General features: G+C 40.9%; 2 protein-coding genes across 5 annotated transcripts; one reads left to right on the top strand and one right to left on the bottom strand.

The window, feature by feature from the left end:
• Positions 1 to 17750: 17750 nt before the first annotated feature.
• Positions 17751 to 62453, top strand: PAPLN (papilin, proteoglycan like sulfated glycoprotein; the record flags this gene model as incomplete). The annotated part of the gene is given in 29 exon segments (XM_079537785.1): positions 17751 to 17804; positions 27980 to 28042; positions 36319 to 36434; positions 37653 to 37713; positions 37992 to 38094; positions 38958 to 39088; positions 39431 to 39554; positions 40222 to 40302; positions 40982 to 41154; positions 41737 to 41860; positions 42884 to 43010; positions 43719 to 43784; positions 45729 to 45936; positions 47593 to 47769; positions 49086 to 49242; positions 49838 to 49924; positions 50475 to 50763; positions 50894 to 51011; positions 51700 to 51829; positions 54142 to 54524; positions 54528 to 54796; positions 55517 to 55654; positions 56517 to 56644; positions 57556 to 57694; positions 59106 to 59243; positions 59621 to 59748; positions 60265 to 60373; positions 61709 to 61884; positions 62278 to 62453. Coding segments are annotated over 29 exon segments (4173 nt in total).
• A 4604-nt stretch (positions 62454 to 67057) lies between these two features.
• Positions 67058 to 101647, bottom strand: NUMB (NUMB endocytic adaptor protein; the record flags this gene model as incomplete). Of its 4 annotated transcripts, XM_079537163.1 has the most annotated exons (10): positions 101448 to 101647; positions 90729 to 90803; positions 85575 to 85607; positions 77607 to 77681; positions 75609 to 75749; positions 73957 to 74158; positions 71911 to 72210; positions 70098 to 70247; positions 69104 to 69247; positions 67058 to 67764 (listed from the first exon to the last, which is right to left on the bottom strand). In XM_079537163.1, exons 1-10 carry the CDS (start codon positions 101571 to 101573, stop codon positions 67058 to 67060), a joined length of 1953 nt encoding a protein of 650 aa, XP_079393289.1. In that variant the 5' UTR covers positions 101574 to 101647. The 4 variants fall into 4 exon arrangements, with proteins under 4 accessions (XP_079393289.1, XP_079393291.1, XP_079393290.1 ...); XM_079537165.1 differs by lacking the exon at positions 69104 to 69247; XM_079537164.1 differs by lacking the exon at positions 85575 to 85607.
• Positions 101648 to 127234: the final 25587 nt, after the last annotated feature.

Below are 127234 nucleotides of genomic sequence, written 5' to 3'. Positions count from 1 at the left end.
CTCTGTGGAGATGCTCAAAATCTAAACGATTCTGTGATTCTGCATGAAAGTAAAATTTGCATTGCGTGATAACAAGAACAAAACAAATAATTTTGATTAATCTGTCATGAATGCAACTGTTACATCACAAATATAAAAAAGGAAGCTTGAGATTTTTTCAAACTATGAAGAAAAGTATTCAGTAAAAATCTGCACTTTGTGGATTGTTTCCTTAAGAAACAGTGAGCACTCAAAATGGAACAATTTGCTGCTGTAGCTGTCTTTGCTGAGTGCATTGTTTTAGCAAACAGATAAAACCTAAATTGAAGTTTAAAAAAAATTCATTGTTTTTAAGAGACTTCTTCCTTTAAACTTTCTTTAGTTACTGCAAATTCTAAAAGCATAGGGCTTGAAGGGTGCAGCTGCAGTTGATAGCAGTGCCAAAACGTGGATTTATCTTACTGAAGTTCAATGCTGATATTTGAGATACGATTCCAGTTTTCTAATTTAATTATCAATTTGGTTTTTTTACTCCATTACATTTTCAATGTAATCTTTTAGGAATAGGTACATAAGTTTATGTGACTGTCAGCATTAGCTTGCACGGAGAGTTCAGCTTAGTCTGAGTAGTCACTACCAAGTATTTTTTGATTACCTAGAAATTGCATTTGAAATATGCTTAAAGGCAAATTCTGCCATGTAGAAGTCAGGAATTTGTGAACTGCAGAGAGAAAAGAATCACCTTTCAGTGACTGGAGCTAACAACTCTTTTTACAATAAGGAAACAATCTATTGCTTCCTGAGTCTGAATTTGGTTCTTCTGGGGGAAAAAAAAAAAAAAAAAAAAAGCCTCCCCAAAAAAACAAACAAACAAACAAAAAAAAAAACCAAAAAATTTGCTGCAGGAAGATTATTTCAGCTTGGCACCAGTGTAATTGGATTAGACTTACTTTTTCTTTGTTTTAAAGTATGCTTTAATCTACACTGACTAGAGTAATGAATCGGCTTCTATGTTCATATTAATTTTCTGATTTCAGTAATTTCAGATAAGGGTTACATGCTTTGATCTGGGTGATGCTGTAATCAGAATTAAGCATTGTACTACTTACTATTTTTATTGTACAAGTCAGTGTGAATATGCTTGGAGAATGCCTCAGAGCTCAACTAAACATTCGTAATATGCAGTAGCTGCATATCTGATTGAATCAATTGTTTATTTAGCCATATTCAACAATAAAATGCTAATTACTGATTGAATAGCATACTCAAATGGAGGCCATCCTGTTACCCTCAGGTTATCAGCAGAATTATGCCCTAGGCACAAACTGTTTCCAAATGAACAGATTCTGTGTTCATTTGTTATCTCTGAGGAAGGAGCTAATTTCAAGTGAGATGCAGTGGAATACCTGTGGATGTCAAGGGGGTGATTTCTTAGATCAGAAATGGATGGTGTGTGGCAGCACTGAGCATGTGGAATGGCTGGTCCCTGGTGCATTCTGTTTAGTAAGGGACTTGGTTACTGTCAGGACAAGAAAAACACAAAATACATACTATGTTGGAGCAGAGGTGAGAGAGTAATGTCTGTCCTGGTATCTGTAGCAATAATTGCTTCTAAAACTAATCACAGCCACGTGGCAGCACAGTGCCTTTTGTACCGTTATTTTTAGTGCTCATAGCAACAGATTAAAGAGCATGATAAAAGCACACGTTTAAAAATAGTAGGCTGTTATAAAATATGATTTCCTTTTGGAAGACTGCATTTAGAACACGATGAATCGTGCAGGGGAGACGTACATGTTCCCAGACACTGCTAAGGTTTCAAAACTATTTTAAGAACCTGGTTGTTGTCATAGTAGCAGTAAACCTCTTAATCCCACTTCCTCTGGAGATGAAGCTGTTTTGAACTTAATCTACTTAGGGATTGTCAAGGCTGTTTCTGTGACAGGGAACTAGGAATACAGCACTGACAGAGATGCTACTTCTTGTCACCAGAAAGTTTAATGTTTTTGTCTACTTCGATAGCATTCAATTGTGATTTGCTGAGGGACAGATCTTATTACAAGTTAGTAGGAGGGCCATCACCTGGAAAGCTCACCTCCATTTTTAGCAGTGTATTGACACTGTCAATTTGTTGGCATGGTTAAATGAAACTGTTCCTAGGTCATTTGGGGCAAGAGCATGCCAATATCATTGATCTCTCATAGTTTAAAAACATCCTTTTTAAAGAAGTCCTTTCATCCTGAATGCTTCCATTCCTTAGGGTTCCTGAGGCTTCATAAACAGTGCTGAATCTTTTTTGAATGCTGCCATTAAAGTCTGTAGTCCTTGCAAAGCTAGTGCACTTAAAAATTTCTTGAAGTATTTGGGTAATATAAACTAACTTATTCTTAAATGTACAACTAGTAGTGATGTGAAGAGAAACGTGTGGAAAATGGACAAATTCTTCAACTTTATCAGTTTAGCTAGGTAGTGAGAATTTTAAATGTCAGATGAAAATAATCATTGTAACAGAATTTTGCATTTGAAAGAAAGATGATGTAAGAGATTGTTTATATGTATCTAGAACATGAAGAGACATTCCTTCTCATCAGATCAAATTTCTCAATAATTACTGAAAAATGTTCCGTTGCTAATTAAGTGTAGCCTGGCTACAGTACTGGATTACATAACCTCACCTCAAAAAAATTAGAAGCACTACACTTGTTCTGTTTGTGCCAGTGTTTTGTTTCATATGTACCGAATAATGGCAGCAGTTTGAGGACTCTTGTTTGTTTTCCTGAAGTCTACGTGTTCTGACTAGATGGACCCTCAGTCTTTAGGACTAATTACATGTCTGAATAAATAAAAGAATGTTTGCAAGTTTAGTTATTTATTTGCCAATGTAAGATAATAGATATTTTCCCCTCTACAAAGTTTTGGTTATGGGTCATAGATTTTTGCTCCTTCCCCTCCTTTTCAGCAGCCCTTAGTTCATCATAACATGAAGAGATGTTGTAGACAAACCATTGACTGCTAATCAGGTCTTTCTGTCTGTGAATGAATTGCTGGCATTAGAAAGAGGCCAACCAGTTACTACGGACACTCTGCAATACCCTCTAGCCTGAAATGTCACTGTAGTTTCATCACTTTGGCATAAGCATGTACCCATTTTGTGAGTTTTTTTTTATGCCTGGTGCTGCCACTGAACCATTTGTTCAGGGTGCCTCACTCAGTGAGGTACCTGAACCATAATTTGATTCCTTTGCAATCTGATCTCCCCTTTCAGGTTTTGCCTGGCCAGCACCCACAATGAGGGATGAGGGAAGATGGTTCCTTCCTCTTTACTCTTCTTTTCACAGCACTGGCAGCAGACACTATGGGGAGGGAGCAGTGACCACTTCCCAACTATGGCACAAGCTAAGGAGCAAGGCAGGGAGTAAAATCCTCTCAGCTGGTGCTGAGTTGTCTCTTGCCCAAATCACCACTTGCAGACTCTGCCAGGTCCCTCAATCTCTTCTTCCGTGCCTGCTTCCCTGGCCTCCTCAGATCTGGCTGAGCACAGTCACTGGCAGTGTATTCTTTGGTTTGGTCTGTGGACTAGGATAGCCAAAAGAGTAACTGGAGATCAGTTTTTGAGAGGTGCTGTGGTATGCTTTTATCATGAAGGTGTGAGGCATACAGAGATCAGCACTGGCCTCCACAGAGATGATGCATGCTGAAGATTACAACTGGGTTTCATTTTCTTCTTCATGAATAGGGCTTCTCCAAGCTGTTTGTAAGGCACCATATCCATATACCCCTCTCCAGGGACTTTGCAGAGTCTGAGCAAGGAGGCTGGCTAGTGATCTCATTAGAAGATTCATGAGGTGGAATGGAGGATGTCTTCCCAGCAGAACTCTGTAGAGTGGCTTTGGAACCTTTCCAATTTGATGCTCTGAATAAGGTATTTATTTTAAACCAGCTTTTATTTTAAATCATTCTTAACGTTTTTAAAACTAATAATTCCATTTTGTTTTTTTTTTTTTTACCTGAAGATTTCAACCTTCTCACCCAATTTGGAACTTTTTTACCCCCGAAAACTTAAGTAGTTTTTAGGCGTGAGACAACATTTTCTTCCTCCTCTTAGGGTGATAAAAAGGCTAGTAGAGTAAGGTTCCCTTCAGTTTATAAAAACAATCTGTCAATGTTACACTACCCAGCTGATTTCTCAGATGTGACAATTTGGGGATAACTCTGCTAACGGTATCAGTTTTTCTTTACTAAGCTATATGAAGCTAAATTAAACCTTAAATACTTTGATCTGAGTGGTGATTGAATTGAAGTACCACCTCTATATTCAGAAAATCTTTTCCATATACACAGGTAATATTGAGACATCCTATTTTAATTTTTGTCAAGCATTTTGGTCAGAAGTTTGTATGAGTATCATTTTAGTGCAGTATTTTAAATTTAAACTTGTAAATCATGTGATTTTACACCAAGCTAGACTCAACCTCTGCCAAGCAGTGGGAGATATGATAGTTGCTAAAGTTAATTTCGTGCATTAATATGAGCAGATTTTATCAATAGCCTGTAAGCTCCATTGTGTAAGATCATTGTTTTATCAGTCTCACGCAGTGGAGTATTTTGACATGCATACTGTTTTTCTTTTCTTGGAAACAAATTGAACAGCTTGATACGAATGTCTCTCATTGTCTCAGGAATGGTCAGTGCCTCCGGGTGCTACTTGGTCTTTATTATGTTGGTTTTTTTTCTTCAAATGGTTTTACTATAATTATAGAGATGAGAGCTCTTTATGCTTAATCTTGTAATGAGTTTGTTTGCGTAATGCATTTACCCAAATGGACTTCCTAGCTGGACAAGCACGGAGCTTATGCATACTGCACTGGCTGTGAGAGACATTGCTGGGGATAAGCCAGGGATAAATGAAAAGCTGCATGAGAAAACAGTACTGAGAGCTCTAACACTATCGCTAGAGCTAGATATGCTGAACGTATTAATACAAATGGTTAAAATACTGATCATTACTAGCTGGGGATGATAAGCTTAAAACAGCTGCTATGAGACAGAACATTGTTGTCTCCTGCTGCAGTTCTCTGATGAAACTAGAAGCAGATAGCATATGCCTGAGAAGATGAAGCATTGGTTTGTAGCTGTACTTCTTATTCCTTGGGGTTTATATTGGGTAGTTGTCTGTGTCAGCCCAAGCAGTAATTTAGAAGCCTTTATTGTTGGAGTTAGCAGTTTTTTAATTCCCATGTAAAAATCTAGGTTAGTGAATTGTCCTCCTTGTGTTGCTGAGAAAACCCTAGAGAGAGAGCGAGATAGGTAACTGGTTTATTCCACAAATGTTCCCAGAACCTCTCTGAAATAATCTGGAAACTGGAATGTCTGCAGTCTGCTTTCAAACTGATATTTAAAGGATATGTTTTTTGTGTCTCCTCCTGAGAGTCTCTCAGAGGTAGGCTCATGATAGAAAGCTGCATTTCTGGCTTGTGTGTGCCGCTGGGTGATAGGAATGATTGATTCTCATTGGCCCAGAGACTTGTGAGGAAGGCTCGTGTCTCACATGAACCATGTTCAGTTTGGCGACCTTCTACTCTCTCTCATGCTTCTAGTGCTAAAATCAGCATAGTTGGGTATGGTATTGCAGTCAGATGTGATAGCTCCCAGTCCTTGTGGGAAAGCACCAGAAGTTTCACTTCCACCAGTGCTTTCTACAATTTTCCTGCCATTCACAGTAGTAGGAACACTCCTACTGTGTTCCCAATAGTTGATCCCTTGTTTTGTTCTTGATTATCTCTGCCTTTCCAGCTTTTTTATACCTCAAATCCATGTGCATGTGGGAATGATGGGAATAGGGAAAAACATGCAAGGGAAGACAAATAGTTTTTAGGAATGTTGTTTCTAAGTTTAATAGACTATGCTACAGTGAGAATTTGAACAGCAAGTTTTCCTGATTTCACATAACTCTGAAATAATTAGACTGATACAGTTTGCCTGAGTGCATAGAAATCATTAATGTTTTGAGAGTGCTGAATACAGAGTCAGGCCCTTAATAGTTATAGAAGCATCCTTCCAGCTGAGATGTCTTCCTTAGAATATGAAGGGACCAGGGCATAACTGTCCTTGAAATATCTTGCCATTAGGTTTTAGATCCTTTTCGCTAAACCTGCTTCCTAGATTCTACTAATTTTTTGAAATCAACATCTTCTCTGGTCACTTGTCTCAGTTTCAAACTTGTTTTTAAACCCTAATACAAAGATGTCCAGATTGAAAAATTATTTTCCTTCTCCTGCTGGGTGGAGAGAGGGAGATGCTGAAGATACCTCATCCCTCTATGGTGCAATTTTTCTATGTAGTAGAGCCTAACAGTGATTAATATTCCCCTGCTATGTTATATCATAAATTCCCATCTGCCAGTCTGGTTATTTTCCCTCTGCCCCTAGCTCTGCTGTTTGCTATGTGTCATTTGTGTGCTGAATTCTTGTGGTTTGAATTGTTTTTCCCAGGTATGCTTCTCTGCATTCTTCCCAGATGAGTCCACTCTTGGTGATTACCTCTGCCTCCAGTTCATCTACAAGAATAGAGTCCAGCATTGACAAAAGGTAAAAATAATAATAATAATAATAATAAAAAATAAATAAAAAGAAGCCCTACAGCTTGCGTTAGATTTTCATAATTGTTTTTCTCTAGATTGATTTTTTGCATCATTCTGTAATTACAATTTAAACAAGGAGGTTTTCAGTTCCTACATTTTACTTCATCAAAGAAGATTTTGAATCAAAGTAACCCTAATAATTCCCATCTTTCTTTGTCAGAAACTTATGTCATGTTACTCTTTGTTTTCAAGTTATATTGCTATTTTAGTAGCATCTCTTACCCAGTTCTCCTGACAAGATTCTGTCTGTATCCAAGGCAACTTAAATAATTTTGAGAGCAATATAGTGAAAAGTGGCATATCAATTACTAATATCCAAGTGAGTTACCTCTGGCACTCCCTTTATGCATCATTGAAATTCTGCTTGATTTAAAATGCTTAGGTGCTTTGTGCACAGTTGTTTAGACAGGGAAGATTCCTCACTAATGAAGACCTGCTGTTTTGTAATGCTGCAACATGTTCCAGCCTATTCCAGTGCCATGTGCATCACGTGGGATCTGGGCTGACAGCCAGTGCAAATGTTTCTTCAAGGACGTTAGGACATATTCTAATTATGTTTAGATTCTCCCACTCTTTTCATCTGAAGGATGTCACTCTTTCTACTCATTTCAAAGTGCAGTGCAAAATGCTCCATCTGCCAGCAGGAGAGGGGCCCACTGGTGCACTTGTGTGAGAGGCAGTATGATGGCTGGCTTTGTGAGTGACTCTTTAACCTCCAGCTGTGAGAAGTCCTAGGCCTTTGAACACTGTCGGAGCTGGCCAGTGTCCAGCAGTGCTTTCATCCAGTGCTGAAGGAGATGTAAAATTCCCGGAAGAAAAAGCTTCATTTATTTGAGCCCAGAAAGGGGAGAAGGGGGGAATGAATTGTGAGATGAAGCATCTAGCGCTCATCATAGTTGAAAAAATGAAATCTTTTGGTTAAAGGTCAAAGACTGGAGGAAAAAGGTATTTCTAGGAGCTGTGCATATAAAATGTATTATCTCTCTATCCAGTATTGGATGTATGTGATGGGGATACAGAATTTTACCTAGTGATCTTTTTTAAGGGAACAGGCTGTAGAACAGTAGGCAGAAATGAAGGTCCTCACGCAATACTGTGCACTTAACTGTAACTCCTTTGAGGTGAGGGCAGATCCATGTCTATGCAAACAAGACTGCATTTCTGTGGGTACGTAGGCTCAGCTTGGAGTTCCTGATGTGGGGAGGAAGGAGAGAGATACTACCCTTGTTTGGCCTTATTTTGTGAGTTATCCAAAGGCAAGCCTCTTTTCTTGTGTTTGCTGTGGTCTATGCCCTCTGACCAGGCAATCAGTGTTTAATTGCATGAGCTTTTCTCTTGGAGAGCCACATACAATAACACCTTTTCAACTGTATTAACTTCTACAAGAAAATATTGTCACATCAGATCTCTGAATGCATAAAACAGCCTGCGTCAAACTTCAGAAAATCAGCCAGACTCTCTCAATCCTTTGTGACTGCTGTGATCATCCTGCTGCCTGGCGTGACCTGAGTAATCATGTATTGTCAGACTCATGCCTCAGTCCTGAGTCTCACAGGTTCACAGTAGTGTTCAACTACAGTTTGAGACCTCTGAGGGTAGTATTACGTTCAGGAAGAAATTTTTATGTGTTCAGGCAGCACCTGGCTATAATTTGGAAGCATCTTGGGAAGCCTTTTGGTGTAGGTCATGTGATATGTTACCTCTGAGCCAGTGTCACAGGTAAAGTTGAAGTGACTTTGAGAGGAGTGGAACCAAAGATTATAATCTCGAGCCTTTATGTCATTATCAGAACACAAACCACTTTCAAGTGATACATGGTCCAGCTTTTGATGATGATGATGGCAACTGTGGTAGCCACTGATTGTGCTACCACAGGTGAATAAAGTTTGTGAACTCCTTCAATAACAGATGGTGCACAGGCTGTTGTTGGGTTAGTTGCTGGATAGAGCTGCTTCTGGAGGAGAAAAAAAAAAAAAAAAAAGATAAAGGATGATTGTTTTGTACCTTTCATCTGACCCAAACATTAGTATTCGGAGAGAGGCAAAGAAACTGACACTAATTCTCTTCTTTGCCTACACTTGGCTTCTATTGCTGTAAGATTGCTTACCTCAATATATCTAAGATGAAAGACTGGCTCTACTCTTGGGACTAGATTTACTGGACAGGAGTAGGTGTCTGACTTGAAGACTTTTCTTTGTACTTTAATGGGCTTCCCAAGAGAATTCTTCAGATGAAAGTTGTTTTTCTATGGCAGACTGCATAGAGTCTCATTATTGCTCTGGCTTTTGCTGCACAGCGCATATGTTACTGTGGGGTTGTCAACCCTTCTTCAGTGCAATGAAAATAAGTAGATTAACCAAGCAAAGAAGATTAAAGACGCTTTCGGGAAGGAAAGAGAAGGGAGGAGGATGAGCAGAAGGGAGTATAAAAAGACCACAAGATTGTGAGAGGTAGGCTTCCTGGTGCATGTTACACAGGGTTGCTCTCTTTATCCCTTTTGGGTTTGGGTTAGGACGACTGAATAGAACCGATCCTGACACCATGTCAAAAGAGAAACTAGAGTCACTGGTCAAGAATATGGAGATCATGCTCTCTGAAGTAGAGCAGCTGAAGATCCACTGCACCAAGCAGACAGAGGAGGTAAACCAGGTGGTACAGGAGCTGCGCCGGGAGAACAAGGAGCTGACAGAGAAGTATGAGCACATCTGTCAGGACCTGAAGGAAGCCAAGGAGGCTATTGCCCAGTTGCAGGACACCAAGTTTGCGTTTGAGGCAAAGGAGCGACAAGCACAGAAGCTCAACCGGCAACTGTGAAGCAGTAGGAAAGAGAAGGAACCTGCTCTATGAATAGAGAAATCTTCAACTACTGCAACCAAAAATCCTTGGATCAGTATTTTAAAGCAACTCTTTCCCTTCCTCCTCAGACTAAACCTGTGTGCTGGAAAAAAAAAAAAATTCTTTGTGGAGGCAAGATCTCAGATGCAGCTGGAGTTCTGCCCCAGAAGGCTCTTTGGTTAACAACTAAATGCCTCGTTATACTGGGAGGGAAATCTTATTCCAGAATCCCTTGTCAGAAATCTGAGCCACAGGCATACAGCAACGGCTGCCAGGATCTGGGCACCTTCTCATGCCCTGTGGGGGTTGCACAAGGACAGAATCCAGGAAAAGAACTGTCTCTGCCTTGAGCCACTGGAGAGAGCTGTGCTGTGAGACTTCGTGGAGACAGAGGGGAAGGATCATCGTCTTGACAGCCCCTGTTGCTCTGTTTCATTGCTAGCTTTTTTCAGTGCGCAACCAGGCTGTGATGCTGTCTTTAGATGAGTGTCAGCTTCCTTGCTGCCTGTCACTGAAGGACGCCAATGAGAGCCAACGTTGTGCCTCAAGCTTCCAAGTACTTGCTATCAAGGGCATGTTGGTCCGGAGGATCTTTTAATGCTGTTGCAGTCGATCTTGTCTTCTTATAATTCCAAAGTGAAGTAAAGAACTAGAAAGGTTTCTGTCTCAATTTCCATTTCAATAGAGCTAAATCTTAATGACTCCATGTTCACCATGCTAGAGTTAAATCTCTGCTGAATATAACACATTTTAACCTAAGAGCATGTTTTGGCACTGAAATTACTTTTCTTAAGCAGAAATAATGTGTATAAGTGGACTGGAGGTTAGAAGAATAAATGTATGTGGGGCATGGGGGTGGGAATTGCTTGTCAGAAGTTTTGCTTTCAACTTTTCTTTCTTCTGTCTGTCCTCAATGGCATTTGCTGTAGTCGGTGCCAAGTCCAGCTAAGAGCAGGTGACTTCTGACCGCACAGTGAATAGCAGGAGATCTCCGAGGGGAGTCTGGAGAGATTACTGAGAGAAAAAGCTTGGATGTGTAAACAGAGAAGAGCTGGAATAGTTCCAGGAGAATCTTTCTTCGTATTGGCCGTGTTGTTGTCTTCCTTCTTCCCTTCAGAGCTTTGCTGTATTGTTATCATTGCCAGGCAAGCTCGCTCTTCTAACAAAGGCTGAAATTTGTGAGAAGCAGGGATGCTGTTATCTGTTTCTTAGGGACTCAGGGTCTGTGTTTTGTCAGGAACATAGGCATAGTGTGCTGGGGTGAGGGAGACTAACCATACTGGGAGCAAGTAGTCATCACCAAGGGAAAAGTGAAGCCTGTCTGCTTTGGTTTTTCCAGAGAACTTCAGGCAGGGGCAGAACAGTTTAGCAAGACTTTTTAGGACTCAGTCCAGCACTAGTGAAAATAATTGTCATTTCGTCACTGATTATAAAACACCAAGATCAGGCCTATAATTAGCTACTTATTGTTCTTTCTCTGCTCTGTCCTCTGCCACTTCAGTCTGGGCCTGATCCAAAGTCTTTGAAAATTAAAATCTTCAGATTAATTTGATGGAGCTGTGGTCCAGGCCTTCCAGCTAGAGGGCTGTTGTTTGTTTGGCAGTCAAAGTACTGGGGCATCAATGGGAACAGCTTTATGAATCACTGTGAATCACTGTAAATAGGAGCTGTGACAACATGTTTTATTACATTTGTGTGCTCTAAACTTTTATTTTTGCTTTTTTGGGTGGAGCAGATTGGAATATCTAGAAAACATTGGGGAGATTGGAGTCTGTCCTTTTTGTTTTCAAATCTAATCTGAATATAAATTACCAGCCTTGACTTTTTGCTACTTGCTTACCAGTAACAGCTTGGGAAGCAAAAAAATAATTAATCACTGTATTTGTTTGTATAAGAACTAAAACTGTTTTCTCTGGGAATTAATTTTCTAGCCCAAATCTGCTTACCACCTGTGCTTTCTTCTACTTTTTATATATAATTAAAATGTAAAATCAACAATAAAAAGAAAACAAACAGCCAAGGGATCGTCTGTTCTGGATAAGGAATTGCCTCATTAATGCATGTATATGTTATTTCTGAGTGTGTGCGCATGCTTGCTAAAAATAATTATTCTACTGTAAATCCTCTGCAGCAAGGAGTGGACTAATGGAGATCCTCCAGATCTCTCTGTGTTCTGAGGTTAATCTTTCTAAATGAGATTCTCTGTGTGGCTGCCAAATTCACCCTACGTAATATTTAAATCCATGATGCAGAAAAAGAAAATGGGTTTGAAGGAGCCTTATCTTAAGTTTCTTAATAATTAGTATTCTAAGTGTCTAATTTTAAGGAGGGCTGTGATTCTATGCAAATATTCTAGGATTTGAGATAAGACTTTGGAAAAACTGGATGCATTATCCAGTGCTAGAAAAAATTAATATAGCTTCCTCTACCTTTCCAATAGATGCAGTTATGTTTAGTTTACACTGGTTTAGTTTACACTGGTTAAACTGGGAATAGTTGGGCTGTTTTGAAATCAACTTAAGTCCTACTATAGGCCAGCTCTCTGTTTTCATATGCAAATATCTGTGTATCCAAGTAAGGTCTTAGCAATGGATCAGTGCCTTTGCTTGGATCCTGGGATGCAGTATTTTGGAGTGTCTTTCAGAACAATGTTTTTCTGGAATTAGTCACAGCACTTGGAAGTTGTTAGTGCTTTTTGAACATCAGCACTATCACTGCATGCTATTATTCTTTAAATGGCCTAAGGATGAGGAGCTGAAGTATATGGGGGGGGGGGGGGGGGGGGGGGGGAGGGAAGGGGGGAAGGGGGAGGGCATCATCAGTTTTTTCAGAACATTGGCATGGTTAGAAGACATGAATAGAAGTTTTGCCTGATTTGGATGACAATCAAGGTAAATACAAAGTGACAGTCTTACCATTTCCTTTATCTTGGAAAGGGATGAAGAGAGGTATCTAATTCTTTGAATACAAAAAGCCAAGTTATTTGAAGTCTGTCTTGGAGAGCACAGCACAGTAATTGGCTTAGTTGCCAAGAAGAGTCTAAGAGAAAGAGACCCAATTAGACCATGTGTCTGTGAGTTGGTCTGTTCTTGGAACAGATTATAGCAAAATATTGATGACTTTTCACTGTTCTGGGCTGTGTTAAATGGAAGTGCCCAAGAAGGGAGGCTCAATAGGAATGAAGCTTATACTTTAATTACAGAAAGCCTCTTCTTCTGACACTGAGCATGAGTGTACTTGGGTGAGTGGGAAGGAATTAAATGGTGCCCATGAGCACACAGGCTGATGGATAGGAATCCCTGGCTGTTAGCTCACTGAACAAGAAACCATGTTGCTGAATTGAAAGCAATAGCTAGATGTATGCTGGGATTTTTAAGTATAAAGTATAAACAAAGAGGAGCACAAACTCACTGGGGAGTACTTGCTTACTGAACCTTAGAATAAGCAAAAGTGGACTGTTTCTGTCCACTGCAGCCAGGAAAACAGAAGGAAAACCTAGGAGTCACCTACAAGACCCCAAAACTTCACAAATCACAGCTGTAGCACTCCATGAAAGAAGTGAAAGAATCCTATGCGATACTTATTTCCTTACATATCAGTGCTTCATGAAATTCTACCTTTGGAAAGATCTCCAGATTTCAGAAATACAGTATCTCTTGAAGACCTTGTTAAGGTCAGCAGCTGCAGTTTAATTCTCTAGATTAAAAATCACAGGGAAATTTGAAGACAGTATAGAAGGTGACTCTCAGAAGTTTAGGTCTGTTTGTCTCCAGTTGCCTGTTTGCAGTTCTCAAAGCGCTGGATTAGGGCATTCAGAGTTGGGAACCAATATCCCTATGAACACTGGAGCCTATTCTCCATATGTCTGATTACAATTTACTCTCATGTACTCTACTGGAACCCAACACACTGGCAAACTACAAAAAAAAATGATCTCTACTCGTAACAGTGCCTATACAGAATATGTACTGGATCAACTGTTCTACAAAGTCTTGAAAGAGTTCCTGGATGGAGAAGGGAGAGAGGAGTGTGTGAGTTATTACAAGAGCACAGCAGACTTTTATGCAGTTATATTGTAAAGAGCTTGCAACAAGCTTTCCAGCATAGGAAATCAAACCTCTTTTCCTGAGGGGTTAAGAAAGGTTTTAATTCTATATACTGATAGGCTGTAATTCAGAGGGTTAAATGGCATGCCTAACCTGTGATATTGAGTAGGAGTCTGAGAAGAACTGAGTTATCAGTACTTTATTCAAATTTGAAGAAAAGTTCAGATTTAATCAAATTTTATTATTCTGCCTTATCTTTAAAAAGAAAAAAAAATAGTATGTAAAAAAATGTGCAGTTTTCAGACTGCTGCACATCTGATAGAAGGAATGATGGGCTGTGGTGTCCCTGATAGCAGTGGACTTAGTTTGACATCCCAGAGGCCCTTATTTCTTTCCTATGTCATTCAGTCATCAGCATGCTTACCTGGAGTGTCTGATTGCAGTTCAGTGTTAACATGCGCTCAGAAGGATTTGAAGATGTGTCTGAACAATATGCCCTCAAGTACTAGGCTAAAGTATAGAAATGGCTGTCGATTTCCATTACATAGGCTACTTCAGTTATCTAAGAAATTGGACATTAATGTAACTGGAAAAATATTTTTCCTAGCAAATCATGAGATACTTGAGAATGGAAACTAAATCTCGTGACTTGAGCCCAACTTGGTTTCTAGTTGAAGAAATTATGCTGCTTTCAAATGAAATAAAAAAAAAAAAAAAATCCAACAGCTGATACTATGGAAGTTTTGGACATCGTTAACTAGTTAGACTGGAGCAGATCTGTAAAGTATGCAAATCTTTAGATATTTGAAAACATCCTCTGGCAGTAAGGAATCCTGTTGGCTTGTTTCTGTGAAAGGTACTTCCTGGAGCATAACAAAAGAGAAAGCTGAAGTCTCGCTGCAGACCTCTGTCCATATAACTGTTGAAATCCCAGCATCGCAGCTCCTTTAGAGAATGCCTGCTTCTTAGCCAAAGCACTTAACTGATAACTTTAAAAGTGATATCTTGTTCAGCAGTATGCATTTAATATGTGTTCACCTCAGTTGTTGATCTCATATGCGACATCTAGATGCCATTGCCTCCAGGCCAGTCACTGGATAGAGCTGATGGCAAGAGTGAAATGCCTCAGGTTCTGAATATATTCACTCCATAGTGAATTGTAGTTGTCTTATTAAGAGACAAGAATAGTCTTGAATAAGTGGATTATCATACTTTCACTAAATGGTGGGTGATGAAAATAATTGCAGCATAAGGATAATGTTATTTCTTACAGAGAAAAGGCACAAACACAAAACATTCTTTAGAACTGCAGGGCAAAGATTTGTTTACTCCATACTGGATTGTCCTTTTTCTGGCAAGGACTGGCCTTCATTTTGAATCCCACGCTAATAGCTGCTGATTTTTGTCGTGTCCCTACTGGAACTAGGCTTAATTTCTTTTGTTAATAAAGGAGTTTCATCTATGTTTCATGCTGCTTAGTTGTGATAAAGTCTGGTCACTTCTTGCTTTATTTTAACATATTAGCAGGTTATCTATTAAGGCTTTATGGGGTTAAAATAAATCTAGATGTGTTTACACAGCATCTGCTTTAATGCAGTAGGCACAGCTGTTTTTGGATGTATTCTGGCTAGATTCCAACACGAGCAGTCACATTTTCCCTGTTTCTGATCTCCTTTGTAGCTTAAGTTGTCAGCCAAGAACATGAGAATTGCAAGTAGGCTGCTATACCTGTTTATTACCAAAAAATCATCTATTAAGGGTCCTATTGCTGTGAGAAGAAATTTTAAAAATCAGGTTTTTATTAATTCATCTGGAATTGTGTTTCATTCTATTAGCTTTTGAATGTTTAGGATTCAGTTTCAATTCTTTCAAGTGATAGAAGCTAAAAGCTTTAAAGTGATCTGCAAGAGTGGTTTATTTGTGTAAGACAAAGCATTCAGGCTTTTATTTGTGGAGGATCAAACATCATAAAGCTTAGGATATAATCGTGACAGCTGGCAGGATGGCAATAGCCAGTGGCCAGTTGAGAGTAGGACGTAGGTAGAGAAAAAGGGCAGGCTGAGGTAACATCTTTCTGAAAGAAAGAGGCCTGCAGGTTGGCCCCAGAAAAATGTGATTCTAAAGGGGAACAACAATTATCTCTGTATTTTTAATTAGACATTAACAGTATTCCATTATTGCTTCTTCTGACAAGGGGAACATAGATAGTCATGCATCAGCAGTCGGGTGCATTGTATCTTTAAAACTTTGAGGTGCTCCTGCTTGTTGGAGGTGAAGACATTTTGTGTTGGTTTTCCTGTTAGTTTATCCTGTAGACTTTGTTTCTTATGTCAGAACTAGCTTGGACAGCAAAGTACAGGATTGTTTTTGCATGTGGAAAAGTTGTGACTTTTATTTGAACTGTCCCACATGGGATAACTGTAGAATTTGAGTACTGTGTACCTTTTGTAGCTAGTTGCCAGGCAGGGATTGACCAACAGGGATTAAAGCAGCTGTAGCCTTTGAATAAAATTGCTTGCAGTAGTATTTGCGGTTCTGTGTCACCTGGAGCATTTCTGACATTGTTGGAAGCTTCTGTTTGGAGCTATGTGCTATCTAGGCTTGTCAACGATTGTCAAGGTTATTGTCTCTTTTTCTCAGGTAATACAGTAATGTGGCCAACAAGAGTCCAGCAATGCCAGCTCTGGATATTTCATTGCATATCTTGATGTCTTCTTTGCAGATCCAGTACATGGAGTTACCTGAAGGCAGGAGGTTCAGCTTTCCTTTTGAAAGTAGGGTTCTGTTCCTCACAGTTTCAAATGAACTGCTGATGAAAGAGGACTCTCAAAACGGAAGGCAAATAAAAAGAAGAACCCAAACTTAAGTTTTAAAGCTGTTGTCATAATCTTGGAGATGTCTTTCATACTATTTTTTAAGTAGGGTGAAAATGCTGACAGCTGTTTATAGTTGCTGATCCAGAATCTATTTTTATAGATCAGTGATCTTTGTATTTCAATATTTTATGCTTCACAGGGGATAGAATCAATAGAGGGAAAAAGAATCTGTTTTCTAGATAAAACAACATCATCATTTAAGTTGTTATGCAATGACTTCTCCAGTATCCACATGATTAACAACACAAGTTTTCCTTGTAATGCATCCAACTATATTTGTGTTCCTTCAACAGCTTTTCTATTGCAAAACTGTTCCTTCCTGGAATTTTAAGAAGGTATCTAAATTGCATGACATTTGTTCAAGGCAAAAATAGAGAAACCTGAGCTGCCATTGTATTTGGTTAAATTCATATCTTATTCATATAAATTCGTATCCTAAGTAATAGCATTCTCAAATCTCAGGGATCTGATTAACTCTGCTTATAGCCAGAACTAGCTGATAATTGTATCTAAGTTCAAACTTTCTTTGGTCAAAAAAATATTTCTGAACTGTTTCAAACTTCAGTTCTAAAGGAAATAATTTTGGTTTAGAGTTAGGAACTTACTAAAAGGAATACCTAAGTGATCTGTCTCACTTTTGATATGCTGCCTACAGCTAAAATACAACTACTTATAAGGGCTCCACCCCTGCAGTAACTTAAGGCACAATTTAGAACCAATGTGTGCTCGCACACAGACTACAGGAGCTAGAAACGATTCCAAGTTATGCATGTGCACATGCATGCTTAGAACTCTGGCTTTCCTAAGCAAAAGAAAACTCTTGCGAAGAAACTTGGAGGCTGAGGGGGTTAAATGAAACCCAACTCCTTTTCCTGTGTTGTAAGGCTTAGTAACCAAACAGAAGCTGGAGAGAAGAGCGGGTTAGGAGCCACTGTTTGAACCTGAATGATAGTAAAGTGATTTTTGCTGCTTGTCTGCAGAGTGGCATCAGTGCCTCCAGCTTTTACACTCACCTTTCACAGGTACACACAGAAGGTAAGAGTTGTTTTTGTGTCCTGGGCTGTCTCCTTATGCTTCCGTCTGGACATCTATTTTCTTTCAATGCTGGGTTTGGGGTTTTTTTTGTTTGTTTGCATTAAGTTACCTTTGATTTTCCACTCTTGTTTTTCTTTAGTTCAAAGAACACAGGAGAGAAGAATTACCACATTGCATGCACTGCAAAATTGGATTTCCTGGTAGGGAGGGAAGAAAACGTTTAATGTGGTTGGTGAACATTAATCCCTTTCCCTCACAGTTAATTACACTATAACTTAATGTAATCAAAACTGTTCCTGACACTGTGAGTGAGGAGAAACAAAAGGGTGGAAGGGTCAAATGCACGTGCATCACCAGGAAAAAAACACAGAAACCAAGACACACATAGCAGGGGTACTGACTGGAGAAACATGTTTTTTTCTGGTAGAAATTAAAAAACCCTGCCCAGGTGTTAGGACTCTTAAATTTGCTAACCACAATCCCTGGAGTGCTCAGCTGCTTCTATTAATGTTCTAGCAGGGGAGGGAGAATCTCCTGATCAGTCTGCATTGCTTTCAGCTGTGTGAGGCAGGATCCATTTTGGAGTCTGATTCCAACTTGAACAGTGGTGCTTGAATCAGCAGACGTGCTTGTGAAAGGGTGGTTTGCAGGATGAGATCTCAACCTAGAGGAGGTCTGACGTGCGAGGGAGGCCAAGACGCTTCTAAGGGAACTGTGCTGGTGAGGAGATGGTAATGGAATGGCGGCAACGTGGTAGGGCAGTCTGATGTCTAGGTGTTCCTTGTGGATGGTTGGATGGAGGAATGTTTGCTTAATAACTAAGTTTCAAAGCTGTGATAAAGTTAACGATCTTGAATGGAGTTCCTGTTGTTAGAAATAACTAAGCTTAGTACAAGAGATCAAGGAGATTTTAAGTTTCGTTAAGTCTGTCTGCAGGGACCCTAAAGAACACCTTATTTATTACTTTTAGAAGGGTCTTCACAAGGCTTAGAAGTTTCTCTTATGCTTTCTTTATTGCACTTAAAATGGCTCTTCACCAGCTTTTCTGCGACTTACAGGTTTTTTTCCTGGTCTCTTAAAGACACATCATCATCTTCTGTAGTGCCAGAGCCAGGGTCTGTAAATGGAGCAGCTGTGAAAAATCATTCTTTCTCAGGTGCACTTTGTTGGTGAGTTGGTGTGCTGCACAGCCATGTGTGTTGGACAGCCTCACCCTTGGGCTTTTAGGATTAATGATGTGCTGTTAAAAGGAGTGAAGAGAAGCGTGTGATGTGCAACAGAAGTAGGTAGGACTATGTATCTTTGGCATGTCATTAGCTTGAATTAGTGTTTTTTGAGGTTAGTGAAACAGAACAATTAATGCAGAAATTAAAAGCATAAAGTAAACTTGAGGTCTCCAGAAGTTTTAGTGTATTTTCTTTATCTGTGTGAGATAATTTAGACTTCAAGTGTACTTCTGGGTTCTCACGCACCAGAGAGCATCCTGGCACCTCAGAGGTGTTTTTGAAATATTTTCTGTCATGAATGTAAACACTTGATGGTTTAGGGAAATGCTGCTCTGTAGCATGTGCATATTCCAAATCTCTAGTGAACTGTCTACTCTGAATGTAGCTTTGGAGAAAAGGATTTTGACGAATGACTTGAAGGGATGTTTGAGAAAAGGTATAGGTTTTTCTTTGCTATCCCCTCTCTCTCTTTATGATATTAAGAATAAAACAAATGAATTGGCTTTAATTTTAAGGGATAGAAGCAATCATGGTTGTAGAATGAATTATCTTAAATGGTGATCTTCAACAAGTGATAATCTTCTGATGCAAATCCTGTATCTCTGTTTTGGGGTCCTGCTTGGTAAAATGTCTTGTTGCTTAAGGAATTACTTGCCTTACAGAGTTGGCACCAAGATTTCATTGGAGTCAATGTGAAAGACTGTGCTGAAAGGATTTAGGAAACGGGAAAAGAGGTGTCTTGTTGGTACTACCAAGAAAAATGGTTGCAAGCTTACATGTGAGCAAATCTTTTTTGAAAGAACATTTTTTTTTTTTTAGACAATAGAGAAATTGCAAATATATATATACATATATATATATGTATACATATATATACATGTCCAGTCTTGATTCAGATGTCCTTCTGACTGTGATATATATATAAGACAAACTAATGTTCTGTGCCCTGAAACAGGTAGGGTTTAGGCTGCCAAAAGGCTTTCTTATTGTTCAGAGCATTGTTAAATGCTAATAAAATGTTAACCATTTTATGATATCATGTATGCACTTTATGACTCACCAGTACACAGGAAAAAAAAAAAAGCTTTTTTTTTTTTTTTTTGTAAGAGGATGAGATATGCTATTTTTGTGTAAGAACAACATGTAGAACGTATTGGATATAATTACAGGTGTTCTCACAATTGGTATTAGAGCCTTGTCCTTAGCTGATACAAGGAGGAATTGTTCTTCTGGTGTACTAATGCTGAGTGAAGTACTGAAAAAATACGCTGGTTTCCGTTTAGATCTCTGAGAAGCATTAAAACTGATGATAAACTCCTTACAGTACCCACCATAGCTGCAAAGACTAGACGTTTGGATGATTGACAGATGGTTGCTCTGATCTAGCACAGTCGTTTGCAGTTATGCCCATGGTATGATGGACTTGTCAGAAGAGCTTATCTCACTGGAAATTATACTCTGCTGAATGCAGTTTCACTGTCTTATTTTTTAACCTTACTACTGGGTTTGAAATAGGATTTGTTGTGCTCCAACATCTTTTCTTGGATGATGACTAACAGAAGTTACTAGATGTGTGAGGAGAGACCTTAACATTAAAGATTTGATTGGTTAAGTAGTCATATGCATAGTCTCCGTACAAAACACTTGTTCATGCTTCCCTACACACTAACAAGCTCAAGTTTTCCTGACATACAGATACGATGTATGGAAATAAGTACTGTCAAAAGATTGTTTATTTCTCTGCTTAACTCTTAAAGAAGTAACTAAAGGTTTTGCTTTTGGCATCTGTGGGAGAAAACTGTCTTAGAGCAAGGAGCCAATCTATATTTAAATCCCACTGTTGTAAGTTTGCTGTGATCACACAGCTGAGCACTTGCTTCTTTTTAGATATCTCCAGGCGCTGCCATGCAATGACATTCTCCTAAGATCTTTTTTACAAAGTTAATTTTTGGTGACAGATGAAAGATGCTTGGCTGGTGTCCTTAGAGACTCTGGCTCTATTTCCACTAGCTGAGGTTCTGCCTCCTAAGTTAGCTGAAGTTGTGGTGTTTGATTTTTATTTTTTTAATTCTTATTTTTCCGTATCTTTTGTTTCTACTTCTGTTAATCAGCTTTGTGTTACATAGCAATGGAAATAAGCCCACTAATTTCTCTGAAGAATTTCCTGCTTCATGTCACCAGAGGTATGTCAGCATCATAGTCTGCAAGGGTAGCTGCGTAGGGAATAGATGTACCCACACTAGTTGGTTGTGCTTGGCCTATTTGCACCTATATGTAGGTTAAAACTTATTTTTTTTTTTTTTTTTAAGTAATTATTTTAGATGTGGAAGTAGCAGCAGTTGAAACCTGTGTGAGAGTCAGGGTAAATATTTTTGGTTTTCTATCAACATTGTTGTTTGTCATCAAACAATTTGGATGTGACATGAGTGTTTAGCAAGTACACTGTTGAATTTAGTGTTAATATCCTTTCAGAGAAGAGATGTAGATCCTGCAAAGACACAAAAATAATTTGTATTTTTTTTAAAATTTCCTTTTAAGATAGCACTCATTTTTTTTTAAACCTTTTGCACAGATCAGAATTACTACATTTATGTTTAGGATGAAATGAAGTTAAATAAAATTGGAAGTTGTTCTCCAGTATCCCTTATCTTACTAAAGGATTCTTCAGTGTCAGGTAATATTTCAAATCAGGTTAAATAATTCATTTAAGTGAAGTCTGTGCTACTGAGGGCATCAGTTGACCTAGAAGGTTGTTAGCCATTCCTCTACGATTGTTGATGTTTGGGATATTATATCCTTGTTGTGCATTTTCCATTAGAAGTGTATGACTGCTTGTTGTAATATTTATTGTCTAAAATAGTCTGCATGCTCTTGTCTTTATCCCTATGTGCTCACATACTTAATTAACAACTAAGGACAGCAAGACTACCAAGTAGAAGGCAGAAACCTATCTTCTCATAATGAATTTCCAGCTGCAAACCCAACAGTAGAAGGCTGGATGCAGAAAATTGAATCTCATCTGATATTAATAGGTAGAAAGATGGCTGTCCTCATGAAGCACTATATAATCTCCTGCAGTGTGGAGATTGGGAAGGAAGCAAATCAACCTCTTCCCCAGTAGGGTATGGTGTGATGTCTTCCTAGGCTTCCTGTGTGTTACACATTCTAATCTTGCTCTTCCACCCAGTGGTGTTTCAGCTTATGTTTTGTGTGATTGCTGTATTGAGTATAGAACTGTATGAGATGGGCTGCTATAGCTTACGCAGGTGGTGCTGAATTTGATGTTGCTTTATGCTGGCAGTGTTTTTACAGAGGACTTCAGAGTCAGCAATGTTAAGCAATGCTCCAGTTCAGGTTTTGTGTGTGCTATGAATCAGGCAGAAGGCTGAGTTGAAAGGCTGTTGATATAGCATTCTAGAAGAAGCTCATATGTTGCTATTATTCAGCTGGTGCTCTCTTGCTGTGCTCATTAGCACGTTTTTCTTAACTTTTTAACTTAACAAAGGTACATTTTTAGAGTTATTCAGCTGAAAAATTAAAATGCATATTATTGCTGAAAGTACATCTTTTCAGGATTGCTTTTTGATGAGGTTTCTTTACTCCTAGCATGTATGTAGAACGAATTAATAAATCTGTATCAGTGATAAAAATACCTCTGTAAAACTTTTACTCAATTTGTGTTTTTTTTACCTTCTTCTCCCTCCCTTCCTTCGTATTTCACTAAGTGCTTTCAACTAGTCTCGTATTTAAATACACATTTAATAAACGTTTATCCACTGCTTTGTATACAAACAGCTCTTTATAAATGTGGCTTGTTGTGTGGTCAAGACAAAAGAAATTTAGCATCCTCTCACTTTAACAAGCATATGCACATGAATAGTCCAATCCACCCAACCCAAAGGGCATCTGGCCCTGATTTTCTTTTTGAAAAATAAAAAAGTAAAAATCATTTGCTGTAGGCAGGGAAGAGAACAGGTAGGCATGATGTTAAGATGTATCTTGGATGTGACGTTCTCTGTCCAAAGGAACATGTTTATTGGTTCCTCTGGGCTTTGTGATGTGATCCTCATGCTTTCCCAGTGCTGCACTCAGCATAAGTAAAAGGAGTTTTTTCCCCTGTAATTGATCCCTGTTCCATTACCTCCTGTCTTTCACCCTGCCCTTCTTACCACATCTGTATTTTCCATTTTTAACTCACCGAAAACCTGAAAGATATGGTAAAAGAAAGATGAAACATGAGAAATCAAAGCAAAAATTCATAATGTCTTCAGAAAAATGCAATGGCTTAAAAACTTAGAGACTTCAGTGAATGGCTAAGAAAACTGATGCCACTGGAAAACTGGACAATGCAATAGTCTTTCTGATTCCCCACCTCCTTTATTAGGCTTGATATTTTATTTATATTTATTTAATAATTGAGGAAGATATGATGTATGAAGATGTGGGAGTGGGGAATGGTAGTGGTACAAGTGGGGAGGAAATGCTGAAAATGTGCAAGCAGTAAAATCACACTGACAACTTCTGCTTTCATGTCAGATGTACTAAACTTTACAATGAGCAATTCTGATCAGTATTGCAGTGAGCAAATAGTTACTGCAGTTGCTAACCTGTGGCTCAAGCTGTGGAAAGGCAGATGAAAACAATAGATCCACACTGAAAATCCAAATCAATGACTGGGACGAGAAATTAGTTGTAAGTGGCTGGTTAGGCTAGTACTGCTAGGTAGCTTTGGAAATTAACTGCAAGCCCAGCCTGGCAACAGAGAGGAGCCCACCCTGAAGGAGACATTTATCTCCTGCCTTTCAGAACAGTCTCTGACCAGCAAATGTGGTATATGCCTTTGCCCAAGGCGTGATTTAGAAACATGATTTGCAGGCAAAAGAAGATTGGACTGTCTTATTTGCTAAACAGAGAGAGCCACGTACCACTAGAAGTACTGCAACTAACAATACTCATTTTCTTCTGATTTCTTGACTTGATTCTGTGGCATCTGAACAGTTTAAGCTATTGTTTAAACAAGGCTGAGTTACTCATGACATCTCTTTCAAATTTAGATTCCCTCCTGTTGAAAAGAAGTCATTTTCTCTCCCACAGAAGTTAACTTAATGTTTTTGAAACCTTGAAATTAGTTTCAAAGTTACTTTTATGCACACAAGTATGTATCTCTGCAATGTAGTTCTTGTTTCCCTAGGAGCATGGATATTGAGAAGTGATTTGGAAAAGAGGTCAAGTTTATGTAGGTGATGATGAGCATTTTTTTGTGCACTAGGAGGATTTATACACATAAAGAAAACACAGAAGTCATTACAGTTATCCTTGATTCTCTTCAGTTTGTGTCAAAGCGTATTCCTGGTTCTAAGGCATGATTCACTGATCTTGCTAAGCCTTCGTGGCCGTTGTAACTAAATAAAATATTTTAAAACCAGTTTACTGTTGGCTTTGCTATAAAGAAATCTCCAAGACTGTCTGTCTGTCTTTTCTAGACATTTTATTTGTTAAAGCAAAAGCTTATTTGAGTAGATTCATTGTTGAGCCCTGAAATAAGGATGCTTATCCAAACTTACAGATGAGTTACATGAGTTTAAAATATAGTATCTCTTCATCTCTGCCCTGTATACTTTTTCCTTTCAAAGGAAGTTAGCTTTTCTACTTTTGAAACCTTGAAATCAATTGGCAGTTTGAAAGTAATTTTTCTGTATATACACAGGCAATGTAGTTCTTGTTTCCTTGGGAGCATAAATGTTGAAAGATGAGTTATGTCCTGGCTTAGAAATGATAGCCATCATCTCTGTGACACTCTGCACCTCCTGTCCGCAGTGCCAGACAGAAGTCAGGACTGTGAATGCAGTTCAGAAAGGGGACCAGAATATGCTTTGTGGGTATTGTCAAAAAGAAGTTTCTCAAGTTTCCACAAAATACTATTTGATCCTTATTATTTTGGAACAGAAGTAAATGTCCTTAGTTGCTAAATTTAATTCCAAGATTAAACTTCTCTAGTGTTAATCAGGTTTGGGTTGGCCCCTGTTGGAGAAAAGAGCTTCATAGTTCAGCTATGCCTTTTACTCATATAACCTGAGCAGTTAGTAGCAGATGCAGTTGGCTAGAAAACTTGAATTTCTTCTGCTGTATTGAACAGAGATTTCAGTTGGGCCTGTCTCTACTTCTGGCTGTAGATCCTGGTTGCCTCTCGCTTATTGTGAGTTGATTCTCATACTCCCTCTTACTGATGTAACTTCAGGTTTTAGCACTGTGGTAGGAATTCTTACTTGTTAGTTTTCCAGCAGATGTTCCATATCTAGGGTGTATAGTCACGATTTCCCCTCAGGCCCTGCTACTATTTCTGAATGAAAGGGGGGTGGAGATGCTGTTTTAACAGTGGGAAAATGTAGGTGGGGAGAGTTGAAAAGAATTAAAAGGAGGGCAGGAGGCACAGAGCGCAGCAGCTGCTGTTGTCACAAGTGAAAGCACTGTGAAACACTGTCCTTTTCTTTCCTTCCCCCGCACACTCAGGCTTCGGTGAGAAGAATGGCGAAACAAACAGAATAACATATGTTGCCATATCCCAGGTCCTGTAAGGACTGAAAGAGCCATTAAATCCAGAAGCATAACTGCATAACTTGACCATTTTTTCTTGAAGGTTTCAGACAGATTCACGGGTCCCATCCGTGTAATTTCCAGTTGGAATTAAGGCTGAAAGGATCAGTGGTGAATACAACACCTTAGGAAGCTTTCAAAATAACAAGTTTGTTGAAGCTCAGAGAATCGGCCACAAGTTTTGTCTTGCAGTGGAGCATTTAATGGGCTAAAAAAGTCCCTACTCCTCCTTCTGACCATTTTTCCTGGAATCTGTTGACTAGTTTAATAGGGCTGCATGTCCTAAACATTTTAATGCTAAATTTGGGCCAGATGTTAGACATCTGAAAGCAATTTCCGTGCTCATGCAATTGCACAAAGACGCAAGTGAGCATGAGAGCTATAACCTGTTGTTTTTTTGGTAGGGATTGTCCCATATGTTTGATGCTGTTTCCGGTTGTCTCCTCATAGAATGTTTTTACCCTGTCTGACTAAAACCCTCCAAGATGCTCTAACTACTAGGGGACTGGTAGCGCTGCCGGCTGTACTGAGCTGCTTCTCTAGCTTCCTTTCCAGGAACATCGTGGTTTTGGCTCAGCTTCTTATCTACCTCTAGGTTCAGATTCAGGAGTAGGCAGTACATTAGCAGCAGTGCTAGGCTGCTGTAGCAATGGATGTGATTCCCACAGCTGTCCATGTGAACCTGAGAAGTGCCTGTAATGGAAATTATGAAAGAGAAATGCTGGGGAAGAGATTTTTCTCTGGACAGTAAGAAAAGAAGCTGAGGAGTCTCAAATATCTATCTCTGACATCAATACCATTTAAAAAAGATGCTGTTGTTACAATGCCCTTTGCCAGTGGTGTAAGGACATTATAAGCTGCTTCATAAGACTTTTCCTATTTTCTGTGCATAACTTGTAGCAAAAGTGTTGTTTTACCCCATCCCTAGCAAATTTTTAAGACTGAGTTGGATGGGGCCCTGGGCAACCTGATCTAGTAGCTGGCAACCCTGCCTAAAGCAGGGGATTGGAACTAGGTGATCTTTAAGGTCCTTTCCACCCAAAACCATTTTATGATTCTATGATATCTAAGTCTCTTATGGCTGTTCTACATATCTGAAAATGTCACTGTTGGATAGGGCTATGACAAAGATCTAGCTGTTGGCCTTATCTGCACTGGGAGTATTTAACCTGTTATGGTGGGCAGCTCTAGATGGTTTTTTCCTTTGATTTTAATTGAAAGAGAATTAATAGCGCATGTGTGAAGTAGAGGCTACATAGTCTTTTCTCAGTTTCTTAAGAAGGCTAATCCAAAGTGAATGAAAGTCTATTCATATATAAAGCTCCAAAAGCTTCATTTGCTTAGGAATCGTATGATTGGCACTCAGAATATAGTGGCAGAAGCTTATTTTCTCATTATGTTTCTTTTGCATTTCCCTGCTATTTTGCACAAAGAATTTGGTCCAGCTGGGTTTTCAGCGCTTAATTTCAGTACTCCAAAGGAAAAATAGTAGAGAACAAGGTTTTCATCACCACTCACCGCTCTGAATGTTGGGAATGTAAAAATCCATGTTATGCATGGACTTATGGAGCTGTAATAAGCAGAGTGGATTCAGTGAGGCATAGCGCTACAAGAAAAATAGTTGCCCATCATAAAGTTACTTGAAAGACCCAAATGCTCTATCATGCATGTTTCATTTTGTTTTTGGTATGATGTTATGATTTTATGGCAACACTAGAATTGTGGTATCTGTTTACATTTTATCTGGATTTAATAGGTCAGGTTAAAGGGACAATATATGACTTTTTAATATTAAAAGGGGTGTCATTTTTGCTTTTTTTTTTTTTTTTTTTTTTTTTTTTTTTTTTTTTAAGGCATTGTGAAAAGAAGGCTTTTCCTTTCCTTTTCCCATAGAAACTTGGTCTAGATAAAAGCCATGCTAGGAGTATCTAGTGTATCTCTTCTTTCTGGGCTGAGTCAACAAGTCATGAGGAAGGGGCCATAAGGAGTAAGAACTATCTAGTGACCAAAGTACCATTTTTTACAGCTGTAAACTGTGGTGGATGGTGGTTGGTGTGGGTTTGGTTTCTGCAACTCAAAGGAGGAAGGATAAAGTAGCAAGAGGCCTCAGTATAATGCTGAGGTTCCAAATTAGCGTAATACCTAAATACCTAATACATAAAATTTGAAACAGTTGTATCCTGCCTTCATAGTTTCTGTGGCCCTAGTCTCCTTTCTAGCTCTGCAAAGGGGCTGCAACTACAGTTGATTAAACCAAGTTATAGCTGTTTATGACAAACTGTAGGATTTTAAACATGCAAGATCACACAAGAGATGTGAAGCTTCACCAAGCCACACAGGATGACTATAGGACGCAGAAATGTTAACTGCAGAATTTCTTACCTTGGGTTGGTTGAAGTCATTACAATCTTAGTGTTTTATCATGTGTATATGTAAAAGGGTGGGAGGGCAGGCAAGCAGCGGCATGTGTCTTCCATTGTGCCTGGGGATGGAGTTCTCATAATACCAGAGGAAAGTTCAGGGAAATATTTGTGCTCAGTAATTACATTCTGGCTTTCTGTGCAAGGTATTTTCAGTCTTTGCAGTTGCCTTCATCTATCGAGGGAGCATAGTGATAAAACTGCTTTTCTTCTCTAATCTTGATTTTAGTTCCACATAACTTTTTTTCCGTATGATATTTGAGCTTTGTCACCATACAAGCAGCAAAGAAGCAAGCAATTCTGATCAATACTCCTTGTGTTCCCACAGACACAGATGAAGAACTTGCTCCTTCTGTTCCTGCTAGCAGAGATGCTGCCTTCTGCATTTTTAGTAAGTAAAAGCTCTTCTGAATACCTTTGCAAGAAATTAAAGATATGTGTAGGAAGTATATCCAAAAGAACTAATGGGTTGAACTCATCAGGCCTACTGTGGTACTTTAAGAAAAGTGTAATGTGGCAATTAAACGAGAAAACTCTGGCAGTGCCTTTGGCTTGAGAATTGTTATTTGCAAAGCAGTAATTGCTATATCCTGCTTCAAAGCTTTAGAGAACTGACACTGAAAGTAAGACGAATGAATCTTTGGTTAGCTGATTTAAACCAGAAAGGCTACATGAAAGAGAGAAGTTGTATGGCTTAGGTTTTAAGGGGGGATGTAACAATTATACTAAAGCAATTCAGTATTGTCAGAAATGGAGCACAGTTGTTAGGAACTCAGGTTCCTCTTCTTTTCTGAGGGAAAAGTGGGACCTTTCTGAAGTAAATGAAGTTTGAGAGCAGTGCTTCTGAATTTGTCTTCAGCTGTATTAATGAGTTGGACAATCTGAAGTAAAGGGTGACCTTCTGAGTAGATGGGAAGTCTCAGCAAAGGAAGAAGTGTTATGTTTATTAGATATAAAGGAACAGAAGAGGGGGGATGGGAAGAAGTAATTATCACCTGGAGTTAAGTGTTTAGTGGGAGTTGTGAGGAATTATATGCCACTAAAATTAATGAGTCCATAACTTTTAATCTCTCAAGCAATTATGAAATTCTATTCCTATATTCAGAATTTGCAAGTGCTTTGTAGGCCTCCTTTGAAGATAAGGGACAAGATGCCAGAAACCAAGCAGAGTTTTTTAGCTGTCATAGACTTCTTATCTTGAGTTGGAAATAAGCTTAAATAAGATCTTTCTATCTCAGATCTTGAAGAAGATTATGCTTTATGGCGAAAGAGCCACAAGCAAAATATGCATTAATCGGTTCGTCTGCTCACCTGCCTATTTGCAGCCTGGTGATGTTTTGGAAGGGAAATGTCTGAAACACCCTATATACAAATACAAATACTGGCATTTCTCTTTAGCATTAGACTGTTCCCTGTATGCAGTCAGTAGGTCCTCTTGAAGGCATGCTGAATGAAGGAAAAAGGTTTTGCTTTGGCCACCGCTTTATTTCACCTTCCCTAATGTGCTGGATCTGTCCAAGCTATAAAAAGAAGATCCAACAGCACTGAGACATTCTGCTATGGTGACTCTCCATAGCATACTGTGTAGAACCAAAGGTTTGTTTTGCCATATATTCTGATTCCAGCTACATCATAAGCAGATGTCTAGAAAAATCTATTAGAAGAGTGGTAAATATGCGTAATTTTTCTCCGTATGCTTCCATGTCCAGTCACGTGTGGTTTATGAATCCTTCAGACTGGAGTCATCTCTGTTTCTCTTTCCCAAACTTGTTCATTGCCTCCTTGAAGCAATCTAAACCTCTAATGGCACAACATTTCTGTCAAAACCAAGATTCTGCTCTTTAGTGATTAAATCATATGGCATCACTGTATTTGTTAGGATAGGATTTATCTTTTTTCCTTTGCATCGCTTAATTTATGTACATGAAATCCCAGTTTTTGTTTTAGTAACCCGTCAGTCATCCTGTAGTGGTTTTCTGTAGTTCTTTGCAGTCTGTCTCTAGTTCTCTGTCTTTATTATGCTTATCATTCATCTTTGTTTTTTCCATGTTTATGGTGTAATTTGTGAATGTGTTGAGCAGTTCAGGTTCCTTACAGAATTGTGCTGCTTATGTCAATTTTTGCAGTGAATGGAGATTTCACTTCTACATTTGTTTTTGACTTCTGGTCACCTGTTTATTATCCATGTAAGGATTTTCCTTCTGGCTACTTAGCTTCCTTCAAAACTTTAGGTGAAGGATTTTGTACAAAGGTTTTTGGAAATCTGAATATATCAGACAGATAACCTTTTTGGTATATTTACAAATATCTTGAAGAACTGCAACGGCCTTAGAAGGGCTTGTCTTTAAAAAAGCCTAGTTGACTCTTCCCCAAATATATTTATGCAGGTATCTGCTAATTCTGTTCTCTGTTACAGTTTCTATTAATTTATTTAGTAGATGCCAGTTTCATAGTATGTGACTGTGTAATTCTGTGGGTTCTCTTGGGACCCATTTGTAAATTGGTGTCAGATTTTCCACTTCTCAATAATCACATACTGAAGCAGTTTTAGCTGAAAAAGCTGTCTGCCAGTATGTAATCATTTGTTTGTTTCAACCTTGAGTTCCTGTTAGGTCACTTGGATAAACAATTTCTAGTGACTTCATTCTGTTTGTTTTGACCACTTTTCCAAAATAACTCTGTGTTTGTAAAATGTTCTCACAATCCTCTTCTTTGTGGAGCTTTCTAAATGTCTCTTGTTTCTTCCTCAGGAATTTCAGTAATTAATTTAACTTCTCTGCAGTGGCTGCGTCTTTTTAGCTTGCTCTTATACTCTAGTCAGCTCCAGGCCACCCTGAGCCTCAGGAAGGCTTTCCATTTCTGAAAAGTAGCTATTACCTGCTCTGCCCATTAGCCATTCAATTAGTCCTGAGGCAGCACCTACCTGGTTCTGCGGTAGGTGAGGCAGGTGCTACGCTCTATCTAGCTGACAGAAAAGCAGGGGATGTGGAAGGAGACAGCTATACTGTGCTAGAGCCCATAATGGGGTAGAAAGAGTGAGGTGTGCCGAGGGTGGTAAACATAGGGAATATGGGAATGATTTGGGAACTGTAAGGGAGTGCGTTAAGAAATCAAAGAAGAACCTAAAGTATCTGGAGGGGCTGAAGTTGGAGGGGAACAGATAGATTTTACTGGGTTTGTTGGAGAGGATATGCTAACAAGCCAGGGTTAGGGTGGTAGAGGGCAATGGAAGATGGACACTGAGTTCAAACCTCAAGCCTTTCAACTGTTAAAACCTTGCTTTTTCTTCTCTTTGAGAAACAGTTTCTCTTAATAAGCTGCTCTCTTCTTCTGTATCATTTTGTGTTTCACTTCCTGCTGTCACCATCTTGTTCTCTCTCATTCTTTTTTTTTCCCTAGGTTTGTTCAAATGCAATTCTTTGATTGCTTATTCATTATTCATAAAAATGGTACTTGGCATTCTTTACCTTCAAAGCTCTTTGCAAGCCTGCTGTGTCTGAGCCAAGATCAATGGTTAAGAGGGAATTATAAAAAATGCTTTGTTCATGTTCATTCGCCTATTTTTTCTTGCGTTTTAGGCTAATAGCATAGCTGGTTACAGATGGATTTATCTTGAAAATGCATCTATTGGAATAATAGCATATAACTACATTATAAATGTCTGAGATATACTGAATGTTCTCAGCCCCTGACAGTTAGGTGTGAACATTGAATGCCACATCTTGCAGGGCGTAGCTGTGTGGAAATATTTTAAGTGGTCATTGTAGTACAGGACAGGTCTTCTGGACGTAGAAAGGAGAAGGAAATAGCTCACATCCTGAAGAGTATGTGGTTTTAGCATACATTACCAGGTGTGTTGTTTTCCAGAGCCTTGATGGCATTGCTAGGCTGGCCCTGACCAGCTTCCTTCCACCTTGCTCCATTTGAGCCCTCAGACCCATCAGCCCCACAGCAATACCATAATAGGGCCTGCTCCCAGCCCCAGGGAAGTGCTTCATCCCATAAGACAGGCCTGGCTGTAAAGACAGCTGGGCTGTAAAGTCTAGCCTTGCTCTGCTGCCCCTGGGATCCTGCCACTGGGCCCCAGCTCCCCTCCTGACGCCTTGACAGCTCTGTTTTGTTGTTTGTTTTTTTTTTTAGTCTACCTCATTAATCTTTCTGTAAGAAGCTAACTCTTTCTAAGCAATTATTGTTCAAACCTAGTAAAGCTCCACAAAGACTTCTATTAGCCCAATCTTTGGCAATGAAACCATTATGGAATAAATGGCTGCAGAGATTACTTTCTTTTGTAAAACATTTGGTTTTTCCTTTCTTTCATAGATGTTCCAACAGCAAGGCTAGAATTCAAAGTGTGTTAAGATAAGCCTTATTTCAGAAATATAAACCCCAGAAAGTTAGTGTTTATCAAGCAAGAGTAGTGGAGTGTTATCTATTTGAGAAATACTGTGAAAGATTAAAGAGAAACACTCTGGTTTTAATTGCAGTTTTACACCACAGAAGTGCTGTATAAAATGACAGTTACATCTGGGGAATCAACTTTGCGTTATTCAAGTTATCATTGGCAGCTGTATCTATATTCAGTGGGTAACAATTGTACAGAGTCTTGTACTTCCAATGTAAAGAATTTCCAATGTAAACTTACAGTGTAAATTTCCCACCAGTCTCAGTGTTGTCACTTAGATGTTCCTGGGTCTGAATGGAATCTTCTAAGTGCATGATGCAGTTTTTCAGAATCAGAAGAATCATGCAGAAGTCAAAATAACAACTTTTCAGCATCCAGAAAGATCCTCCAATTGCAGCTCAGTGAAACAAAGATATGTGACCTGCTGAGCTAAAATTGAGCAGTAGTCTTATCCAAAACTGATCATGACTGTTGGAGCTGTATAATGTGGCATTTTATTGCTGCTTGCCTATTTGGAAAGGCAGCACAAAGAGTCGTGGAACAATTAAGGTTGAGTAGGCCATCAAAGGTGCCCAATCAGTAAGGGAACACTAAATGGAAGATTTTGACTGGAATTTAGTTTGTTTGAACCTGTGATTGCAAATCTTCACTGCTCTCTTTGGACTGTGTAGTAAATGTATGTTTACTTTCATAGATTATTATTAATTAATGTCAAGGCACTAGGGGAAAATACTTATACTGACTCATAATCCATATTAAATTATGTGAACTTTGTAGATCATTGCATCCCTACAGTGCACATCTGGGATGCACTCTCTGCCTGTGCATAGTTTCCTATCCGTCATCGAACTGATTGATAAGTGTTTCAGGGGCCCTCTTTAAGTTGTTCCTATGTACTGCCAGCATTTTTCAGGCTTTTTTGAGCTACCACTCATAGCTGATAGCATCTTAAAACATATTGTTATCAGAATATATAATAATAATTTCCTTATTTATTATGTTGCTTTATATTTGTGCACGCATGCATACAGTCACATATTGACTGTATTGGGAGTTGGGACATATTGGGAGTTGGGTTCCTATTAAAAGATTTCTAACACCGTACAGCTTTGGAAGGATTCTTCTATATGACACTCCTTTTGGGGTGTACATAAATGGAGTGATACTGAGAAAATGATTGTTTCTGCACTCTGCAGATGTATAAGGCTTACAACAAAGAGTCCCTGCAGATTTTGCTCTCTGTAGAAGGAATAAAGAATGCTACTTCTGTAGGAGGGATATTGGAATATTTATCATGTTGGTGTGCATGTCAGGGAAGGGTTTTCTGTCCTAATTGCCTTCCAGTAATCTGATTTTCAACTGCTCCTCCTTTGGATTTTTATCTACATGTTTTCTTCACCCTTATGGTGACTGAAAGATTCCTTGTTTCCAGGGTGAGCTAATACTGCTCCTAAATCAGTCAGCTGATATAGAGGAATAAGACTGCAGAGAATTAGAGTGGTAGCATGTTTCATTCTTTTGGGAGTAAGGGAGGAGGGATTACAGGGGGCAGAATTAGGTGCTGAAAGAAACACTTGGGAAAATAAAACGCTTTTCTGAAAGCTAAAACTCTATTGATGGGATTACTCCCGGAAAGGCAAATGAGAATGCCAAAGGCAAACACTGAGCTGAATATTTGGAACAGAACAATGGTAGCTAGGTTTGGCAAGAGGTCAGAGTGACATTGACTTGGCAGACAGAAAATATGTGGAAGTGGCTGTAACCTGGGTAGTGCCATTGAGTGAGCAGTGAAGGTAAACAGAGTTAGTCTGAACTAGAAAACTTGTCCTGAAGGATTTTGCTTGCTGAGGTGTTAGAAAGAAATGCACAAACACTTACATGAAGAAAATCAAATAGCATAGGCCAAGAAAAATGAGCTTCACGTTAAAGCAGTAGAGGCAGGATGAAAATGGAGTGACTCTGGACAATGATAGTTGTGGGTATGGTCGTAGCAACTGCATAAATACAGCAAGATATCTCTGACTGTATTGCCCTGTCTGTAGCGGGGAATTACTTCTTAAAAGTGGCCAAGAGGAAGAAAAACAAGACTATAACTCAAGAACTTGCAATCAGGCAGGGAGTATGTGCAGAAAATTACAAAAACTGTTTACATGACAAGGGAGGATTAACCCGTGCATCTTGCCCAAGTTGAATTCATTGGATAATTTATAATTATAGGATAGTTCCTATTTCTCGAAGAGATTTGTATGTCTTATGTAAAAATGATTAACTGAAATAAAAAATACGTTCAAGAAGTGAGGAGCTCCTTCCTTCTCTGTAGGCCCTGGAAAGCAACTCTGGTGGGTGCGAAGTGTGAATTGGGTGGGGTAATACCCCTGCAATAGTGAAATTCTACATCTCTAGCATGTTCCTCCACTCCGGTAGAAAACTCTTACAACGACAGGAGCTGCCTGATCATCAGGGAGTAATTTACATGAGAATGCAGGAGGGATAACAGGAAGGGATGGTAACAGAACACAAGCAGGGAGATGTGGAGAGTGAAGCTGTGAGGTGAAGTAATCTGGTCACAAAAGGAGCTCTGTGAATCTCGAGGATAAGCTGGGAGCCAGACCCAGAGTTTATGTAGATTTGGAATATTGGAATATACAGTGTGGGTGAAAGAAAATTTGGCTATGTCTCTTTTTTTTTTTTTGACCTTTCGTTTTCAATAACGGATTGTAATTACGCACCAAAATAATAGCCTTACAGCCTTAATCTGAATTAGCCAAATTAGCATTGGCCTGCATCAACCAGCAAGAAGTGAAACTGCACTGCAAATAGATAATGACATTATGAAGTGATGCCTGCTTGCAATACGCAGCTCTCAGAAGGAGCTGCTACTTATTGTGCAAGAGCAGCCTGGACCTACCGAAGATTGCCGGTCTCACTGCACGCAATTTAAATAGACTCCAATGTCTTTACAGCATGAATGATCTGCCGCTAGATTATCACGTGGGCTCTCACTTGAAGTAAGAGGTGTAAATAGCAAATGTATTAATATTCACATTTCTTCATGATCCTTCTACCACGGCAGACATATGGCTTGTTGTAGTCTGTCTTGTGTTCTGGAATAATGAACCGCAAGCAGGAGCTGCTATGGATCCATGCACGTTGCTGAATGAGTTTGCAGACTATTAAGATGAGAGGGAAAAGGAAATGGAAGTTGCAAAGATACGATTTCTGACTCCTTTTTGAGTCTTCCTCTGCCTTTCTTCTCCTCATTAACTCAAATGCCTAAATGGTATGTATTACCTTATCAGCTGTGTAATATGTATGTTAACTGCCCAACAGGTGTAGCTGCTCAGCAATTCCTATCTTTACAGTGTCACTCCCTGAGCAACTCTTCATTCACTGTTGTTTTTTTTCGCAAACATTGCATCCTGCAATTATTTTTATTTTCAGGATGTTGCTATTCTTCCCACTAAATCATAGAATCACAGTATCAGTGGAGTTAGAAGGGACCTCTGAAGGCCATCTAGTCCAACACCCCTGCAGTGAACAGGGACAGTGTTCTGCTGTATGCAGATCCTGTCAGCTGCAGCAGGCCTCCTTCCTGAAAACTTATTTTATATGCTTCTACAACAATGTATTTTGTGTAATTCTATTGCAATTATAACATCTTATCCACATTATCATGCTGATTTCTCTTAATATAAGTACTCAGTATGACTTTCTAAAACAGAATGAGTTAAGGCTACTGCTAGTGATGGCCCGTACCTTAACATGTAAAATGTTGTGCAGGTGAAAAATGTCCAAATACAGATATTCTTTTTTTTTTTCTGCCTTAAGATCTGTGTTCTAGGGGTTTACTTACTGCTTCCTTCATTTCTTCTAAGTATCTATCTGTCTCGGAGCTAAGGATTTGGAGTAAAGAGGTTGTGTTTATCTGGTCTGGAGTGACAGTACTCACAGCTCCTGAATTAATGGTTTGCCTCTACTGCCTTGCTGAGAGGGAGTTGTTATCTTTCAGATGATTATTCCGAAGTACTGAGATTATGAAGTTGGAGCTGCTGTATGTCCTCAGGAATATACTACTTCTAGTTACTAGACGCTTGGCTTTTCTGATGTATTGTTCTCTGCCACGTTTCATAGTAGGAATGCGAGGCAGCAACAGAGTCTATTTTGGAAGAGAACAAATAGGCGTTCTGCTTCATTTTCATTGTGTATGTTTGTTTGTCGTTTTCCTTCTGTCTGTTTGATATGTTTGTGTTTTGTGTTATTTGCAGGGCCATAGGATGAGGCGGCAGACTGGTGTTTGGGGAAGCTGGGGTGAATGGGGCAAGTGCAGTCGGAGCTGTGGTGGTGGAGTCAGTGTTCGGCAACGGCGCTGCTACTTCCAAAGGTAAGGTCTAGCCTCATTTTTCTTTCTTTAAATGTAGGGAAAAGTCATCTGAGTCCACTTTGACACAATCCTTTGCTTTAATCTCATCACTGCTGTTTTGAAAAAGACTGTCTTTAACATGTCTTTGCTTTGACTCCTTTGCTTGAATACAGTGATCTCTCTTTGAGATCTGAGGCTGTACAATGAGGTGACTGGTATGGCAGCACCTATTCAATCAGGTCTAGTGTGGGAGACCTGGTGGAGTTGGAGGAGAGGTCAGAGCACTTGGTTGCTCTCTCAGGAGCCAGTGGCTATGCCAAGATTTTCTTGGGCTTATGATTTCCAGGAAGATAAATTGCTCCAGTGAATGGTGCAGGAGTGGAGTAGGCTTGAGCACTGTTAACGCAGTCCCATCTCATTTGTAGCTGATTAGATTAGTGATGACAATGACTAGAAGTGTACTTGTTGGGAATTATGAACCTGAGAGATCCTGTTGTATAAAAAGCAAGAAAAGGAAAAAAAAAATAATAACCTTCAGCCTCAATAACATCAGGGGGGAAAGAAACCACCTCACCCTGATTTAAAGAGGATCATCTTTGAAGGCTGCCTGTCATGGTATACACTCATGTGTTGTTCCCTACTTAGAATTTCTGGGGACTTGTCTCTCCATTTTAGAAGTGCTGAGATGTTAGATTTTTGTTGACTTTTCAGATCAATATACTTCATGGCTGTTATTCTCCATAATTCTCAGCTGAAAACATTTGACTGGAACCATTGTTGCACACTCTTCAAGGGCATCTTTAGCTCTCCCTAGGAATGGGCTTAGAGTGCATATAAATAGCCCAGTAAGTGATATGCATACCTATTCTGAATTAGCCACTGCTGCCTTTTTTGGAATATGTGTCTGGGTCTGGTATGGATATGTCAGCTATATGCTAGTGGACAAAGGACAAAAAGTTCTACTTCCATTACTTAGTGAAAACAGTGCTGAAGAGCTATCCTGTAATTGTTCTTGTTTTATGTTTCATTCATGACAGATTGCAGTCTGTAGCAGAAAATAGCACTAGAAAATACAAACTTGCATTAGTAAGAAAGAAGAAGTGCTTTTTCATTACTTTGCTGCTTCAGGAGACTGTGTAAATATTATATGCTGTATGTGAAGGTTATTGGGGATATCTACCATGAGATGATTTTTTTCCTGTGTTCAGACAGCTTAATGGGATTTTTTTGGTGTTTCAGGACAGAAAGTGCTTCCAGTTGCATTGGACCAACTCGAAGCTATCGCTCATGCAATATTCAGGTAGAGCACAGTGTTTGTACTCTGTTGGTTTTTTTTTGCTTTCTTGTTGCTCCTTTTCCCATTCATGTTCAGAAGTAATATGCTATTGTTAGATTCTCTTTCTCTGGCATTACTGATGAATGCTGTTCATCAATGGTATCTCTTCAAAAGAATATCGATCCCAGACAATAATTTATCCTAAGATTTTATGTGTGAGACAGAAGGGAAGTTTTTAGCTGCACACTTAATTCTCCTCCTTTTCCTGATGGCCTGGTGAAAATGTTTTCTCCTCCAAACAGAACTGTCCGGAAAGTTCCAGAGATTTCCGGGCAGAGCAGTGTGCAGAGTTTGACGGGACAGAATTTCAAGGAAAGAAATACAAGTGGCTTCCATATTATGGAGGTAACAATAAGTCTAGTAAAGTAGAGTTACTCTTCATCTCTGACTATCAACGATATGTTTTTATGTTATAGAATGTATTCTTACAGTAGATATTTCCCTAACTGGAGTGGCAAGGGGGTTTGTGGCATGAATATTATCTTCTTGTCAGCAGCAAAGCATTGCTGACATGAAGATGCTACATGGGCAAAGAAACACCTACCACAGCAGCAGTACATAATTGTCTCTTGTAACAGCTGTTCTTTCAGGAACATTGCTCAAGAAAGCTGGAACTTGCTGCAGTTGATCATAAAGTATTAAAGAAGCCACAGCTCTGCTGTATTTTACTGTATTTGTGAAAGAATACTAGCAAGATGCATGAGAAATAAATGCATGTAACTAATAAGTCCTTTAGAAAACATGAGATATTTGCATATGGCCCACACTTTCTTGAGAAACCTCTTCAGAAAGTAGATATAGGAACAAGAGATCCTCACTCTGTTCATTTCCAATGACTTGTTGTCTGTTAAAATAACAGCTTTCTTGTGTTCTGTACCAACACTTATTCTCTTTCCAAAAAGCTTACACCCCACAGAGTGAGTACAAAGAAGAGTTCTACTAAGGAACAACCAAATATCCCATGGGCCAACATGACCTCTCTAGCACTTGCCAATCAGAGTGCCTGAGGAAAAGGATGCATACAGTGAGGCTTTCCCAGGGTACTTTTCCATCATCCAGCAGTTTGTGACACAGAAATCTGCTCGATATCTGCCACTTAATATCAGTTCACTCCTCTTTCTGCTTCTGTAATCTAAAACCAGGACTCTGATGCATTAGCAAGTTATTAACCATGGTACACAGTATTTTTTTTTTTTCTCTCCTACCAGCACCCAATAAGTGTGAGTTAAACTGTATTCCGAAGGGAGAAAACTTCTACTACAGACACAAGGAAACTGTGATAGATGGAACTACTTGTGAACCTGGCAAGCGGGATATCTGTGTAGAAGGAGTTTGTCAAGTGAGTCATCCTGTTGTTTCCTTCCTCTGCCATTGTGTCTATTTGTCTTTCAGGTTATTCCCTTTCTTCTGCTTGGCCCTTTGTAATAATATCTGAAAAGTGGATTCATTCAGTTTCTGAGATGCTGAGGAGGATATCAACAGCTTTTATCTACCTGTCTCTGGAAGTGAAAGGGAAGAGGTCAGCTCTGTCCTTCTCTTGACAACAGCTTTCCTACCTTCTGATTTCCCACACTCCCTAGATTCAGGCTTTCTCATAAGTACAGTCCATCATTTAGCCATTTTGTCTTTCTTTCCCTTGTCATCATGGTTTATTCATATTGATGCCCCTGTGCCCTGACAGGCTGTTGGCTGTGATAACATACTAGAATCTACCAAGAAGGAGGACAAATGCCTACAGTGTGGAGGAGATAACAGCACCTGCTATGATGTGAAGGGTACTTTTGATGTGCCCAACCTCCCCAAAGGTACAGTTGATCTGTATAGTTCAGGCAGGTGATAAGGGGAAGGTTAAAACTAAACTAATGTGGCACTTCAGCATCAGAAAACGTATTGATTGCCTTACTCAGGGAATCATTTTCTCAGTCTCAGAAGAGTCAAATGTACTTGAAATTCTCCTGGTGTCTCTCCCTGTTCAGTCTCTAACAGGTGCTGTAAATGTACCATGTGAATATAGCTCTATGCCATTTTCATCAGACTATCCCTATACACAGTGTCTTGAAAGCCCTACTAGAATTTCTGCAAGGCTATAAATGGAACTGAATCTTCTGCCTTTGGCCAATTTTTAGTCATTTCAAGACAACTGTGCTGTGATCAAATCTTAGTCAAGACCCCATATGCCAGTTACTGAAATCCTAAATTTTAGAACATTAAAAAAATGACTTTGCACTAATCCATGTGCTTACTTTTCTGAGGTGTAATTGAAACTGTATGCCCATGGATTGATATCTTGAGAGTTTTTGGTGAAGCTATTCAGAATACAGATAAAGTGACAACTGAAATGCGTTGAGCCACCATCATAAAGCTCATCCGGTTGTTCAGATACAAATGAAATTGGAAGAATCATTGAAACACAAATGTGACTGTGTACTATTAACAGATAAATATTGAGTAATCCCCTTAATTTTTCTTCAGGGTACAATCAAATGTTCATCATCCCTGTGGGAGCCACCAGCATCCAAATCAAGGAGGTTATGCCAAGCAGGAACTTTATGGGTAAGACTGATATTGGAACATGTGTTTCAGTCTGTTTGGACTCCAGCCATTGCATTAAAATTTGGTTTTCAGTACACTAGGATTTGCAAGGTTTGCCTTGATAGTTTGATCTGGCAGAGGGGAAAACTGAAAATCAGGTCTGAATACTGAGTATCTTTGAAGTATAGCGATGCTCAACTCTGGGCTTCAGATTTACCTCATTTTCAATGAAGAAGATAAAGTCAGTACTGGAATAAGCTGGAGGAATTTGGCTGTGCAGCATATAAGTGCTTTCTCTGCAGCAAAACTGGCAAAACTGTCTGAATATACAGCAGCTTCTGGCAAGGAAATGCTAGGCTGGTCCAGCATTTTTGGTGGATAATGTTCACCTTTATTTGCCCCGCCTGTGATGCAGAATTTAGTGAAAATGGGAGCATCCCTGTTGAATTCTATTGTTCATTTTTGTATGTGAATTTTTGCAATGGTGGTAGGTGCTGCCATATTAGATTGTCTATCCACTTAAGAGGATTGCAATAGTAATGCAAAGAGGTGGTGCTCAAATTATGAGGCTGAGAGCTCTGTGGGCTGCCAGTACCTTGAAAGTCTAGAACAGGAACTGTCTAGCAGTAGCTAGAACCAGATTTCAAGTCATAAATGTTAATTTATTGCCTTTTCTTCTCTGGCATGTGGGTTTATCCAGCTGTCAAGAATGTGCAAGGGGATTATTATCTGAATGGGCATTGGACAATTGACTTCAGCCGAACGCTACATATAGCTAGCACAGTTATGCACTATGATCGTGGCTCAGAAGGTGATCTTGCCCCAGAGCTCCTCCATGCCAGGGGTCCCACCACAGAGCCCTTGGTCATTGAGGTAAGTGGCTGTGCTTGCCCCCACTGATACTGTCTTGTTTTGCATAGCAGTCCTCACGTAGTGCAGTGGGAGTACATTGGTGAAGTTGAGATGGGAAATACTCTTGAAGGATAACTGGGCCTGCAGGAATCTTACAAAGCTCTAGGCCCTTAATCTAGACCATGGTGTTTTGCTTGCAGAAAACACAGTGTTATGCTGGTGTTCTGAGGCCCAAAAAGGAGCAAAGCAAGGCCTGATGTATTCCTCTGAGCTCTAACTTTCAGATGAGTTTGCACAGAATGGGTTTGGTGCAGGGACAGGCTCTAGGGTACTGCATATTATAGTGTACCATAGGCCATGTCAGGGTATTACTGTAACAGACCAGGTAGATCTTCTGCCTATGAGAGAGATGGATGCACCCTTTTCTGAAAAATGATGCTCCCTAGATAATCAGAGAAAGCAAGCAGAAAACACAGCCCAGAGAAAAAGACTTCTTTGAACTGGAGGGACCAAATCAGCTCAAACCCTCAGACACAGTGGGAAATGCTGTGAAGGGAAGAAGCGCTGCTGCTATTTTCATGACTTTATCCCATGCTTTCATAGCTCATCAGTCAGGAGCCAAACCCAGGAGTACAGTATGAATACTACCTGCCTACACACAGACAGTCCACAGGTTACAGCTGGAGCTACAGTTCCTGGAGTGAGTGCAGCTCTGAGTGTGGAGGAGGTAAGGGGGCAGGACCTGGTCTCTGGCAACGTGGTTCAAGGTTTATATCCACACCGTGAAGACACAGCGTGCTGCCCTCTGCAGCTGCTTCTCAGCAGTCTCCTGCTGGAAGACAACACAGATATCTGCTGGTGGCGGTTAAGGTTTTCTCAAGAGAGAGTCGCATGGAATCACAAGAGGATTGTGCTCCTTGCATTGTCCTGTCTAATTTTACATGTCTTAATCCTCAGACTTGTTACTTGGATCTTGGATCATAGGGATGTGTTTGTTTTATCTTGTCCTACCTCAGCTCTTAATGTCCTCTGCAGGCCTTTTCAAACTCTTGAAACCACTTTCCAAGCTGACCTGGTCTACAAAACTGGGTTGTATCACACCTCTATACCTCTACTGTCACCTGTAAGATTCCATTTCTCTGAACAGGAAGATTGTCAGATACCACGGGGTGTCACCACATGTTCAGTTTGCATCAGCAAAACTATTGATTTTAAACTAAAAAACAACCACCAAAAAATGCCCCAGCAATCAAACCAAAAAATTCCATCTGACTATGGAGTTTCTGTGTGCCTCTTCTTGTCTTGCTGATGGTAGCTCTTGCCATACTGTAGTTGTGGGAGCTGATATTCTAAACCAGTAAGAAACATAAAGATTTACAACATCTAGTCTTCACAAGACTGACCGTCTAGGTCTAGCAGCACACACCAAGCAGGGTTCCTTCGTGAGCAACATATGCATATGACATCTCCCTTGTGACTCTTAACCCACTCAAACAAAAGGGAAAGGTCCCTCACCTATACAGAATTATTCTGTCTTTTTTATTTCCTGTGAACTTGTATACTGCGGGTAGGCGTCATTCATACACGTGGTGACAGACCAAGAGCTGCACCTGACTCTTCCAGGTTGGTGAGTTGCAGGTGTGGATTCAGTGCTGCTTTAGAATCTTGTCTTAGCCACTGCATTTCAAACACTGGTACATTTTCCTGGGTGCCCTACACTGATCAGTATACTTTCTTGTTTGACCTCCAGGCTTCCAATCCCGTTTGGTGTTTTGTACCATAGACAATGAGATTTATCCAGACTATATGTGCAGTAACAAACCACGACCAGACAGTAACCGGACATGTGGCCATCAGGCTTGTCCCCAGACAAAAAGGTAAGATTTCCTTTCCACTTCTGAGCTCTGTCTTCCTCCTGAGGTGCTTTTGGAGCCAGGAAAATGGTGCTTGGCACTTTCCAAGGAAATGTTTCACTTCTTAGAGAAAGCCCAAATCAAAGTTGGGGATGATAACTATATGACAAGTGTTCTTATGTGCACAAGAAATGATCTTGATAGGTCCTATGTTCATTTTCATAGGCCAGTTATATTTTCTTTCTAGCATAATTGTGGAAGATAGTCTTCTAGCCTGTAGGTAGGGAAGGCAGAATCTGTGAAAGAAGGTAAGGAATAGAATCTGTGGTTTCTGTTCTCTTCAGATGGAGCCTGCCAAAAAAGAGAAGTAGGTCTGAGCTGGTCTAATTTTGTCATTTCTGCATTCTCAGTGTCCTTGTTCTTTGAAATAGATGAATCCTGGAATCTTCTCCTTTTCTATTATTTTCAGACCCATTTAATCAACCATTTCCCCCTTGTCCCTTGATTACATAGCCTTGATTACAATTTAAGCAATTGGCTTAAATTGGCTCTTAAAAGCATCCAGAGCTGTAACCAGAGCCTTAACTGCATATCTCATTGTGTATCTGGTTGTTATAGTGGAGACTTGCTGTGGGCCAGGGAGTACCTGGAAAACTGGGAACATTTCTGAATTCGTATTAGCCCATAGCTACATGCTTTAAGTTGTTTAAATTCTTTGTTCTGTGTGTAAAGGACTTCTTACATCTCTCCGCCACAAGCCTGGAGCCACGGTGGAGCACGGAGCTCTCAGATGAAGAGGTAACACTGAGGAGACAACGGGAAGGCAGCTGCTATCTTCTGCTCTCCACCTAGTTGCCCACTAGAGTGTGTGGGGACTTGGAGTCTTTCCTTTGGCACTGGTGGTAGCAATGGGCCATGCTTTGCTTTTGATTCTTGCTGATGAAAATGATGGTGGAGGGTGCTGGCTGGCAGCTTTGCTTAGGTGGTTTTGAGTGCTGCTTGTAACTTGACTGGTATGGAGTTGAGGAAGAGACAGATTCTTCATAGCTTTTGGCTTGATAATTGTTTGTTTTAGGCTAGAGTGGTGGAGGCGTGTTTTTTAAGATTTTTTGTTTGGTTAATCAAGATAAAAAACAGGAAAAGAGAATGTGATGGGCTAGGTCTGTTGAGTCATTGACCAGGACTGGACTCCAGAGTGCCATAGCAAAAACCTCAAAATTCCTCAAAAGCTCTTTCTTTGGCCTGGGTCCTGTATCAGGCAGAAAATTGCTTACATACTGTGGTGAGTGCAAGGCTGCCACAGATACAGTACTTAGAATGTCCACTGAGGTGTTAGAAGTAAAATAGAATGAAAGCAAAACAAGTGTTCCCAGCAAACTGCTAATAGCATAGGACTTGCCTCTGAATGGTCCCATTGTTACGATTGATCTTTCCATACAAAGGACATGAAACAAGTGTCAGAGATGTCTTGACTGCAGTTGACAGAATCTGTAATTGAGTCCATCCAGTTGATAAAATCTTTCTAAAACTGCATGCTTTCTTCACAGGAAGCAAAACACTCTTGTTTTCATACCCTCTGGAACTTCTGTAAAAGCTCGATCAATTAATTTGTTTTGAGCTCAGTAGCCACACTGCTCTAAGTGGCTTCTGTTTGCTGTAATTGTTCACTTTCCAGAGGAAATATCTTATTCTGTGAAAAAAGTATCTTAAGGAGATGAACATGTCTTCTCTTGGCTGAGTCTGCTGTGGAGTTTTTGATGGGATATGAATGTGAATTGGCTGGCTGAAAGTTAGTTATGAGGGCGGACCAGGGGGAGCAACTGGAAAGGTAGGGGAGAAAACATGAACTGTCTTTACTCTCTGGCTGGGGCTTAGGTGTCTGAAAGAGGGAGATAGTAGATCACCGTGATACACCCCCTTTATCACCAGTGCCTTTTAACTGCTTCCACTCCATGCTGGAGTCTGAAATCCCTGAAGTCAGGCCATGCAAGCTGTGCTCCCAACTGTGTGGGCAGCACCGAGGCACAGGAATGGACAAGGGAGGGATTCTACCATCCACTGTGACTGTGTTCTGCACGTTTGCACTTCTGCTAGCAAGGATGTAACATTTCCGTGACAGCTTCAGCAACCAAATCCAGAATCTGAAGTTTTTTTTTTTACTTTTGCTATATGCTTCTGTTAGATAATCTAGCCAATGAGAGGAGTAAGCCATCTTTCTGTTGGTTTGTCAATTAAAAGTTTGTAAGTGCTTCTGGAGAGTTGAGCGTAGTTTGCAGGCAGATTGAGATCTCAGTTTGGTGATGTCTTCTGCTTTGGACAGTGGCTGGAGCATGATGGATTGTGAGCTACTTTTCTTGGATTGTTGGTTTTTTTTTTTGTTGCTTGTTTTTAATTATTATTTTATTATTATTATTTTTTCTTCCTCTTTAGTGTTCCATTCCAGGCATAATATTTTTGCAGATGTTAGGAAACCAAAAGCCATGGAAATGAAACTTCCCCTTAGGGAAAGCTCTACATTTCCAGAGTAACGAGTGTTTTGTAGCTGGGCATTTGCCTTTGGAGTGGGACTCATGCTTTGTACAGCCAATCAAGCTGGGCAGTGCTTGGTGAAATAGGAACTTGTCTCTGACTCTGTTCTGCAAAGAAGACATTTTCCTTGTCTGACTGCAACACGGACATGGCACTGACTTCTGTGCCATTTAGTTGGGCCATTATTTGTTTGCTTGATTCTGTGACCTGCAGGTGGAAAACAGGGGAGTGGGGACCCTGCTCAGCTACCTGTGGTGGAGGCACCCAGACTCGCTCTGTTTACTGTGTAGCATTTGATGGTCAGAACTCCCAAGGTGTTGTGGACAACGCTGAGTGTATGGCCTTTGCACAGCAGCCTCACAGCAGTCAGCCCTGCAACAGGAGACAGTGTGCAACCTGGAGCACAGGGCCCTGGTCAGAGGTGAGTTTGTGTGAGAAGCAACTGCCACATGGCATTCACTAAAGGAGGGTCTGCCAAAGCTTGAGGGTGAAAAGCCAGGCACCTTCTCTGAGACTGTACAAGGTGGATGTCCATGGCAAGGCTGCAGACTGTCCCTGCAGTCCTCCAAAGTTCTCCAAATAGCATCTATGCCTTTTGATAATTTTTTTCCTGTTCCTTTCACCACATGCTCTCTCCCTTGTATTTTCATCAGATCTACCAGATCTTGCCAGTGTTTGTTTCTGAGCCAGGCCTGGTGAAGGGCAGGCTAAGAGCTGCTGTGCTGCAGCTGTTCTTGTGCAGTAACATTTCCCCTCTGTAACACAGGAGCTCATGGTTCCCACTTAGGCTGCTTATTTCCATGCGTATTGCTGGCCCAGCATTACTAGCCCCTGAATGGCAGTACTAAATCACAACAGTCAGTAAGGAAGATGCTATTGAACTGCTGGTGACCTGCTGTTTACTGTAGGCTGTGTATCAGTGCAAGGCTTCTCTGGACAGCTGCAGTGTGCATTTATCCTCCAAACTACATGTACTCGGCACTACCAGCCAGGCATTTAGAAGACATCTTATGTTCATAAGTCATAGAAAGCAAAGAGTAAATATCATTGAATTGCATCTACTCAGTCACTAAAACACGAGGGAATTTCAAAATGAATTTTTTTTTGAAAGAAGTGTGTTGCATTCTTGCAACATTTGATTTACAGTCTTGTGGTATTTCTTTGTCAAGTGATGCAGCAGCAGCATGAAATGCGACTTTGAGGCATGATAAGCAGGACTGTAACGTTTTTTTGTTGTTGTTTTTGTACTCTCATGAGATGTAGGATGTGAATACTGAGGTGAATTCAGGGTTGTGGAATGAGAGCACTATTTAGGAAAGGCACAAAGCACTAAGTGACCTGTTCTTGCAAATTGATTCCTAAATGATTCATTCTGGGGTTACAAAAAAAATGACTTCACCTATGTGTTATTGGAGACAAAAGGTCACTCTGGTAAATAAGTAGCACTCTACTGGGAAGCTCAAAGTAGTTCAGACAGCTCTCAGGTAATTTCCTATGTAGTTGACTTCGACAGTTCCTGGAGAACTGAGCTAGATTCCAGACAAAACCACTGTGAATTAAACAGAGGATTGCAAAAGGGCATTTACATGCATAGGAAGATGATGTCTCACAGCTTGACACCATAAAGTAGAGCATTAGGTCTTCAGGAAAAAGACATGAGAAATGCAAGAACCTTGTCTTTTTATCTTCCCCTGAAGTCTTTACCTTGAGCTGGTTTAGTTTGCAGGTGTCTCCTGCCATCTACAAACATCGTGTTCTGAATATATTCTGTTGTACTGGTATTTTTTTCCAAAGTCATTCATTCTTCTTGTCTTTTTTGATAGAGAGCAGGAGAAGTTACGTAACTAAGCCAAAATTATCCAGTGAGTTCCCAGATCCTATCCAACAGGCCATATTGTCTCTTTCACAGCACGGACAACCATTCTGCTCATTCCCATCCAAGAATATTGTTTTTAATGCTGGTTGCTTGTTTGAGACATTCTTAAAGTGGTACTCTGCCCTGTTGCTGGGGACCACAGCCTGGAAATGCAAGTGTAAATTAGATGCTTCCTTTTCACTGTTGTGCTCTGTTCCACAGTGCTCAGCCAGCTGTGGGGAAGGTGTCCAGACCCGGACTGTCACCTGCAGAACGCAGCGGGGCTCTCAAGCTCAGGACTTTGCTTGTTTAATGGAACCAAAGCCACCAGCCACCCAGCCCTGCCTTAAGGAGAACTGCATCCAAGAAGTCGGCTGGCACGTTGGAGACTGGGGCCTGGTAAGCATCATGCTTTCATGCATCGGAAATAATTGATTATATTGCTGTGTTCCTTGCAAACAAGCTTTAATCAGTGCAGCCTGGAATTGGCTGAATTGGAAAGCATGTACTTCATTACCAATTCCTTGGCTCACAGTTGCATTGTAACTGGCACTAGTAATGCTCCAGTTAATCTGTTGCCTGCTTTGTTTGCAGCTGCTATAAAAATAAATCCTTCTTGGAGGGGGAGACTATAGTTTCAGTGACAGTGGCAAAATGCAGCCAATAAACTGAAACGATCCACTCCTGCTGCTTATTCTCATTTATTTGCTCCATTACTGTGAATAGCAAAACAGCTCATGGGCTGAATATGGCTTAGAGCTTCAGGCTTCAGGACTGGTCATCATGTTTGGTGAAATGATTTAAACTGTTTTTGTAATTGTTCAGATAGAATGTCTTTAGCTGGATTAATCTTGTCTCCCTTGTGGAGGGAGACAGGCTGTTTTCAGCCTGGGAAACATACCCGGGGGAGGAGATGGGGGAGATCCAATCTACCATGTGATTTCCAAGCACACTTGTTTCCCTTCCATGCTAGTGAGACCAGCTTGTTCTGAGTTAAAACACGTTACATCTGATTCTTTGTGTGGTGTAGCTGAGTTTTAATAACAGCTAAGAAAGCTGCATACCTTAATCTGATCTTTCCTGGCCTCAGGCTTTCCAGTATCAGAGAGCTCCTACTTGTATCTGAATAAAAGAAAAGAATACTCTCCCAGTGTCTGAAAACTTTCTGTGAACAGGTTGGTTCTCATCTTCTCCACTGCCCTCTCTGCCCAGAGTTGCTGCTCGTTGCTTCCTTTTCACTCACAGCTTCCAGTGAAAGGAAATCCAGTTAGTTGCTTACAAGAAAGCTATCCATTTGTTTCCTGTTGTAAAGTGCTGCCTGTTGTTTTTTGAATTCAGAGTTCAAAACTGACCCTTTAACAACTGGTGGATCCCTGTAGTGCTAAGGTGCCTTCAGGTCAGTCTGGAACAGTTCACTCCTGCTGATTATTCCAGCTCCTTGCCACTCCACTGTCCTTGGCAAAGCAGCAAGTCTAGATGTTAGAGAGTAAGCATATCTTGGAGCTTAATGGTTCAGGGCTGGATGCAACATTTGGCAAAATGATTAAGAGTACCTCTGTTCAGATGAATCCAGCTGGGCTGTTGTTTGCCTTATCTTGGTGGAGGAAGCTGTGCTCGGCCTGCAGCTAATCACAGCTGTTCCATACTCTTGGTCTGTGGTTGTTTCTGCATTCTGACTCTGGTTCCTGCTCACTTGCCTTGTCTCTGTACTCAAGTGTTCAAAGAGCTGCAGTTCAGGCATCCGGACACGCCAAGTTATCTGTGCTGATGGTGACTCCAAATTCTACAGTGCTGATATATGCAAAGCCATCCAACCACAGAAGCCAGCCACCCTGGATAGCTGCAACGTGCAGCCTTGCTACCTGCCACAGCGTGAGTTGATTTGATAGACACCCAACTTTTCCTAAGTTGCTTCTTGCCAAGACTCTGCAAAAGCTTGTGCACTCAGCTCCCTGCTTACCTGTCTCCATCCTGTGCTTTTGCACCTACAACCATAGCATCTTCAGCGTCCCAGTACCTGTGCTGTTTGAAACACATGTAATGGGCTTGGGAGCAATATTGGTGTTTCTATTCTGAATTCAGTATTTTGCCTTGACTCTGTCCCAGTTTGTATTGCAGACTGATCATGAATCACAGAGCTAAGGACTAACACCCTGGACAGACTTAGTAGTTAGAAACTGTAGCCAGCTCTCATCCCCTTGTGGACCAGCTGTAAACTGTTTGGAGATTTTACTTGCTGTCTGTAGTTAGTCTTTGTCATAGCTGAAATGGTGAATTCTGGCTGCCTACCCGTTGCAGGTAGCTGTCCTGACAATCCAATTGAATCCAATTGCTGATCACCAGCTTTTCCAGGAGAAGAAACACATTTTTGTCAACCTTAGTCTCCTGTTACTTTTCTGATGCGTTTGCAATTATTTGAATATAGTTGGACTAGCTGCACTTATTTTGTGTATGTCTCTCTTTGCAGAGGTCCCCAGTATGCAGGACACTATGGGATATGATATCAGTCGACAGTCTTTGCTGACGCGTTACAACCCAAACAGCCCTCCCACAGGTTCAGAATTTTGTTTGCTTGGGTTTGGTGATGGTGGGCTTGAAACAGGGTATGGTAGGGAGAAGGATCCTTCTTTTCTCCCTTTCTCTTGTTCTTTTCATGGACTTCCAGAATTCTTGGAGTCAGGGATAAATTATAGGTTCTTTACACCAGTAGAGAACTACCTGTGAGTTCATGCATGTAGCAGGCTGTAAAGACATCCCAGGTTCTGACGTATGATATCATGAGTATGATATATATCATGAGATATCATATGAGCATGATATAAGTGCTGGCTGAGAAAAATGCTGCCTAAAGGAGATTAGAAAAAAGGTTCATGTGTCCTACTACAAGGGGATAAAAGCAATGTGGCAGATGATTTCTTATGGGTCAGCAGGGTGAATGGTTAGGGCAATGAACAGAAGAGGCTCAGAGCAACCAAATTCAGAAGGAAGAGCCAGAAGACACATATTCAGGTGAAACCTTGATACAGAAAAGCTTGCCTTGTAGCTTTGAGCAGGTATAAGATAGCAGATGCTCACCTGCATGCTATAAGGAGTTATCTCCACAGGTTCTGGTGATGGAAGGTTGCTCCCTGGGAGCTCCACAGTTCACAGCAGCTCTGGGAATCACCACATCAATTCCACTGAGGACCATGGCATCAACTTGTTGCCTGTTCGCTGGGAATCCCAGTCACGATCATCAAATTATCATCAGCTCAGCATCACTCAGCACCCCACTGCAGGAAGCAGATCTCAGAACTGTTATCAGACCCCACATGGCTGCTGTCCAGATGGACACACTCCAGCTTCAGGCCCTTTGGGGAGAGGTTGTTCCTTCAACACCTGTCACCAAAACAGGTAGCTGTGAGTAGATGGGCCTGAGCAGGGAGGCACTGCATTTCCTGGAGGCTTACTGGAATTTACAGTCTCTGTCTGTTGAACCAAGCAGGTCAGATATTGCTGCAGCCTTTCTGCCTTCTGCCTGTAGGTATGGATGCTGTCCTGATGGAGTATCAGCTGCCCAAGGTCCAAACAACGTGGGATGCCCACAGCATGACAGTGATGTTCATATGAGAAGAAATCAGCCTGCTGCAGCTGTTCCAACAGTAAGCACAAAAACCCTTTGGGTTTTAGCTGCCCATTATGTGTGAAGATTCAATTTTGACCCGATGACTCAGATGATGTGTTTCTATTATACTTCATCTGTCCCAGTAATACTCCATGTATGGCATGAGGCCCCTTGGCGTACTTCATTCCTGTTCAGTCTTGGGCATCTGCTTGTGATCCTCTGTAAGCAGGGGACAGAGGGAGTGGTTGGGAATTGTCTGAGAAGGGGAGAAGCATCTTGTGTAGAACTGGTTGAATAATCCTGAGTAATGAAATTTCTGTCTGTTAGAAACTTGCCATCCGATTTCTGGGAGAAAAAAAAATACAGAAAAATATTGCCACTAATATCCTTGTTTATCATCTCTGCAAATTAATTGAGGATAAAATATTTAGGGGGGAAATTCCTCTCATATAGCTTGGGGTGTCTGGTGGGGCCATTTAAAAAATCCGATCTACTGCCTAGGCTGGCTAGGTGCGTTTTGCAGGGAGGTGCAGCACTGGCTTCATGGCTGACAGCCAAGTTTCCCAGCCCTTGCCAGCATGAAAGCCTCTAGGAGGCAAACAAATGAGCAGTGATTCTTCTAGCAGCTGGCATCCTGCAGTCAACAGCTTGGACATGGTGCTTTGCATGTGCTGCTGCCCTCATGTATGCATGATAACTTTTGGCTTTCAATTCCTGTCTCTAAGGCAAGCCAAGCCTTATCCCAGCAGCACCCCTCTGGCGAGTGCCGCAGTTCAGTGTACGGCTGCTGTTTTGACAGTGTCGCTTCGGCTGCAGGTCCTGAAGGGGAAGGATGTCTCAATAGGCCCAACTACCGTAAGTGATGCTTTGACTTGTTTGGTTAGAAACACAGGAAGAATTACACAGAAATCAGTACCATCTGGAAACTTCCTGTGTAGAAGTTCTGACCTCTGGAAATTGTAGTGAATGGTCTCCTTGAAAACAAATTCTGCCTCATGGCTGGGATAGGGAAGGTTAAAGGGAATCATAGGATAGCCTGGGTTGAAAAGGACCACAATGATCATCTAGTTTCAGCCCCCCCTGCTATGTGCAGGGTCGCCAACCACCAGACCAGGCTGCCCTGATCCACATCCAGCCTGGCCTTGAATGCCTCCAGGGATGGGGCATCCACAACCTCCTTGGGCAATCTGTTCCAGAGCATCACCATCGTGTGGAAAAACTTCCTCCTAATATCTAAGCTAAACCTCCTCTGTCTTAGATTATAACCATTCCTCCTTGTCCTATCACTGTCCACCCATGTGAACAGTCATACCCACTCCTGTTTATATGCTCCCTTCAAGTACTAGAAGGCCACAATGAGGTCCTCTCACAGCCTTCTCTTTTCCAAGCTAAACAAGCCCAGTTTCCTCAACCTTTCCTCACAGGAGATGTGTTCCAGCCCTCTCGTCATCGTAGTGGTCCTTCTCTGGACCTGTTCCAAGAGCTCCATGTCTTTCCTGTGCTGAGAGCCCCAGGCCTGGACACAGAACTCTGGATGGGGCCTCAGAAGAGCTGAGTAGGGGTGGACAATCACCTCCCTCTCCCTGCTGGCCACCCCTTTTTGAATGCAGCCCATAGCACAGTTGGTCTTCCAGGCTGTAGGCGCACGCTGCTGGCTCATGTCCAGCTTCTTGTCTACCAGGACCCCCCAAGTCCTTCTCTGCCAGGCTGCTCTCAAGGAGGTCTTCCCCCAGTTTGTATAAATACCTGAGATCGCCCTGGCCCAAGTGCAACACCTTGCACTTGGCCTCGTTGGACTTCATTAGGCTCTCATCGGCTCACTTCTCCAGCCTGTCTAGGTCCCTCTGGATGACTTCCTTTCCCCCTACTGTATTGTCTGCACCGCTCAGCTTGGTGTCATCTGCAAACTTGCTGAGGGTGCACTCGATGCCATCGTGTGTGTCATTGTTGAAGGTCTTGAAGAGTACCAGTCCCTGAAGGACAGTACTTGTGACCAGCCTCCATCTAGACATAGAACCATTGATCACAACCCTTTGGCTGCATTGAGCCAACCTAATTCTTAATCCACTGAACAGGCCATCCTTGAAATCCATACCTCTCTAATTTAGAGAAAAGGAATGTAGGAAAGCTGCTAATTGGCTAAGTTAGCTACCACAGAAGTTCTTATTTTCCTCTTTTGTTTTTTGAGCAGAATTGTGTGTAATCTCTGTCAGTGCGTAGCTGTTTCACCCTGGGAAGACAACCTGGTATAGCCTGGTTCTCCAAATTCATTATTTGGGTTTAGGTGAAGTAGGCTCTTCTCTGAGGAACAGGAGCCATGTTCTGCCTTCAGACAACCCCATTTGGGCAGGAGTGCAATAAGAGCTACAGCTAAGGATGGAGCTGCTGTACAGGGCTCTGTGGAGACATTTAACCAGCAGAGATCGGGGGGGGGAGAGGGGAGGAGGACAGTGCTTACTATACTACAAGGATGCTAGAGGCACTGGGCAAAAGCATCTCCTCTCCTGTAGTTCCCAGCTGTATCCTCTGCAGGCAGGTTGCTGCTGCGTTGCTTTCCCCTGTTGCTGCAGCAAAGGGATTGCGTGGTCACCAGCCCTGTGAGACTGCCCTGGGGAAAGGGAAAAGTCTGCCTGTCCTCTCTGCTCTGCCACAGCTCAGCAAAGGGCCTCTCAGTCAGAGCCCTGCATCAGTATTTGTCAGCATGTGACTCTGATATTTGTGACTCAGAGCACAGAATGATGTTCGCAGACACCTTTGGCCATGCTCCTCTTTATTTGCAGGAGTATTCTGCAGTGCATGAATCTTCACAACTGGGTCTAATCCACTTGCTCTGTGGGCTGGAAATGTGCGTATGATGGCTATGTGCCGCTCGTGGAAGAAGACCCAAGATCAACCTTTTAGCTGCAAGATTTCCTGGAAAGGCCGTAACTATTTAGTCTCAGAAATGTCTCTGAGCTGAGTTCTCTTTCTGCTAGTGGGAAAACTAAGATGGAGGGAAACATCAGAGCAGCTGCCCTATTTCAAAACAGCTGGGTGCAAAACTCAGGTGTCTCACCTTTCCACCAACACTGCCCGTAAGGCCCATCATTTAGGCAAGTGGCTTGAAGCACTCAGACCTTTGTGTTTCATGACCCTCACACGCTCTTCTGTTCTGTTCTTTCTGGCAGCATATCCTCTCATGTGCCTGCTGCCCAGTGCTCACGGCCCCTGTGCGAACTGGACCACTCGCTGGTACTTTGTGACTGTTGTTGGCAAGTGCAACCGGTTCTGGTATGGCGGCTGCCATGGCAATAAAAACAGCTTTGCCTCAGAGGAGGAATGCATGAGAGTGTGTCATAGCTCTGTGGGGATTAGTCCCTTGGAGCACCAGCCCTCTTCTGGCACAGGAGCCCAGCAACGGCAGGACACTGGCTCTCATTTTCATATGGGTGCTGCTCAGGGTAAGCAGCAGCACCTGCCAAGAGAGTCTTCAAGTCATGGCCAAGAAGGAAGATCCTATGGGGCTTCAAACCCCTCGCAGAACAGACATGGAGAGAACTACTGGAGAAGGTAGGTGCTGCCAGAAGCTTTGCAAAAGTCTGGTGTGATGGAGAGCCAGCAATGGGGCACCCAGCAAAGTAGATTGAAAAGCCTGAGCCAGCTGCACTTGACAGGGGAAACAGCAGTGCCTGGGCCCTCCCAAAAGCAGAGTAGCAGTGGCCAACAGGTGCTGCCACGTGAAGGCAAGCAGTGGCATAAGGCTTCTGGAACAGATGTTTCTGTGACAGAGAGCTTTGGGCACCAGGTGTCTGCAGACTCCTTCCCAGCACAGAATCAGCACAGGTGATTTTATTTTATTTTTTGATCATTTCAGTCTGCTCATTGTGAAGCATCAGTGCAGCTTCCTCTGCAGTGGAAACGTAGGTCCAGCCCAGCTGACCCTGTGACAGATTGGCTATATATTGGCTTTGGTAAATCATATTAGCCAGGCCTTAGAGTTAAGAGGTTTCTCATTCCCTGCACTCTCATTACACTCTGACAGCACTGGAAGAAGCCTGAAAAGACTGGGATGCTGAGGCCTTTTTTTGAGAGGCTTACTGTAAATGAAAATCCGTAGGTGGTTTGCCCATTCTGATCAGTACATTTACCTGACTCTGGCTTCGCAGCATTTATCTCAGTGCTGCACAGAGAAGTAGTGGGTTATTCTGGGAAAGTCTTTAAAATGCAGTTTGGGTCAGGATCTAGACAGTGTCACAGTGAAAATTGAGGTTGTGTAGAGCTAGATATGTCTGTGTCTGGATCTCTGTCAATCTGCTGAGCTGAGCCTAGTTCTCAGAAGAGAGAGTTACATAGCTATGGCTGTCTCCTCGGTTTGCTTGTGGTGATGAGTCTGTCCAGACCAGCCTTTGCTGTGCAGAAGACTTGCTATATTACATGCTGCCTCTGCTCAGAGCTAAATGGGCAGCTAGTCCTGCTTTATACTGTGGTTGTCTATAGTCACACTGGAAGATCCTAAGGAGAGAAGAGCAGCTGAGGGGTCCCTGGAATCTCTTTATCTTTCAGAACCATTCTGGAGGAAGCCAAGCTCTCTCTTGTGACAGCAGTCAAGGGACAAAACATTCAACTGGCCTGCAAGGCAAGCATGTCCCCCTTCTCCAGGGTGGAGTGGATGAAGGATGGCCAGACAGTCTCCTCTGACAGGTAAGCTCGACCCCCTTCATTACGGAGCAGTTCATTATCCTTGCTGAGCAGAGTGCCAAATATGCTTGTCCACTTTCTTTCTAATCTCATTGGTAACATTCTTTGGAGGGGATAAAAAGGATTAATAAGTAAACAAGCCCGTGTATTAAGCTAGGAACACTCCTGAAAATGAGCTATCCATCTGATCTATAGACAGCAGAAACAGGTATACTCTACAACTGTATTGAGGCACCAGATAGCAGTATGGGTCAGAATGAGTGCTGCCCCAAAACCAGTGGAAACTGACTTGTGGGCAATTGTGCAAAAGAATGTTGGCTGTGCAGGATTTTTCCTGAGACACTGCTTAACTAGTCCAGGATGAAGCCTGTGGCCAAGTAAGTCAGGAGTTCCCCTGGCTGGAGTTTCTGGCACTGCCATCTAATGTAATGCTTTTAAAATTATTTTTAAAGCCTATTTTTTCATAGGAAGTCTGTTTCCTTCAACAGTTTGGATCCAGAGTCTCAGTTTTTGTTACGAAAATTGCAGTTGTTAAGAAAAGCTCAGTTCTGCTTTTTTGTTTGCAAATGACTGCTGGGGCTCAGGCTCCTGCCTGGAAGGGCAGTTTGCCTTCTCATGGGAGAGGATTGTTGAAAGCAGTTCCCTGTTTTCCCATTCCTCTCTGTTCCTGACCTCCTTTCTTTGTTGCAGTTATTTCCCCTGCCTGTGACCCTGCTGTGGTCAACAGGGTGTTTTGTTTTTTTTCTAAGCTGGGGAGGGCAGTTCATGGTGGTGGTTTATGTAACATCAGCAGGAAGGGCACTCTGCCTCGGCCAGCTGCTGTCCTTGGCCACGCAGAGGCAGTTGATTCCCGCTCCTGTTGTAGGCACATCTACCAGTCTGACAGCTCTTTAGTTATCAGCCACGTCAAGCTGGAGGATGCTGGGACTTACACGTGCCTCATTTCTGATGGGAGGACAGAGAGACGGCGGCAGATTCAGTTACAGATCATAGGTAATTCATCTTCTACTTACATCTTAAATCTTCTACTACCTCTTCTACGAAAGGGGTAGCTCAGCACTGCTCATTAACTGATGCTGACAACGGGCAAAAGTCCTCTGCTGCCATACTGTGCAGGCAGCATTGCCTTTACCCCATAGCAGTGCTGTTCCTTGGGCAAGTTATAGCAGCAGATCTCCTCCGCAGTGCAGGAACCAAGAGTGTGGAGGCAACAGGGCTTCTTCTGATGTTATGATAAAGCCCTTACCCTAAAGCACTTCCCACCTGCAGTGGCACCTCGTACCTGGAATTATTGCCCATCTGCAACCTGTACCGTTTCCAGCGTAGCAAGCATGTTGTCCTCTCTGAGAGCCATCGGCTGCCTCCTGGTCCCAGGCAGAAGGCTTCAGAAAAGGGGTTTCCTGTACCTTCAATCTCACAGTGTGGTATGACTGGGTTACATAGCTGTTCATGCTGATGCATTTGTGTTTTGACCAAACAAGACCAGTTAGGTAACAAATTATTCCCTGTTTCTAAAAACATGCCATATTTAAGATGCAAATCCAGAAAAAATACAACAGATCAGTCTAAAAAAGATGGGCCAGCAAGCCACTATTGGTGGCCTTAAGTCTCTGAGATGTACCATGTCATAGCAATGGTGTGGGGGGCAGAAGGCAGTGTGGCCTAAGGAATACTGCAACATATTCAATAACAGAGAATAGAAAAGAGTCTAAAATTGCTTGCCTGCAGGTCTGTGACTCTCATTAGTCGGCAGCACAGGCTTACTGCATCAGTCAGAAAACAGATGGCTGAAGGCCTCTTTGGCTCCAATTCAGCAAGTTCTCCCAAGCTCACAGAAAGCCCTGTGCAAGAGGTCACAGTAAGAACAGTCTTTTTATTCACATATGGCATTTTATTTTGAATAGAGTACCAGAGTGCTGTTCTGGCAGAGGGTGAGAGAGGTCAGGTCCTTCACAAGGAAAATCAGCAGCACCGAGAGCTACCCAGAGACGGGAAGGTTGTACAGGCAGCCGGTTCCTCTGTGCATCAGCAATTCACGTATAGGTAAGTTCACATACAGCAACAGTTTGTCCACCATGCCCAGCTGATGAACCATATGGCATCTCTTCATGTAGAAAAACTGAAGATTGGAAAGGTCCTGGATCAGCTGTTCTGGGCATGGTTAGGAGGCGAGGGATACTGAACTGCTGACAATAGGAGCAGGCAGAAATCCCAGTTGCAAGCTGTCTGCTGTTCTCCCAAGGGTCCCTTGAAAGAAGCATATCCTTAGCAAATATGTCCAGGGAGGCTGATAACAAAGCATCCAGGTTCAGACAAATACAAAAATGCTGGAGGAACTGTCCTTAGCTGTTCCAGTTAGTGTAGTCAGAAAGAGAAACCCATTCTGGAAAAAAGCAAAGCAAGAGGGAACTGCTTAATTACTACAAAATAGACAATAAATATGTGTATATAAAAAAATAAATAACAACCTGTCAGATACTTTAGCCCCTGACCGTTTATTTTAAGTATTTTGTGAACAAAACAGTTTGACTCCAAGCTATCTTTTCATGTACTGCTTGGCATACTCTGTAGTTTCTTGCATATTTCTCTGGTTCTTCCAGGCCGTGCAGAAATAAAAGGTTAAAAGTTGTTTTCACTTTAAATGCAGAACACTGGGGCTCTAGACTAAATGGGAGTATGATCTGATCTCTCTCTTCTTTTGAGTTTGCTGCCTAAAACTCAGCCAATTTGCCGAATCCCCGGCAACCCCCTTAGCTGCTTTTGCCTAAGTGCAGAAAGAAGTGTTTCACTGAACTATAAAAGCACTGAATTAGGGCTCTTTGGTTTTGTTTTTTGAGATCAAGAATTCAGGTCAGAGAATGGGGGTGGGGGAGATGATGTTTTCTTTGACTCTGGGAACATCCTGGTTTAGTTCCCTTCTGAAATGGTGTTTATCTGTAGTCAGAAGAAAGCAAAGAGCACAAGAGGATGGATGATGTGAGAGCCCATGCCCAGGCTTTCTGCAGTGTGCAGTGGATGCCCTTGCATGCAGTCTGGCTGGTGATTGCAGTGGACTCTTCACACCCTAAAAAAGTATTTGCTGTCTGCACCTTGAGAGAAGCTTACTTGGTGCCCAGGCCATTTGCTGTGTATTTATGTTGCTAACACTTCCTTACGGTTTTAGCCAGAGGGGTGTTACAAGTAACAGAGATGCTCTGAGTTGCTGTCTCTGAAGGGTTAAGTTGTCTGGCAGGAGTGCAGCACCACGCTGTGCTGATCTGTAGCAGGCTTTGATAGAGGCTGCTTTTTTTCTGAGGAGAGTGAATGTTGTTAATGGCAAATTCTAACGGGAGCACGGAGACCGCCCTTTCCCATTCGAGGCAAAAAACAAGGCTTGTGATTAAGAAGGCCTTGTGCTGAAGGTCAGATACTGAACAAGGATGTTGCTGCATTGTTGTGCTTGTGGACTTTGCAGGTTGAAAATGGACAAGAGCGAGCCCTCAATAGTGGAGGCCAAAGTTGGGGAGAGAGTCAGACTGCCCTGCACAGTGGAAGCATCTCCAGCTCTCACCATTGAGTGGCAGAAAGATGGGCAGCCCCTCTCCCCTCCCAGGTGAGCTCCCGGCTGGCTTTACTATTCCTGCAGCAGGCTGTGGCGAGGAGAGCCCCATTCTGAGGGGTCATTGTTGCTGGCCAGTGCAGACAGGGACTTTTCTGCTCTGTGCTGGGCAGTTTCATCTGTCAGGGCCAGACAATGCTGTCCTACTGCTCTAGTCACAGGTCAGAGCCTGGACTTCAAGCTCTCAGATGAAGAGCTGTGATACAGAGTCTGCAGGCCAGAGGCGGTATCGCGAATTGAACTGAGCTGCTGCTATACCTTTGCTTAGTGTTACTGCAAAGTTGTGTGTAAGGCTCAGATTCATTTCTGGTGGCTGGAATCATATCATGGCTCAAACACAAGCTGAGGGGATTTGTGGTTTTGTTCATCAGACACAGACAGCAGTCAGACGGGGCCCTGGTGATCAGCCGGGTTAGCTCTGAGGACGCCGGCTTCTTTACCTGCATCGCCTCGAATGGACGTGACCAGGACCAGCGCCAGGTCCTGCTCCGACCTCTAGGTACCAGGCGGGTGGCTGTGTTGTGTGTCTGTGCACACGAGTGTGAAACAGGAAGGGCTGGGCAGAGTGGGTTTCTCCTCTGGCCGTGCCTCTTAACTTCATACCTAATGTTTAACAGGCAGCTTGTGGGTAAGGGAAGAGTGAGTGGGTTTTCCCAGCGGTATTCTCATGTATCAGTAGGTCATGGTGCTCTAGATAGCTGAGGTGGGACTGCTAGTATGAGAGTGTCTCTTGGGCTTCATTTCTGGCATGGAACAGGTAAGGTAGTAGCAGGAGGCAATAAAGAGGCAGTTCTTCTTTGTGTATGATGTACTTTTGTCTAATTGGAGGAAAAATACTCTTTGAAATCTCCATTTCTTGCCCTGGCTTGGGCTAAAGCCCTTAGGATATATGACATTCCCTGTAGCAATAGCTACAGCTAGTTCCAGACATGCTGGTTCAAGGCCTAGAAGCTTCTGCTACCTGGGGCAGCATAGCATTGTATTCTTGCTAGTAACTGTTCACCTTCTGGTTTAGGAGGGCTGAGGATTACTGGTCTTCTGCCAAGCATTAAGGTATCTGAAGGAGAAACTGCTCAACTTCATTGTACAGTGACTGGCAACAATGTGAATATAAGGTGGTCAAGGTGAGCAAAAGCAAGGCGAAACTTCTCTCTTGTCTCTTCTTGAACCTCATCACTTATCCTCCAAATCGTAATGCAGGATGCCTGCTAGGCAAGGGAGAGAGCTGTGGTTCGCTCCCAATGGCATCATCTCACCTTTCCTAATCCACCTAATGGTTAACCTAAAAATCTTTGGCAAAATCTCTGTGGGCAATGGTCACCGAGTTTGCATTTCAGACAAATGAGTAGAGGCAAACTTTAAGGTAAGACTTCATGGAGCTCAGAGGAGCTCCATGCTAGCAAGCAAATGACAATAAAATACCAAAAATCAAAGTGAGTAACTGGAGGATGACTTATAATTGGTCTCTAGAAAACTCTCTGTGGCTAAACCTAGCAAACATTTTAGCCTCTACAATAACAGCATCTATTCTCTCAGCTTCGTGCTGTGACAATTCTCTCCCTTTATTGCCAGATGGGAATGAATGACAATTCACAGTGTTTTGGTAACAGTAAGAGAGAAGTTGTCTTCTTCTGATGATATTTTAATAGTTAAACCAAATTTGTCTAAGTATGTAGTGGATTTGGTGTGGTTTTTTTTTTTTTCTATTTGAAAATAATCAGTTCAATTTTGGAGCTTTCTTGCAAAGGATCCATAGACATGGATTGGCAATTGTTTCAATCCCTCTGATCCAAGGGGTTGGACTGAAGCGGGCCATCTCACAAAGAGAGCTATTCTTCCATATGTAAGTTTGGTATTTGAGTCAACAAAATGATTGAAGTATCAGGCTATGAATGAAACTCTTTTCAGTGAATAAAGTTTACTTTCCTTGGTAACTAGAAGTTCATAATTCAGGCAGTTTTCTGGCCATGCACAGAGTATTCCAGGAAGAACAGAATGGTTATGTTCTTGCTGATATTTTAACATTTTTCTAAACAGGCTTTTAAGGGAAAAAGGTTGCATTGCTCACTACCCCATATGTTCATCAGGCAATGTGCATAAGCTACTAATGCCAGCCAAACAAGACTGCCAGACCACAACCTGGAGAGAGGGAAAGTCACTGTGGCTTTTCTTCTAGTTCCTCAAACCTCAAAAATGTGTCATACTGGAAAGGACAAAGACCATATACAGAGCACACAGCTAGCTACCTCCCACGGTGGCAGTGACTAATGAATGTAGACTTGCTCAGGCTCATATTCCTACATAATTGTAGAGCCAGGTTATGGCAAAAGAAGACTTCTTCCTTTGTGCTGAATTTGTACTAATTTACCCCTTTCACAGAGCATCAATTCCAAAGAGTACAAAGTGCTACTTTAGTTACCAGGAGTGGGAACGGTGGTACAAAACACTTCTCATTACAGAAATGGAGTCCCAGTGAGGGCAGATGGCCACCGCGTCCACCTGTCCCAGGATGGAAGCCTGACCATAAGCAGTGTTCAGTTGGCTGACGAGGGATCCTACACATGCAGCGCCTACAGCAGCAGCAACTCTGTCAGTGCCAGCACAGAGGTGAAAGTGTTGAGGAGCAGGCCCAGCAGTGAGTACAACTTGTCCTCCCCACTTCTCCTGGCACAGAGCTGCTGCCTCTTGGCCATTACTAGAAGGCTGCCCATCGTGCACCCATCCACCACCAGTCCCGGGCTTTGGGGAGCAGCAGGAGCCTCTGGGTGGGTGTGAGAGCAGGGTGGAAACGGCCCCCCACCAAGGCACTGGGAATCAGTCCCAGAAACTGCCTTCTCTTTCTTTATCTAACCAGAGTTGTCAGTTTTCTCTCTCTGGTCCTTTATTTGGACTGTAATTAAACAATCCCCCTTAGAACTGGAAGGATGGAGAAAATGGGGACCTGCTGTGGTTTTGGGGAGGGGAAGATAAACCTGGAGGCAAGCCCCGGCTGTGTTTTCAGCTGGCTTTACCTTTTGCTTGGCTGCAGCAACTGTGAATCACGTTGTGGACCCGAGCAGAGAATGTGTGGACCAGCCGCACCTTGCCAACTGTGGGCTGATTGTGCAGGCCCAGCTCTGCAGTAACGAGTACTATGCCAGCTTCTGCTGTGCCAGCTGCTCTCGCTACCAGCCGCACGACAGCCCTCCTCATCGCAGTGGGTGACAGACACCACCAAGGCCGTGTGGAACAGCAGGTGACAAGACAAGAATTTTGAACTCTGTTCTTCTACTGTATGAAACTGTTCTGGCAGCTCAAGAGGGTGGGTTTAATGGTGTAGGGTGTAATTGCCAAAAGGTGGGAGAACCACCATCCTCAGGTTTATTGCAAACTTCTTTCTTCTGACTCCTTGCAATGTCTTTCCTTGTATGCCTTGCAATAACTCATCCATCTCTCCACATAATGGTAGTTGCTGCTTTTCACAGGAGGAGGTAGCACTGGGAATACTCCCTCCAAATGACTTTAGAGAGGGCAAATAACCAGAGTGAAAGATTCTTCATGTAAGGAAAAGAGAATAGCTCAAAAAAGCACCATAGGCTGAAGTGTCTTAAGATGGGCCTGAGCCATTTTAACAGAAGGACTAATGACCGAGGAACATTTATAATGCTGAGGAGCAAAGGAATCTGACCATGACAAACAGCTTGGTGCATGTAAAATTAGCACTGAGGTGCTGTAAGATTGCCAGCTCTGGAGATGCAGCTGTGATGTCACCTACTGCAGCTACGTACTGTAGCTGTTTTATTACAGTGCTCCTAAGTAGAATTTATCTTTGGGTCAGTTTGGTTTCCACTTAAATGTATTCAGCTCTAGATTGAAATGCAGAAAGCAATGCTCCACAGAAAGCTTTGGACAAAATGGAAAAATGTATTTAGCGTTTTCTGAATGGTAGGGATCATTAACATAACAACACTGTAGTATGTTCTAAGATGATGCAGATTAAACATCAGTATCTCTGGGAAGTATTATGAAGTTAGTTTGGTTTTTCCAGAGCCAGAATCGTGCTGTTGAATTTAATGCAAGTATGGGCTTTTGCTAGCACTGTGCTGGGTATCAGCTTTGAGAGGAGAGTAATATAAACATGTAAATAGGTGTAGGGATACTTGTCTTGCTAGAATAAATTTCCCAATGATCTGCTGTGTTGTCAGTAAGCTCCAGAAACACTTGGGTCTGCATGTGGCCAGGGCTGATTCTTGCTGTTATGTGCCAACAAATAGATTTCCAGATACAGAGGCAAAGCAGTTAGAGCTAAAAAGCATCCCTCCTGTCTGAACTAATACAGAACACAGAGTGGCAGCTGGCATGCATGAGGCACTGAAAGAGAAATCCCCAGGGGTTAAGGTGTGTGTGTGTGTGTAAGATGGTAAGTATAGGATGGTTTGTTGACCCAGCAAAGGCACACCTTCAGTAACTCAAAACAGACTTAGACCTTCCAAGCAAAACCATTCTTTTCAATATTCTTTCTCCATAGCACTAGCCCTAGAAGCAGCCTCATTCTGCACTACCTTCTGAGTCTTGGGTGGGTTGCGGTTATAATTGGCACCATTCATTGGATGTATAGATGTAGCTATACTTCTTTGCTGGTACAGTGATGTGTAGTACTGATGTTGATGTTTGCAGGTGGGTAGTAAGGGCTGTTTTTTGCGACAGCTTTGTGTTTTTTAGTGTGTTGCTTTTAGGTTGTGTTTTGATTTTTTTTCCTAGTTCTGCTTCTCTAATTTAAGGCTTTTATGGAAGGAAGCTAATTCTGGACTGTGATCACACCACTCTCCTCTCCTTCAGTCCAGAACTGGCACTCAGGGCAGCGGTAATATGTGGGTGTAAATCCCCAGGCTTGGCAGCCTAAAGCTGGTCTGAACTCTAAATCCAGTAAATCAGTTCAGCTGCATCTAAAAATAAGAATTACCAACCTAATGATTGCCCTCTCTTCAGCACAGGTGTGGGTTCAGTACTGCACACAATGCTTTAAGATCTGAACAAACTGAACAGTCTAAAAGCAGTCCAGTAAGGGAACAAGAGGCTACAGACAGTTAAAAAGCTTTTTTTTCTTTTCTTTTCTTTTTTTTTTTTAACTGTATGGTACGACTCTGCTTTTTGAGACCATGGACTGATGAGAGGCTGTGCACATTTCAGTCCTGTGTGGCAGGCACAGAGGGCAGCAAGGGGCTGTGAGCCCCCCCCCAGGAAGGTGGTTCCAAGTGGATGGTGCCTGTATCAGATGCCTTTCTCCCAGAATGAGCTGCCATTTCTGTAATACCATCCCCTTCTTTGTTTCAGGGGCCCTGTTTTCTAATAGTGCAGTCAGCTTTCATTTAGGCCGTATGATTAGACACAGCATGGTCAGGAAGCTCTGTCTCCAACCTGGTGAGAGCTGTAGTGGGCATCTGTGTTCTGACAGACCGGACTTTTAACACTGAAGGAACGTTCTTTTTTTTTTTTTTTCTCTCATTTATTACTTGACCTCCTTTCAGATGTGTAACCATGGTAATAAGGATGGGATCTGAAGGCAGTGTGTTGCTTCAAATACATGCCATGGCTCTAACAGTTAGTTAACTAAAGCAGTGTGTTTGCATTTTCGTATTTGGCAAGCAGAGAATTTTCTTCTGTGTAGTATCACTTAACCTCCTAATCAAATGTTTATATTATTTGAGAATCAAGATAGTGGTTTTCTTCTCTAAACAAAGGATCATAGGAAGGTCATTCTATCCCCTTTTACCCTTATCTTCCAGGCAGAGGAAGGGTGTAGCTATTTCCATCTGATCTCTAGGCACAGCTCTGACAGACCAAGGAACTAGTAGGAGAAAGGAAAAAAAAAACCCACAAAAACTACAGACCCAACCAACATTAGATCTCTAAGCGTATGTGACTATTTGCTAGCTTTCTGAAAGTCAAATAAGCACAGGTACCAACTCCAATACCATAGGGTACTGGGGATTGCTGCTGGTGCTGTACTCCACACAGGTATGCTTAAGGTAAGAAAGAACCGGTAAAGAAAAAAGCCCCCATTTTCTAGCCCACCTCTGTACTTGCCTGGAAATGGCAACTGCTGGCAAGCTCAAATGCTAGGGCTGATGCAAGGCAGCATTTCTCTCCTTTCAGGTTACAAAGTCTGACTTGGTATTTTTCAGTATATCTAACACCATGCACGTAAGCACGCAGTAAAAACCAACCACACTGATAGGATGGGTATCAGCTTCCTGGGAGAACAGAAAGGAGTGAAAATATGGAGTCATCCTGGGCAGCCCTTAGGATCCTCCTTTTAATAGCAAAGGAAAAGAAAGCCCAAGTGAGTATTCCTTTCACCTGTTTCTCAATGTTTGTGTTTTCGTCTTTGTAAGTGTTCAATATTAGAAAATCCAGTGTTGCAAACCCAGAAACCAATATTTTCCATAAAACCCTCCTTTGCAGAGCTTTTAAACAGCTATAGGTCAAATGGATATTTGCAAGTTCAGTCTTAAAGTTCAAGGTAACATAATGTGGGGTACAAAATGAGAAGTGTTAAAATATCATGAGCCAGAAGGGCAAATCCTGAAAATCAAATGGGGAGAGGGGAAATAAAGCTTTTACAGACGGTGCTTCTACCACCAACATTTATTTCTGTTAAAGCAGATTATAAATCATCAGTACAAATATATATAACTTACATTTGCTTGTAAGGCCAAAGTTTAAAAGTAAAGTTAAAATGAGATGGATTTCACAAGTCACCAGAGGCAGAACCTGGACCAGCTGCAGCCTTACCACAAGGTTTCACAAATCCGTGGAAAAAATAAAAACAAAAGTTAAAAAAAACCTCTAAGATCTATTGACAGACAAACAAAAAATGGGTTCCTAGGCAGCCCCAGGATGTTAGATATGGTTACAGTAAGTTTGTCACAGTAGTGTTAGAACCAATAGATTAAGACAAGAAAACTGCAGCAATACATGGAAGAAAAAAAAATGTACTATATATAATATGTAGCTTGATTCCAATAAAAAAACAGTTAATTTTCCCCATGGTTTTCAGACCATGACAATACTGTTCTTTAATTTTCATTATTTAAAACTACAATATAATGACTTACTGGTTGTGATTGTTGTTGCAATATGCTACTTACAATGAACAGATACAAGAACAAGCTAGAGCCCCTTTTCCACCCCCCAACGTTACTTACAATAAGAATTGGAGATAAATCAATCTTATGTACAATTTCTTACATTCACCCCCCTCCCCTTTTTTTTTTTTAAACCTTTGGCAAGATTACTTACAACTCATACATCTTTTAATATCCACTATTTAAAATATTCTAAATGCATAAAAATAAAGATTTTGGCTTTACTTTAGTCTTTACATATAATATTCACTTTGTTACTCAAAATGGAAGCTCAACTTTTTCCACAGAGCCAGTTTCTGCTGAACAGGTGACAACCTCCCTCCTTACTTCCCCCACCCCAACTCTGCTGTTTCCCTGGGGGGGGAACGTCCAGGACTCACGGGGCCTCGGAAGGTTGCAGGTCTGAGGTCTGCCATCCTTTCTGAGATACGTGATGCTTCTGCAGGACCGGGCGCCCAGCTCTGCTGTGTAACTTCCAGCTTTCCAAGTGAAGAGGGAATGCAGACCGAGGTGGCTCCAGGGTTTATTTTGAGAACCGCACATGAAATTCCGCATACGTTTATATCCTCCCCATCATTGCTCCCTCTTCCTAACCCATTTTTCATTTGAAGGGACCTTTGGGATTATCAAAGCAAACAGATGAGAAACAGTCCCCTCTGCTCCCTTTATCTACAGGGCCGCTTAAAGTTCAATCTCAAATGTCTTCTGTAAATCACTCGAGAAGGGGTTGGTCGGGGAGGGATTCGTGCGCTGCTTTGCCTTGCTCTCCAGTGCTGCCCACTGTGCTTCGAACGGGTCTACCTGCGGGGCGGCCGCGGGAGGCTGGGGGTGCTTGTCCTCTGCAGCCCATTTGCCACCGTCAACGCCATTGAAAGCCGCAGAGCCGTTGTGCTGCGCGGGCGGGTTGAAGAAAGGGCTGGCCGTAGCGCTGCCGGCCTCGTACTGAGGGAACGTCTGCTGTTTGACGAGGCTGGGTGACTGGTGCGGATGGGCAGCCGGGGCGTGGCTCGCCGTGCCAAAGACGTTGGCTACCATCTGGGAAGGTGTGATTCCCACCACAGGTACGCTCGGGGCTGCCGCGTACGTCATCCCGTTTGCTACGGCGTAGGGCTGAGCTGGAATAAAGGGTGGCTGCATGGGCGGCACCACGCCAACCGGCACGGGCTGAGGCGCAATGAAGGTGCTCACGGGGTAGGCGGCTGCTGCCTGGGAAGCGGCCGGAGGGGGCTGCAGCGGCGGCTGTGCGGTAGGGGCTGGCTGCTGCTGGGCACGGACAGTCTTGGAGACCTCTTCCAACCAGCGGTCTGCCTCCGAGGGAGTACGTCTGTGATTTCCTTGGAAGAGACTTGGCGAGGCCGTGCCTGGGGTGCTGCTGTTCCACTCGGTGCCTGGGGAGGAAAGCACAGGGAAGTCATCAGTGGTTCCGTTCCTCACCCTTTTATCAGTGAGACAGGCCGCAGGACGCACAACAGCAGCCAGGCCTCTTCCCTCCACAGCTGAGAACACTGCTAATAGCAGAAGTGCCTTTTTGCATCCAGTGCACTGCCCCGTTTTAGGGAAGATGCTGGTCAAGAAGGGATGGAAAAGTTTCATCACTACAGAGCAGATTTTTGTTTTGTTTTGCTGTTTGTTTGTTTTTAATAGCAGGCATCTGAGATATTGGGGCAGGCCTTTATTGCTCGGTGGCAATAATCTAGTCTCTAACTCTTAACATGGGAGTATCAGTTTCTGAACGCACAGCTCAGGAATGGTGGATTGTTGGAACATTAATCTTCAAGAAACTGTTTTTAAGGTTTGTTTTCCTTATTTATTTTCTAAATTCAGGCTTTACCCTTTTATAGTACTAGCATGTAATGGTACAGGAAGCAGTAAGTTCAAGGCAACATTCATTTTTCTGTCCCAGACTATAACTCAGGCTGATAACCCTTTCAAAGTCTTGCAATCCTCAACTTCTAACAATTCAGATTTTTCTGTTATAAATACAGCTCTATTTAAATTCATTTATCTTCAGTGATTTAAAAAAAAAAATTAAAAATACCATAATTTCCATTCCTCTCCCCCTTTCAAAACCATCCTTCATTAGCTGAATGCTGCAGTCTTCTTTCTCCCTGTTTCAAACTCTCTTTCCTTCCTATAGGACCTCACCAACTCTTCACTGTAATAAGAAAAGCAGTTATTCAGTTTTTAGGAAGTGGACAACTGCTCAGTACTCTTCCTTTGGCCTAACTGTCACTAGTTGAAAGTGTCAGTTCTCCGTTGTTTTTACAGTGGTAAATTACTACCTCACATTGGGTATGAATGTAGGCAAAGACAACTGAAGGGACAAACTAAAACTTATTAGACACAAGAAATTAATTTCTAAAGCTTTTAAGTACCGAACGTGATCTCTCTCTGGCTGGGAACAATGCACAGAAATCATTTGGAGGTCCATGTACAGATCTCTTCATCCTCAAGCACGCGCTATTTTAATGAAAATAAGATAGCTTCCTTTTACAACATCAGCTTTTCTAAAACCCTGCCAAAATAAGAAACGGTCTCCCTTATAGACCCAGAACCTACAAGTTCATAGCTTCCCTCCATCCACTTGTGCAAAAGGCTACTACTTCCAGCTTTTGTTCCTGTTCCTTCCCCTTTTCATCAAGTGGCACACACAGGCGTCTCAGGAGCTCAATTACGCTTTTGATCCAAGCTCTCATAGCAACGCACAGGATCTACTTCCAGTCTTACCAGAGACCATGGCTGCAGCTCCAGTATTAGCAGCAGGAGCATGAGCCCAGGGATTGGTTTCACGAACTGGCATAGCTGTGGACACTACAGCAGCTTGGGATGGTTTAGCAGCAAGCACACAGAAGGCTGAGGCAGTGCCATTAACTAAAATGGGAGCAGACAACATCAGTGCAATTAATTCATGCAAGGCATGCACATGACTGGAGTATTAGTGGGCCATGTCGTAACCATTAACATACAACAATTTTAAACACTTCCACATGACAGCAGTTTGCGTAAATTAGCCAAACTGGACTGACAGTTGATGAGGCACATAAATTCTGTTTCACCAAGCCAACTCTTGTTCACATTCGTGGGATGGTGGATTTTTATTTAGTTGATGAGATCGTCAGCACTGATAACTAAAGTTAAAGTTGCTGGGTTTTTGTAGCCAAGAGATCTGGCTCACCAGAAGGAAGTTACAGAGCGATTAAATTTAGATTCCAAAGAACACCAGATTTTGGATGCAAAATAATCACTACGTTTAACAAGGAGAGGTTCTTTTTCCACACTATTTGCATAAAACTGCATCGGTGGAATGAAGGTTAGAGGCTACCAAGCGTGCTACAGTTTGGATCTCTACATCTTATTCAGGAGTTTGTGTGAAAAATGGTAATCGGGTGACACAAAATCTCCTTCCCTTGCAGGATTTGGTTCCTGTGACACACCACTGTTCAGATTTTTGCAGCCCAGGTGGCAGACTGGCTGAAATAGCCATGATCTCAAAGCCAGTTCCATTTACAGGTAACCATCGTGTGGTAGGTGCATGAACTTCTTGTTAAAAACAAAACTACATATAAACTAAACAGACGGGATGAATAAAACAAGATGCATTACTCCAAAATACTGATACAAGACTTACACAAGAAATTAAGGCCATGTGTTACTGGAAAGCAACATTATGTGCACTCAAGCCTCATCCAGCACAACCACAGCAAGCAAAGAAATCACAGACCTTGAAAGGCAGGAGACTGTGGGGCAACCACTGTCACAGGTTTTGTCATGGGTGCTGAAGAGAAAGGGTCCTCCGACGGCATGCTGAACGCACTGGTGATCTGCGAGCACAGGGCACTAATGCTGTCCACTTCCCCTTCCACCTCTGGCACTGCAATGCCAACAAAATGGGTTAAATGAAGCTTAAGGCATACAGAAATTGAAATATGATTTATTTATCTCTTAGGTGTTCTTACTACTGATGTGCATGACAGCTTTTATGGTTTGGTTTTTAAATCGGGTGCTTAAGACCTGACAGTAAAAACAAACATAAAGCCATTAGTGCATTTTGTGACTTAGTCAAGACTGTAAGAGATCAGCGTTCCAAATTTCAAGTTGGTTATTGCTGCTTCTCTGTGTTAATGCAAGAGAATGTTCAGTTCAGAAAATAAAAGGTTTTTCTACAGCTTTAACAGAGTTCTAAATCTTTCTGCATTAAGTGCTAAAAATATGAAGGATTTGGCACTAATATTTGGCATTTTGAGAAATGAAAATACTTAGAATAGGCTTAACTCTTCCAACAACATACTTTCACAGGAACCAGTTGAAGATAACCATGTTGCCAGCTCTACAGAGCAGCTAGTTAAGCCTGGAGTCAGAACGTTACCAGCTGCAGGTCAGAGGCAGCTGAAAGCCCTGACTCCCGTGTTAAAATTAGGAGACACGAAAGCTGTTTGCTGGAGTGAAATGGACGCCCGGCTGTAAGCCAAGTATCAGCACAGTGCAGATGAAGCACCGTTTGGAGTACGGCTACTGACCGACCAGATGTTCTCATTATTTCTAACACCACTGCTCTTCAAAAACGCTGATCATCAGTTCCTCGTTGCAGTGAACTGGGCAGACATAATTAAGCAGTATACAGTGTAACAACCATAGGATGGCTGATACAGAAAGGACAACATGGAAAATTTAAGGAGGGGGATTCCCAAAAATTGATTATTTGAGGAATATTCCAATACAGCACCTGCAGCAAATGCTCTGAATCAGGAAGAATTCAGACTGTTTGTGCTCAGCCAGCCTAGCTCCAGTGAGCAGTGCACTGTTACTGTTAAAGTGATAAACTCAGTGCTGGTCTTAACACACAGGTCACCAAACAAGTATTGTAAGATCAATCAGATTAGGTATTTTTGTTGTTCTCTTCTTTGCCACAGAGATCTGAATTTTGAAACTCAGAATCCTAACTTGCTCTGCTGCCAAGTGAGAGTACAGCTGTCCTGCAGGATAACCTGGCTAAAGGGATTCTAGAATGATATGCAAGGTACTGATCATCCCAGATGTTTATTTTGGGATGACTACAAAATCACAACTCCGTCATCTAAAAACTGTACCGCTCATTACTGATACAGACAGTTGTACTGCCCAAACAGTAACGTTTCCTTTAACAAAAGGTGAAAAGTAATTTCATTCCTCTCAAAAGAAGAATTCAGAAGGGCAGAAGTGCAGACTGCCGAAAAATGTCAAGTGATCCCACGGCCTGCGGGTAAGGCCTTAGCTCTCTAGATGCCCTGGCATTAAGCAGAGGAACAGGATCAGTGACTCAGAGGGAAAAGCAGTACCTACTGTTACACCACCACTTGTTCCTGCACACTTCACGCTCTGTTCCAGTATTTCAGATAATTATTATAGCTGATTATCCTCTGCTTATGACTACTGCATTTGAAATTCTTGCATATTCCACAAGTAGAATTTACTGTAAAATACTGCGTTATTGGAAGCCACAGACGAGGCAAGGAGAAAGATGCAACTTAAGGTAATGTTTCACCATTTGGTTTTACCTGAGTTTTTCATGGGGAAATCTGTCTTCCTTTGCACTGTTGAAGGCAGTTCATTTATTCGCAAGGACAGCTGGCGCTTAAAAGGAGACATCTTTTGACTAAGGGCGGGGAAGCCCCTGAAAGAGCCTTGCCTGGCAAGCTGTTCTATAGGGGCGTGCCTCCGTGGGATAGCATGGGGGTTGCTCATTTCCTTCTCCACAGAGGCAGCGACTTCAGCAGTAGGAGAAGCTGGTGAGCCAGGAGAGGGGGCAGTAGTAGTTGGGGCAGCACCTGGTGCTGCTGTCTTCACTTCTGTTTCAGCTGTTGGAGGAAACAGAGTGAGGTTAGAAGAGTAAAGCAACGTATTTTCAACTGCCTGCCCCTTACTCCTGTAAAGAGAAAATGCATAACCAGTACTATTCCAGCAAAAAGGTTTCTAATATCATTGCAGAAAAATCTTTTCTTTCTCCTTTCGTTTCACCACACACGCTTTACATACACCCAGCCCCCAGAGCACAGCTTACGAAGGCCAGCTGCTTCCTAGAAATGATGGCCTTATGTTGGCCTCACAGTTTCTGAGAACACTGCTCTGGAAACACCCGCAATTCATTTATGATTAAGACTGAAAAGTATACTGTGTGTTTGAGACCTTTATTTCCCCTCCCACATAACTATAAAAACAGATCAAGGCCAAAATACTACTACTGATTGTTCTCAGCAGTCAGTAGCTGAGAGCAGCTGCAGGGAACAGAATGGCTTTAGGACCTTCTTTAAAAGTCCCTGTCCCCTCCCAGCCCTGCAGAAGCAGCAGCGGCAGCCAAACAACCCACACAAGCTCAAGCAGGCCAGAGTGAGCGCTTAATAGGTTCGGCGGCGTTCAGCACTCAAACAGCAGCTCCCCAGCAACTCCAGGGAAAGCAGTGCAGAGATGGAAGCGTGCTGCAAGGCAGAGCCAGACGTTGAGCTGACAGGCCTTGCTGGGCACCAGCCGCATTCTGAAGACTTTCCAAACTTCATACAAAAAACAGTGACTAGTTTTTGGTTGATGCATCAACAGAATAAGTAGAAGTCTGGAAGAAGAAGAGTCACAGTAGGCATTTTTGAGGAGCTGGAACCATCAGAGGAACTAATTATGTTGTCTTGCAAGCTTCAGTACCCATGAGCTGCAGCTGCTCGTTCAAGTGAAACTTTTCTAATCAGTCTTCCTTGGAAAGGATTTCACACACCTTCACTGAGCCAAGACTTTGACTCATGCCCCCAAGTAACAAAGGCATTGTGTTTAAGCTTCATTTAACACATTCTAAAACTAACGTACGGGAACAAGCAGATGGATGATGAAAACGAAGATTAAAGTTTTGCAAGAGTGGCAGAACAAAACTTGCTGTGGAACCCTCTGAAAGAAAAATCCAACTGCACTGTAAAGAGAGCTATGGGTAATATTAGTAACACTAATCTTTTTACTAGTTGTACAATGCTATCTCTATCACTTAACAAAACCTGGGTAAGAAGTTCTACTTTCAACTGAATTTGAGAACACTTCCAAGTTTTAAACAGCTAAGTAGTAAAAACCACTCCTTTCCAATCACCCTGTTACCATTTTTGAACGTAAGGTGGCTTCTGGTGATTTGTGTTGTTTTTTCCATTTTTAGAAAGCACAGCGATTGCCCTCTTCTTCCCTCCTGCAGTATAACTAATGTAAACTCTGCAACCTGCCTTAAAAACCAAAATAAGAGTACATTGCTTTTTAAAAAAAACCACACAATTTTCTGTTCATTTACAATAATCTTCAGACTACAGAAAGTGTGGCAATCTGCTTACATTTTTAGTAACGTGTTTCTAATAAGGCCTTTTGGCCTTCCCTTATTGGGAAGATTACCCTGTAAGTGAATCCGGGAGCATTTTTCGTCTTGCAAAGTGACAGGTGTGTGGAAATATGATTTGTACGTAACAAGGTTCAAGAGAGGGAATTCTGGATGGATGTTAAGCTGCAATCCCTGCTGGGGCTCCACTTCAGTCCCAGTGCTGGTTCTGCTCACCAGGGACGGCTGTGTACGTTGCACTCCTTACCTTTAGCATCCGGCATCTGTCTCATAACTTCCTCTCTTTCTGCTTGTTCAGTAGCTGTAGTGACCCTGAATGACCCCTCTCTAGTGAATGTGGTTCTGCTGGCATCAAAGGTGGCAGTGACTCCACACTCCTTCTCTCGCTTCTGCTTTCGCTCCAGGCACGCTGCGAACGCACAGCCCACGGCATGACTCAACCTTTCCCCCTGCACAAGACAACACTGCATCATGTGGTGACTGGAACAGATGTACTTCAAGCACTGCAAACTGATAACACCTTTACAAGAGGACTCTAATTAAGACATTAAAAAGAACTACTGTAATTGGCCACCTTGTGTAGCTCTAAAACTAAACATGATGTACAAAGGGTCACAACTACCAGTGCACAAGCATGAAGGCCTCCAGAAACAAAAGACTGTTTAGCTTAGCTGCTACCATGACAGCAGTGTGATAACATACCTGCACTGATCCCTCCTCGCCTCTGGATGCGTTTGTGCAGAAAAAAAGTGCTTGTGGAGCCATCTTAGCAGGTTTAAGTCCTGAGGGACAGATCAGTGCTACTCTCAAATGGAAGAGAGCGTGCAGGAAGGCAATACTGTTCTGTGCAAATGTGAAATTTAAAAGCAGAGCTGACCACTAATACCTCTTAATGGCTCTGACCAAATGCGCAAATCAGTATTGAGTGCTTTCCAGAAGGCACTTCCACTATTAACGAGTGAGGTCAAAAGGATCCAGTGCCCAATGACTGCAGTAAGGAAGTGAAATTGAAGTTGGAGGAAGTCTGGCATTCCAGCTGATCTGGAGGCTGCAGCTGAGTCACAAGTGCTATTACTACAACAGCTCAACTCATATGTTATCACTGGTAAGTGAACTGACCCGCATACACAGCAGAACATAGCTCTGACATGAGTTTAAATGGGAATGTTTAACTTCGCAGTTTCTCTTTAAAGAAACATGATAAATTAACAAACATAATTGCTTTCAACACATGGCTATGTGGAGTTATCTCAGTGGATTTGCATGGGGTTTCAAGCCCTTGCGTAATACATGGGCAGGATTCAACAAAAAACCACAAGAGGAGAAGGCTAGATCAGGAAGTTAGATGATTTAGGTCTACAGAGCAAAACACTGATATTACAAACCTTCCACTGCAAAAATGTCTTAACATTTAGAAGCAAACGGGACCCTAATGTAATTCATTCTAGCTCCAGCCCTTAGCACTCAGATGACTTTCCATTCAAGACAGCATTTGCATACAAGAGACTACATTCATACCCAGCCTGCTATTCATACCCTATTCACTATGATCTTATCCTGGAAAAACTGTCACTGCTGTTCCAGTTTTTGGCTGTGCACGTCTTCAGATGAGAACATCTTCTGTCTATTTTTAGAAGAGTGCTTCCCTTCTGCTACCCACATCTGAGGCTGACTGCATTCCACTTACACACCATGCTGGGTTCTGCTTCTCTGCACGAGCAGAAACCATAGAGGAACGGCAAATAATTCAGATATAAAGAATTAGAATTAAAATAATTTTTAAGGAAAAAGTAGTATTTTAGCTGACGTTAAAATGCATTGCAGAGTTCTGTGTTCATTTTCTCATGTAACTCCCAGTTGGAAGCAGAAGGAGCTGGGCACACCTCGCAGTGCACTCACCGTGTCCTTCACAGCCATGAAGCAGTGGCATATCCAGCGCCTGGTGGTGCCATCTCGGCAGATGTATGAGAACGCCCGGTCAAAGTTCCTGTCTGGCGCGCAGAAAGAAACCTTCTCTATTGTCTGATCAACTATAAGATCCTAGAGGGGAAAGAATCCATTCCAGCCCCACACACACACACACACACACACACACACAAAAAAAAAAAAAAAGACGTGAGGATATGTGGAGAAACAATTGCACCAATCATTTCCAGTGGTAACTGCAGGATGCATTTATATTACAAAGAAGTTATGCTGATTTGGCTGCAATTCTGTATCAAGTCAATTTGCTCTTCAGAAACCATTCCCAGTGTAAAACAAAAAGGACGGCTGCCACCTTCCACCAGCCATCCCTGGCAGAAGCCAGACAAGGTGGCCAGTTCAGAATTCAGGGACATGCACAATTCCTAACATCTCTGCTCCAGACTGTGGATCTAGGATGGTGAAAAAAGGAAATTTAGTTTTATTTTTAATGCAGTCTAGCAATCAAAAAATCTTTACTGTGAAGAAGTCTGCTTGTGTGAGAAGACTTAGCAGCTGCTGCACAAAAAGCAACAGCTCGTGTGGCACCAAGCAATGCAAGGATGGAATAGAAAAGCACCAGCAGAGCTGGCACTATCAAACACCCCAATTTGTTTCCACAAACGGATGGGAGAGGTGTATCTAAAGAGGAGGCAGTATGGTTTAATAACGATGCTGTCCTCATTCCTTTCCTTCCCCGATGTTTGTCAGTGTATTTTTCGGTTCGTGTCTGCTCCTTGGCACCTGTGCTACTGTGTTCAACCACCAGGAGGCAATATCATATTCCCTTTTTAAGTACAACTCCTTTCATTACCTCTACGGTCTGAAAAAGTTACTAAAATTCATTTTTACGAATTCAATATAAGTATGTATAATTTAATAATGCACATTCAATACATTTCTACATATGTATACATGTACTTATTAGCCTTTTTAAGGCAATCAGCAGACTGAACTCACCAGTATGTTCCTGTATGTTCATATCAAATACTGAATTTTTACAGACAGCAACTTCAGTGCTGCCACATCCCAACAACAGCCCTGGAGATGTTGATCTCCACAGCAGCTATTCATCACACTACCACACTGCAGAGGGACATTTTCTCTACCTGCTCCTCAGTGTTGGCACGCAGAAATCATTTTTTTAGGCCATTAAGCTAAGCATTAAGTCACATGAATATAAAACTAATTCATTTTATACTAGTTACAGTAAAGACTGTTCCGCTAGCTGTGGCATCTTCTAAAATGCTAGTAACCTACAGAGATAAGCATTAAGCTCTCCTTTCTAATTACTTGCATGAACACACAAATTGTTTGCTTTTACCTACACACTGCACTATTTCACAATAAAACATTGTGAAACATCCCAGAAGGAAGCAATGGATACACCTGCCTTCCACTTGAGACCAACAGCTTCTAATTAAAAATTAGAAAATTTGATATCTATTGAAGAAAGTTTGAGATGTTTAAGGGAAATGACCTTATTTTATTTATTCCCTTTACTATATTTTTGGAAGCCAGATTTTGTTCATTCAGACTTATGTGGGATTTGGATGCACTGGATATTATACTGATCAACATCAGTTTTCTCATGTATTACTCTCGCATCCTTCTGCAGTCATACAGGACAAAAGTCACTGCAAGTTCAACGTCAACAGAAGTTGTTGGGAAAAGATGGCTCTTCTGGCAAATGCAACAAAGACAGCTCCTAGCTTATGCTACCTGCCTCATTTTATCGAGTACCGGCATTAATAAAGAAAAATAATAATAAGCTTACATACATATTCCAAGGAAGAAATGGTTAAACATCTACATGCTTAAATCTTTCTTTCAGATACCAACATCTACATTAAGATAGAGATTAGAGTCTAGTTAAAGTTATGGCACGCGTGTTATTATAGAGAAACTGTGAACTTTTGTCAAGAGAAATCTAACCTTTGTTTTCTCATCTACAACTCGGAGTCCATCCGCCGATACCCACAGGACCGCTTTAACCGCCTTCTTCCCAGTCTTTCAGAAAAGAAAAAAATAGGAAAGAGAAAAACAACTTTCTGTTAACAGTGTCAGAGTGCACCCACTCCCCCTTTCCAAGAATCACAACATTAAGTGCAGATGAAGTCCATGTTCAGTAAGGTGCCCAGTGCCAGATAAATCAATCCAAGTTGCAAAACACTCAGAGAACCAAGCCAAAGCCAGTATTTCAGAGGGAACATATCATGGGCATGGGGAGCGGGCACGGAACAGGTGGAGTCATAAATAGGGTGTACATCCATGTACAGTAAAGAATTCAAGACTGACCAAGTGGGTGAAGAATTCCACCAAAGAGTCAGATAACACTAATTCATAAGGAGTTACACCCCAGGTAGCTTCTCGAGCACAAGTTTAAATGCAGGAAAATTCTTACCTGGCATTTCCATCACCCCCACCCTGAGCCCCAATAGTTACATGGCAGAATCGTGGCATCACCTTAAACCAGTGTTAAAAGCACCCAGAAGACATTGGTTGCGGTGTTACGCAGCTTAATGCTGAGATGGACCATCTACAGATGTTCTACAGATTTGCTAAGAGCAGAACGTCACACGTTGGAAGAGAGGTAGAAGAATGGGACATATTAACCATTCGACTGCAGCTTGACAAGCACTGCGCAGCAGAGCGCAGCAGCGGGGGAGAGCCCTGGCTTTCCTCCAAGATGTGACTGTGGGACCTTTTAGCTGCCACGAGCTGAGGGTGAGCAGAAGTGGGAAACATGGGAAGGCTTTGGGAGCTACGTCAACTGCAGGTTCTTTCTAAGCTGTTTACTTTTTAAAGGAGGGTTGCAGAGAACAGTATGCACACAAGATGATATTCTTCTGAAATCAAACCAATCAAACAGAAAATAGGTAGTGTCACCATAATTTTACAAGTACTACCACAAAACAACCCCTAACACCATTTTTAATGTGTTCCTTAGATTCACAAGTCCTGTACTCTATTCTTTTACCTTTGAGCCACCTCAGAAGCTATTCTCCCCACACCTTTCCAGAAGCACAGGATTTATGCACTCTGTGGCTGCTGTAGACAGCTGCCACAGACCACTGCAGGAAGAGAACAACAAAAGCAACAGAAGATGGAGGGGAGTGGGGCATATCAGCTCCTGGCTTTGTGCAAGGATTGCATTTCATTTTTAATAACTCAGTACAGATGTATATAATTTATATTCATACGGCAAGTATCTGAGCAAGGACACGTTCTGGCATAAGCTACTGCGTGTTCCAAATTAGCAACTCTGATTTTAACATTGTAAGGATGAAGTGTATTTTTTATCTCGGACTGATAAGCCACCTGCTGCATCACATTGGTTTCACTCTCAGAGAAGACAGAAAGCGTGAAGAAAATCAGCCTGGCAGGACTTGTGCTGGTCTTGGGGGAGGAACTATCTGTCCCAATTTCTGAAGCAGCGATGACAACCAGAACACTCTCAGTACGCTTGGTGAGACCGGAGAACGGCACTGACTTGTACGGAACAGTGAGTAAAGGAGAGAAGAACAAACACGAGCACAGTATGAAAACAAGCTTCCGAAGAGCTGGTGAAAACAAGTCTGTAGGAGCCCATCCAGCCGGTTCGATATCCCAGAAGGACTGAAATAAAATTTCCAGATTCTGGAATGCCTAATGGAAAAAGCATTCTTCACAAAGGAAGATGGACTCAAAGTTACTGTCATATGCATTAAAAAATGCTGCAGCATTTAAAAGCTGCCTCTAGTTTTCAGTCTTAAAAGGAAGTAAATATACATGCACATATATATATATATATGTTCTCAATGCCACTTAGCTTTCATAGCCTAAAAATCCCTATCAATCCCAACAAGAGATGGCATGTAGAGATTTGTCTCAAACATTCTGAAGGAGTGCCAATTTCTTAAAAGCCACTAGCAGTCTTAAAACGTTCAAGCAAATAGGGAAAATCACAAGAAGACAATGCCTGTGGGTCACTGCTTGCTTTAGACTATCATTATGAACCTAGGATGCTTCTTTTTCCAGCAAACCACAACCTTGTTTCTGTAGAGTCAAATGCTGAGCAGTTCCTGAAGTTTGTATTAATCAACTTGGGTTTCACTCAGTTTGGTACTTTGCAAAGCAGTGCTGAAGTGCAGCAGAGCTGGTCCTCATCTGTTAACTTTCCTAAACTAAGACTTACAAACAGATAAACCACAGAACCTCACATTTCTCAGAACCAAAATAAAAGGTTGGAGGTCTGAATATCCCACTGGACAAGTAAGCTTCGTCAAGTGAGCTAACCTAATGCAGGTTTCCTACTCTACGAAAAAAACAAAACATAGTTATCTCCCAGTCCTTACTTCTAGATTTATTGTGGATGCAATGCTTAGAACAAATAAGTTCTTACAGTCTGTATCCCAAACTCATGGCTGTTACCATTGGGCAACACGCAATTATCTCCCAAATCCTCATTTTATCTATCCCAATTTCACCAAATAAGTTCATACCAGCTACACAAATCAGCACGCTACTCTACTATAGGTTGGGTATTGCCAAGCATATCGTGATTAGAAAGTAGAATCCATTTTCACTCCTGACATACAGTGGACAGTAAAATTACTGCTTACAAAGCAATCTCCAATGCAGGACCACAGTGTCTGACAGACAGATGTGACTTCAAACAAAAAACATTATTTAAATCAAATTGGTGGCATCCATTGCAATAGCATGGTCTTAAATTCTACTACTTAGGCACTCCTCCAGACTTCTGCATCAGTAGCTTGTCTTCACATTCAAGAGCTCTAGGATGACGACACTGCTGGAGGGGAGCCACTCATGGCACCAACACCCAGTTTGTCAGTGTGAATCAGCTGTGACACAAAGCTCACTTCTTAGCATTTCCTAGGAGGCTGGCAATCTGCTCCAGCACAAGACTTGTTCTCTTGACTCATTTCAGAGTCCTCAGAAGCCTCCTGGAGGGCAGGTGAGGCACCCCGGTGAACGGAAGGCAAGGCTGAAAACAAAGCACATGGGAAACCTCTCAGACAAGCAGGTGCCCTCAACACAGGCACCACAGAAAAGAAAATGAAGTTGATTAAAGCTGAAATACATTTCTCCTGAGCAACGGTGCTGGGCCTGCTGACTGGGCCATTAGAAGTGATGGAAAGATGGAACTAGGTAGCAACTGTACCGTAAGGTGGAAAGTAAAGGTTTAACGATAACCAAGCAGAATGAACGTTGCATAATAATGCCTTTTTAAATACTTCTGAATTGCTTCTAGTCTTTCAGCTGTTTACAGATTTCTCAGTATCTGCCTATTTTATTCTTTCCGAGGCCTTCAAAACAACTGTAAGATGTATCTGAAGCCCGAGATGTACAAGAACACAAATTTCTTCTCTGTTTCTGTACAAAACATTACACACTAAGAAATATACATGTTTGATAGAAGCAAAAGATGAGAAAGATTTGTACTACTATTCATTAAAACACAGAAGACTTAGTTTTAAAATATGAAGATCTGCCCAAAAAGGCAGTTGATGCAGTTATATCCTGTAAACAAAACAAAACAGCAAAAGCCTAACCCGGAGCTAGCAGCAGACATCTCATTTTTACTTGAAGTTGAAAATGAAGTATTTTCAGTGTCAGGCTGTGACTAAGCACTAGAACATTTCCTAACACAAATAAGTCAGATTTACCTTTCTAGGGGAGAAAAACATGGACAGGGAAAGAAGCAAATCTGTCTAGACAGACTTACTGAAAACAAGTAGCAAGTTAAAACAGCTCTGGTTGGGAATATTACATTAACCCAAAAACAAGATATCCAGGGAGAAATTACACACTGCAGGGACATCTAAACACTATGGATTTCAGTACTCTCAGTGCTGGCTAATCTAACTTTGGTGGCTGAAACAGAAGCAACTCTTTTTTTCAGCAAAACATTATAATAAGAAGGAAAGCAAATCTACAAGGCTGAAACAAAGTACTGGAGTTTAGTAAAAGCAATGCAAATGTAATGGGGTAGCTGGTACATCATGGAATCTCAGAACATCTTGAATTGGAAGGAAACCACAAGGGTCACTGAATTCAACTCCTGGCTCCACACAGGACTGACCAAAATTCAAAGAATGTTTCTGAGAGTGCTGTCCAAACACCCACTGAACTGCAGCAGCTCGGGGCCATGTGCACTGCCCTGGGGATCCTGTTCCATGCCTGACCACCCTCTGGTGCAGAACCTTTCCATAACCCCCAGCTGCCCCTCCCAACACAGCTCCATGCCATTCCTTCAGGCCCTGTAACTGTCACCAGACAGCAGAGCTCAGCGCTGCCCTTCTGCTTGGAGCTGTAGGCTGCCATGAGGTTTCCCCTCAGCTTTTCTGTTCTGGGAAGAGCAAACCAAAGGACGTCAACTACCTCTCATACAGCTTTCCCTCCAAACCCTTCACCATCTTTGGCTGTCAGGGCACGCTACTGACTCACATTCTGGCCATCAGCCAGAACCCACAGAATCATTTCTGAAGGGCCACTCTTCGGCCTCTAGTCTGCTAACTTCTACACATAGCCAGGGTTGCCTCATCCCAGGTACAGAATCCAGCACTTGCTCTTGTTGTACTTTGTAAGGTCGGTGATTGCTCAGTCCTCTAGTTTGTCAAGATCTCTCTGCCCTTGAAGGAGCCACCAGCTCTCCCCAGTTTATTGCTATCCGCAAGCCTTCCTAGTATATCTTCAAATCCTATATCCAAAGATATTCATTGATAAAAACATTAAAGAGAATCAGCCCTAAAATGAAGCCCTGAGGAACTCCACAACTGACTGGCTGACAGTCTGATGCGACTTTGTTTACAATAACCCTCTGAATCCAAGCGGTCAGCCAATACTTCATCCATTGCATTATGTTTTGTCTAGCTGTATGCTGGACATTTTGTCCAGAATGATACTGTGAGAAACAAGAAGCTTTGCTGAAATCCAGAAATATTACATCAACTAGCTTCCTCTGGCCAAGCGAGTGGGCAGTGTTGTCATAAGGAGATTAGAGTTCATTAAACAGAACTTTCCCTTCATGAATTTGTGTAAGCTGTAACCGATGACTGCGCTGTTCTTGAGCTGTTTTTCAGTAACTCCCCCAAATAATTATCTCCAACATTTTGCCAGGCACTCAAGTGAGACTGACAGGTCTGTAATTTCCAGGGTCTTTTCTTGTGCTTTTTGAAACCTGGGACAATTGTTTGTCAGCCTTCAGTTGACTTGGACCTCTCCAGATTACCAAGACCATTGAAAAATAATTGAGACATCTCACGCTGACATCAGCCAGCTCTTTCAGTACTGGGGGATGCATTCCATCAGGCCCCATGGACTTATCTGCACCCAGTTGGAGCAACAAATCCTACACAAGTATGGCATTCGGCCACAAGTTTGTTGTTACCAGTCACAGTTCTCCAACTCAAGGCTCCGGGTGTCCCAGAGTCCATCATCCATGCTGAAGACAAAGGCATTAAACATCCCTCCTTTGTCTGTGTGGTGACAATCCTTATCAAGTAACAGACCAATGTTATCGCTGATCCTCCTTTTGCTGTTAACATATTTTAAAAAGCCCTTTTTATTGTCCACCACAGTACTGTCCACCTTCAACTGTAATTGAGCTTTGACAATGTAAATTTTCTCCCTACAACAGTGAACAGCATCTCTGTAGTCCTCCCATGTCACTAGACCTCGCTGCTAGTACCCACATGTTTTTTTCCCCACCTAAGCTTTAGAAGATCTCTACTGATTGAGGCTGACCTTCTGCTTCATCTGCACGTCTGACATTTTTGAACTGCCTGTTCCTGTGTTCTTAAAGAGGCTGTGTTTAAAAAGTGACCAGCTGTGATGGACCATAACGCCTTCAAAAGCAGACCCCATGGAAACTAAATACCTAGCTCTCAGAACAGCCTGAAATTTTACTCTTACCACAAAGTATTTTTGACTACTAGTGACCACTTCATGGTCACTATGGCCAAGATAGCCACCAATCAGCATTTCACCAATGAGAACATCTCTGTTTACAAGCAACTACTATTCCTGATTGATTCTCTTAGTACCTGTACTAAAAAGTTATCAAGGCATCTCAGGAATTGCCTGGTCTGGTTGTGTCTGCTGTGTGATATATTTAGTTAACAACTGGCAAGTTGAAGTCATCCATAAGGAGAGGGGTGGCATATCTAGAGGTATCTCACAGCTTCTCAAAGGATAAATCAGCGGTGTCATCATCTTGGCTGGACGCCTACAGCAACTCCACCACAACATTCCCTTTATTTGCTTGTCATTTCTCACCCTTACCCAAGGGCTCCCAACTGTGCCACGGGCAGCTGTGAGCTCTGCACAGCCCAGCCCCTCCCTCCCTCCCAGCACTCCACTCCACCTGCCCTGCCTATCCTGGCTGAACGGCCTAGACTTCTTCATTGTGATGCACTATCTCAGGACCTTTCCCCTCAGATTTTGCTTATGCCAATGATGTTGTAGTTCTGGGACTGACCAAGGGCCTCTAGCTTCTTTTGATTGTTCTTCATGCTGCATGCACTAGTGTAGAAATACTCCAAATGTGCCTCATTCTGAGTGCACCTACTACAGGCACGGGTGAATAACAATAAGGAAAAAGAAAACTAGCATCCATTTTTATCAGGTTGAGGTGGGTCTTTCATGTTGGTTTTAAACAAATTCCAACAAATACTTTGAGTATTATACAGCAAATAGCATGTTTCACTCCAACCTTTCTAGATTCCAGCCTTTCATTCATTTACGGATAGGAATGATTTGATTAACCTGGCAGATCCTTTACATACAGCATTTTTATTCTGAAAAAAGAACTTCTTTCTTCACTATTACTATTCACTTCACTGGTGAGCTTTCCCACATCATGGAAAGAAAGGTGAACTGGGGAAATAGCTGCTTCTCGATGACATGCACTACAATGTGAGTGTGAAGTGACACAGGTGCAGCTGAAAAAGCTTTATTTACTCCTTAAGTAAAGCCAAGACAAATGTGTGACCAGAAAATCATCTGCTCTGAAAGATTTTGCGATGCAAGTTACAAACTTGTTAGTTTCTATTTAAACCAAGATTCAGCATGTAATAAGATCTCTGAAAAGCAGCATCTTAAATTTATTCCATAGGAAGTGCTTTACGAGAATTCTAAATGCAGAAGCAGTCAACAGATAGGAGGCAAAAGAGTTTTTTTGGAAGTTGACCAACACTGTCCTACGGAGATGTAGACAGAATTAAAAAACAAAAACAAAAACAACAAACCACCCCAGTCCAGTCTCCAGCACAGCACATTCTTAGTAAGGACAAACAATTGCTTCCTTTTGCAACACTGTCCTCAGGAAAACCAGAGCAACTGTGGGCAGCAAAGCTTTCTCCTATACAATAGAATTGCAATTAGGAAAACAAATAGCAGGTAAATGCCTGGTCTCCTCTTCATGTACCTTTGAATTTAGACCGTACTCAAAAAAGAAAGGTTTAGGAGATGGTACATGTAAGACTTGCTGCTTTCTCCCCACACTAACAGTTGTGGTGCTGGGCAGCCAACAATCCAGCAGTGTTTACATGCACAGACCCCCAGCAGTTCCATAGGTGTTTGCCTAGGTGATGTAGGCTGGCACAAGTTTAAGGGATTTAAAGGAAAAAACAGTCACATTTTCATTTCAGGAAGACCAAATGATTTCAGAACGCTGGATTTCTGATACAGTCCATATGGAGTTCAGTTTCTATTTCAGGTCCCTTTTTTAACCATAGTCTTTATTTGATCAATTTGATCAAGTCTGGGAAGAAATGGATTTTAGAAGTAAGTCTTCTGAAAGAGATCAAGGGATTCTCAACACCCTGATTTTACAGCAGTGCTATACCAGGGATGTAACTCCTTATAGTGCAAGCACAAATGAGGCATTAAACTTACTTTTCCAAAGAAGCCTTTGAAGAACTTCCTTTCCTGGAGGAACAGGGGGGACAAGTCGAGCGCTATTACTGAAGGTAGCTAAAATGTCCCAGGGTTTCAAACCAACAAGCACACACAAGAATAGGGTTTGGAGGGAAAGGAAGGGGTTTTTAGAGTTATCCACGAGAAGGTGCGACAGGCAAATGTGAAAATAATCCCATGAAAATGCAGATCAAAGGGCACACACCATTCTAATAAGCTACTGCCCTGAAATTGGTAGAAAGAAGAGAACCTTGGCCCCAATTTCATGCAAAGAGGTTACTTCATTGTCACTCTCCCTCGTTTAGTTCCCTTTAGTTAGGTTATAAACCAAACTTGGCAGCAGACGTGGTGGTTGAACAATTAAAATACTGTATGGGCAAAGATTTAACTTTAGTGTTATAGTCAAATTTTCTCTGTATTGACCGTTTTTTCCCAAAGCAAGTGCTCCATATGCTGGAGAACATACAGTGGCTGGCATAATGCAGGATTAAAAGCTAAAAAACATTTTTTGTGCTTCATTTTATTCTTTTATTCATTTTATTATTTTATTTACTGTTTTGGCTTATGTGCTATTCTTACTTTGCCTTTTATACAACCTTCTTTGGCCAGTAAGGAATTTCCTCTGACCTAACCTAAACCACAATTGAGATCTCTTCCTCTTCCACCATACACAACTGCTAAATATTCATTCTACAACTTCTGATTAAAAGATCCCCTTTTAAAGCCACCTCTGAGAGGAAGAAGTTAGACCAAGGCAGAGGCACAAAAAGCTGAACTACAAGTTCCTGAACATCTTCAGTTTGGAAGTGATTATACTGATTGCCCAATTCACAATGACACTAAAGCACAACACAATTTAAAGCATACTTGCATGTCATTTTTACTGGCTTTGTTTTGTTACCAGATTGTTAAAAGAAAACAGCAAGATCTGCCTGATCTCACGTGAGGATATTCCCCAGGCCCTGATGTCCCGCATGCACAGCTACACCTCAGTACCTGAAGGAAGCTGGCACTGCAGCATATCCCTGCTCTCACTATTTTTCCTAATTACTTAACTCGCAAGTAAACTGGTACAGCAGTAACATGGAGATCATGGAGAATCCACATGAGACTAAGGAATGGTTTCTGACAGCCGCTGACCCGAAATTACCATCGCACTGATAACAATGCTATATTAAAATATTATTACAAATATCCTGAGGCAGTGCCTCCAGAATTGATTGATATACAAGGTTATATTTAAAACAAAGCTTTGTTCTGACGCAAGCCAACAAAAGCCAGGAAACAAAGCTAAGAAGGGAGTGTCAATCTCAACTCTGCATTTCCTGACTTTTGCTACTGAGTGCTTCTCTCTGCCCAACGTCCTTCCACAGAGCTTTTCAACAAGTATCCATAAGATATTTGTGTCAACCCAGGCGCTATACAAGAACATCTCTACGTGCAGACAGCTGAAAGGCTTAATAGCTTTTAGCAGCAAGAACGGTCATGTATTTGGACAAGATATGCTGAACACTGGGAGGGGAACTAATGGATTAACCACAGCGTTGTGCACATAATAAGAAGGGGCTGGATGCTGCTGCCAAGTTGAGCAATGACTTGCATTACACTAAATAACAGCCTTTTAAAGATAGCAAAAGCTAAAAGAGATTCACCAGAAGCTACCTCATTTTAGGTGATGGTTAATTTTGCTCACAGCAAAATGCTTGTTAAACAAGATCTATGTTTTTTAATAAGCTAGAAATGTTAATGGAAAGGCATCATGCAAAACGGATTTTAAACAACACTAAGTTAATGTAGTTTAGAGATAACTAATGCATGTTTTAAAATATTAAATTATGTCTCTTTACCTGCTAAAACAAGAACATATATTAAAACAAATGCATCATTTAAAACAAGAAGTGGCAAGTTAGAAACCAATACTACACACTGAAGCTGATTTAAAAATCAAAACATGATATGAAAGTGTAACTTTGTCTTTATACCATATCCCCATACCTGAGTTAAATATGGTTACAGAGATACCTCATAGGGTCCTCAGAAAACTGTTTTCCAGTCTGCACTAAACACCACTAACTCATGAAAATGGTTTTGGAGAAATCTTTCAGTGCTTTGTATCCAAATCTGAGGATCCGCATTTAGTGATATATCCCTGCTAAGGGAAAAATGTATGCTCCTTTGGTAATACCTGAATAACAGACAGTGATACCTGAACACACAGGTTTTAGATCTATCAATGAAACTGCTATGCCATATCATCAGACAGAAAATAGGGACACCAGTTTCTCTTCATTCATCACAAGAAAAATTGTAACCTGCACATTATAGCGTTGATCGGGTTGGTATGCAGCCCCAGAGCTTGAGAATGGCTCTCTGCTAAAAATGGCTTCTTTTACTCAGCTGTCAATTAAACAGTCCCTGAACAAAAGATTTACCATCATCTTGGTTTAAGTTCTGCAAGATGTGCTCAAAAATGATTGTGGCATATTCAACCAACACATAATAAAGGACCTGGAAGGATATTTCTCCACAATAAAAAGGTAAAAGAATTTGACTGCATCTTTTCTTTCTAAAGCAGAAATTAAGATATTCCTAAAATGAAGATCAAGTTTTGTATTTTTCTTGACAAATCTTAAAAGGTTTTAAAGTCCAATAGTCAACCCTAAAAACAAAGAACATATTTCAGTTCCCCAAATAAATAGCCAACTGTTGGAGAATAAGAATTAAGAGGAAAACATATCTATTGAAATAAGACAGAGAAGAACTTAGTTTTAGAAATTACAAGTATGTCAACAATTCTGTTTCTAAGAGAACTGAACTGTTTCTCATAGACTGGATTCATAAGAACTATACAATGTCTGCAAAGAAAACAGATTAAAATAGGTCATATATGCTCATATGTAGTTTAACTATATGAAAAATGAAGTTCAAATTTTGTAAAGCTCGTCTTTCCATTTTAGCACTGCACTTTCAAGACCAAGAGAAAGCCCATTGAAATAACCCAAGCACTGTAAAAGGAAAAGACTACCAAAGGAGCAAATTGCTTTCTTCTCACATTGCCTGCATGCTGAGACAACATGGAGAGGTATGGCTTTTCCTTGTTAAGAGACTATACTGTACAGAAAAGAGCTCTCAGCAATGGAAGAATCCTAAAGAAATGCTCCCAGTTTAAAACCCACACACACACGGTGGGGATCTGAGAATGGGGGCACGGTTTGAATCGCAATGAGCAGCTTCGGATGAAGCTTGAGTCTGATGGAGCCTAACAGCTCAAGTGCACAAAGCAGTTTCAGTAATCTGAATATTCCTCTTGGGGCCCAATGAGAATTCCACATCCGCTTCTCTACTGCCAGCACTGACAAATGAGACAATGCAAGCAGAAATCCTAAGACACACACCTGTGTCCCACTTGCACATAAACATAAAAAACTTCAAACAGCAAAGGAAATAAAAATTATCTGAATAAAAACAGTGCATTTATGAGAATGGGCAATAAGTTGATGCCACTCAGAATAATCATAAAGCACAGAACAGAGAAATCAAGTTAGTTATTTCAAGGGAACATGCTGTAAGACTTAGATGCCTGCATGTGAATCAGTAATTCAGATGATCAAGAATCACAACCCTAGCATTATCTGGATTCCAGAAGAAACTGGGTGCTATGTTTTTACTGTGCCTCATTATTTATAAGCTTAGCTACAATTAATTGGTTTGTGGACTGAAAGTTTATAAAAAGACCTAGAGAGCAAATACTTCACAGCACAGCTCCCCAGAGAAGGAGATGAGAAAAGCTGCAAAAAGGAGATACTGGAACATTATTCAGTGTGCTAACAGAAAGTATCCTGATACAGTGAAAACAGGAACAGGACAAAAATGGATGCAACTCATTATGTGGTCAGTACTTGCATTTTTAGCTACATAAACTAAATCCACAGAACAAAAACTAATTTACATTCTGTGTGGTCCTTTTTAATAAAAATCAGTCACCAATCACTGCTGGACTGAATGGGAACAGATGGGATGCGGCTTGAACAGGTTGCTAGACACTGGCTGAGAGAGAAAAGAATGAAAAGACTTGATTTTAATCAGAGCAGTAAAGCAATTCAGAAACTTTACAACGCAACAGAAGGAACATAACCTATAGTCTTCTGTTATGTGCTAGGAAGAGCAGGTTTATTCAGAATACATTTGAGTTCTCACATTTGGTGAGGAGAAAAAAAAAAAATCACATCCAGTCAAAGATATCTTAAGTTAGCAAAGATGCAGTAGAAATGTTTGATTTACTTCCAGTAATTTTGGCTGAGCTAGAAGGATACAAGAATTTCTCTGGTAAAGGCATCACTGAAGACTCTATATAGGTAGGACACAAGAGAAGCGATGAAAAGGACAGCAGTTCTCCATTTTCAATCAGACTTCAAATTCTAACATCCTCTCTTCCTCCTCTTCAGTGCTGTTCTAGCTTCAGATTCTTAATAAATTGACCACTGACTTTCTACAGGGAAGAGATGACAAGACCTTGAAATGAGCTGTAGGAATACCAAGAGCTTTGAACGATTGCCATTTACAGGAGCAAACGTTCACAGAAGCCAAACTAAGAGCAGCCCACTTCATGACATACCAGAATTAGGCAGCCTTCAGGCAGGCCACTTCGAGCGGATGCAAGCCAGATTATTTCATGCATGACTACAATGTTGCAGTGCATTAGAAAAAAAAAAGCAGCCTAAATCAAATAATATTTCGTATAATAGAGGTGAATTAAGTCACTTTTGAAGTGGCAGGCAACAAAGGGAGAGGGAGAGAGAGAGAGGGAGAGAGAGAAAGAGAGAGAGGGAGAAAGACCTGTTAAAAAACAACGGTTGAATCCCATATGGGTACCAACTTAGTCTGAAAGGTCACAGAGGATTTTTACACATTTGTTTTGCAAATAGTTTCTGCCAGTAGAAAGAACAGTTGTAACTCTCCCTCTCATCATCAGATTAGCACGTCCCCCTAACCACAGCAGTGCTCTCACACCAGCCAACTGTTCTCCTAAAGTGGGTCAAAAGTTCAGGCTTCAGCTGGAGCACTGCTGCCGAATGGACCTTTTAGACACTCACAACCCTAAAGCCAGCTTTTTCAAGAAACAAGTATACATACAGATTTCAGTCTCTTCACAGCATCTTCACAGATATGCATTCCTCTGGATTCATCCACTTCCACGTGTCCCAAGTACTGTAGGAACAAGAATAGGAAGGTAAGAAGCATAATAGCTTTAAAAATACACAGTTTCTGCATATTTACGATCACAGACTGCTTAAAACCACAGCAAACAGAAATCACAAGTTGCAAAGTTTTTTTAATTAACAAGATGATCCAGAATAACATTAGGCCACAGAGGAAGCAATTCAAAAATACATCAGTGTAGCATGTCAGGAAACTGGATACTTGCGTTTTATATAATGGAAAAAATAGAACTTGCTTGTGCTTTCCATTCCCACCCCTACCTTTCCCAGTCACGGTTCTTTTTGATAGAGGAAGGAAACTTTCTCTCAGAAACATCCATATCCTTACTCCAAAGTACTTAATTCTTGAAGAAAGCCATGGGAACTATTAGATGAAAGCTCTCTGACTTCTACTTCTTACTACAAAACTTAAAAGAAATTTATCCTGATTTACATGACATTATAAGACTGCACGAAAGCCACTAGTCATATTGGAGTAACTAGAGAGGAAAGAAAGGGTCTTCAAATATCAGAATAAATATTTGTGGCATGATGAAACAGTAAAGATTTAATTATCTCTGGAGATGTCCCATATTATCACAGAACATCCTCCTAGAATGTTTCAATAATTAGGATACCAAGCTTGATTAGCTCAACAAAAAGATTCCCCTCCATAGTGAAGTGCTCTATCAGAATAACAAAGGAGATTCAGCCAATGGATACATTCAGAAAGATGGCTTCAAGATTTAATAGCAAACTGAAAGGCTTGTTGTTATTTTCGTTTAAGGTGAGGGTTTTCAATGCAAGGCAAGATCTTGGAAAAGGCTGTCAACATACCAATATTCTTACCATCAAACAGTTGAGACTTAGAAGACCTTAAATGATAAAGGGCTTTAACATTAAGTTTCACTATGGGACATTTTTACAAGTGAGTAACTCTGAATGGAACAATTATGAAAGAATTTCACTTAACTCACCCCAAACAGCCACAGAAGAATTTGAAAAATACACTACATAGAAACTAGATGGTAAATAACGAAGATCCAACATCTTACAACTTTTCCAAAGCGAGCTTTGTGTGGCTGAAAACCTAAAATTGAATACCAGAGTTGCCAAAACAATGACTGTATTCCATTAGCTGAACTTTCTGAACACTTGTACAAGATGTTCATTTCTCCATAGCACTAAGGGGAGAATTAATCCTAACTTAATCCTGAAACTACACAAACAGTAACAACTGAGATGCATTTGCTACGTGTCCAGAAGCACATATTTGTATCCACACCCATCAGGGATGCATCTGCAGTTCTGCCATGCTGGAAGTTCCAGAGATGCAGAAATATTATGAATCTAACATGAGAAAATTTTGGTTTTAGGAGCCCAAGAAAGTTTGTCAACTGAAAGAAAAGAATAATATAAACAGGAACGAGGCTGAGGTCTGGAGAAGATGGGTAAACAAAGATATACACGTGGAACGAGCCACCTAGCTCGCATTACTACTAAGTGCAACTTCTTGATTTCCAGAGCTATCGGCACATCTCTTTTACCCAAGTGTAGGCAAAACGCCCCCAACGTTCAGCCCCTGTACTTGGCAACCTGCCTTTTGCTTGGAAAAGGGAGAAACAGAGCAGGGTAAATATTGCCTCTTGTCATACTCCAAAGCAGATAACCATTTCCCCATGCGTTGCCAAACCTCTATTCAAGTCACATGCTCCAACTTTCAGCAATCAGTCAAGCCACCGCTGCCAGAGACAGCAAGTTTAGCTGCAGTTTTCAGTACTGTTTCCACTCCGATGAATGGGGACATTATTGCACGTATTAAGTGCATCTATCCACAGCAAAAGGGTACAATCTCCAGACCTCACTGAGCATCAATCAATTCTGAATTATAAAAGAAATTATGCTGCCACACAATACTACTTTATGATGAGTACAAAAGGTGCTTTGTTTGCATTTACACTTTACACTTAAAGCTCTTCATCAAAAAACTTATTCTTCCCAGTGCACCACTACGGCAGAAGCTAGCTGCTCACAGCTATCAAGAACTGTGGCCTTGTACATTATACGGGCAGTTTCAAAAGTCTTTCTGAACATTGTTTGGACAGCTTTTTGATTTTTTTTTTTTTTTTTTTTTAGGTTCAAGTTCCCTCTATGTCCAAACCTATTTAAGTTTCTTTCTATTATAAATAACTGTCAGCTGCACAATGAGAACACTCCTGTCCTCTCTTTTTGCTACATCAACTTAAATCTCCCTTAAGCAGCAAGTCCTTTTCCAGGTCTTCAGTTTTATTTCTGAAATCCTTTCTCCCCCATCAGGCCCAGTGTAGATAACCTGCATCTGTACTGAACTTCTACCTATCCAACCTTTAGTGGGTAGTAAACTAAGGCCTAAATATTTCTTCAAGATACTTCAAATCAGCCAACAGCGCTTCTACAGAAAGTGAAAGATCCATTAGGGCAGAGTCCACGTAAAGACTATCACAAAATAAAAGATCCAAATAGAATAAAATACCTTCAAGAGTCGTTGGGGAGCCCCTTAACAAATAATTTTCAAGAAAAGTATTGCTTATTTCTAGCATTTTCAGAAAAAAAATTATATGATGGTACAGCAGGTAATTAAACAAACCCTCCACCTCAAGGCAATGGACTTTGTTTTCACAGATGAAACACCTCCTCCTGAGCCATTCAGTATCACTCTTCAGTCACACGCTGCAAAGCAATCAACACAGGAAGAAGTCAAACTGGCACACAGTAAAATGCACGTGGAACTTGAAAAACTTCATTCTTTTTCACGTCTTTTCGTATTCACGTCTTCAGTATTTTATGTCTTTTCTAATTTCATCTAACATCAGGCAATTTATCACCTAGTATGTTTGGTGAAGCTGTCCCACTGCCTTCCCCAAACATACACTTTTGAAAGTGTTCCTAGTAAAATACCGTGAGCTGATGTTTTATGGCAGTAATATTGCTGGGCAGCAATGAAATCAGTTTACCATCTGTGTCCTGCTACAAGAAATTACTACCTTGATCATCTTTGTTTTCTTTGACAAATACTTGGCTATCTCTGTCTTGGAAGAAGCAGAGTTCAACAGCATTGACTCAACAACTGCTGGCTCAAAGAAAGGACCTTACCCCGAACTCCTTCCATCACTTTCAGTTACTGGAAGACAGTAACATGCTGTTACAGTCTCTTTTGCAAACAGAGGCAGATAGACAAATTACTGAAATTTTTTCTGTATCAGCAGATGTTCACTTGGACTGTTCTATTTGCAGTAACAGATTAGGCTTTTCAGATTACATTTTAAACTAGACAGACACAAGAGAAGAGCTTACCAGAAGTCTTGGCCAAGGTGTCCTGTGCTAGCAAGCTAACTGCCAGAGAGCAGGAAACCACCATTTCCTTGGATACTTCTCCTCAATGCAATGACATTCCCATTTTTCTGTGTATGTGTAAATACTTCTCTACTGCTATACATAATATCTTCTTTGTAAGACTAAATGCTTGGAATCTGCATGTGTAGATAGGCTTCTAGAAAATGTATTGCTCAAGAATTAAAGCCTTAACTCCACAGCTTCAGGGTGAAACTCTGTCTTGTAACTAGACAAGCTTAAATCCAAGAAGCCTGGATATGCCTAAAAGTTAAGCCACATTTCCACTGACCTCTAAGATTTACATATTCAAATTTATGTTGCTGCTTTTTAACTTATTAGTTTGAAACAGATGTTTGCTTACAGCTGTATAAGCACAATGACAAAAACTCTGTAATTAATCATCAGTAGACAAACTTAGTAAATTCTCCTTAATCAAAACTACAGGTTAATTACGATGCTGTACATTTCCTTAGGGTCCAACTTCTTCCACTGCCCTAAATCACCAGAATAGATGTCTCTTTGATTTGTTACTCTCTCCACAAACACATGCTGTTACAGCATCTTGGTGCGACCACACATCACACCCATCTGCGAGTCACACTCTGCATTTCACTTACTGATTTTCATATTGTATATACTGGTGTGAAGAAAAACACTGAGGGAATTAAAAAAAAAAATCACTTTGGACTACTGAAGATAAAGTAACAAAGTTCAACATGGGTATGTGAATGCTTTACTCTTCATAGTCTCACAAATCCCTAAAATGTGGCTGAGGAGGAACTCAGTGGTTATGTAGGACACCACTTGCCTCAAGGCATGATCTACTTGCACATCTACACCAGAGAAGTCAGCCCAGTACTATTACATCATTTCTGCAACTGGAGATCAACAGGGTAACACTACCTATCCTATAGCTTCTAACTGCCATACAGTTAGAAAAGGGGGGTTGATTTCTGAGTTACTGTGAATGTCTACCCTAACTTTCCCTTGGTGACCTTACACTCATTACTCCATCCAATCCCATTACACCTTCCCTCATGTTCTGTCAGACTTAGGTTTTCAGCTGCTTGCTCTGACGTGCAATTCCTTTGTGTGTGTGGGAGAAAAAAAAAAAAAAAAGAATATCAAGTGTTGATAATAGTTTTATAAACACAGTGCACAGGAACGCATTCTAACTTTTGTTCCAGTTCTGCAAAAAATTGTTTCCATTTATGATATTGGAAACCTTCTAGTTTAGGAAAAAAGTAAAGAGTGTAGTGTCAATTTTTTATTTATTTTACTTCCAATACCTAAATTACATTTAAAAGATAAATTTCTACAAGGGCATCTAAATCATTTTTATGGCTCTAGGCATGAATGCTCGTATCCTTGGAACAAGTTGAAGTTCATTAAACAATTTAACAATTTGACCTTCATCAAAGAGAAGAAGGTTTTCAAACTAAGAAACTTCATTTAAAACTTCTTGTTCGCAAGCTATTCAGACAAAACTAAGAGGTTTTTTAAAATGCACAAAGTTTAAAGATTAGGGATTGAATTACACTCCTTTAATCATGATAAAATTACATAGGACTTTATTTAAAGTAACCTTCTGTTATCCATACACTTTCTGTTACAATCACCTTCTCTCATAATTGTCTTCTTCCTGTGATCTTAAATGCTGCAGGAGTTTCAAACTTTACATTTGCTTGCTGCTGGGCTAGCATTCCATAGGAATGGTTACTGTTCATTGCTAACATTGATTTCTTCCTTAAGAGGTAGGGATTTGCAGTGTTTCATGTGTAAGGCTCTGCAACCTGTCAGAAAGCAGCAGATTTGCCACTTTAATGTCTCAAAAATGCTTAACAGTTCCCAAGGACTTCTCAAGCACCTCAAGATTTCTCAGTCAAAAATATCACATGCCTAACTTAAGGGCCCTTCAGCATCAACACGCTGCTAAAATCCTTCACAGCTATTATGATTTCAAACAACTAGAAGAACAGTCAGTAACACAAAATAACAGCTATCACCTATGCTGACTACCAGTCTTTCTGATCTGGAAGAACAGAATGGCATGCAAATTATGTTCATAAACCAACTAAAAACAACCACCACCACCAAAAAAACCAATTTATATATATTATATATATATACATTCAATAATAAGGTGCATAATATAAATTGAAAAACTGAAGAGGACAAGTGGGCTACTACAAACGGTGTGAGAGCAGGCAGCAAAGGCACAGGCAGTGGCCTGTTCTGTGGTGGGCCACGTACATGTTAGTTACACAGCCACTGCTCAGACACAGGGATCCCAGAGACACGAGCTGGCACTCACAGGTCCCAGAGGTGATATCCTACAAAGTTCAGAGATAGTTAATCTCTTTTCTGCACTTTTTTAAAAAATAATTATTATATTAATTCACTGGCACAAAGCAATACAGGGCCTTCCAAACACCTCCCACCAAAGCAAGGGAAAGAAATGAAACAGTTGAAGAGTGTTGAAATGTTAGTTCTCCTACATGACTGTACAACTGTATCCATATGGCTTTTATTTGTCAACACTACCCGAGAAAAATCAAGACTCAGTGGAAAAGCTAATTCACATGATACGATACATTCAGCAGCAAACCCTGAATCACAGATGCGGTACGTCACTCCTCCCCAAGGACTTCTTTCATTGATAACTTTAGTCTTCCATTTGGAATAAATGGACTGAAATACACAAGTAGACTTGCAGGTGACAGGCAACATTTAAGACACAAAGTCAAAAGAGACAGACCCCCAAAAACTCAAAAGTGACAATGGAATTAATTCAACCACCCACATCTGCATCTAGTTGTTGCACCCGACAGAAGCACGGGTAGGAGGAATCAGTTGTAAATGTTCTAACATGTCTGGTTGGTTAGAACAACCAAGAACTTGGAAAACGTTTTGTTTAATTCTGTTAAGTAGAGCGAAGTGACCTATTTTTTCCTGATACAAATTTAACAGGCCAGTTACTCTACAGATTATCTGTACGGACAAAAACTACTTACCCAGAGGACATCTGAAAAGGCATTTCAGACAAAAGAAGCCCTAGTGTCAAATATTTTAGTCATTAAAACATAGAACAGCTGCATGCTCTCAGTGAGGTAGTGTCTACAGCAAGAACCCAAGTTTCAAAATGGGTATGTCAATGCACTTCATTTTTGACAATTATCATTTACAAAGACTGTATAAAAATAAATCACAGTACCAACAAGAGCAGCATTAATGTCTGTGAGAATAATCTTCTGAATAGCTGCAAATACCTAAACCTAAATCCCTTATACATTATATCTATCTGGCACAGTTTTCTCCCCCCCTCAGAAGCTTCACTACTGAAACAAAAAAGTTACTTTTCCGGTTGCTAGGACAGGGGAAGATGATTGTCACCTCTGAAAATACATTTTTGTACAGATTTCTCAGCAGTTTTAACAGTTCCACACTTAATGAAGTACAACTGAGTACAACTATAAAAGATGCAGTGTATCATGCCTCCACACCACAAGAGTCAGCACAGCCTTAAAATTACTGCCTAGTGGGGTAGTAGAAGTCTGCAAGCTACCCCTGTAGCTAAATACAGCTAATATCCAAATACAACTCCAATACCTTTTTGTACCTTTGTTGTTAGGCATGCACCTGTCTCTCTGCTGACGTAGTGGAGTGCAGAAAGCCATTCATTTCACATTCTGGTACAAAGGCTCTTTTCTCAGCGCAACTTCAGCTGATTCAAAAGAAGACAGATGAAAGAGCAGAGCAGGCAGGTCACTAACTGTTCCAAGGCCCTGTTTTGAATGTGTCAGATAACCTCCTGAGGTGTGGTTAGGTTCCAAATACAGACAAGGGCTGGCTGTAAGATCCTACACACGCTTGGACAACTGAGAAAACACGATCAGCAGCTTGTTGCATGCAACGCAGACATTCTGAAAACAGTGGATAAATACAGACTGTGAAAGCAAGGTGTCAGTACTTAGAAGTAACAGTACGACCCCAGGATTATCATAAGCTCTGAACTTATGAGCAGAGCACTGAAGAGAACAAACTGTGCATCAAATCTACTTCCCTGAGTTTTAAGGCAACAATGGCACAGGAATTTTACCAATACTTTCCATAGAGCACCTTCTCTACCAAAACACAGTTGTACAACAGGTGCATCAGAGTTGCTCAAAACCCACTGCCAGACTATAATTAACCAGAATCAAGCCGTGGATGCAGCACAGGAAGAACTTCAAGAGCAGTACCAATGTAAAACAACTTAGTAACACTGAACTTGTTTGCAATACAGCACCCTCAAAGCACAATGAATGAACAGCTACTGGAGTCCTGTCCAACACTAACAGAACAGAGCCTGGAGGCAAGAAGAAATCCTATTTGCAATGTTGACTTTCAAAGTGGTTCCACATACTCTCTAAAATCTAAAAAAGGATAAATCTGTGTTAGCACTCTACAAACACCCCAGGTCTGGGCCAAAAAAATGCCTGAAGGCAAGAAGTTAAACACACCAACTTTATGCTATTTTAAGAGAGTGATATATCTTTCTCACATCAAACTTTCATGACCCCTTTTACAAGAGAACTAAGAGTTTGTTTGCATTAGTCTTCTCTCTCTCTCTCTCAAAAAAAAAAAAAAAAAAAAAAAAACCTACCTAAGTAAGTCAGCAAGCATTATAAGAAACAAAGCCCTGACCATGGCTTCTATTCCAAAACTTTTCTGTATTTTGCTTTCATACAGAAAACCTTAAAGACAGTTACAGAATATCTGTTAACACTTCTTGGGTCTTCACCAGCTAAAATCTTAGACACTGTTTCAAAAGTCAGACTTTGATCTTGCTACTCAGCTACATTCTGAGCTTTCAGGAACTAGGGCAGATGATTTTTAGGGAGTGCAGGCAAGGCAGAACATAAAGAATAAGGATGGACTAATCCCCACAGATACACATTAAACTGTGGTTGAGAAGCTACAGGCAACTACAGCACCATGCTGGAATGCTAAACAGGGATATACAAAAAAAAAAAAAGGTAGTTTTCACTATATTTCAGAAAGCACTCCTATTAGTTGACTATTCTTAGTAAGATATCTCATTTTACTTTGCTCCATTGAGGAACACCAGGAAGAAAAGACACTCCATCAGATGTTTAAAGACAGGGCAACAGCCCACTTTTCCAGGAATACACAGACTTCTGAATAATGCCCGAGAACTGTGTAACAGGATACTCTCCTTCAATAGCACAAAGTTCCATTCTTTTTGTGAGCAAAATGCAGTACCACCCACTAAACCTCTGACTCTACATCTGGTTTATCTTGTTCCCTCACAATGCCATACTTCCTGTCTGTATCTACAAAACACCAGCTAACACCCACTTTGCATCTCAAGCCCATAAACACTTTCCACCACTGCCCTTCTCCAGACTCTGAAGTTTGGAAGATACATTCAAACTGCATAAACAAAAGCACCTCAGTGTCCAATGGTTCTGATTTTAAGCTTTCATCTAAATGCAAAATTGTCAAACATATGTGGCAAATATTCTAATGGAATCAAGAAACACAAATAAAGATGTATTTACTTCAGAGCTGTTTTCCAACGACCTAATTAACTCAGTGAATTCTAATACAAAGCAGGAAAACGGGGCTAAACAAGTTCCAGCCCGAGGACAGGATGCAACAACTCATCCATCTCTATGCCTTTTCACCACTGAATGGTCCAAAACCTTTTTCAACTTTGGGTGCATGTGCCCAGAATAGATGAATGCTTCATTTAAATACAGGAAGCATTTGTCATTGTAAGTGCAAGTCTTGACCAGGAGTTTAAAGAAGAAAACCAACACAAAAGTCAGTCTTTAAAGTGGTTCACATCTTTTATGTTCGGTCAAGGACTGAAAATACTTCCAGTTAAACTAAATGCCTAAATATTCAGAGTGTAATATTTTAGCTTTAGCACTTATGTCTAAGACTATAGTCTACTGTAAGACTATTAAAATGATGATCTTCAAGCTCACAATTCTATTCCCTCCTATACAGCATTAACATTTTGAAAAGCCTAATCTAAGTTCAAGCTTCCACAAAGCAGTTACTCAATTTCAAAGCTCTGGCACAATACCATCTCTCTTTAGTATTAGATTACAATTCCTTCATTCTAGCAGAAAACTAACGTAAGACAGAGATAAATGGGCAGGCAGGCAACCATAGCAAACTAGAAAGTTAGCTTGCGCATTGTATATCCCACAGAATACATTAAAAGCACACACAAGCAACTGTAACAAGATAACATGAACATAGTATCAACATTCTTCCACCTTTATAGAGTACCCATAACTTTACAAAAATATTTAACAGCCAACTTCAAGAGCTTCATCTAGCAACATCACCTGTTTAATAATTGCACATAATTATTACACCGGGAATAAAGAATTCTCAAGTGTCAGAACCACAGACAGCATTTTCCTCATAGATATGGAAAGCTAACGATTAACAGCTCAAATAAATATCATCTATTTACAATCTACCGTAGAAATAGTATGTCTTCAGGAACAGTTTTTGATTACAAGCTGAGCACCTTAAATTCCTTCCTTCCTTCTTCCTAGTAACATTAAATATAAAATAAACATTAAAAATGTGTTACTTCTTGGAAAAGATGAGACAATAAATGAAAAAACCTACTTATAGTACTGCAAATTTGGAATTGTTCAAGGAATTGATAAAGGCAATTTTAATTTCACACACATGAATAATCTGTAACAAACACAAAAAAAATAACAGAAGACATTGAAAATTTGTAAGTGCTTAATACCTCAAGCACTGGAAGGAAGCTGGGGTGTTTCTTCACAACATTTCCAACTTTCCAAAGGGAGGGGTTATACTTCTCAAGCATAAGCCACCACTTATCTTAGGAATAAAACCGTAACTATAACTTCATTTCAACTGATAGAATCTAGTATTTCTTCTATGCAATCCATGAGGTGTATCATTTCTGCTCTTCCAGAGAAATGAAGACGAATTATATTACTCCTCTGCCTAGCTACATGATTTATTTCAACTAGGTAATAACGTAGGATACATCAGACAATGACTTTCCAAGGCATTTGTTAAGATGATTCATCTGGCTTAAAAAAAAAAAAAAAAAAAAAAAAAAAAAAATCCACATCCTTTGCAATGAAGGCTGACCGTAAAATAGGTCAATGTGCAATGAAGCATACTTCTCGCTCCTGCTTGCCAAAAAACCCCAAATAATAATTCATGGCAAAAGTACCCCAAGGATACCCAAAAGAAAGGCAGAAATTCTTACCTTAACAGGGAAGCTGCACTTGCCAGTACGAACGCCTTCTTCATCGGTCTGCCACTGATGAGGCCTACTGGCCTCCGGCACATAGACATCTTTCTTTCTCCTAAAGCTTTGCCGTAATTTATTCATTTCTCAGATGTTGATGTCCTAGAAGAAGAAGAGAATTATTGCAAATGGGCACCAAACACATTTAGCTGCTTCCAGTTAACCAGCATCACCACAAACATCTATGTGAAACTTCTGAGCTTCTGCAATATGAAGGACCCTGTGTAAAGGAAATGCTTCGGACAAAGGTTGAGAAAGGGGGTAAATATTCACTTTAAAGCAGAAGACAAATCCACATTACTTAACAGCTTTCCACAGCAACTGAAGCATCAGATCCAGAAGTAACTGTTACTCTGAGCATAAAATTAACTAAAATAGCCGACAGAGAAGTTCTGAAGAGTGATGGACTCGAAATCCTGCCTCCTTGAATTTATATACCTAAAGCAGCCACGCAGGGAATGAGTAGCATACGTTTCTAAGGCACCCATACAAGACAAGGATTTGTAGCCTTAAAACGTCCCCTACAACTGACTGCTTGTACTGTTCTGTAAGTATGAATGATAGGCTCACTGAGGAAGACGATGCCAGCTTTTATGCAGTAACCAAGCTATCACTTCTGTTCAGAAGAGAACTGGAATTCACTGCTCTTAGACTACAAAAGACTCTGTGCCAGTTTCTACCAGGAGTGGATCGCTCAGCAATCAAGGTACAGAGCTGGGAGCACCAATACCTCTGCCTACAAGCACCATGTGTCTGTGTGTATGTGCTAAGGAAGCCACCAACTCGAGAAACAACAACCCAGAAGTATAACAACGACAAGTAGGGAGCGGCAGATTGGAGCCCAGGTCTTGAGGGGCATGTTCTAGGCCCAGCTTAGTCTACTGGTGGAAGTTCTCATTAAAATAAGATGTACATTTGAGGAAAGCATTGAAAATCTCAAAAGAATTGCCTCTTCCAAAGGAGGAAGGTAGTTCTATAGTTACGCTCCCAAAGACGCTCTAAAGATTCTAAAGATGCTTTTTTATACACTTCTACATCAGTTCTTGTATACTCAACTAAACTTTACAGACATGCTCACTTACTACATTGAAACTACAATTAGCAAAGAAGCTATCCAAGTAACAGCTAATAATAACTAATAAAAAGACTCAATATTCAACTACAAAAATAAAACAATATGGCATACAATGTGGAAAATAAAGAAAATATGCCAAGAGGCTTTTTGAGATATTACTCTTCTTTCCTGGAGAAAAAACTTCCTTACAAACACCACATCTCATTTTGGTACAACAAAGATGCTGCAGAATGCAAGGCAGCAAAAGCTAATTTGATTATATATGCTCATTTCCTATTACATTAACTAAGCTGCAGAATACAGAAGTTTATGGGTGACAATGGGTAGACTTGGAACAAAAGCAGCTTTGAAATCACTTTGAACACTAATTTTAAACCCTAAAAAGAACTGCAACACTTTCCAGTTAAAACTGCTTGATACAGGTGAGAAAAATCTGCATTCATGTTCACAGTATCTGATATTTAAGAAGCTTAAACTCAAGATGAAACAACTTCAAAACTGAACACAAGCCAGAAATGAAAACCATTATAGAAAACCAACGCCTGCTGATCAGCTCAATTAAAGGCAGTCAGTTGTTTTCACAACTCATTAAGCACTTAACTATTTCAAATAACAAAAAGATAGGGGCATGGGTAAAGAACAGCGCTGCATCATTAAAATCAGGACACTTAAGTGTGGCAAAATTTATATCAGAAGTTATGATTAAGCATGCAGCTTATGTTCAAGAGTTCAGTGATCAATGCAATGCTGCCTGGACCTGCTGCGTTGTGGGACATTGTCCAGCACATGGAATAATTCACCACATACTTCTACATCAGTAAAAAGGAAGGCAAGCTTCAATTTTTGCAGCAACGTGTGTTCAGAGCTGCTTCTTCCAAGCAGCCCATGAGACTGGGACACTATCATCCACTTATTTCTACCAGGAACCTCCCTCCACAGAGAAGCCTGAGAATAAGAGCTCCTGAACCATATATACTTCCTATGATAAGCTGAAGTGGCATTTTGCCCAAAGTACTTCCTTCTTACTAAAAAACCAAACCCATTTTCCTGCTTGTTCTAATTTTGCAGCCACGCTGGCAACAAGCACTTTAAAAATAGCTTTCCTATTTAATAGAAGTGCTGACAAATAGCAAGATTAACTTCTGGTCAGGTGACCAGCTAGCTTTCTCCAGCCACCACACTCCTATTTCCTGAGACCTCAGGATGTTGTGAGTGGTTTGTGAAATACTTTGCCCCAAAACCAATTCTTTTGCTGGCAGCATGGACATCATCCCAGTACAGCTGGCTCTGTCACTTGATGCAAAAGCATTAAGTCATACAATTCACACAGGATGCACATTTGAGGATTCAGGAGAGAGGCACATGAATTGTCACGCTCGGATGCTGAAATCCTCACTAAATATATATGGAGCTCAAAATCATTGCCCAGGATTTGCAGAAAACACCCAAACGAGTATTGTCTACTTCAGTTCTCTGCACTGCACTCCATGTTTTCAGAGAAATACGGCACGTCTGTGGGTACAATGACAGATAACAACAGAAGCTGCAATAAGCTAGCAGGGTATTTTCTACTGAAGTGACAGCACTACTGACACTAAGTAGTATAGTACTCAGTCTCTGGATTACAAAGGCAGGAAAAAGCTAGTGACAGAATTTGCAGGTTCAGAAATTAATCTGTGTCCTATTACTAAAAATATTTTAAAAATCCACAAGATAAAATTCACAAAAGTACTATTTTAAAAAACCACTTATTTCCTTTCCACGTGTATAACCCAACATCCAGTTGGGTCAAGAGAAAGGACAGCGGATAAACAGAAACCAAAGACAAACCTGGCCAAAAAACAAGATGAGAAACTCGATATCTATTTAAAATAAAAGTAGTGCCTTATAGGAGTCTAATAAATCAAGGCTGAAGACAATGAAGTTCTGGACAGATGAAGACAGAGACCCACATTGGGTTTGAAGGCTGCCCTTACCAGAGGACTCACTGTAGGCTGTCCAGCACTTGAATGGGCACAACCCTTACAAAAACAACTTCCACCACTTATGCTATTGAAGAGATTATAAAGTGAGGCTAAACATTAGACCGATTCCCTAAGCACCATACAAGTATCCATACAGGCTTGGAAAAAAAAATATATATATATATATATTCACGCCCCAAGTTTCACATTTGCTGACCATTATTTCTAATTCAAATTGACACATACTTAACATTCTGAAAACACAGCTAAGAACCTACTTTTCTATAGTAGTAACAATCTGAGGAGAGCTTTGGCACTGCTGTTCTTTCCACCAGCACCTGCAAAGGTCTAATTCCAACCCAACTCAGTTCACTGACAACTAAGGCAGCACAGAGATGGAAACACTGAGGAAAGTACACATCGGATGAAGCATTCTTGGCTTCATGGCCTTGCGCACCACCAGGTAATGGCTACAGAACAAATCACTGCACGACAGACAAGCAGATTTATTCATGCCTTATTAGCTACTCCACTTTACCGATGACTTCACTTTTATCCTCCAAGAAATGCAAGCCAGTAATTTACCCTTCAGTGCAGTATGAGTACACTTGAACATTAACTGAAGCTGGATCATGTGCAAGTTGCCAATGATGCAAATTGGAGCTTGGCTTGCCGTGTGCAAGCTAACTCATGGAGCCATGCCTTCAGATAAGCACTTCATTTACATTCTGCATAAATGTTTCCCTGAGAGCAGTTGCTGCTACAAGCTAATTCAAAGTACAGCATCCGCAGGCAAAACAACAATTCAGAACTGGTACCTGAGCTGCATTCACAAGATTAAATGGTTAGATTTCAGGCTAGTGGCACTACCTAGTAAGATTTTCACACTTGAAGCAACCACTCACAGTTTCAACACTGAGGAAAACAAAACCAATAGAAATCCATTTAACATCCTTAGCTCCAGCCTTAATAAAGATTATTTAATCTGCACTTGTTAGATTGTGACTTTTGTTTGTGGTGGAAGGGGATAAAAAACTGATTTTAAGCAATTCCTCAGTTGATCCAGGTCTGTTTGAAACGAGGCGGTTTAGGATCACTTGCTGTGCTCTCTGAGAATCAAGTACTGTTCCCTATTTATCAAATGAAAAAAAAAAGTCACAGGTGAAATAAGGGCAAAGCACTCCTGACAGCCTGCAACAAACGGAGCAGCCAAGGTTTGGGAGATAGCACCAGCCCTGCAGTCCTCCTGCAAGCACAAAGCATGACAAGCAGGCTGCATCTGCACATTTATAGAATTCCTGGATGCATACATTCCGAATAACAGAGAAATCTGGGCTTAAGAGCAACGCATTTAGGTATCACCCTAACATTAAAAATAACTCATACAGCTTCCTTATAAAATGAACTCAATAAATGCGTTATGATCAGACTATTAAGAAAAATGCCATGCAGCTGAGGAAGGAGCAGCTGCACAACTATCAGCCCCATGGGCTTTTTCCCAGTGAAACACATCTACTATTGCTAATACAAAGGAACAAACAGAACTCCAAATCCAGATCAACAGGTTCACCATCTTTAATATGTTTTTTGTCTTCATATCTAAGTTTGTGAATAAGAATGTTCCAGATTTACTTCACATTTTAGACCTAAGATAACATGTACCTTGATATCATAAAAGAAAATATGCTTGCTCAACTTATTTATTAGAGCAACACATCAGAAACACTCCTCAACAGGGCTGTGAAGACTGGGCTCCTCAGAAAACGGTGGTTTTGTGCTTTCATGCAAGCGCATCCTAGTCACACCTGTCCTAAAACTCATATCTAACAGCTACCTTTTAGCAATCTGAAATCATGAACTTTATTATGAAATTTGTAGGAGTCCACACACACCAAGAAGTACAAATAGCCCCAACTTCCACATTTCAGACTAATATTCTGCACTGCTTTTTCTTGCAAAGTTCAGTAAGTTGTTGATACTTTAACTTCATTGGAAACCTTGGTTAGAACCAGGAAGTGATGACATCAATGAGGAAATGTGCTTATTTCAAGTCTTGTGACAAGACTTAGTTTTGGCAGGCGTATCTGTCTGTAGGAGTGCAAATACAGTAATATAAAAAGATCTATTCTGCTTTCCAATGCACAGTCAAGATGATTGCATAAGAATGTTTCAGTTATAAGAGGCGAGGTAGACAAGTAAACATACTGCAGCCAAGGTAAATAGCGTGTTCCTGACTACTATAAAGCTGCAAGAATGAACTTTTATTCCTCTGAAAAATCCTTAGTAAGCACTGATGCTAAACAAACCTTCCCTCCTCTCCCACTTGCACCACATAAAAACGCGTAATGCCCTATCTCTCCAAAACCTACCATAAAGGTTAGCCAAAACTTACTGCAGCAGCTTCACTGCAATTATTCACCAGCATGAGAATACAGAGTACCTTTATCTTCTAAGGAAGAAAAGGTCATTCCACGTGTCAAGTTTTGAATACAGAACGTTGAGCCTTTTTGTAAGTTTAGATCCCATAAAATCTAATTAAATCCAGCAGTCACACTAAAGCAAATGAAAGCATGAACCATATGAGCATTCTCAGTAAAACGTTAACGGTCCAGTTTACGCAATCCAGTATGACTAAACCGCATTATTCACCACATGGCTTTCCAACACATTTACCCTTTCATTACCCAATTAAGATCAAATAATGTAATACAAGTAAGCATCCTAAGATACAAAAATACACAAAGATGAAATATGAGCCCATAATAAATACATTTCATTATTGCTATTAATTAGAGGTTGAGTTTGGGATATTTTCCTTACTGCAGAAAAATAAAAGTGTTTGGTAATGTAAAAAAAAAAACAACACAAAAATAAGCATATCAGCTACTTAGACAAGTCCAAAGGGATCTGGGCTATAATCATAACATCTATTTATCTGATGGTGTTCTTAGAAACTCTGATGTTCTGACATCATGTAAGTTGAGGTACTGTCTATCTGCTGAAAGCTGACATTTGTCCTCAATGTGCAGAAGCTGGCACCTTTAAAACAGTCAACCTGATCACTTTGGAAACAGCTGTAGTCCATAAAGATGCAAGTATCTATCAGACTGTGCTCTCACACCTGAGCTTAGGTAACCCATCATGTGAACACTCTACAGCTGCTTCTCAGCACTCTTTTTTTCTTCTCCATCACAGCCGAGGGTGAATAAAAGAGAAAATGTTAAAACAACATGGTCTTACTGGCAAAAAGCAGAGTTAAAAATTGCACACAACTTAGGAAATACCAGGAAATGAAATCACGAATTTTACTCCAACACACTATTAACAATTGGTGGCTAAAACATCCAGCTACTGCACGTCCTGACCTAAAGCTCAGAATTAATATTTTAAGATCATACACCAGTCTGTTCAAACAGCTATCTGCATGCTGCAGCAACAAAATGCAGAGTTCAGTGCTCCACAACAGTATGCAACAGAAGTACCAGCACAGCAGCCCCACTTTTCCAGACTCTTAGAAGTTGAACTGACAGAGAAATTCAAGTTTGATCATTGTAAAACCGAAGGTATTCCTAAGATGCCATGTTCCTTCTATCAGCCAAACAAACCACTTGCCTCTCCTTGTGCAAAATCTAACAAATACAAGAAAAACAATCCTCATTTTCTCCAGTAATGACTATTCTAAAGCAAATGTCCTAATTCAGACTCTGCAGCCAATGCAAACTCTGACTACAGCTCCATACAGTTTGCTTCTAGGTTTTGGTGCAGAGGTACAAGGCAGCAATCCTTTTGTTACAGGTGATCACGTTGCAAATGACTGTCAACCAACAGCAAAAAGCGCATCTCAACATGCTACACAAAGCTAATCGAATTATACCACCTAAAACAAGTGAAAATAAGCACAAGTTTTCTAAAACACCAGCTGTGCATTGTGGAAAGTAGTTCAGGCAATTCTGCTCTGCAGCTCATCTGGATGCATGTGACGAATGCTAACTAACCAAGCCATTTCTCTTCCAAGTGAATCATTTACATTTAGGGTAGCTAATTCTTGGATTTCGAAACAGTTTTAAAAAAAGAACATTCCAGGTTTTAAAACCATCTTTCCAAGTACATGTCAAACTCGGAAAATATACTACATTTTTCTTTTTTGTTGTTTAGTTTTGGGTTTGTTTTTTTTTGTTTGGTTTTGTTTTTTGTTTTGTTTTTTTAAGAAAAAGAACTTAAAGGTCTGAAACAATGGGACGAGATTTCTTTTAATCGTGCAAGTCCAGGATCCAAAGTCTGAAATTGTCAGCACCAACAAATATAAACGCATTTTCTCTACTGAAAGAAAATATTAAATTAAAGTAAGCCTACTTTGTTGGTTAATAGGTCGCATAAATCTCAGGTTTTTACACTGGAGTTACTTCAGTAGTACCAGTATTTCACACCCATGCAAACAATGTTTGAACAGACAAAGTTGTAACCAGTATGGCAAACATCTCCTACTTATAAGTCGGAAAGGTCAAATAACAAATTATACTTCTGCACTACCTGCCTGATCCTTGCCTACTTACTGTTAGGTCAGCAGCACAGGAAGGCACATTCTTTTGGTTCTGGATGTAAAGTGACAGCAGAAATTGGGAAGAAAAAAAAAACCGAAAACACAACACTAAATCAGATTACTAGTAAAGGCTATTTAATCAAGGTAAAAATAGGTATACCCATACTGAGGCCTTATGTTCCACAGAATGGATGTGCTCAACATGAATGTGAAAGCCACAGCATTTTGGAGAACTGATCCAGCAACAGTGCTCTGCACTGCCTGAAGTCCAGTCCATCAGTCTGCACAGCCCACATTCTGAATGTATTTGGAACAGTAAGCTACACATTTTTACTGACTTTGAGACATCTACAGAGGGAATGAATCACAGTGTTGACAAGTCTGTCAGCAAGAATGGCATGTATAGAAAGCTAGGTAAATCAAACCAGGTAAATCTAAAAGGATAGCAGCATGCTGGAAAGGACAAGAACAGGAAGCCAAACAGCTATGAACTGTGATTTTTGTTTTATTTCTGTATGCTCTCAAAAGCAAATAGTTACGTGACTTTTCGGCTGACGCAAAATGTTCTGGAGTAGATTAATTTAAACTGATTGTAGAGATGACAAGAGAATCTCATAAAAAGGAACAACCATGATAAGAAAGGCAGTGCAAAGCACATGAAAAAAAAAAGAGAACACCACTTAACTGTAAATAACAGTAAATACAAATTCAGCAATAACTTTTGTTTACAGAAGATAGTGAGGCACATGTTTAGTCCTCCAAAAATAGATCATGTCACTGTCAAATAAGTGGGCGGCATTACAGGCCATTATAGCAGGAATAGAATAAAACCAGAAAGGTGCCACCACAAAAATAAAACGGGCTACACTCATCTTTAATACTGCATAGATCTTGTAGTTACTTCATCCTTTCTGAAATCAAACAAAAAGGTTCAAAAGGGTAACAACAATTAAAAGTACATGGCTGGACAAGGAGAGGTTAGGTACAAAGGTCTTTCCCGTTCATTTTCTGGCACTGCCCTTTTTGTAACTCTCCCCACAAGCAAGCTGCTTTCCTGAGGTAATAATGCTTTTTCTACTTCTTACTTTCTAGAAATTGGAGACAAACAACTGAATTCTACAGCAGTCCAGATTTCAAAATAAAAGAGGAATACTTTTATGATATGCAATTAACTTGCACTGTTCCCTGCCCCGAGATGTTTTACAAACAAAAACCATACATTTTAAAAGAATAATTGTTTGAACAGAAATTCCAAAGGCTATAAGCAGTGACATCCGAAATGCTCATTCAGGAAAGTACCCAGTCTACGCACCAGGAAGGCTTATTTCACCTCTGCCTTACCCTTAACCCTCCCTGGGAACACTCCCTGAGTATTCTCTCTAAGAACACCAAACACTGAGCCACCAAGCCCACGTTCCAAGCCAGCCCAGTTCACGAGCCCATGTCCATTCACCACAAACTCAGCTAGCCACTCCTGTGCTCCATCTTTCACAGCATCATACCAGAGTTGTTGGTATTTGGCCACAGCAAGACCACCAGGGGCAGGATCACTGCATGCAGTAAGAAATTTTCTTTTCCAAGCCCACAGAAGCAGAAGTGTCCACAGCTACAGAATCACAGAATGGCCAGGTTTGGAAGGGACCTCATGAATCTCCAACCCCCCTGCCACAGGCAGGGCCACCAACCTCCCCATTTAATACTAGACCAGGCTGCCCAGGGCCCCATCCAATCTGGCCTTGAACACCTCCAGGGACAGGGCATCCACAACCTCTCTGGGCAGCCTGTTCCAGCACCTCACCACTCTCTCTGTAAAGAATTTCCCCCTGACATCCAACTTAAATCTCCCCTCCCTCAACTTAAAACCATTTCCCCTTGTCCTGCAGTTATCAAAAAAATATCAGCTTTCAAAGAATTGATTCCCCTCCTGTCTGTAAAACATTTAAACAAAAACAAGCACAGGAATTTGTGTACTACATAGCTCACTGAATCTGAATTTAGTATGGCAGCAAACCATGTGTGCACTATTCAGTCTCAATTAGAAAATCTTAAGTTTGCTTAAAATACCATGAAGTAAGTATGAGGAAAACTGAGCTGTAAGAATGTTCACAAGACAACAGAGGCCTCCATTTTAATGTCACTGCAGCAGGCAGAAGCATTCAAACCCATCACTGCTTGACAGTTCTTGTACAGCAATTCAAGTAACTTTTCTTGCTCCCATTCTCCAGCAGTTGAATAAATGTAAAAGATCCTTTCATCTCTCCATTTTCTTCAGCTTGTTCACACTAAATCAGCCATGCTTTTGTCTGCAGCCAATGCAACAAGAAGATTAACTGTTACCAAAGGCGTTTTTAATATTAATTTAAAACTCAAAGTAAAATTGTGAAGGTCAGTGTTAAGCTTTTGTGGAAAATGGTGGCTTTGATAATGAAAATGACCCCAGAGAAATGATACAGTCACTGAATCTGGCAGTCAGAACTTTTGGTCACCCCTTATTAAGGCTCCTAAGAACAAATTTTTCTTCACCAGAAATGCAGTTCTTATTTATTATGTTAGGAATTCGTGTCAACATATGTACACCTGTCCACTGCAAGTCTGAGTTGTTTCATAACTGTTTTCTCATAATAGCTCTCTTTGCAAAACATCGTCTGGAACTGATAGTATTATTTCTCAAATCTGTTTGCTTTACACAAATGTAATCAAATCAGAAGCTAGCTTAATTAAATCAGATATGAACTAAATCCATGTTCTTTTAAGCACACAGGATGCAGTGTTTTCTGAATTCTTCTCCTGGTATTAATGACAGAACCAGTGAAATCACAACAGTTAAGTGTGCTTAAAAATATTCTGCATCCTCTCTAGATTCTAATACAACCCATATGCTCCTTCGCCAAGAACTCACAAGCTGTGTGAGAAACCTGTCACCATAGTCCCTATTCCAACATTCTAATCAGGATTCTTCAACAATACCAGCTTTTCAGTACCATTTTGTCCATATACAATTTGTATTCCTTATGATTACACAGCACATAAAACTTCATTTCATGCCTCATGTTTCTCACATCTGCCTACTGTGAGAACTGTAAGAAGATCTAAGCACAACTTCAGTGGCTTGCTTACACAGTGATTTTGGAAAATCAGATGTAACACCAGAACTGAGGAAAGATGGTGTACTTCAAAGGATTCCTCTTCAAAAAAAATCTGGTTTATATAATTTGTGACAAAAACAATTCCTCAACCCCAACTACCAGAGAATCAAAGTCACCAGAATATACCCTTCATACTGTAGCAAAAATATGCTGACTGCGTGACTTACGTTTTTTTCTCAGGTCCACAGTAGCACTTCTCTAAAAACTCCTCTTGCAAAGTTCTTCACTTGGAGCTATAACCTTGACTCCATGGATACAGGAAGAGATATGAACCTATGGGCTGAGAAAAAAAAAAAAAAAAACAGAAACGATAAAGTCAGGCTCAATATGGGCTAAAAATGCTAATGGAGCAAACAAGGAGTAAGGTGTTAGCCAGAAGGTATTAACAGATAGAAAGACTGCATTTAAGGGTTTTTCTTTGTTGTTGTTTTGTTTTGTTTTTTTTTAATATTAAAAAACCCTCCATATTAAGGCTTTCAGATTGGCTTTTATAAACAGATGCATTCCCTCCCTATTTCTAGCTGTTCATGGCCTTTTGCTGGAGAAGATACAAACATCTGTGCTTATAGATGTCTAGGACAGAAATTTAACTGAAATTACTACCAAAATCTCACCATCACTACTGACTGGACTACTGATAGCACACTCAGACATTTCCTTTCACAGAAGTTAACAGTTTCACTACAGTCACTAACATCAGTATCACATTATTGCTAATATGCACTGATACAGTGATCTGTAACTAAATCATCACTGAAAATCATAAAGACAGCTTGAGACATCGTTAAATCCAGGGGTACAGATCCAAGCAGTTATTTAGAGCTCCTTTAGTCTCAGTGGAGAAAACAGTTCAAAGTCATAAATACATTCTTTAAGCATACTTAAAAATGAAAATATTTTCATCTAAGTAGACAAACGTTACCAGATAATTTCCAATTTTTATGCACAATATCAAATTAGTAATTATAAAATTCTTCTGCAATAGTGAAGTGGGTTTGTTAGGTATGTTTTTTTTTAAAAAAAAAAAAAAAAAAAAAAACAGAAAAAAAAAACATGAAATAGGAGCAACATGAGTACCTAACAATTTAGTCAAAATACTTGTTCTTCCCAGCATCACAAGAGTTTAATTCCAGCCTGCAGACCACACTGAAACCAGTTAGTCCACTACGACAACCTCTAGCAGAGAAAAGGGGAGAATAAAATCCCCTTTCATTACTTAAGACAACTGCTTCAAAGTAATAAATCTGCCTTGCTTACCAAGTGCACTGCAACAGCACGCATCAGCATTTCAACTTCCACTCAGAATTAAATCTAGGGTAAATTAGCATAGAAATCAAGTCTTCGGCTTAGTCTGAAAGCGTAAGGGATTCAGCCCTGCTGCACTACCTTCCTGATCACAAGACTCTGGAAATTTCAGCTTCTTTCTGTTACCTTTATATTCCCCCTATTAAATCCATTTCTTAACATCCAAGCTTTATTATCTCCCAAAATCAGCACAGACTTCGTGCTACAATACAGACAATTACTACAAACAAACATGTACTAAAAGCCAGAGCAAGTCTTTGCATGTTTGTTTTTCTCGCATGTTGTTCTTGCATTCAAATCGATTTTAAGACAAGGCCATAATGTGACTCCTGACACCAACAGTTTAAATTAACTCTCACATAATAAACAACTTGCGCTGAAATTGTCTGCAAGATCCAGAGATTAACAAAAACGTTACTGCATTCTTAGTTCAGTGAGACACTGAGCACTCAGTAGCGACATGACATTTAACCAACAGCAATTAACAGCTGGTCAACCACACATTCAACAGAAAGTAAAGAAATGCAGCTCAAAATGCTGCTGCCCCCTTCCAGTTTCCTGGTGCATCCATGTAAGCAGCTGAGATCCATCCACCAACACCACAATCCCCAAGCCATGAACGTTCACAAAGCTCCTGTGACATTACAACACATCAGATGCTCTCCCATTTACAATATTCTAAATCACCACGTTTATTTTGGCACTGATCTATCAATAGATAGCAAACTTAAAAACAACAGAAGAGAATAAGATGTTATTTCTTCAGAAAAATCATCAAAAAGACAATTACAAGCAACACCTGTTGAAGTTAGACGTATCTCAAGCCATCACTAAAGCAGATTCTGTCAGTTAGGATGAGATCTACAGAAAAAGCACCCACTGGACTGCAACTGAGCACCTACCAATTTTATTTAAAATGCCATGCTTCTTTAAGATACAGTGCTGACTGAGAGAAGGACAAAGAAGGACAAAGAAAAAGTCTTTGGTGAAGTGAGATGAACTTCTGTAGATTTGTTGTTCTTTTCCTCTCTTACTTGGTGTTATTAAATAAAGGTATATGGCCTGGCCTGTTACTTGGGAGAAGTAGTAAACCAGGGGCAGCTGTCAGTATTATAATTGTCTGATGTTTCAGGCCTCAGCAATTACTGACGAACTTAAAGGACCTGAATAAAAGCTGACCGAAAATTAGACATCTAATTACTCATAAAGCAGTTACAGTGATCTACTGCAACACACACAGCTCCCACCCTGCGCTGCACAGGACCTGCTGGCACAGCGTGCCACAGAGGGCACAGCCCAGAAGTAATGCATGCTGGTCATCATGTGGCTGCTGCAGCCTCTTGAATCATAGAGATAGCTGTCATCTTCCCAGCTCTAAATTACTTGGCAGAGGAGCACAGAAAGCAAACAGGAAGCACCCAGGAGAACTGCCTTCCTTCTTACTCTGCCTCACACTCTTTAGAGCGATCAACGAAGCTTCAGGCTCAGCACAGACAGAAATACCACCCAGCCAGCACCCAGCAGCTGCCTCCCCACACCCACAGCACAGCTCCTTGCTACCAGACTTCCCTAAGGCCCAGCAGAGCACTGAGCAAGTAGTCAATTCACTACTCTCAGAAGTCTCCTCTGAGTACCTGAGCATTTGGATTCCACCACCACATTACATACTGCCTGAGGATGAATAGGTGCAGTGGCAAGCAACAGATTTCATTCCTGGTACTGAGATACTTGAAACAGAAGCAGCACAGGCTTTGCTCTGCTGTGAGTTGGGATGCGGTGTCACTGCCTGCTCTCAACACCCTGCCAGCCACACCATGCCTTACTTCCACAGCAGACAGCTGCTTCCAGGGGTGGCAGCTGAGCTGCGGGACAAACCAGAATGAGCAGGCTAAAAATGCTTGTGATGTGACAGCCAGCACCCAGCAGCAGGCAGGCACAATGGGGACTAAGTGCATGCTGCCAGATTCAAAGCAGCAGAGAAGTCAGAACTGCATTACCTCCACCACTGACTAGTCACAGAGTCCACTGATTTCTGCAATGCATTGAATAAACTCAATTATTCTGACAGATACCCTAGTATAACTACTCTATTCATAGATCACTATTCTCAACAGTGCCTTCTGTTCTCCTTTTCTAAGTCTGGAAACCATATAAAACAGTCTGTTCCTTACAGAACGTGCAATTGTCCTTCGCATGTTAGGCAGTGTTTACAGAACCAGTAACAAGGACAGCACCAATTAGAACAGTTTCACAGTTACATGGGAGACAACACTGCCTCCCTTCATATGGAATCACAATTATTCATTCTTTAGTTGTCCTATAATTCCTCTACATACATTTTACCTTACTAGACTCAAGGAGCGAACTTTGGAGCTGGGAATGCACACAGATAGCAACACAGGTATGGAATCAAAAGTCAGCTCCTTCCACTCTGGCAAAAAAAAATTTTAAAATAAAAAAATCAGATCTTCAAGTGCTAGCACAATCTGTTCTCAAAAGCAAGTTTGACACAAGTTGATCTTGATCACAGATCCAGGGAAACAAATACCACCTTACCTCCCTTTGATGTTACGTACCGCTTGGTCTAAAAACATAAGCATACATGGCAAAAGGTCCACCCAAACCACACTGTTGCGGACCCTGGTATGGCCCCAATTCATGGCAACTACTGTCTTGTAAAGCATACATGGCCAAAGCACCAAGTGAAAACAAGGGCTGAATATCACACTTGGTACGCTCTCTAACAGCACTTCCTAACGCAGACAGGTGCATATATGTCATACTACTAAAATAATAACTTCCACTGCAAAGACTGACTATCCACCAGGCACCAGTTAGCTGTATTACAGTGCCATCCTACTCTGCAGCGTGTTCGTTCTGTTTCTTCTCAGCTCAAACACGCACTTGGTTCAACAGCAGCATACCATCCAAGCTGACTGCTGGAACACAGCTCCAAACCTGAAGACACAGCTGTGCGTTTGAATTTTGTGTCCAAGCTGTGTATCCAACTGCTGATTTGGGGCACTTCACCTCCTGAGTTTATCTGCACACCACCACCTTCCTTGCAGCCTTCCAGAGCAAGGCACATCACACCAGACAGCTACCATTGCTTCAGGCAGCACTCCCTTCCAGCAGTGCTTGTTTCTGGGGAGGACAGCAATGCTCAGACATGAAGTGCAGAGCTTCTCGTCTCCTAAAATATGTTTCTTTTGACATTTGTATCAGCCTGGATCTCTGCTACAGACAGAGATGCTGAAAGCATTTATATAAAGTCCACCCTTGTAAATATAAGCATTTCATCACACTAATTTCCCAGCATCAAGACTGAGAGTTTGGAAACCTATTCAGAAAAAAAGGAGCATCAGAGAGCTGGCAAAAATTAGGAGAAGATCTCAACAGCTACTGTATGTTTCTTTGGCCAATTTAGCCTCATGACAGTAAAAATATGCAAGTGACCGCAGGCATTCAAATTGCATGCCTCAAAAAAGACTGTTGGAAGCCACAAACTACCTTTACTCAGATTTCACACCAAGGACATTTCAGAGTTACGTCAAACTGTTTTTTTCCAGTGGTTAGGCAAAGTGTGCAAACTTATAAATATTGCACAGAAAGATCATTCATCTATGCAATAATGCGCTTTTCAGTTATTTACACTCAGCATTTTACCACACATAAATAAATTTCATGAAAGACGACTTGCATGCAAAACAAGTAACATTAGAACTTGCAAGGGCAGTCTAGTTAAGCCACTCAATTTTTTTTTTCTTTTAAAGAGCTTACATATTTGAATGAGTTTTCTATTTTATTGTTCCCTCACTGTCTATGACAAAAAATTATACAGGAAAAGGCCACATGGGAAAATATCTTATTCTCTTCTTCCATCTTCCTCTGTCTGTCTCTGTCTCTCATGAAATAAGACCACAGGAAGCTGACCCACAGCTCTGTCCATAAAAGAATTATGTAGAAACATTTCTGTGAAGTACTCAGTGTATGACAACACAAACTTTCTTAGCTTTCGCAAGTCTTAAGTTTGACTGATGCCAGCACTAAGTTTCCAGCACAGTCACACTCATGCTGCCTGCTGGGAATTCCTTGTTACAAGAAGGGGCTGCAGTTCACGCATCATTTTGACAGTTACTGTGGATTTCCTTTTTCCGTGCTCACTCCTCATTTTCTCTCTCATATCTAGCCCTGCGTTCAATCTTAACTCACAGTTCAGTTCTACGCTGGACAGTAAATCTACAGTTCAGAAGTTTCTCAAGGTTCAACATACACAATGACTGAAAGTAGACTATACATCCTAATATTATAAAATGAAGCCTCCTTAATCCTGAATCCACACCAGAGAAAACAGCATGGCTAGGATTCTAAACCTGGAAGCTGAAAAACAACCACAACTATGTCCAAGACCATTTTTTCCTACCCACAACGATATTTAAAAGAAAACAAACCGCAGTGAGGTGCTTCCTACTACTCATGTAACTTCTCTCTCTCAAATCTTACCAAAAAAAAAAAAAAAAAACTAAAGATAAAGGTCACCAAAATTTCAGTCGGGAACGAAAGGCTCTTCATGGTTTTCCAGAGCCTATAGCGTGAACCTCTGAGCTTTGATGAGCTGCTGTAACAAAGCCAAGATAACCAAGGCTATCCTGCATTGTGCTACAACCACACCCAGGAATGCAACACATGCCAAAACTCCACAGTTGCTCACTGACATAGACACAAGAGGAATCACAGCATGCACTCAGTTTCTCACCACTGGAGCCATCTACTTCAGTCAACCTGCTATAAACACCTAGTTCTGTAGACACAGGACATTGGAGTCATATGCAAGAGAGCCAGCTGATAATTGTACATAAATTTTGAGCAATATAAAACCAAGGAAAAGAGGAGATATGGGAAGCAGCCTACTTTTAGGTCTGCATGCTCAGAACCCAAAACAGAGCCACCCATTAGCTAGATAAGGCTGCAACAGAAATCTGGGGCTTGGGCTGCAGGCATATTTCCCCATGTATCACATATTGATGCATGCTGCCCTGTTGCTGAATTCATCTTTGCCAGACATAAATAGTATTTGTGGAAAGGAAAAAAAAAAAAAAAACAACCAACAGAAAACCACATGAACTGGTAGAAGGCTGCCTTGTAAGACAAGGCACAAGGATATGCTTGACAACGCTGTTGAGGCTATGGAGCACCAGCAGCCTGCCCTCAGCTCTTTGTGCTACAAACCTGCATCTGCTGCAAACAGCAGTTCCATGCTTTCTGTGCCAGAGGGCGGCTGTAAATGCAGCAGCTGCCCCACCTCATTCCCATCCTGCTTCTGCAGTAAAAAAAAAATCTCAATATAGATTGAGTGCTTTATCAAGTTAGTAATCTAAGTCCATGCATTTTATTAAAATGAACATCTACAGGTCAATTTCCAAAACAACTGAGCTTAATCTTCAAAGGTTTTCAAACAGCATGAGTTAAAACTTGAACACCACTGTTGAGCAGATAAAGCAATTCCACCTTATTTGTCTAATAAAGCAAAACATTCAAAAAGATCTGAGCGACCTTATTATCCAGGATCAGATCCTTTGGCTCCAGCTCTCCTTCATATAATTGTTTTGGGAATGGGGAAGAAAGGAAACAATCTTTTAAAATTCCTAGAATATAGATTAACCATGGATTATGGGAGCAGCCAACATGTGTATTAGTGACTTATCTTCTCAGCCTGAGAAGAAAAATCTACAGAAATACAGACAAAACAAGAGCAAAACTACTTCACAGACAGCACAGCTGTTGCAAAGTGGAACCTTAAACAGGTTTAAAGAGGTTAATTAGTGACAGACATCACAAAGAAATGGATTTGGAATATGAAGAGAATTACGGATTAGTGTAACAAATATATCCTGTGATGGTCCAAATCCAAGCCAAAGTTTTCTGACTGGACAAACGTTCAAATTGCTCTACTAAATATAACATTAGAAGACAAAGAATTCATTTATTTCAAAGATTCAAACTGCTTCAGTGTATCAGTACTTAGAAACTGATTGACTACACTGCAAGTGGTTAAAGATTCCCACTAAGAATAAAATTATAAATATTATTTAACGATCTCACTGAATTTAGTTTTCAGTAGAGATATTTTCAGACAAAAAGCCAAGCCTCTCAGCTACACTAGGATGCCCATTTAAAATAAGGAATAAACTTCTCCAGAGTGCCCAGAAATTCACATACAACCAATCTTCCACATAATCTAACTTTAGAACTCCCACAAAATAGGTCATCCAGTTTTTCACGAATGAAGGAGACATTCACAAACTTAGTTCAGCAATGCTCAAGTGGTCAAAGACAGCTGAACAGAGTACACAGTTTAAGTAATTCAGTCAGAAGGGCTAGCAAGTATCTTCATGATTTGAATCCAGAAAACCCAGGATTTGAGAAGAAAAACCTCACCTATGAACTCTCACTTTTATCTATGAAATTCAGTCACTGGTTTCCGTAGTACTTAACTTACCATGTGAAAAGTGTTTGTCTGCTGTTGTAAGAACTCCAATGACTATGCGCCAAACAGACTTGGCTGGTTGCACTACACACAAATAAAAGCAGGTAATATAATCCTCAACACTCATAGCAAAGAAACAGCTAGAGCAAAATGCGAGAACACAGCCATGACACACTGTGCCGGACAGCCTGAGACACTCCCTCTGCATTCCCTACGCCACCCACATCCCCTCATGCTAGGTGCACAGAAGCTGCACATAACAGGAAGGGCCTTCCCAGTCCTCTTTCTGGGTCAGGTTCCCTGAAATAGTTCTGGGAAGCCTAAACAAGCTGGACGTGACCTCAGGTCAAAATAATAGCTACAGTGACTGTGCTGCCAGCTATGACTACCTGCAGCCTATCTCACACCTCCAAGATACCACGATACACGCAAACCAAAGCAGTCATGAGCTGTTTGCTTTTACCTAGGTTTTGGTAGCATTTACATCAGTTCTAAGACCCGACTCACAAGCAAACATTTTCTAAGACACTGTTACAATTGCAATCCATGAGGATGTCTACCAGAAGCAGTAGCCATCCCATGCCAAGAGAACTAGCACAGCTTACAGCAACAGCCATTCACAACATATCACCAAAAGAAGCATTTATATTGTCTGTACAACATTAACAATATGTTACATTATATCCATGTTTTTTTGTTTTGCAGTACACATGCTCATAAACTCTGTTCTTCTGTGATGGAGAACGAAAACCAGTGGATTTTAGCAGGCAACAACAGTTCTTGAGCACTACAACCTACGCAAAGCCTTCGGTGCCACCACACCTTTTCTGCAATGCAACAATCATGACATCAGCAAAAGAGGCCACTGCAAGCTACCAGCTTCTCTACACCACAGCATCTCATTTCCCACTGTCTTTGAGTCATGAGCAAGATTTAGTAAGCTCCAGCTGCATTTGCTGATAACCTAAAAAAAAAAAAAACCTGAAAACAACTGGCAAGAAGCAGAGCAACACACAGAGCAAAACACTTCAAATAAGCTCTCACAAAACAATATGCTTACTTCATTAAATCAAGTGTTACTCAAAAATCCTTTCATCTGCAATATCCAGCTTTGTTGCACCGATAAAACTACCTTATTGTTCAGCACACACCTACAAAAACAACTCTACAGAAGAAAGGATATCTGAGCATACTAATCAGGCCTATAAACCCAAACAGCAAGATGCTTCAACCTACTCCAGCACAGCACAATACTTAATAGGCACCAATGTACATTTAGGTCCCAATGTACATTTACCTCCACAAGATTAGAGCCAGAAGGAAAAAAAAAAAAAAAAAAAAAAAAAAAAAAAAAAAAAAAAAAAAAAAGGCACCAGCACTGAAAAGGAAAGAAATCAAAAGGCAGAAAAGAGATTAAAACTGAGATTAAAAATGAGATTAAAAAAGTCAGGAGCAGTCCCAAAATTTCTCACAACAATCCTAAACTACGAAAGTCGATTGTGTCTTCTGTCATATACCCACATGTCCCAACCTCCAACAAATATTTCCTAAACAGCAAAGACTGGAGCAAGCTGGAGCAAGTACCTGAACTAAATTATCTCCAGGAAAGAATCTGCAATGTCCACAGAATTTACAAAGACTTGTTCTAATGCCAGATATAAGTTCTAAAAGTAACTCATAAGACTGTTCAATATAAGTCAACCTCTGCATTTTTGTTCAGTTTCTTGAACTCATTTCATTATGCCAGACGCATGCTAAGGCCTGTACAGTGGATTGCAAGCACAGGAGTAGACCCCTGTATGAACATACAAGACCTCCATGAGCTGCTCGATTGTGATCAGCGCAGATTCCTAACAAAAGCCCAAAAGACTGTCGGGTTTAGAGACAAGTAATAACACACAGATACCCTGGATGAGCTGGAACACTGTGGCATACCTACCTGAAGATTAGAGCACCCACCCTGCTGTAAAGAGCCCACTTCATCAAGAAGAGCAGAAGACCTAGGACAGCCATGCAGCAGCTCATGCTACTGCAGGAAGCAAAAATACTGCTACCGTCCCTCGAAAATATGCTTCACCCTTACTGACAAACACACTGCAAACACCGAGAAAGGACACATCACACAGCTCCCTTTCCTATGTATGTTTTTTTGCAAAATATCCCATTCCTTTTCAATTGCATATGCAGTATTTTTTGACAAGTGTGCTTCCCTGGATTACCTCTCACATAAAGGTGTTATGTAGACCCACAGCAGCAGAACAGCACAGCCATAAATGAACAACTGATTTTACCTTGTAACTGTATCAAAGCTAATCTTTTGTAAGGATCTTTAAAAACAAGATGAGGTATTGAGGTCTTGCACTGAACAATGAGGTTTTTTGCCACCATTCTTTTTTTTTTTTTTTCCCAACAAAAAACATTTTATAGGTTCCAAATTCTGAACACTTATCTGCAGAAGAGTAAATAATGAATTTATACTCATACATAAAAATTTGGAAGTGCTTTTAAATAGCATTACATCACATGATAAACAGCATCTGAAATTTCAGGCCCTTTAAAAATGTTCTCAATATCAAAAAAGCTGCACAGAAAAATGCTGTAAAGCTATACAGTAACAAGACACCATTCACAGTGGATCACCAACACTTTGGGTTGAGGTGTGTAGGGGGGTTGGCTTTGATTTCATATCCACAGCTATTAAGTTCACTAGCCACCTACTGTATATTTCACATCTGGTTCATTTGACCAGTTCACTTTACTGGCTGGTACAGATGGCTTTATCATCTCTGCACCCTTTCCTGCAAGGAGGAGGCACATCTTTATCTAAACAGAGCTAAGCAGGATGAATGAGATTAAAAAGGAAACATTACTCAGTCTTCCTGGTATTTTATCTTTCAAGATCTCTTAAATAGACATCTGAAGTTTATCATGGCATCTGCTCAACCATATCAAAAGACTGGTAATCCACCTTAAAAATAAAAATTGACAAGCTTCTGTGAAAACCCAATGCAAATCTAAAAGGCATTCTAGCTACATTAGGAGAGTATAAGAAGCAAAACGTATCTCCTTCAATTCAGATACAAGGAGGGAGGGGGAGAGAACAACATTTTTTTCTCTGATATCAGTGCTTTAACTTTCTGTCAATAGCAAAGAAATACATACAAGCACAAGATTAATCTATAACTGAAGAAGTTTATATAATATATACATAATACCATAAAGGTCATTTAGGAATAAAACAATTCATAAGTCTCTCAAGGAGAAAAAAAGGTTCCCATTAGATTCACACAATGATTACTGCCATGGGCACAGGGGAAGGAACCTGATCAACCTGAAAAGACATTTTTAAACTTGCACTGAAATGTACTGTGTTACTTACATATAGACTTCAACTGCATTAGCCAAGCACGGGGAATGTTAGCAAGTATTCTTTAACTTGGCAATACAAATCAACTCTTCCAGTTACAGAAGTCAAGTCAGATTTTAGGCAACATGGTGGGACTGCTTCCCAAGAGCTGGGGAGATGGAGGCAATGAAACCAAGACAACAAACACGTAACACACACAATGCACACTCCAGTACCTATTCTTTAATGACACACCAAAACAAGATGCCATTAGGCACATAACGTCCCTGTCAACATACCACATTTAGATGGACACTGAAATACCTTTAGAACACTTTTAAGATAAGTGAACTCAGTCTGATCTGGAGTTGGTATTTCCTGACCACTGCTGACTAACTCTTCTAAACCACTATTAGATACCAGGAAATACCCACCCCCGCCATCAATTAATATTTAAACATATATCGAAGCATTATGCGTTGAACACACTCACTCATAGTGAAGTATCTGTATATCCTATAGGCAAATGCTGGATAAAAGAATTTCATGCCAGACTTGATGTAAACAAAGTATAAAATCAAATCTTCACACTAACAGTGAAAGGCACATTGGGACCAGCACCTCACTTCACTTGTAACCTCCAGTTGCACTGGAGAATAATGCTGAGCTTTCACAACATTATCTCTCTTCCTTCACCCATATGTCACAAAGCTGCCTGAACTAAATCAACCCAATTGCTATCATACTTAGGATTATGGCTTAAAGAGGAATTTGAACTGGGATTGTATGTTCATCATAGTGATGACAAAGGTCTTCAGAGCCCCAGAGCTGGCAGCAGAGGCTGCACGAAGCCCTCACATCTCAGTACAGCACACTCTGCCCTGCTGCTGCCAATTACCTCAGCAACCATGCAATCAGGTGCAGAGTAGACGGCCCCCACACTCACTCAGAGGACAAGAAATTTTATTTCTTCTTAGCTCTTCTTTTCATTAAAAATAGTAGAGACTAGAAAGCAACACCTAGCTAAAATAAAAAATAAAAATTGAAAAGGTATCAATCCAGCAGGTGAAAGACAACGTCACAGTTATATTCAGAAAGGCTCAGTTGTGAACAATTATCCTCTTCATTTCTACAAAAACCAGAATTAAAAACTCAGCAGCAAAGTCACAATTATAACCCACCTCCCCCACCTCCCTAAAAGTATTCATAGAAAGTTTCCACCCCAGCAGCCAACACACCATTATGCTGCAAATATTAAAAGCAATTCTGATCACTACATGCCCCACCACCCAGGGCTCCCTCTGCTGTCCTACTCCCACATCCCTTGAAAGCTTAAAGATTTGCTTTACAGCAGCCATGAGAGCACCAAAAGTGTTTCTAACTTACTTAGAATTACTTGCAAATTCATAACAATCCCTGCTGAATTTACTAGCCATTATCAGATTTCCCATCATTTTTCTATTACAATTCTATAAATTCAGCTTAGGCTACACATGGCTTTCTAAAAGGCAGTAATTCAGTTAAATTCCTGGTAAGCATCAATACTCAAAACTTCTGCTTTGAAGGAAGTTGATAGCTTTAGATCAATGATTTTATGCTTCAAAGGACACAATTGTCTTTCTGAGCACAGCAGGTCTTTTCCCCCTCCCCAAGAAAAACCTCTTATGAAAACTGATATTCAACCACAACACTGCACCCAAAAGAGCTAACCACTTATCAAAATACTACTGGATATTCTTACAGCTCTTTGAATTGTAATCAGCTCTCAGATTTACATACAGATTTTGAAGGGGGAAAAAAAAAAAAAAACACAGCACAACAATTCCTCACAAAGCTTTGCTATTTCATTTTAACTCACAGAACATTATCTTCTCATTATCTGAAATGTATGCCACAGGCAAAATGGGATCCAGCCTTTTCGGAAAGCAGTTTCAGGACAGATTTTCAAATCTAACATCCCCAAAGCAGAATGCTACACGCAGGAAAAGCCATTCAACTGTTGTTTCAGAAAGTAGCATGCAGATGTGTGAACAAATACATCTGACGTTCATCAGCTGGCACAATACTTACTGCCTGCATTCCCCGTGTCCAGTAGTTCTTGAAATGCTACGTCCATGTCACTGAAATTAAACTACCAACACTCCTTCAAACTGAGAGACTGATGCAATAAACAGCAGTAATCCACGTAATCCAGCAGCACTGCCTGCCTAGCACCAATGCACACCTCCATGAAGATAAAAGACAGGAAGTGCTCAGCAGCAGTAAATTTGTAATAAGAGTTTCAGCAGAAAATATTATCTTTAAAAGCAAAATACACAAAACCTCTGATTCCACTATGAGGTTGTTTACTAGTAATCTATGTAGACGTGAGAGATGCTAGCTGTAAATGGGAAAAAAAAAAAATCAACATTAATCTTGCTACTTCTAAAACGTCTGTGTAAATCAACCTGCTAAACCATAGCTGTAAAGCAAGGGTAGAGTTTGAAACTGACTTGTACAAAGGTCTGCAAGAAATCAAGCTTTCACGAATTACAGCTCTGCACACGTTCCAGATTGCAACATGGACTTTGTAAAGATTTGAGGCCCTCAGAGTGACGTGTTTTTGAGTAAACAACTATATGAGGAAGTGTCCTAGCTGATACCGCTCTCCCCTTCAGGCAAGCACATATCAAAGGTGCATCGTTGTTTAAAATGGCCCCAGTTCTTAAGGATGAAGATCCGTTCCCTGTCCTGCCTTGACCCAAAGGGAGGTACACACTGTCCTTCAAAACATCCTGTCAGGAAAGCAGTAACAAGCACTCAAATTTGGAGATAAGGATAATAAATGCAGTTTTACTTGTTACTTATTTAGCTTTCAAAATATATATCTATAAAAATTATTGCCCAAGAACATGGTAGCTTTTCCAGTGAAGTACAGCCCATTTCAGAAAACCCAGTGAACATGTGAGCTCCAAGAAACTAGCAGCAGCGAATTTGTTAAGCTCCATAGAAGATGTTCTTGTGTAAAGGCTTTCATTCCTAATATCCACTCTGTTTTGAAGTAACATGTTTCCTGAAAGTGGCTTACCAGAACAAAATATTTGCTATTTCTTCCAATATAGAAAGTTAGAACTTACCAGAATATAACCCAGGTCTGTTCTGTAAGAAAACTGCATTCTTTTGACTAAGAAAGATGCGATGTCTGATGCTCTTATCTTTTAAGGGTTTTGTCTGTTTTCAGGACCAGGTCCCCAAACCTGTCTGGAGTTGATAACAACATAACGAACAAGTAGGCTCATTTTCCCTGTTCCTGAGGACTGGCACCAAGTCCAGAGAGAAAAAGCTGCTCAGCAAATCAGTAACAAAGCACAGAGCTCTTAAGTGAGCTTCACTAGTTCCTACCCCTAAATAAAATTACTGTTTTACTGGTCAAAATTTTATTTTCTCAAGTATACGCTTGACAAAAAACTTGCACCAACTACTTGATCACCTATGTTACGCAGAGTTTTAAAGTGTTTTTAATTTCTTATTTTTCTTTTAATTTTTAACCTTGATATTTAGTTAACATTTCTCCCCAAGATGGAGGAGCACTGATCTCCGTGTTTTTCCTCAACGTTTGTGCAAATGGACAGCACTGAGAAACGTGCAACATAACAATCATCTCTTAGGAAAACTTCTACTGAAAACCACATAAAAGCCTCATTCAGTGGGATTTGTTTTAGTGCTAAGCCCTTGAAAATGTTTACTTGAATGAGACGGTTGGATGAGCCTGCTCTTGTATTTAGTTCAATTATCAAGTGTCAGCAATCCGTTTGCATTTCTAGATGGCTGCATTTGAAACTGAGATGGGGAAGGAAAAAAGCTGGTAGATGAGACCGCAAGTGGTCTATATTTTTTCCTGAT

The sequence above is a fragment of the Tetrao urogallus genome, assembly GCF_951394365.1.
Source record: "Tetrao urogallus genome assembly, chromosome: 6".
Classification (NCBI taxonomy): domain Eukaryota; kingdom Metazoa; phylum Chordata; class Aves; order Galliformes; family Phasianidae; genus Tetrao; species Tetrao urogallus.
Note: the sequence above shows the minus strand (reverse complement) of the source record. Positions and strands in the feature narration are given on the sequence as shown.